At 39.0% G+C, this 134,583-nt stretch overlaps 9 protein-coding genes and 2 long non-coding RNA genes across 14 annotated transcripts; 9 read left to right on the forward strand and 2 right to left on the reverse strand.

Annotated features, from left to right (window-relative positions):
* Positions 1–876: 876 nt before the first annotated feature.
* Positions 877–7,249, forward strand: sowahab (sosondowah ankyrin repeat domain family member Ab). Its single transcript, XM_055016669.1, has one exon. The coding sequence runs from the start codon at positions 964–966 to the stop codon at positions 2,299–2,301; it is 1,338 nt and encodes a 445-aa protein (XP_054872644.1). The 5' UTR covers positions 877–963; the 3' UTR covers positions 2,302–7,249.
* Positions 7,250–9,207: 1,958 nt separating this feature from the next.
* gdf9 (growth differentiation factor 9) lies at positions 9,208–14,691 on the forward strand. The gene is made up of 2 exons (XM_023268739.3): positions 9,208–9,716; positions 12,967–14,691. Exons 1-2 carry the CDS (start codon positions 9,341–9,343, stop codon positions 13,899–13,901), a joined length of 1,311 nt encoding a protein of 436 aa, XP_023124507.1. The 5' UTR covers positions 9,208–9,340; the 3' UTR covers positions 13,902–14,691.
* Positions 14,692–17,200: 2,509 nt separating this feature from the next.
* On the forward strand, positions 17,201–19,332 carry LOC111567550 (cytochrome b-c1 complex subunit 8). 2 transcript variants are annotated; one of them, XM_023268741.2, is made up of 3 exons: positions 17,201–17,325; positions 18,266–18,437; positions 19,156–19,332. In XM_023268741.2, exons 2-3 carry the CDS (start codon positions 18,284–18,286, stop codon positions 19,248–19,250), a joined length of 249 nt encoding a protein of 82 aa, XP_023124509.1. In that variant the 5' UTR covers positions 17,201–17,325; positions 18,266–18,283; the 3' UTR covers positions 19,251–19,332. The 2 variants fall into 2 exon arrangements, with proteins under 2 accessions (XP_023124509.1, XP_023124508.1); XM_023268740.3 differs by lacking the exon at positions 17,201–17,325 and adding an exon at positions 17,354–17,492.
* A 1,664-nt stretch (positions 19,333–20,996) lies between these two features.
* Positions 20,997–29,798, forward strand: hspa4b (heat shock protein 4b). The gene is made up of 19 exons (XM_023268738.3): positions 20,997–21,299; positions 21,913–21,970; positions 22,370–22,510; positions 22,852–22,974; positions 24,017–24,116; positions 24,248–24,381; positions 24,481–24,725; positions 24,841–24,917; positions 25,041–25,192; positions 25,658–25,764; positions 25,859–25,992; positions 26,093–26,277; positions 26,373–26,468; positions 27,704–27,859; positions 27,945–28,070; positions 28,177–28,284; positions 28,372–28,491; positions 28,627–28,788; positions 29,248–29,798. Exons 1-19 carry the CDS (start codon positions 21,193–21,195, stop codon positions 29,452–29,454), a joined length of 2,538 nt encoding a protein of 845 aa, XP_023124506.1. The 5' UTR covers positions 20,997–21,192; the 3' UTR covers positions 29,455–29,798.
* A 7,480-nt stretch (positions 29,799–37,278) lies between these two features.
* Positions 37,279–41,156, forward strand: gnpda1 (glucosamine-6-phosphate deaminase 1). The gene is made up of 7 exons (XM_023268750.3): positions 37,279–37,420; positions 37,595–37,722; positions 39,341–39,442; positions 39,534–39,716; positions 39,887–40,071; positions 40,303–40,477; positions 40,864–41,156. The coding sequence occupies exons 1-7, from the start codon at positions 37,299–37,301 to the stop codon at positions 40,923–40,925; spliced, it is 957 nt and encodes a 318-aa protein (XP_023124518.1). The 5' UTR covers positions 37,279–37,298; the 3' UTR covers positions 40,926–41,156.
* Positions 41,157–41,797: 641 nt separating this feature from the next.
* On the forward strand, positions 41,798–49,430 carry LOC111565143 (NEDD4 family-interacting protein 1-like). The gene is made up of 8 exons (XM_023265152.3): positions 41,798–41,987; positions 43,455–43,548; positions 45,537–45,676; positions 45,786–45,873; positions 46,093–46,217; positions 46,373–46,439; positions 46,559–46,667; positions 47,335–49,430. The coding sequence occupies exons 1-7, from the start codon at positions 41,952–41,954 to the stop codon at positions 46,663–46,665; spliced, it is 657 nt and encodes a 218-aa protein (XP_023120920.1). The 5' UTR covers positions 41,798–41,951; the 3' UTR covers positions 46,666–46,667; positions 47,335–49,430.
* A 1,670-nt stretch (positions 49,431–51,100) lies between these two features.
* Positions 51,101–56,038, reverse strand: fgf1a (fibroblast growth factor 1a). The gene is made up of 3 exons (XM_023268752.3): positions 55,602–56,038; positions 53,789–53,892; positions 51,101–52,879 (listed from the first exon to the last, which is right to left on the reverse strand). The coding sequence occupies exons 1-3, from the start codon at positions 55,768–55,770 to the stop codon at positions 52,691–52,693; spliced, it is 462 nt and encodes a 153-aa protein (XP_023124520.2). The 5' UTR covers positions 55,771–56,038; the 3' UTR covers positions 51,101–52,690.
* Positions 56,039–60,959: 4,921 nt separating this feature from the next.
* On the reverse strand, positions 60,960–89,073 carry nr3c1 (nuclear receptor subfamily 3, group C, member 1 (glucocorticoid receptor)). 3 transcript variants are annotated; one of them, XM_035945905.2, is made up of 9 exons: positions 88,747–89,073; positions 84,941–85,996; positions 72,221–72,369; positions 71,923–72,039; positions 71,505–71,786; positions 70,062–70,206; positions 69,122–69,252; positions 68,461–68,618; positions 60,960–65,607 (listed from the first exon to the last, which is right to left on the reverse strand). In XM_035945905.2, exons 1-9 carry the CDS (start codon positions 88,794–88,796, stop codon positions 65,455–65,457), a joined length of 2,241 nt encoding a protein of 746 aa, XP_035801798.1. In that variant the 5' UTR covers positions 88,797–89,073; the 3' UTR covers positions 60,960–65,454. The 3 variants fall into 3 exon arrangements, with proteins under 3 accessions (XP_035801798.1, XP_023120919.1, XP_035801799.1); XM_023265151.3 differs by having other exon boundaries at positions 84,941–86,154; positions 88,747–89,071; XM_035945906.2 differs by lacking the exon at positions 84,941–85,996 and having other exon boundaries at positions 88,747–89,066.
* A 6,675-nt stretch (positions 89,074–95,748) lies between these two features.
* Positions 95,749–117,051, forward strand: LOC111565145 (BTB/POZ domain-containing protein KCTD16-like). The gene is made up of 2 exons (XM_023265153.3): positions 95,749–97,215; positions 115,798–117,051. Exons 1-2 carry the CDS (start codon positions 96,393–96,395, stop codon positions 116,247–116,249), a joined length of 1,275 nt encoding a protein of 424 aa, XP_023120921.1. The 5' UTR covers positions 95,749–96,392; the 3' UTR covers positions 116,250–117,051.
* LOC111578725 (uncharacterized) lies at positions 103,453–106,387 on the forward strand. Its single transcript, XR_002747012.3, has 5 exons — positions 103,453–103,746; positions 104,975–105,194; positions 105,365–105,466; positions 105,693–105,722; positions 106,307–106,387. It is a non-coding gene; the product is annotated as an uncharacterized LOC111578725 (long non-coding RNA).
* LOC129350364 (uncharacterized) lies at positions 106,389–107,706 on the forward strand. Its single transcript, XR_008603732.1, has 3 exons — positions 106,389–106,466; positions 106,724–106,816; positions 107,598–107,706. It is a non-coding gene; the product is annotated as an uncharacterized LOC129350364 (long non-coding RNA).
* Positions 117,052–134,583: the final 17,532 nt, after the last annotated feature.

Here is a 134,583-nt window from a genome sequence, read left to right on the forward strand (position 1 = left end):
AGTCGCCCGCGCCCCCCCTGACATGCCTCTGTGCCCCCCCAGGGGGGCGCGCCCGACTATTTGAGAAACACTGGTCTAGTGGTATGACTCTTACATAAATTGTGAGAGGCCCAGGTTGAAACCCTGGACGACTCATTTCAGTGTTTTGGGGGAAGTGGTGATTCTGCTGGCAAAGCTAATAATAATAATAATAATAATAATAATAATAATAATAATAATAATAATAATAATAATAATAATAATAATAATAATAATAATAATAATAATTATAATAATAATTATAATAATAATAATTATTATTATTATAATAATAATAATAATTATAATTATTATTATTATTATTATTATTATTATTATTATTATTATTATTATTATTATTACTTGCATTCCAAGAGGTTCCTTGCACCGTTGGTGCTCAGACCAATAATAATATAATATAGTAATAATAATATTAACAGTAATTATCTTTCTAAAACTGCTGTTAGGGTTTGTTTTTTTAAATTTCTCATCAACAGCATTAACAAAAATAATAATAATAATAATAATAAACCCATGGATTTTAAGAGGTTTCTTACACTGTTGGCATTTGGATCCAAATAAAAAGATAATAATACTATTAATGAACTTACAATAATTAAACTTCAACAGCAACAAAAATTGTGAGGTCCATGTTCAACTTTTGCGCTGAGATAGTAAACTATTCGGATAGTTGTTTTTTTTTTAAATAGACTCTTTAATCTCTAAATGCGAGTATAAAGAATGAGTTTTGTGGTAAATCGTGTCCTGGCTGCAGCCCGTTAACGGGGCTGAGCCAGATTAAAGCGGGTGGGTTTATTTGGAGAGGCTCTGGAACTGCAGGTTGGTGGAGGACAGCAGAGAGGGGAGCACAGACACATTATCCTCTCAGGCTTTACTTAAGCTATCTGCTGCATCTTTTCATATTTCTGATCCCGCAGCACTAAAATGGCCTTGACCCAGGAGTCTCTTCTGTCTTTTTTACTGGAACACGGAGGCAAAGTGAGGAACTCTGAGCTGCTGAACAACTTCAGGAGTCACATCAGCTGCAGCGATCCTGCGGAAAAGCAGCACAATAGGGACCTTTTTAAGAAGTTGGTGAACAGCGTCGCTGTGGTCAAACAGATAGACGAGGTGAAGTTCGTGGTTGTGAAGAGAAGGTACCAGGACTTCGTAAAAGATTTGACGCACGATGTTGCGCAGAAAACGCAGCTGGATTGTAGTTTCTCGAGCCAAAACACGAGCTTTTCGTCTCCTCGTGGAGCCGAGTCAGCCAGGGCGGTTTACGCAGACTTTGAAGACAATAATGTGCGCAATCCCTCCAGCCTAAATGGAAACTATTGCAGTGATGCTAAATGTGCGCCAGTGGAGAGCATGCGGAAAAAGAGGCAGCTATCAAGAAGTGTTAGCAGTGCGGATACGACTACTGTCAGAGTCCTGAATATCTCCAGAGATCAGGCGAGCCGATCTGAAGCTGTGTTCGCTGTCATAGCGGTGAAATCACCTCAGAGAGCCTCAGCAGCACAGGACGGATCACATTCCCAAGTGCATCGGCCAAAAACTATCAGCTTGGGAAGCAAAGTTTCTTCAAGATACGTACAGGCTCTGAATTTGGCAGCTTGCAAGAAGGATGCATTAAGAGAATCACAGCTTTGGAAAAACAGGCAGAAAGAGGACACAGGTTGTCCCCAGGTGAGGCCCCAAAGTAAGACCACAAAATCAGCAGATGATGCAAAGGACTGTGAGTCTGTGCCTCTGGAGCCACTAGCTCATGAGTGGTTGGTGAAATGTGCAGCTGGACTCTGGGGACAAGTATATGCCCTGCTGCTGAGGGACACAAGCTTGGCCCAGAAGAAAGACTTCATGTCAGGCTTCACTGCTCTGCACTGGGCTGCCAAGGACGGAAACAGCCAGATGATGCACGAGATCCTGGACTTCTGCAAGAAAAGAGGCACATGTGTGAACATCAACAGCAAAGCACACGGAGGATACACTCCATTGCATATCGCAGCCATACACGGCCAAACTGAGGTGATGCTTCTGCTGGTGCAAAGTTATGGAGCCAGTGTGAACAAGAGGGATAATGATGGCAAGAAGGCCTTCCACTACCTGGGCAAAGGAGCGTCAGCTGAGCTCAGAGCAATTGTGGGAGGCATGAAGCCGAGCAGGGAGAAGACAGAGGATGAGGAATACAAGGAGCAGACGAAAAGCTTCAACACCATCAGTAAACTGTTCCAGCCTCACATGGGGAAGAAACAAAAGACTAAGTTTGCCCATGACTGGTGAGATGTACAAGATTAAAATTTGTAGGAGTAAATGCTTTTTCCATGTTATATTACATTACTAATGCTACATCACTTAGAGTCTAAAAACTGGATTGCAAATATGCTCTTATTGCATAGCCTTGTACAGTGTATCACTGTTGGATGTACTATTTATGAATGATATTTATAATTTTCTTTATTCCCCTTTAGTTGGATTTCATGCATTAACAAATAACATGTTACTTTGCGGGGCTGCACAGTGGCGTAGTGGTTAGCACTTTCGCCTTGCAGCAAGAAGGTCCCTGGTTCACGTCCCGGCTTTCCCGGGATCTTTCTGCGTGGAGTTTGCATGTTCTCCCTGTGCACGCGTGGGTACTCCGGCTTCCTCCCACAGTCCAAAAATATGCTGAGGTTAATTGATTATTCTAAATTGCCCGTAGGTGTGAATGTGAGAGTGCTTGTTTGTCTTTGTATGTAGCCCTGCGACAGACTGGCGACCTGTCTAGGGTGTCCCCTGCCTTCGCCCGAGTCAGCTGGGATAGGCTCCAGCCCCCCCGCGACCCTAGTGAGGATTAAGCGGTGTATAGATAATGGATGGATGGATGGATGTTACTTTGCACTTATTTAACTTAATTTTCTTATTTTCTTACTAGTAACACCAACAATCTGTCATAGTCACATATTGTCATTATCCTAACGTGCAGTACATTTTTAGATGTCACTTTTTGATACCTGATTGTAAAGTATGAGGGAATATTGAAAATGGACCACACATGGTCACAGCAGGTCACATATTTACGATAATCTAACAAGGATTTTTCTGGCAGAGAATTCACCTTTGACAGTGAGCACAATCATTTCAGTAACAGTAGTGAGTTTGTGCTGCACATTTTGACAGAAATCTGTGCATTTTCTTGATATTTCTGACTATTTGATAAACAAAAATGTCTACTACACTTGATTAAATGAAATCCCAATTAACAAAACTGGTTAAAAAGTGTTATGTTCAATTCTTATCATTTTGGCAATGGTGATTTTAGATTGGAGCTGATGCCAAACTTTCCTCTATGCAGGATAACCCTGTCTGATCATCCAAATGTAATCATCCAATTAAATCATCATCATTTATAATAAATAAATAAATGAATGAGGGGGGCTGCACTGGGTCAAGAACAGTAACTTTGGTAGTTTAAAATGTGGCAAAAATATAAATTTGACGTGTTCTTTAAGGCTCCAGACAGTAGTCGGTAAAGATTAAAAAATACCAACCATCCCACTTCTGGGTTTACTCATGTTTTAATTTTTGAAAAATGTTACATTTAAAACTAGAGTGCCTCTGATACAAAGGACTCCCCTTAATATTAAGTAGGACAGTCACTATTTTTCAATCTTGAATCAGCTCATGTCTTCAAGGCAAATGTAGCAGAGCAAAAACATTCAGTAAATAATGATAGTTTTTATAAAATACTAAAAACTATCTCTCAACTACATTACATGTGAAGAGGGACCTACAAGGAGCCGTTTATGCAAAGCAGTCAGTGCTGAAATGTTTGCATTATCAATTTCTTTTGTAATCTTGAAGCTGCGATGGGTGAAGGTGGCCTCCTTTTGTGGCACAGCATGGGCCCCATTTCTGGATTATCAGTCACATTCTCAAAACCATACAGCAATCAATTATTTTAGCAAAAACATTCTGCAGAAGGCAAGCCTGACACACATTCCCTCATATGTAAAATATAAATAAAAGAGGAAATTGTAGGATATTTTAAAGTTAATAAGTGCAGAGCATTTTCTTTTGTTTAAATATGACTAAATGCCCAGAAGACCCCAACAATACCTTAGTAAAATGCATTTTTTTGTTCTATAAATGGCTGAGTAAACTCCTTTTCCCAGGACAGACATGCATGAAACCAGCAGTCTGCCTTTTATGTTTGGTACAAAAACAGAGCAATGTTCATCCTTAAATGACCCAGTGGAAAAAAAAAAAAACAATCCCTGATGACATGAAAAGAGTTGGAGCTCAGACAATGAAGCTATGAGCAAAACCGTGCCAGAACAATGTCCTTTGTCTTGTTTGGTGGAAAAGGAGCTGCTGCATAATGACAAAGGACAGCTGCACTCACAGGAACAGTTCAACGCATTAGGTTGCTTTGTGTGTACATGTGCACATTCTTTAACGCTGCAAGAGAACTAAATGATTAGAAAAAGAGAAAGACTTCTTATGTTCCATGATCAAGACAACATTTCCAAATATCAAAGCCTCTTCAGTGAAGAGAACTGTGTTGTGTCACTTTCTGTTTGTGAAAATGTTTCAATACATCAAGTTCTTGTATATTAATGATAGTATTTGCTGTAAAACTGAACAATGAACATATTATGCATTGCATTGTTGTATGGTGTGAAACTGGGACACGTACGGCCTTGAAAACATCACAATTTTAAAACAGGTTAATCTCCTAAAATCAATGTAATCAACATAAAGTCAGAGTGAATGTTGTCTCATTATCCTGACAGCTACTGCACTAAAAGGTGTTTGATAGTTCTATGATAGGGTAGATACTTTGGACTGTACTGTTGTGGTGTTTTAGAACAAAGTAAGTCTTTACAATAAATAAAAATTGCTCTCTTTCAAATATGCAGTAATAACATGTCAATCGACTATGTTTTTCTAAGGCATAGTGTAAGCCTCACTAAACACAAAAGGCTTCAGCCATCAAAATTAAAGTGTCCTAATGTTGGTAAATTTGGGTCATTTGTTTGCTGAAAGTTTGCTAATGTTGACCAGACTAACTCAGCATAGGCCTTGTGTTTATTTGAGACAGCACTAAATAAATCACACTGTAGTGAACTGATAAAAGACTGGAAATTTGCCTCATCTTCAGCTGTGGTTTCTATTTTAGCCCAGCAAAATTTAGGATACGGTCATATTTTCATTAGCAATTTTCAATAGTTTTGCTTTACCAGGTTTAATTTTACAGGTACTACTTTTTTTTTTTACAAATACACATTTGTTTAAACCATACATGCATTTAAAAATAAATACTTAAATAGATTTGCTACTAACTAAATAGTGTAAAGTGACTACCATTGGATTATCTGCTCTGGCAAACAACCAAATTGAACTCGGCAACAAGGTGTTCTGTCAAAACCTCAGAACATACTGTGCAGACTGTAAAAATAAGAGGAGCCTCCAGTAAAAATGTCAAGTCAACTTCAAGTATTTCTCATATTTAGTACATGCAACACACTCAGAATAAATTATTCTTAAAAAATGAATGTCTGGCAAAGCCCAGCTGTGCAAAACAGGAGTTACCTCAAAGTCAACATAAAACCACATGATTGTTTAAGTGATGATGTAATAAAACTTCTTGATCTCATTGTACTAATGAAAAGACCTCTCCAGCAGACAAGATGAATATAGGCCACATTTGACAAGCAGCCTTTTAGTCATTAGTAGAGATTACGCTATTTCTTTTACTATTAGAAATTTCATTATCTGTAAAAAAGTATTGTATTTTTTCTTTAAAAGGGGGCTCTTTGTCTCCCAAGTAAGATAACTAGACTCCCAAAGGAAACAAATGTTTGGTGAAACCCAAAAAGATCTGATATTTTTCCAAGCAATATGTGGAAAAAACAAGCAATAATCAAATATATGTGGACATTGATCTGTTTGTTTCTTTCTGCAGGATCTGTGACTAAGTTCAGCCAGTAAAATATAATGTAATAGTGTCCTGTGTATGCAGTTTGTTATGAAGTGTACTTTCTGCCCTCTAGTGGCCACCTACACTTTGTTTCGTAATGTCACCCAAAGTGAACCAGAATACTGTTGAACAGTCCTACTACACAGATATTTGTTACCTTATTTAAGTGAACCATTTGACAAGAAATTACCACTGACTAAACACTATTTTTTTTCCAATAGTGCAACTTAATCCTAAAATAAAAATGTTCTATTTGCAGATAGTAAGTCAACAATAACCTTAACTGTTTACATAGTTTTTACCCCCTGTGCCTTAAAGCAGCTGAACTAGTGCAATAAATCACAGTGCAATAACTCTTGAATCTGTACATTTAGCATGGACAGTGCAGTTTTGGGTGGATTTGTGCAATATTTATTTATCTATATGTTATTTGACTATTTATTTTCATACATATATAATATATATCTTGCATAGTATATTTTTGAGATATATTTTATCTTATCTGTTGTTATCATTTTATCCCACGAAGGAGATGCACTCAAATTTCATTGTACAATATGTCCAATGACAATAAAGACATTTTATTTATTTATTTATTTTTAGCTACAATTTTCGCAATTAGCTAGCCTAATTTAGTTGAAATTATCCAACTTTGAGCAGAATTGGTTGCTGTTCACCTGGTGACAAACTCTCAACCGCTGAAACATCCGCACCCTCGTCAAGTGTTGCCTTCAAGGACTGTGATCTGATGGGGTGGCCAGCACAGAGATGCTCCTTTGATCAGAGAATATAAGCAGGCACTTTAAAATGCAGATCTATTTAAATAACACAGTGCCACAGATGCCAAGACAAAGAAAAGAGAAGGCTTTTCGGCTGTCGAATGCTAGCGTGTCAGTAAGGGCTGTAGTCATTCACTCGTATGTCCACAAGTGCACCATTTGTCATCTAAAAAATAGTTTCAGACAACATGGTACGACAGACAATCTGGTACGTGATGCTCTGAAAGCACGTGTCCAAAATGTCAACTTCGCCGAGGCCTTTAGGAAAAGTGAGACAACATTATACAAACCAGCATCAACAACCCCATTAGCCCACTCTATTGCAGATGTAACTCATTACTTGGACACCACTCTCTATCTTCCCAGTATCATTTCCAATATAGTGTGTACTTGTTTGTCTTTATGATGTTCATTCTGTTGTGGAGATGCTGTGTGTTGGAACAAGACATTTATTCTCCTACATTAAAAATAATGAATGAATATAATACAATATTACATGTTCGGTTTCTATTTGTGTTCAGTATATATCAGTCATACCTCTTGCTGTAGTTACATAATGAGCTAGCAGCTGTTAACTAGCAAACTATTAAGCTAGCATACTTCCAGCAAATATTAACTCACTGATGCAGCTTTTCTTTTACTTTTGACTTGTAATTTATACTTCTGAACATGAACTTCTGCTCCTTTACAAAGTTTTGGATGTTTATATACTCTTCATGTCATGTCACCAGACAGGCCATTATGTTTAAAGTGTACCTAGTGCTGTGCATTTATACCATAATAAAGATTACTAGAGATTAAATTTATTTTAATTCATGTAATATTTGAATTTATGGAAACATATTTAAATATTCTGTGTTTACAAAAGTACACTAAAAAAATTAACAGTTTTCAACAGTTTAATTGTATCTTTTTAAACAAGACTCACTAGTTTTTGTAGATTTTGCATTTTATTAAATTAAATTTCATTAAAGACAGATACATTTTTTAAATCACATGTTAACTGTATTTTTAAAAAAGGACAAAAACAAATTACTATTTTCACAAATAGTAATTTGTTTTCTTTACAATACGTAAATGTAAAGCTACACTATTTGTACTGGATTTAAATCAGCAAAAAAAACATAATTGTTTTATATATATTTGCTGTTTTTTATATATAGTTTTAAATCCTAAAAGAACACCACAGTTTTTAATGGTATTTTAACACCATGTCTGCTGACAGATTGTCAGTTTTTGTTTTTTTTTTTTGGTTGTTTAGTTGTTTTTTGGTTTTAGATAAAAGTCTAGCTTATTTAGATAAACCTTTTAAGGGTTTACATTTTCAAGATTTAAACATTGCATGTTTTTAAAAAATCCAAAATACCTTTGAAGGTGGAGGAAAACTTAAGCTGCTTAACTGATAGTAGTTAGCTGCATGACACTGTGGGGTCTTTAAGCAGCTCCTTCAGCAGCAGACTGAGACATCCACCCTGCAAGAAAGAGCGCTATCGCAGGTCCTTCATCCCATCTGCTATAAGACTTTACAACATCAGCATCACTGGCTGATGTTAACATAAACTGGACTACATCATTACCACCCCAAACCATAAAATTTGCACTGACATTCTTGCACTGCACATCTCTGCACTTTTGGACTTTGTTTTTATTTTTGTTTTTTCTGTTAAAAAATTTTGCCACCCTTGTATATATTGTAAATAAAGCTGCTGTAACAATGTAAATTTCCCCTGGAGTGGGGAGAAATAAAGAACTTTATCTTATCTTTATCTTGGTTGAAGATAATTTCATTATAAGCAGTCATAATTACAAAACAATGAATTCTGCTAGATTTGAACTGTTTATTTTATAGAAAAAAAGTAATTCAGGGGATCTATTCCCACCATCTAATCAAATGCATAGTTGCAAGATAAAACTTCTAATGCATAGTTTTAGAGAAACCTAAGTTTCAAAAATTATTTTTGATATTATGGGTTGACCTAATATTGGTAATTGCATCAAACTAATATTTGTGAAATCTAAACTGAAATGATTTGATTTTGTCAGCAAAATTTCAAGCTGTTTCAACACACAGCTACAGTTTTAAAAAATCAAAAAATGTCCACTATTTTGTTGTTGAATGAATCAATCTCTTCAAAATCACTACATGAACAAAAATATGAAAAAGACAAGAAAAAGAAAGGTTAAGTGGAGCAAGTTAATAGTAAAAATGTTTGGAAATTCATAAAGTCTGTGTTCACGACACATAATAAATCCTTTTCAATAACGTGGAACTGCTAGTCTTTAGTTTTTTCAGTGCATGCTACCAAGTATTTGACAGTTTTATAATAAAGTGGGTGACTTACAGGGTCGTTCAGTTCAGTCACAGTGCTCCACATTGAGCAGCAGCCTGTAGATGCTTGTGCAGACGATGGGTAGCAGGTCTCCTCTCATATAAAGTCTCTTCTTCCAACAGGGAAATGACTGATGGGGCTGATTGCTAACACCTGCGCGTGCTGATCAGCGGCGGCACGTGCGTGGTGCCGTTGACCTCGAGCTCTCGGCAGAGAGTCTCTCTGAGTTCTGACCGGTTTCGTTGTTTACGATGGAAAAACAAATGCTCATGTCAGCCGCCCTTCGTTTCTTTCGCGCTGTGATGCTGCTGCTGCTGGTCGCCTGCAGCTGTCCGCTAGTTACTTCCTCTCCGGCCGCCACCAACGCGCTGCCCACCCTGGGGGACCTCACCTACCCGTACGGCAGCATCTTCTCCCCGCTGCTCAAAGCCCTGTCGGAGCACGGAGGCTCCAGGTGGAACCCGGGCCTCAAGAAGAAGATGAAGCCCGAGCACAGGTACATGGAATATCTGACCGAGGTGTACAAGAAGTCATCCCAGGTGCAGAGGAGCGTGGACGGGTATAAAATCTACAACACCGTCCGACTGATCAAGCCCCATGACGAGTGTCCTGCACAGAGTAATGACGGTGAGCAGAGCAGCTGACAGCCAGCTAGAACTACTATCTTCTGATAAAAGTTCTGCAAAGTTCTAGCAAAGTTTTCAGTAAGATAGTTCAGACCCTGCATCCACTGCAATGGACATGACATATTTAAGGGTCTAGATCACTAAGAATCTAAATTATTCTGAATATATTTCATAACCTTTATGTCCAGGATTTTTTTTAATGGATAATTTTGGTGATATTAGTCAACACTTCATTATTTAGAGTCACATGCAAAGTTATGGAATATCTGTGAGCTGCCATAGCTAAACGCTGACAATTTGTTTATATATATTTCTCATTTGAAGTGCAATTTGACATGGTTGACCATATGTGAAATTATGATGATAGAGAGAGGCCACCAGATGCAACCATCTACCAACATCTACCTGTACTTTGTACCGCACAAACACTGCTTCAAGGCCGCTCATCGAAAATGAATGAAATGATAAAAGTATCCACAAGCTCATATCTGTTCCACTTGTTTATGTGATCAGTTGGTAGCCTCCTATGTTAAAAAAGTATGGCAATGTGTTCATGATATTTTACTGATGAAGCCTTCAAAACTGATGTCTTGATTTTGTGTTACCCAAAATCATACACATGTAAAGGTGTTCAGACCTGCACCCAGACATGTACACACTTCCAAATGTTAAAAACGCATCCTATTTTTCTTAAGTTTTAATGACATTTCACACCCATTCAGTCGTGGTGTCCATTGTAATGGACATGTAAAAACGGTTTTGAAAAATTTACTTGGCAAAAATGTAGTTTTTCCTCTACATTTCTATATCGTAGAGGAGTTAAAACTGGATTAAAAAAATTTTTGCTCAGCAGAAAAAAAAATCAGGTCTGAAGGGGTTAAAGGCAGGATAAAGTTCTCCACAGTTCTGAAAACAGTTCCTGAGGGCTGCATAGAGAATGACCTTCCTTTGTCATCATGTAACATTGTGGGAACTGTTTATAAGAGAACGTTCTCAACAGCAACATTCCCAAAACATCCACAATATTGCAAGATGTTTAACCTTTGTTAATATCTTCAATTACAGAATCATCCTCAGTCCTCTGGAAACCTCCAAACATCTTAGATGTTTTTTTTTTAATGTTGGTTTGAGAAGTTTGCTCTATCTTAGTAAACTTTAAACCTCACATGGATCATTGTTTGAAATGATAAATATCCTTTAAACCGTCTTTACATTAGATTGTTAGAACTTGTAATGTTAACAAGTGTTGTGGGAACGTTCCCCGCTTGCTGAAGTGCACACGATGTAATATTCACATTACTGAGACTCCAGGGCCAATTAAATTATTAAAAATGGCACTGAAAATATAAAATGACACCCAAAAATACTTGCTTAGGGTCGCATGCTTGAGGTTACAGTCTAATGAAAAAGTAGATAAGACATTCGTTTTCCGAATAAAGGAGGTCAGTAGCGTCACCACCTCAGTATCTCTTAAAACTTTGTAGGAATGATCTTTGACTTCTGAAACTGATATTTGCCTTTTTTAAAAGCTGAAATACTAACATTTTCATAATATATCGCCCAATGGAAACTTTCAATAAATCATCTGAGTTGGAAATTAAATAAGATGCCACTTTCAGATGTCGATATCGCTTGAAGTATGTCCTAGAATCTTCATATTTTCAGGACATGTTCAGAAGTTTTTGGCGAATGGAGAGTAAAATCTACTTTCTTTGCAATTTATGAACAAATCCTGAATCGGACAGCTCTTAAGCAAAAAGATGAGTCTTGATTGCTAGTATTTGCTGGATTCTCTTCATTCATCTGAACAAGTCCTGAAAACGTGAGAGATTTATTGAAAATTTCTCTTGAGTAAAAAAGTATGGAAATGATGGAATTTCATTTTTTAAAAAAAGATAAAATAAAGGGCAGATGTAAGTTTTGGATGCCAAAGATCATTCCTACAAAGTTTCAACAGATTCTGAGATGGTCAAGTAACCTTCGCTGAACTGACAAGGAATGACCAGGATACAACTACAGTGACTAAATATTGTAATAAAGGTATTAAAAGTCACTTTTTCAAAATGAAGCAAGATTACAAACTGCTCTGGGATCCCAGGAAACTCAAGACCCTTATTTACTGTGTGGAGGGTTCTGGCAACTTGGCAATATTTGTTGATATTGTGCCATATAGTTTCTGTCTGAAAAGAATTCCACACAGAAAATCAGTGGAAAGTTCATATTATTGCACTTCCATTTTGTTTAAGACTATTTCTCTAAGACGCTTAACCCCACCACAACCACTAACCTCTGCTAACCATGACCTAACCTAAGCCTTAAATCCAACCACAAAGAGCGATGCTACAGGAAACGCAGGTAAAAGGCAGAGCAGCTTCTACACAGCAGCAGCATAGGAGTTACAGTGTGGCCTTGTGTGTATAGTGAAGTTGTAATGTGTAGTTTGTGGTTTGCAAAGTCATTACATAGAGAATTGGAAGCTTGAGAGTGCCCGTAAACTGCTCAAGAGGAGGAAGTGAGGGTATGTCAGAAGAGTCCAGTAGCAGCTTTAATCTTGGCTTTATTCTCATTATCTGCCCAGTCTGATTTTATTTAAATTTTTTTGTTCAGTACTTTGTAACATTGCTGAGAAAAGGGATTTCTAAATACAGCTTATTATACTCTGCAGCTCTCTGGTGTCAAAGGGTGAACTTCTTAGCAGTTAGGTTCTTGAATTATGACTTTTTAAAAAAATCTAATAGTTCATATTACTATATGGAAATAAAATGACGAAATGAACATGCTTGTTAAGTCAGTCATTTTATTTAAAAAAAACAAAACAAAAAAAAAAACCTATTGACTCTTATTGAGGAATTCTCTATACCATTTGTCATGGTAGCACCTTGTCTAAGTCATTTTGGGTCATTAGGTCATTTTAAAAAGATATGATTCAAGAAACACAAACAAGTGAGTACATCTCATATTAAATCATTTTTGTGCAGTTATATTTGTATTACTTTTTAAATGATAGTCTTTAAAGAAGGGAGCTGATTTGTTTAAATTCACTTAATCCATCAAAATGAGTGTTTATACATGTTGTCTCCCCTTAAAAGTCACATGAAGGCATCTGTGACATCATTTACTTAAATTAATATGTGCACAATGCTAATGTTTTTTCTGGCTCATTAAAATTTAGCATAACCATGAGTGCGTGGACATCTTCTTTTTGGAGACCAACATGTAATGGTGTCACTCTTGCTTATGTTTTCCCTCAGAAAGTTTTATGCAGGAATTGTCCTACAGCCTTGATCAAGTAAGAAGAAAAGAGCAGCTTCTGAAGTCGGCCTTGCTCTACAATTTCAACCACGACCACTCGGCGCCTGTTACCTCTGTGTGTTACCTGAGCATCAAGGAGCAGGAGCAGTGGAACCAGTGCCAGCTGTGTCCCGGCATCCACTGCGCAGTGAACTTCACGGCCAGTGCTGACGGGAGGAGTTGGAGAAACTGGGTGGAAATCGATGTCACTGCCTTCCTTCAGCCTCTGTTAAAGTTCCAGAAGAAGAATATCCACCTGCTCATCAACGTCACTTGCCCACACGAGCCAAGAGTTAGGGCTGATGGGCACAGAAGCCCACTGGAGTTCACCCTAAGGTCCCCTCCTCTGCTTCTTTACCTCAATGACACCAGCAAAATCGCCCACCAGAGGTTACTGGACAATGCCAAAGCAGGTCAAAGGCCACCCACTACATCGAATACATTTCAGAAGCAGATGATTTTTAAACCAGAACAGAGGCGCAAGAGGAGATGGAAGAGGGAAGCCCCAAAGAGCAAACGAGGTGATAAAAGCCTGGACATCCACCTGCCTGAGCTGCTTCCGAGCTCTGAATTCCCGACAGGCGACTGTGCCTTGTATGATTTCAGGGTACGATTCAGTCAGCTCAAACTGGATCACTGGATTGTTTTTCCACCAAAGTACAACCCCAGGTATTGCAGAGGCATCTGCCCGAGGACGATGGGCTTCATTTACGGGTCGCCTGTCCACACCATGGTGCAAAACATCATCTACGAGAAGCTTGACTCCTCTGTACCCCGGCCCTCGTGTGTTCCCTCCCACTACAGCCCCCTCAGTGTCATGATCTTCGAAGAGGACGGCTCCTATGTCTACAAGGAGTTTGAAGACATGGTTGCCACCAGGTGCACGTGTCGCTAAGCTGGCTACCAAAATAGGTCTTTTGTTTTTCTTTCTTGTCTACAGGCTGAATAGAGCATCACAGAGAACCTCCTCATCAGTCATTACAGTTGAACTATTTCCAAGAATCAAATATTCTGACCAGGCTCAGTGATTTCATGAATTTATAAAGTGCATGAAAGAAGTTTGATCTGGAGCAGGTGTGTTTACTTAAACAAAGTATTTTAACATGACATAGATGCGTGGCATTTATTTCCTTTTTGTTAAGGCATGACAAAAGGTGCAAATGTATCCTGTTCTGCAGCTTACTGTTTGCATATATGGTAGTGAATATAACACACTTGAAGAAAAAAATGTGTGATGTATTATTTATTTTAAGTTCATTTTTTGTTAACTTATTTTGCGTGGGCTGTCTGTCATTATTCTTTAACACAATTGCCAAATTTCACCCTGTTCTGGACAACAAAAAAATGGAAAAAACAGACACAAACTGGTATCAAACCTTTTACATATTGTTTTATTCCTGGGGATTACAGACGGCTGTCTGAATGGCAGCTGTCTTTATAATGCCCAGAATGAAAGTTGTCAAGGTTTCAGTGTGTATTTATTACCTCTGGTCACTGAGTGACTGCATACGTGTGAACCGACCGCATGCTTATGTATTTGTACTGGTTGAATGTGCAGGTCATGTCTATTTATGCAAATTGAATGAATTCACTGTGTATCTGTGCTCAGCTAATATTGAAAAGAATGAAATTACCTAGACATTCTGTGAAAAGTTGGAAAATTAAAAGTAGCATGCATAAATGTTGTCCTTGTCTGCATACAACTGTCTGAAATGGTGCACAAAAGGAGATTTTTATTGGTATAGCTTGTGTCCTGTCAAGAGTGTTGAGTCCACTTGGCACTCCTAAATACACTTTACAGTATGCCCTTACTGTACTTTAAGTAAGATTGTGTGAGGGAGACCACTAATGAGGAAATTAGTTATCTGATACAGTACTAGAAAATATGATTTTCATAACTCAAATTTCTTTTACATTTTTTCTGATATTGATCTTTGATTGTGTTTTGCTGAATACTGGACAGTCAGGGGCATGTTGAAACTAAATACCACCAATGGTAGAAGAAGTATTCAGATTCTCTATATATGTAAGTGTATAATGCCAGACTGGAAAAATACTCCACTACAAAGTCTTGCATTCAGTGGTGCCCTATTTAAAGAAATTTATGCAGGTATCATCAGCAAAATTTGCCCAAAGCATTAAAGGTAAGATTACTTATTCTGAAGAAAAATGCTCCCCTACAAGTATATTCAGAAATCTAGTTTAAAATGAGGAACAAAATGCTACAAAACTCTTTTAACAAATGAAGAAATGTGTCAAGTAGGATAACAAAAAAATCACATTCCTTGCAGTCCCACACTCAGTCCTTTTCTATATACAGTTATTAATAGTACAAACGCACATGCAGAAGAAACATACACAATCATTAAAACGTGCAAAATCAGCAGCTCAGTTTTGGTAAACGTATTTGGAAAAAGAACGGAGTGCTGTGAAGTTAAAAGATGCAAACAACCTGAACGTGGGACGGTGGTGGTGTGGTTTGATGAACTCTGAAGAGGGAAAAATGTATATGTACATGAAAATTACATGGGTAGGTAACCCTAATTTTAACTGTAAGGAACAAAAATATAAATGCAGGATAGTATTTACTAAATTCTATAAAATCTTTGTAACATGGGCGAAGAAGCATTTGTTGTTTCAATGCACAGCATCTCTACAGCAGAATTGACATCATGAAGCCACTGAGTACACACTATAACGGAAGTAACCGATTAAGAGTGGAATCGTGGAAAAGAAATCGGCAACACAATATCTGTGATGCACAGTTAATAAGGTTCCCGATGCTGGGTTTTGAATGTTGTCTCACTCTAGTTAAAGGGCTGGGTGAACTTGGTGGACATTATTGAGGACAAGATGAAATTATCAGACATGTAAATCCAAAAGCATTGTGGTAAAATTATTGTACTACGCTGTCGACTTCTTAGATGACAAATACGTTCCAGTGACCAGTTATGTGGAAATACCAGCATCCAGCTGCCCATTATAATGTTTCTCTTGTCATTTGAATAAAGCTACAGTTTAAGCTGGCCTTTTATAGTCACTGGTCAAAGAAGTGTTTCTGTAGTAGTGATGGTGATCACTATCTGATCATGTTCTTTAAGGTCACATCACAGGCTGTGGATTGGTAGAGAATTCATCAGTTGCTTTTAGTCCACCAGCTTTGTACCTACTTTGTCCTGTAGAGAGTCACAGGAGTGTTGGAGTCCTTCCAGGGGGACATCCGGTGAGAGGCATGGTACACCATGGACAGGTCACCATGCTATCGCAGGACTGAAATAGAAACACAACCATACATGCTCACACACCTGCAATCAATTTAGTCTTCAATTCACCTACCATGCATGTCTGTTCTTAACAGTGAATCCAAGAGTTTGTACATCATAAGAAGTAGATGAATGTTCTCAACCTGTAGAAAAACAATTAACCTTTACGTTTATCGGAAAAATTCTAAATTACCAAATTGGGAGAAACACGATTTTCACTGGATGAGAGTAGTATGAAAAATGTGAAAGGTGACCAGTAACTAAAGCTGCCAGACATGTTGTGAAGTGAAAACTACAATATTTGCTTCTGAGGTGTAGTGAGGTAGAAGTACAAGTAGCCAAGTAGAATTATCACCTTTATGGCAGCATAAACAATGTGAACATATAGAAGGTTCATAAAAGTAGAATTTATGACAGAGTTGTTGAACTAGTAGCATTAGGTGTCATCAGGCATGCCTAATAAAGCGGCAAGTGTGTATATATCACATGGTGTTCATACTGTTTATACTGTTCATACAGTCTGTGTTAACCATGTTATTTATACTGTTATTCATGCCACTATTAATCACTGCATGCACTTAGATTATTTAGTTTAAAGTGTATCTACAACTATAAATATTAATATTCTCAGTGTTTTCATCTCACTCTGTCTATACTGTTCATTCTGCTTATACTGTAACATACTGTATATACCTAAACTGTACATAATGCATTTTACTCCTGCTTTAGCACATCTAGTTAGATGCTAAACTGCGTATTCTTTAATTCTAACTTTTGTATTCTGTGCAATAAAGTTAAAGCAAACCTAATCTAAATATATACTCGGTTATAATACTGACCTCAAACAAGTTCCTGAAATGTCTCCAAGAATATCTGAGGACCTGAGGTTGAGTTCTTCACCCAGAAAAAGGGCTTTTCTTTCCTCAGTCTTCAATTTGGCCTTCCTCCAGTCCGTCAGATGGCGCTACCGTCCCCGGTGCAAACAGACAGCCGGCGCCCGAATAAAGAGGACGGACACAGGAACTCAGTGAGGAAACACTGTGGAGAAGTAGAACGGTGAGCCTCAATGTCACGAATTTAACGCTGTGTTTTTCGATTTTACTGGGTTTTTTATCATCGATATTTGTCAGCTCTTACTGTTTGTTCAGAGTAGACCTGAGCTACTTTGGGACTTTTTCGGTCAAATCTCCATGTTAATGTGTCAGTTAGGCGAACGTTTCAAGGTCTGTTTGTACTTTAGCACTTAGCCTCCTGGAGCTAGTGGATGCTAACATTTAGCACGGCTAACTAACCTGGCTTGTCTACTTTGACTTAACATTATTTCATTACTTGCATATAGATAGATAATTTGACACATTAGTATTTATTTATTGCCTTCCTGATTATCGGTGGAAAGTCTTTTTAACGTTATTACGTGTGTAATACCGTTGCACATGTTAATTTGCTAGCCGGGAAACTGCTGTAAAAAGCACGTTACTTTGGTTAGTTTATGTTGCCCTGCTGTATTTATTACACTAACTGCACAGATTTGGAACAAGACATGAAGTTATGTAGTTTAACGGTTAATACAACATATATGATGACATGATTGCGCAATATTTATCAAGTAACCCTAAAAATCATTGCTAAAATTGAATGTCACACTTGAGCCTTTTATTGTGTCTATGACTTTGTTTTTATGGCTATATTCCAGCTGCTGGTCAGTGTATGAAAACAGCCCGAGCAAATGGAAATTATTATTATTTTACCTCCTATTGATTAATAGTCCATACAGTTCACCAAGGAATTGAGTGGTATAATTTAAAATAAACACATGACAGTGTTTTTTTTTTAATATCTATTACTTACTGGAAACTAATTCAATGTGAAGATTTTTCATCTTTCTACAAAGATGTACAGAGATATGCATCATTGGATGCATTTTCATAGTATTTGATTTGGACTTTTTGCATTATTCCAAATCAAAACCGCCTGTCTTGTCTTCTTGTGTTTTCAGATCAGCTCTCTGGTGAATATGGGACGCCACTTTGGAAACTTGGCCAAGGTCAGGCATGTGATCACATACAGTCTGTCCCCCTTTGAACAGAGGGCTTTCCCCAACTATTTCTCCAAGGGAATCCCCAATGTGTGGAGAAGGTTCACAGCGTCTTTCTTCAAAGTTGCACCCCGTGAGTTTTTACACTTCCATACATTATGGTGCTGTTTTTACATTTAGAGCTGATAAAATAAAGTATTATATAGTTATAGAAGTCATTTACACTAAGTCATGATGCCAACTATAATCTATTATTATCATCGTAAAGTTGTCAGAGAACGTGATATGTGTGCATGGTTGAGTCTGCTGCCTTTAGATCTCAGGCTCTAATGCTTTCTGTAATTTGGCTTCACCTGCCATTTGGGTCAAGTTGGACTGGTTCCCAGTAACCTGCTAGGCCTGTTAACTGCTTTGACCCCAGCTTCTGTTGAGGTTTATAGAAGAAGTCACAGCAGGTGGCAGAAAGATGTGTCAAATGCCCAGTGCTGCTACCACCTTTTTATACTACACTTCAAAACACTGTTAATAAAACCCAACTTTATAAGTTTGCTGTAAGAAATGGGTTATTTTTTGGGCTTAATTTATGCTGTGTAAGTTACCATAACACATACAATATTTTATTGTTAACTTGAGTTTGGTATTCTTTGCTGTCTGTAGTTGAATGTAGTAGAAACGGTGTATTTTAAGTTAGAAAACTTGTTAGATTTTTTTTTCAGGATCTTTGCAAGTATGAATTGTGTCATATTTAACTATTTTAAATGTTTTACTCAATGCCTTTATTGGACAGCAGTGTGGAGCTACATTCATTTCAGAATGACGCTAATTTTGCTCCGTGATCTTTGTTTTTGCAGCAATGACCCTCATGTACTTGACCTACAGCTGGGGCAACAGCGTCCATCAGCAGAGTAAGAGGAAGAATGCTGCTGACTACGAGAACGAAGAATAAACTGCTGCCATCTTTCTAAAATTTGTCCTCTGTTCTTAATTCCAATGCTGTATGTTTAACCAATAAAGATGAAAAATATTTATGTGGCATTAGTCCTGCTTGATTTTATTGAGCCATGTCTTCTTGGTTGGGCCAGTGTTGATTGAATTTGGGTGTCAAATCATCCATTTTCTTCCGCCTATCAGGGATCAGGTTGTGGTGGCAGCAGGCTAAGCAGGTCATTCCAGATGTCCCTTGTCCCAGCAACATGACAGTCCTGTGCAACACCTACATGACTCCTGATGCTGCACCAATCTGCCCATCTCACGCTCTATTGTCCTATCACATCTACACTTGAGGCAGCAACTCACCTCCAACCAAAAGCGAACAATCTACCGGCTTTGGGTTGCAAACTGTAACTTGTAAAACTGCAGCACTGATTTGACACCCGAGAGTTTAGAATCCAAATTTACTGCTGGGGTTATTTGTTGAGCAACAAAAAATATTGAAAATTGCTTGAATCATTTATGATAAGAGAAAACTTTATAAATCCTGAAGCATTTTTTGCGCTAAATATTGCTCTAAAAACTGCAAAACAGCACGTGAGAATAACTAGTATTTAATAGAAAAGCAGTAACATACAGTCATGGACAAAATTAGATTGTTCAGCAAGGACAGTTGGAAACCAACTTCTTGAAGAACTCACACAGGGCAGGAAGAAGCCCTTCATCAATGAAAGGCTTGATAAGAAAGATAATGAAAAGATAAGATAAAGATAAAGTTCTTTATTTCTCCCCACTCCAGGGGAAATTTACATTGTTACAGCAGCTTATGTAACAGTGGACATAGTGATAAGAATAAAATAATAATAGAACAATAGTAATAATATTTACAGTATATACAAGGGTGAGAGATGAGGATAAAGTGGCTTAACAGAAAAAACAAAAATAAAAAATAAAAATAAAGTTTAAAAGTGCAAAGATGTGCAGAAAGTCTGGTTATTCTTTGCTGGGATCACAAGGATTGGACTGTTGATGATTGGGCTAAGGTTCTCTTCAGTGATGAATCCAATTTTCAATTGATGCCCACTCCAGCCAACTTACTGGTTAGGAGGAAGCCTGGAAAAGCCTACAATCCAGACTGTCTTGCCCCTACAGTAAAACATGGGGGTGGATCAGTGATAATCTGGGGTTGTTTCAGTATGGATGGAACAGGGCAAATGCAATTGTGTGAAGGGCGGATGAACCAGGTCATCTACAGGGCTACTCTTGAAAACAGTCTTCTTCCATCAGCTGGAAAACTCTTTCCTGCCTCCACTGACTGGATTTTCCAACAAGACGATGCATAAAAGCACTGTTTTTGGCAGTACAATGCCATAGCTATTGATGTAAGAACTAAAATGATTTTGGTTATTATCAAGAAAATCATGGAAAATGTCTCGATATCAGCTCTTAAATTAAACTCTTACGAGATATTTTTGTTATTATATTTGTCCAAACAAATGTACCTTTAGTTGTACCAGGCATTAAAATGAACACGAAATTGAAGAAAACAAGGGTGGTCTTGTATTTTTTTTTCTATGATTGTATATCCACATGTAAATTCATCCTGCCTTGTACATCACTGTCCTTACTATACCTTTATTATATCTATTTTTATCCTTTTAGACATTATATACGTGCCGGTGTGACGATGCCTCTGGCCGGTAGGTGGTGCAGGATAACCGGCTCTAGCGGCTCCGCAGTCGGATGCTATTGGTCGGCGGAAGGAGAGAAAATTCCTGAACGCTCTCACGCATCTGCCGGCGCACCGCATGCTGCTGCTCAGCTTCATGGAACAAGAACAAGGGTGGATCACCGTCCGCTGACTGGAATCCTCCGTAGCTGCTGCATTCAGTTTTTAGCACTGAACCGTATTTCTGTTCTTCCTTGTAACTCCACGCTGTTAAGTTTAGCCAGCGAGGATGTCAGTCGTAGGTTTCGACGTCGGCTTTATGAACTGCTATGTAGCGGTAGCCAGAGCCGGAGGGATCGAAACTGTCGCTAACGAATACAGCGATCGATGTACACCGTAAGTCCGATTGGTCGCTTTATAGAGTGTGATTTTCGCTGTTGTGTCTGCGCCGGTGGCGGACTCACAGCGGAAACGAATCCACCTTTGTTCATAATGATACACAGCGAAGCTAACGTTGCCAGCTCGCTAGTTAGCATGCTAGCAGATTTCACAACAGGAAACAGCATGTGAGTGCTAAAGCTAACGCTAGCTGCCGTGAAATTATTGGATATAAAGAAATACCCGTGCCTTTTCTCAACACGAGAGGCGTCTTATGGTGTCTTTTAGTAATGATAACGTCGAGATAGCCTAGAAACCGTTTACCGACCTGCCCGGTCAGGTGATGAATGTTTTACTGCGGGCATAAATGGGCGCATGATGGGAGGAGGCCGGATCGTGGCTGTCAAAACGGCTTCATCAGTCTATTGTGCTTAATTTTCAGACCCATAGTCACCAAAAAACACCAAAAAGGGAATATAGAAGATACATTTACACACATCAAAGTCACTAACATGTGAAATGGTCTTCGTCATGATAACAGGTTTTTTAGGTTTGATTAACCCATACAAAGCTACACAACAGTAGAAAACCAGCTGTGATGAGAGAACTGACCTGTGTTTTCTGTCTGTAGAGCATGTGTTTCTTTTGGACCCCGGAATCGGTCAATTGGTGCAGCTGCAAAAAGCCAGGTAGGTTTTCCTGAGGAGCTGATGATGATCACTAGTGAACCTAACTAAAGAGGGATCTGTGTTTCTTTAGTCTGTGTAGACTGTCAATCATTCAGAAAAAAAACAACTGGACTTTTCTTTGTTAGAACCAAAAATAAGTATAGTTGGATCAGTGTTTCCATAGTGCATAGTCTATAGAACAAGACGTAAATTCCCATTTTGCATGGGCGTGCATGCTTTTAATGGAGTATCTTTATTTTTCTCTGATAAATAGGTTGTAACAAACTGCAAGAACACAGTAAACACTTTTACACAAAACGTAAATTACAAATTACAAAAATTTACACAAGACGTAAATTCCCATTTTGCATGGGCGTGCATGCTTTTAATGGAGTATCTTTATTTTTCTCTGATAAATAGGTTGTAACAAACTGCAAGAACACAGTCCAAGGGTTCAAGAGGTTTCATGGCAGGGCATTTTCAGATCCCTATGTGCAGTGCCTCAAAAACAGCCTGGTCTATGATATTGCACAAATGCCTACTGGAACAACAGGCATCAAGGTAAGAGAAGAGCACTTACCGTTAAATTGAAATGTTATGTTTATTTGATAGGCAGACACACTGCAAGATTAATTAGAATTTCACTCTGCTTTCGCTCTGAGTGATCTGTAATACCAGGAGCGGACCGAATATTCGGATATTCGTCATTAATAGGGCCCGAATATATTCGGGCCAGCCCTAATATTTACATTTAGTCATTGCCAGAGTTAGACGTAGTTTAGATAAGTTATGTTTCATGAGCCTAGTATCATTCACTCATGCTAATTTTGAGCTGAAAGTCTACACGCCATCTCGAACAACGTAATAACCTTTCTTTTCTGACAATGTGACTGTGGCTAAAGGTGATGTACATGGAGGAGGAGAAGGTGTTCAGCATTGAACAGGTGACTGCCATGCTGCTGACCAAGCTGAAAGAGACGGCAGAGAATGCACTGAAGAAGCCAGTGGCCGACTGTGTGGTGTCTGTAAGTATGACATCCTTAAGCTCCTACACTCCCCTGCTCCACCCAGACTGGTGTTTGCATTTATGCTGCCTCATTAAACCTGTCCTAAATCCACAGCTCATGCAGCAAGTTAAGAAAGTAAGGTGGAAAGTCTGAGAGAAACGGCAGAGAATCACTGAATCTAAACATAAACTGTATTGAATTCATTTTGTCCTTGCAGGAACCCACGACTTTCAATTGTGAGTCGGAAATTGCAGATAGGTTATTTATATAATTTGACAAACTATGTTGAGCTGGACAGTTCAGTCCTTGACTTTGATTTTTGTAAAGTCATGATTGAATGAAATTAACATAATATTACATTTGACTTTATAATATGTGGTGGAAAAGTCTGTGTGATTCTTACAGTCTTAAAAACACAAGAAGGAATTTTAACATTTTGCAACAGGGAGAAAGGCATAATTTGTCCAACACCTCTCTCAAAGAAGTAAAAAGGCATACTTATAGTATGACAGTGAACACAAAACTCATTTTTCCGTTCGTTTTGTTTTGAATGGTTCAACAAGTTTAACCAATGGAATTCTTTTGACCATATCAGAAATTCTAAATCTACATTCTTTATGTTGACAAAGGAGCTTCTTCAGATTGGAACCACATTCCTCATCATGGCCTGAGTCCTACTTATGAAACACCTGCACATATCACCACACTGTGAGCAGTGGTCAGATTAAACCTGAAAATAAGCAAAAACATATAATTGATTACGAAGAGATGATTGGCATGAATAAATGTTAAGTTTGAGTCCAACCTTTAGAGTTTCTAGACTATGGCACTTATCATATTGATATCTAGTTCACCGTGTGATATCTCCTTTTTAACAAGGACCGCTGCTTTCTTCCAATTATCATCCAATGCTTTTCCACTAATGAAGATCAGCAGATAAACATCAGTGCAGCTGTAATCGGCAGTGTGGTTCCACCTACCTTTGAGCTGACTAGAGTTCTAATCAGTCAGATAATTGTCCCTAAAAAATCCATTTCAAATGCTGTCTTGTTGTATCCAGGTTCCCTGCTACTACACTGATGCTGAGAGGAGATCTGTAGTAGATGCTGCTCAGATTGCTGGACTCAACTGCCTGAGGCTTATGAATGAGACAACTGCAGGTCCGTACAAGGAAGCACATCTTACTGATTATTATAATGACTCTGCTCAGTCTAACATTAGTCATAAAACGCATGTTTAAAATTGATTTCCTCCTGTACTTGATTAATAATTTATCTTTTTTTTTCTCCAGTTGCGTTGGCGTATGGAATCTACAAACAGGATCTCCCTGCTCTTGAGGAGAAGGCCAGGAATGTGGTGTTTGTGGACCTGGGTCATTCCGGATACCAGACGTCAGTGTGTGCCTTTAATAAAGGCAAACTCAAGGTGAGTGGTCAGATCTTCACACTACACATGCTTTAACAAGATCAGTGGCTTAGTTCCGTTCCCACAACTATCTGTTGACCTCTTCTTGCTGCTGCTCAGGTCCTTGCTACAGCCTGTGACCCAGAGTTGGGCGGAAAGGATTTTGATGAGGTACTGGTCAAGTATTTCTGTGAGGAATTTGGCAAGAAGTACAAGCTGGATGTCAAGTCAAAGCCCAGGGCTCTGGTCAGGCTCTACCAGGAGTGTGAAAAACTGAAAAAGCTGATGAGTGCCAACTCGTCTGACCTGCCGCTTAACATCGAGTGCTTCATGAATGACGTCGATGTCTCTGGAAAACTGAACAGGTTGATCAACAAGAAATAAGTTCCTGCATTTTGTGCTCATCTTTCATATCTGCTGCATGTTATTTTACATTCCTCTTTAAAGCTGAACTCATATTTGATTATTGTCTTGCACAAGGGGCCATTTTGAGGAGATGTGTGTGGATATTTTGGCCCGAGTAGAGCCCCCTCTGCAGAGTCTATTGGAACATGCCAGTGAGTTTATTTTTTCTAATTTCTATTCCTTTCTTTCTATTTACTGCTATTGATGTAATTCAGGAGCATAATGGGCTTACACTGTGTGCTGTAGTGACAGTGTGCTTTTTTTTTTCCAATAAGAACTGAAAAAGGAAGACATCTATGCAGTCGAGATAGTTGGTGGCGCTTCCAGGATTCCAGCTGTCAAAGAGAGAATCAGCAAATTCTTCGGGAAGGAACTGAGCACTACACTGAATGCTGATGAAGCTGTGGCAAGAGGATGTGCTCTGCAGGTATATCACAGCTTGGCTTTAAAGCTGGTTTCCACCCCTCTCATAGTTTAACAGGAAATTAGCACTTGTTAACCTCTGACAAACTCTAACTTATTAAAAAAACTAATGTGCTTTCTAATATAAAGATCTAAAGATATAAATCTCTATAGATGTAGATCTAAATGTTGCTTAGGGAAGTCATTGTGGAGAAAAAAAAGAGAAAAAAATCTCTCCAAACCAGGGCACTCCTTAGATTAAAATGCCTTTATTATATTGACATGTCGTAGCTGGATTATTAAAAGAGGAAGCCCACATGTAGCAGCTTGTCCCTTCTTTGGTGTATCCTACCTTTTTTGAAAATTTTCTCCCTCAATCTTTCGCTATGATTTTTAGTAGCTGTTTATACCTGGAAATAGATTTTAGATTTTTTTTTTTTTTTAAACTGTAACTGCAGTTTTTATTAAAACAATGTTTATTTCTTCACAGTGTGCTATACTGTCTCCTGCCTTCAAAGTCCGTGAATTCTCCATCACAGATATCGTTCCATATCCCATCTCTCTGAAGTGGCACTCTGCTGCAGACGAAGGTCTGAGGTAAAAAAGAGAAGCCTTTTTGTTTGCTTTCTTTTCCACCGTCTTAGATCTTTATTATTTAACGGAATTCAAATTTTATGTTGCTCTATTGTAGTGATTGTGAGGTATTCCCAAAGAACCACGCAGCACCTTTCTCCAAAGTGCTGACCTTCTACCGGAAAGAACCTTTCTCTTTGGAGGCCTACTACAATTGCCCTAATGAGCTGCTTTATCCTGATCCCACTATTGGTAAGAAACCAACCACCAGCAGGTGGAAACGTGTTACCTACATGTCCAAAAAACAGCGAGCTGTTTTTCCTTCTTGATGTTTATTACTGTTTTCTTTCAGGTCAGTTTCTGATCCAGAAGGTCGTCCCACAGGCATCTGGAGAGAGCTCCAAGGTGAAAGTCAAGGTGCGGGTGAACATTCATGGTATCTTCAGCGTGTCCAGCGCCTCCCTGGTTGAAGTGCAGAAATCTGATGAGACAGAGGAACCCATGGAAACAGAACAGGCCACTGACAAAGACGGAGAGGTACTTTAGCCATGATACAAACATTTTTATGTGTTCCTGTTTGTGCTTCTCTTTTAAGACTTAAAACATGTCTGATTTTGTTTGGACCTCTACAGAGCAAGATGCAGACTGATCAGGATGAGCAGCAGGCTCAGGGAGATGCTCAGAAAGAGACGGAGGAGAAGACACCACGTGAGAATGAAGAGATGGAGGTACGATGCTCATTTTATTGTCAATTACTGCTGCTACCTTTTATGTTTATAACTGTTTTCTGCAGTGCAATATGCTCTCTGTAGCCACCTTATCACTTCCATAATCACCAAGGTTTACAATAATGCACAGTGCACTGCAGCTGTTGCTTTAGGTATGCTTATTTATTGAGAATTATTATAGTTTTCTTAGATTGTGTCTCTTTGGTTAAGAAGTATCAGCAAAGTAGGAATTTCATTGTACAGTGTAACTATCTGGTTTCTGCACATATGACTAAAAACCTCTTGAATCTTTTTGTATAAAACATACAGTTAATAGTTCCCTAGGATGTACAATTCAAGAAAATACTCCACAATAACATCTATATTCGCAAAACTTGTAATGTGTGTCTTTTTCTTTATGTATGTGGTTAAGAGACAATGGAAACAACACCATGATGTAGTGAAAACAATGCCACCAATTACAGCCTCACGAACAAAGAAGTGACCTAATTGCATCTGAAAGGGAAATTTTGTATTTCATCAAAATGTGTTTGATGCAGACAAAACACATTAGATTAAGTAAATCAGAGGTTCTCAAACTTATCTTTATCTGAGGTCAGATATCAGCTCTTGCTTATCACTTAAAATCAACTTATATTCAAGTTCAAGACAGTCAAAGTATATTCGAAATATAAAGTTAATATAAGTTAAAATATATTAGAAAATATATTCAGAGAAAGAGGACTGTTGGTTTGTAATCAGTTGCATCAGTGTGGCCCCCGATTACACCATAAGCTTCGTATCTCTTGTAACTGAACTGCTGCAAAACTGACACCAGTGCAGCCGACTCTGACAAATTTTTCCATTTACACTAGTTGTAGAAATTACATACTGGACAAAAGAACACATTCTGTATCTGCAACTTAGGAGCTAATAGCAAATTCTCTGGCGTAACTTTATTGCATGAACCCAGCAGCAACACACTCTGAAGCTGTTAATGTTGCCATGACAACAATGTCAATAATGGAGAAATAAGCCATAATAAAACCACCCTCATCTACAGCTCCACTGCGTATTCAACATCAATAGAAATTGTGTCTCAAAATGCAAAACATTACCCTTCATAACATATTCATAAAGCTAGATACAGCTGGGTCTAGATTGACTTGCAAACTGATGTGTATGTGGACTTTCAGAAGCCTTGAAGTAGATATTTATGTATCTGTGATATTTTGAATCTTCTCTGACCTTTTCAGACTAACACAGAAGAGAGCAAAAGCGAGAAGAAGTCCGACCAGCCCCCACAAGCCAAAAAGCCCAAAGTCAAAACAAAAGTGCTGGAGCTTCCGATTGAGAACAGTCCACAGTGGCAGCTAGCGGACGACATGCTCAATCTTTTTGTAGAAAATGAGGTGAATATATTTTGACATGACTAAATCCTGCCATCAGATTGCCATCTTATTAGGCACTGACAGCTGCTGTTTGGACTCTCCTCAGGGTAAGATGATCATGCAGGACAAGCTGGAGAAAGAGAGGAATGACGCCAAGAACAATGTAGAGGAGTATGTGTACGACATGAGGGACAAACTACACGGGATGCTGGAGAAGTTTGTCAGTGAATCTGTGAGTAAACAATCACTTTGGACTCATCTTAAAAAGAAAACGTACAATCACTGCACAACAAATTCAACGTTAATTCACATGTTGTTAAATTATTCTTTACTTGTAGGACCGAGATGCTTTGTCATTAAAGCTGGAGGACACTGAAAACTGGCTGTATGAAGATGGAGAGGACCAACCCAAACAGGTGTACATTGACAAACTGGCAGAGTTAAAGGTAAATAGCGCTGTGAAACTTTATCTCCTCGTTTTGATTTGTTGCTCATTTGATCCGTTTCGCTGACGTGTACTTAATGCTCTACAGAAACTTGGCCAGCCCATCCAGGAGAGGTATACAGAGGCTGAGGAGAGACCTAAAGTGTTTGAGGAGCTGGGAAAGCAAATCCAGCAGTACATGAAATTTGTTGAAGCCTATAAAATGAAGGTAAAAGATTTTCTCATTTCCCTCCCTGTGACCTCATGTTCACTAAGCTTTGCATCAGAATAGTACTGATCTACATGATTCCTGTTGTTGCAGTAAATGGTAACACTACATCTGCTGATGTATTTTCATTTGCAGGAGGAGCAATATGACCATCTAGATGAGGCAGACGTCACAAAAGTGGACAAACTTGCCAGCGATGCAATGATGTGGATGAACAGCAACATGAACCAGCAGAGCAAGCAGAGCCTAACTGTGGATCCCTCCGTCAAAGTCAAAGACATTCAAGCAAAAACAAGGGTAAGAATGTATGGATGAACTAGAATGCAGGAAGTTTAAAATGAAGGTTATAGGAAGTCCACTGCAGGTGGCTGGTGAGTACATTTTGTTGCCACTGTTAAAATGGCATGTAATAGGACAGCTGCTGTGAAATCAGCTGTAAATATCACATTTTATCAGATAATAAAGGTAAACTAGCTTCATGTGCGCATGCAGTATACAGGGTTTATGCAATGTCAAGGCAGATCTGTTTGCAGGTATTGAAATAGTCAAATAAGTCCCTCAGAGGTTGCTCTACATTAAGTAATGAGTTAATATGAATGTGATGGCTATCATTCTTCACATTCTATAATGTTCTATGTATCAGTACTGATGCATGAATATCTTTGGTGCCTGTACTATAATTATTTAATGGGCAAGGTCAGTATTTCTTAGAAACAAGCCATTATTTCATTCTTTATTCTTTTTATAAACTTCCAGGAGCTGTTCTCTGCTTGCAACCCCATCGTGACCAAGCCCAAGCCCAAGGTGGAGCTTCCCAAAGAGGACACGCCTGCAGAGCAGAACGGGCCTGTCAACGAACAGGACAAACCCCAGGAAGAAACCGCAGACAAGGGCACTATCGAGAACACAGGCAATCCCACCTCAGAAACCACAGAAAGCAAGCCTGAAATGGACCTTGATTAAAGCAGCCTCACGCCCCCTGAAGCAAAGCTGAATGGGAGCTGATTGTTTCAGACTGAGATGCAGCCTGGCTGTATAACGGAGCCGGTGAAGTGTTTCAGGAACTGCACTACACAGTCTAAAAGTAGGCAGGGTGTTTAGCACCCTGAGCCCAGCTCCTGGTGGTATCTCTGTCTGATGACATAGCATGCCCTCTCTCTTTCTGGATGACATAAATCAAAAGCCAGCTGCAATAATTCTGTTTGACAATGAGCGCTGTACACATGATGGTATTTATTTCTGTTGTGTGCTCTGTAAGTGTTCTGGTCTGTGTCACAATATGGTTTTAATAAAGTTATTGAAAATCACTTGGGCCACCTTTATTACTTTGGTCTGGCAGTGCAGCAGCTACCAATAATAGGGGTTTATTTTTGCCTCACAGAGAACCGGTTCAGTTCTTGTTTGCCCACCAGTTCCATTTGTGACCCACAGAACCAAATACTCAAGTCTGGGAGGTCCCAGTTTTGGGTAACTCTTTTGCAAATTCTGCAAGTAATTCTGCAAATACAAAGCGATTTATCGCAACCCGGACCAGTAGGGTACATGACTGCAACCTGTATCTAGCTCCATATCTTGTTATGCTTAATCAACCTACCTTGTTTCAAAGCTTGTCTGCTGAAGATAAAGTGACTTTTGAGGAATATTTTACTGTTGTATTTATATACAATTTGCTTTTCTGAGTAGTTGCTTTGAGTTTCTGCCAAAATTCAGCTGATGTCCACATTGACTACAGTTTTTATCAACATTTTACCTGTTTTATAGACACTCCCTTATGACAAAGATGTCATCATGAATCTGGAGCCAATATCTTAGGCTCTGGGCATAGATGTTATAAGGCCGAGACTCTCCGCTCAAAGAATGCTGAATAGAAGTTCATAGGAGAGTTGCATAACGCAATAGATAGCGGTTGTATGACATGTTTCTCCCCTTCCCCCAAGTAAGCCAACTGTCTAGTGCTACAGAACGGGCTGGCTAAGCAAGAATAATAAGGAAACATCCAGCCAATCATGTTCTTACACTGACACAAGGATGGCGTCCTGAAACTCAGCATACAAAGCAAACCTTTTAAGTGTTTTCACATCATATTTGACTGAAAATTCTATACATGCAGTTTTTCTGTCTCAGTGACCATAGAAATTGCAGTTTTGGCTCTCAACATTTTTTAATAGGTACCTGATTTTGTTTGCCTGAAAAAACTGCCTGGGATGTTATCACAGTGGCTGTTGAGTGATGTTTTGTTTTGATCCCAAATCAACTAAAATGCCCAAACTTCATCTGCAAACTCTATTGGTGGTCAAAGGCCTCATTAGACATCCATTTCATCTGTCAAATTTATGGGAATTTTGGGGGTTTGATAGAATGAGAAATTAACCAATACTTATTAATACTTTATTTTTGGACAGCAAGTTTAAGGACATGGGTAAATAATTATGTGTCAAGTGAAATTGAGACTTGCGATCCTAGGAACAGCCACAAAGAGGACCCTGTCATTCATTTAGCAGAATAAAATGCTGTAGAATACAAAATATTACACGTAATTGGTGTAATAAACATCTGACTTTGGTTCTGGTTCAGATTATTTGTACTTAATTCCCCCCATGTTTGTAAAATCTTGACTATAGGCCTTGTGTCTAGTAAGTTGTTTTAAAGACTCGTATTAAGTCTTTGATAAATGACTTAAGTTACGTGCAATTAAATAATTTCCTCTGGGATGAATAAAGCTGATCTTATCACTGAATATACGGGTAAGTAAAATTATGGATGAGCTTGTAAAAGATGAGTTACAGTCCTGGTCTGTCTACAGAGCTGGACATCCAAGGCTACATCCCTGAAGGTTTTATGAATAGCGCTGAATCTATTCATCTGTCATTCCTACTCATACTTGCATATAAAAGATATTGTACTGTTTATCTGATATGTTTATGTATGTAAAAAATAAAAATTCTGTAAGGTCAAGTGTTTTATTACTGGGATTTTTTTCCTCCCATTTCAGTCTCACAGCATCGAGGCCTATAAGAAGAACACAACCCCTCTAATCATTATCAAAATATAGCAAAACGTTACACACCTTTTGTTGCTTTACTGTAAGTTGCTGTAGTTACGTTAAGCTATCATTAAGCTTTGGAGAGATTTTTTGTAAGGCATAGAGACAGCAGATTTGGTGTAATTATTACTTATTTAATTTGGGTGTTATGCAGGGTTCCCACCTTTCAGAAATGAAAAGAAAGGACGCCCACCACGGCTCCTTGGGGCCACAGTTCAGTAAAGTTGGAAAGATATTCACAGATTTGGACTTCCAGCATCAATAACTCATTAGATATATGTTGTGAAAACATAATGCCTCTTTTCCATCATTTTGAGGTACACAATGTGCTACTTGATAAAACTGGGCTTGTAGCATATTGTGTACCTACAGAGAACAAGATTGAAGTTATTGAATATTTGTGTCTCTCTTCGCTGTTGCAGCGGTTTTGCAGACAGTGCCTGTGCATTCGTCACACAGCCGGCTGCACATAGACATCAATGTTATTTGTGCAGCTTGAAAGACAGCTACTGTTGATAAAACTGGGCTTGTAGCACATTGTCTACTTTACAATGATGGGAAAGAGGCATCGTTTATGTTTTGACAACCTATATCTAATGAGTTATTGATGTCAGAAATCTGAATCTGTGAATATCTTTCCAACTTTACTGAACTCGGGGCCACTACCACCCAAGGAGTGGTATGTTTCATTCTGAAAAAAGCACTGAGCCATACTTAATGCTTCAAGTGCTTTATTAACATGAAACTAAGAATTTTGTATTGTTTTATGATCACAGGTTCTGCCTGAACAGAAGTGGCATCATTTTAAACAGTGAAACCATACTAATGAAATAAAATGTAATGACCAACCAGTGTGCAATACTGGATTCTGCAAAAACATAAACAACTGAATGCAGAATACTGGACAAAGAAATTCTCTACAGACATTTTTTCCCATCTAAATCTTATCTTAACACAGTTAATGTATTAGCTTATTTATGTGTGTATACATGTATTTATTGTTTTATTTAGTGCTGTTAGCATATCAGAGTTCTGAGTGAGTTTTTCTTTAGATAGGCAAAGGCCATTTATTGATTACATATTGGCTATGATATAAATGTTTATTAAAACTAAAAGGCATGAAAAAAAAATACTAAACAACAAGCATTTACTGAGTCACTAAAATACTGTAGACCACATCAGCATGATCATAAGCATCCTCTGGTAAATTCACAACCAGATACTGATGTCCCTTACCATAAGGACTTCAGGAGATGGTTGGGGTGATAAACTGTGACCTGCTGGTTGGGTTCTCTCTGTTCTCATGTTTCTTACATGTTGGTCTTCTGATGCTGCTGTACTTCAGCCAGTCCATTGAGCAATACAGAACACAGTTTGCCTTTTACCCACAGCCAGGGGTTCCACTCTTCCCACTCATGTCGGTACATTTGCAAACGTTTTTGCTCCTGTGGACGTGGTGGAGTTTCGGGTGTAGACATTTTTAAACACGTTGGGTGCAGCATGATCTGCTGCACCTGGCATCGTGTCCTCGCTACGTGGGTCCCACGAAGTTTAAATTGGCTGCCCTTTGTATTTCCTGTGTTTTATTTTGTTCCTTATGCAGTTTTGATGAGTGTGTGACAGACGTGTATGGTGCATTTATGAAAATACGGAACAATTTGCGTCCCGTATTGATTCAATACGGGACGCAACAATTAATTGTCAAATAAAGGACGATTCCGTATTTTAAGGGACGGGTGGCAACCCTGGTGTTATGTGACTTCATAGGTGAACCTTTTTCCTTAACCAGCACCTGCATCTCTTTACTATTTATACAGAAGGGTACCAACATTACAGTTAAATAAAATAGATGGATACTAGTATTTGCAACGCACACCTTTACATGATTATTGCTCTATAAATCATTATAAATTAGACTAATTCCACAGTTATTTTTACTATTCCCGTGGGCTAAGCACATGAAGAAGGTGGGATGACATTAACTTGCCAGTGTCTCACACTTATATATTTTACTACAGTGTACTCTGAAATAACTTGAAAATGCTGCAATGATCAGGTTAATATCGAAAGGCTGAACTAGGTTAAGTCCCCATATCCAAACCACATCTCTGGTTACCATCTAGGACTGTTTACTGAAAATGTACTCCTTTACTGCCGCCTAGCAGCCAGAGGCTGACTTTCGGCTAAAAGCGCGGAGTTTATGGTAAAGAAGCCTCCAAAAAAACGCTCAAACTTGCTCTCTGGGCTCATGTTTGTACCAAGACATACGGCTGAAAGCTGTAAGTCATCCAACAAAGCGTTCTTCATTATTTAAATACGCCTTAAGGGCGCAGCGGCGTTTCGTGCTTTAATTCCTCCAGTCAAAGAACCACTTAGCATCAGAGCTAATGCAAGTTAGCTTTAGAGCTAACACTTGTTAGCTTCAGAGCTAATGCTAATTAGCTTCACGAGTGAACGTCACCTCCGCGGTAGCACGACGCTGAAGTTAGCTTCTGATTCACACAGTTAAGACCAAAAGTTAAGGGAAACTTAACTTACAGTGAAGAGCAAACAGTCTCATTTCCCCCCACAGTGAAATGCTGCCTTTGATATCTTAGGTAAATCCACAATGTTATTTGAAACCCATCCTCAAATTGTGAAACCTTGATTCTATTTTTTAACATGTGGGAAAGAACATCATTTTCCTCCACATCTGGACCACACACGACCAGGACTAGACCTCTATAGCCAAAATAGACTGGTTAAATCTGGATTAGGTTGTACCTGAAAGACTAAAGATTATTTAAAACACAAAATCAGATTGTTAAAACATTTGTTATGGTTGTGGAAATACAAAAAGGGAGACTTTACTGCAAATTTTTTTTTCCTATATAGACAGTAGACCAGACCCAGAGCTAAAAAACGTATTTATACTGCTTGAGTTTGAACTTTATTGTCCTACAGAGGATAAAGACTTATAGCTGTGAAAATGCAAAATATAAAGATATCACTGTTTTTTTTTTCCTTTCTTTTTCCCATGTGGGGGGGGTTTGGTGGGGGCTGGGGTGGGCGGGTTTGGGTGGCAGGTGGGTCCTCGTGCCCCGGGCCGCCTGGGTCTGTCTTGGCGCGCTGGGGGTGTCGGTAGCTGCTCCCTTTTGTTCTCGGGGTTGAGTGGTTCACAGTGGCCCCAGTGGCTCTCTGGGTGTGCCGCCCTGTGGCTCCTACGGCCCGGGGGGAGGGGTGCCCTGTTGGCTTGGCCCTGCCTTGCTGTGATTGCTGTTCTGGGCTTCGGGGTCCTTCACACTTGCATGTTCGATCAGGTTTCGCCAGCTCCTGCCGAGTCCCATTGTCAGCGAATGATCGGACCCACCAGAATGTGCTGAGAATCTCTCCAGAGTCTCTACCCTAAACTCATTCGCTCTTTCACTAGTATCCTCTTCCGGCATATTCTGTCTGTCAAGACATCCACAATTATGGTGCTCAGTACCGTTTGTTTAATTATTTATTTATTGAATCTCTTTTTTTTTGTGTTGTTTTTTTTTTGTTGTTGTCTTTTTGTTTTTTGTTTTTTTTTCTATTTTATTGATGGGCAGTTAGTAGTTGGGAATAACACACCACCTCACACTCTTTAATTGCAATAGCACTGCCTGTTAGTTCCTATCCCTGTTCATCCTGTTTCGTCCTGTCCAGTCTTTGTTTCCCCTGCACATCACTGAGGTGTAGCACTGCCCTCCCTGGCTCATAATAGGGAATTCTAATAAAGAATATCTGCTTAGCTTTCAGGGAGGGCTGGTGATGGTCACACACATGCACTAAATATTAAAATATTTGGCTGCAAGACTAAAATATGCATCAATCTCATATAATGTTGACACCTCTTTTGTGGGGTTAAACAATGAGAATAAATGCAAACAAAAAAATAAAATAAAATAAAAAACAAAAAATAAAATCACTTCCACCCACTGGACAAATCTGGACTAGACTGCTCTACAAAAGCAGTCTATAAAGAGTCTCTAAAACGCAGTCTGCTGATTTGTTGGACATTTTTCCTGTTTGTGAAAATGCAAAAAAAAAAAGTTTACATTTGGACCTCATTAGACCAGGCACTGTTTTAAAACCACTATATCTAGACTGATCAAATCTTAAGTAAACAGAGTCTCTGATTTGTAAAACCTTTATTACATTTGTGAAAATACAAAAACACGGAGATTGCACTAGCTTTTATTCACATGTAGAACATTTAGATCTGGTCCAGATCTAAAACTACTACATAGAGACAGATCAAATCCTGACTATAGATTCTTTAAAACACAGTCCCAGATCTTTATCACTGCTGATGAAACCACTTTACATACTGAACACTTTACATTCTAAACACCATTCATTATTTGTGCAATTTGCGCATTTAAGCACATTCTCATTTGCACATTTGTGTATCACTCTTGTATATTCTGTTGATTTTTTCTATATTCTATTTAGTATATATAGTTTTTTAAATTAAATTTAATTTTACCTTCACTTTATACCCTACCCTAATATAGAATAGAATAGAATAGAATAGAATAGAATAGAATAGAATAGAATAGAATAGAATAGAATAGAATAGAATAGAATAGAATAGTTTTTTATTGTCACCATTACAACAAAAAAAACAACAACAATGAAAATCAGTTTGGCACTCTCTGTATTAGCAGCAATAAAAGATAAATTACATAAAGCAATATTAAACAAAGATTAAAATATATACAACCAAAATATATACAAAAGAGCAAATATGGACCACAGATATGAACAATATACAACCATAAATATTGTAATTAAACATAAATATTGCACTTGTAGGCATGTGATATGATCATTCAGGGGGGAGGGAGAAGACATTTGATAGCTTGAGGATGAAAGCTGTTTTTGAGTCTGTTGGTTTTGACTCTAAGTGTCCTGTAACGTCTTCCTGAGGGGAGGGGGGAGAAAAGAGAGTGTCCTGGATGTGAGGGGTCTCTGGTGATTCCCCTGGCTTTCCTCTGAAGTCTGCCACTGTAAACGTCTCTGAGGAGGGGTAGTGTGGTCCCAATCACCCGCTCTGCTGCTCTCACTACCCGTTGCAGGTCTTTCCTGTACTCTGCGGTGCAGCAGCTAAACCACACTGTACAGCAGTACGTCAGGAGGCTCTTAGTGGTGGAGCGGGAGAAGTTTGTGAACAGCTTTTGGGGGAGATGAGACTGACAGCTTCCTGAGGAAGTACAGTCTCTGTTGGCCCCTCCCTACCTGGTGTGAGATATGAGTGGACCATGTGAAGTCTGCAGAGATGTGGACCCAGAGGAGCCTGAAGCTCTCTACCCTCTCCATTCGCTTTGACCTCCTGCAAATGCAAAAGAATTACATTCCAATGCTTTTTCGCATCTACATTGAAACAGATTCTCTTTGTGCACACTATGTTTGAAAGACTATTTAGCCTCTCTGGCATAATCTAGACCAGCTTTGGCTAGTTTACATGAAGTAACTTTAGATCTAGACTTGGTTTAATGTGCTCCAGATGTATAAGAAAACAGCTGTGAAATCTCCATTTTTGCATCTTCACAAATTGGAAGAAAGGTTTTAAAATGAAAGTGAGTTTAGACAGCACTAATGGTTTACTCTTAAGGTTTGAAACGGTTTCAGACCATAAAAATTTTATAAAACACAGAGAATCAGTCACTTAGTGCTGCAACTTGTGCTTCCCTCAACTTAATTGTGAATCTGAGTCTAACTTCAGCCTCGTTCGCTGTTTGGATCCAACAGAAGTCACATGATCCGTCCAGATCCTGTCTGTTCCGACAAAAAGCTACCTGCATTAAGTACTTTTTGTGTGTTTTCTTTTCAGGAAAGCAACACAAGTAGTGTTCAAGCTGTGCGGTGTGTGTTAAAACTGTGAGTTTTTTTCTTCAGCTTGTGTTCTGACAGCGCTTCTGTTTTACTGTTTCTGGATGAATCTAGTTATCTTGATGAGTCTAAAGTCTGATTTAGGTGTGTTTATATGCCGAAGTACCTGCAGGCTGAACTCACTGAGACGAGCAAACCTCGTCTTTTTCTCTCTTCCTGCAGCACCATGAAGCTGATCATTCTCAACGACTACGACCAGGCGAGCGAGTGGGCTGCAAAGTACATCAGAAACAAGATTTTACTGTTCAGACCTGGACCCAGCAGGTATTTCACCCTGGGACTCCCCACAGGTAAGAGGAAGCAGCCAGGATCCATCTTTATTAACATTTCAGTGAATTCGCCCTAGTCACATGTTTCCTCCCACATCTGCTGATTCAGTGTCAGGAAAAGTGTTGAGTAATCCCTTAATGGAAAACTTTTTAATCCTTTAATAGACAAATGTGAATTTGTGTATAAATATTACTAAGAAGATTATTGCGATTTCACCAAAAGCACAAAAATAAGCTTGTGTCACACTTTTCTTCATGTGCTAACATAATTGCACAAGGGTTTTCTAATCATCAATCAGCCTTCCAACACCACTAGCAACACAATGTAGCATCAGAACACAGGAGTGGTGGTTGCTGGAAATGTTCCTCTGTACCCCTATATTCCATTAAAAATCAGCCGTTTCCAGCTAGAATAGTCATTTACCACATTAATAATGTCTAGACTGGATTTCTGATTATTTAATGTTATCTTCATTGAAAAAAACTGCTTTTCTTTCAAAAATAAGGACATTTCTAAGTGATCCAAAACTTTTGAACGGTAGTGTATGTACCGGACATTAAGATTTTTTTGACATTATGTGTTTGTCACATTTTTTTTTAATGAAAAAATAAAGGACTCTGCAATCTCTTTTTTTTTTTTTCAAATCTTGACCACATTAGACCAGGTCCAAATTTGAAACCACTGCATGTAGACCAGTCAGTCCTACAGAGCCCTAAGAAACAAAAGTACAGAACAATTTATTATACATGTTTATTTTTTTTCTAATCTGGACCACATTACACCAGATTTAGATCTAAAATTACTGCATATAAACTGGTCAAACCTGGACTACATTGTCCTACAAGGGCTTTATAGTCTTAAAAAGATAGTCTCCAATTTGTGTAACTTTCATTACATTAGTGAACAAGCAAATTTAAAAAAAAAAAAAAAAAACTGATGATTTTGGTGCTTTTTTTGTGCATGTACACCAAATTAGAGCAGGTGCAAATCTAAAACCACTGTACTTTGATGGGTCAAAGCTGCACTAGATTCTCCCCAAGAGGACTCTTTAAACACTGGCTCTGGGAATGAAGGTTTCCCAAAATTCTATTTGCAAAAAAAAGGAAAATTGCACTTTTTTTTTTTTTTGGACCACATTAACGCAGGTCTTGATCTAAAATCACAATATACGGACTGGTCAGATCTGGACTACAGAGGCTAAAGATTGTTTAAAACACAATTTCTGATTTGTGAAACCTTTATCATATTTGCAAACATGCGAAAGAAAGGAGATTTCACTGCTTTTTTCACATTTGGACCACTTTGGAGCTAAAACCATGATATACAGATGGGATAGGTCTGGACTAGACTGTTGAAGCAAAACATAAAAAAACAAGTTCATATCTGTAAAACCTATTTACTGTAAAACGTATTTGTCTCGTGTCTCCCTTGCAGGTTGGGGTTGTAAAGTACACACCAGAGTTTTCGTTTTTATGACATTATGTGTTCTGCATTTAAACTTTATGTTGCAAAGAGTCCTGAGTTTAACAGATTGTAGTATAAAAGTAGAATAATGTCTCAAAACAGAGCAGAAGTACTGTTCCTGAATAAATTTGCTATTAGTTTTCACTGTGTTGATTAGATTTTTTTTGTCTTCAGGAAGCACTCCTTTAGGTTGTTACAAGAAACTGATTGAATACTACAAGAATGGAGAAATCTCATTCCAGTATGTGAAGACTTTCAACATGGATGAATATGTTGGTAAGTCTTAATCGGTTTTTATCTCAACACATTGAAGGACTTTTTAAAAATTGTGATCTTGCATAAGAAACTGCGATCATCTCCTTGACAGGCCTTCCCAGAGATCACCCTGAGAGCTACCACTCCTTCATGTGGAATAACTTCTTCAAGCACATAGACATAAAAGCAGAAAACGCCCACATCCTCGATGGCAACGTAGCCGACCTGCAAGCAGAGTGTGAAGCCTTTGAGGAAAAGATAACAGCTGCCGGGGGGATTGAGCTGTTTGTTGGAGGTCAGGAGGCTTTGAGTGAAAATACTGTACCAGTATAATACAGTGTGTAGTAACTGTACCAGTTACTACACATTTCATATCTGTGCTCTGTCTTGCTCTGGTGTTTATTGATTATGTAATCCTGATTGAATCAATAATGTCACTAAACCGCTCCTCCTGCCCTGTTTCAGGTATTGGACCTGATGGCCACATTGCCTTTAATGAGCCTGGTTCCAGCCTGGTTTCCAGGACGAGGGTTAAGACCCTGGCAAAGGACACGATCATGGCTAACGCCCGATTCTTTGATGGAGATCTCTCCAAGGTTCCCACCATGGCGCTGACTGTGGGAGTGGGCACTGTCATGGATGCAAAAGAGGTGTGGAGTCTGGTATATTGTTGCTTGTGTTTTGCTTCTGTTACTTTGTGTTTCTGCAAAATCACAAATGTACCACATGTAAGGAACAGTTACTTTCTGACCAGACTGTGCTGAAATGCAGAACAGCGCATTGCTCAGTGATCTTTTCATCTTCCTGATGCAGCAAATAAACACTAACGGCAAGTTGCTCAGTCACACAGGCAACATGTCACATTTTCAATTTCTTCTCAGGTCATGATTCTCATCACTGGTGCGCATAAGGCCTTTGCTTTGTACAAAGCTATAGAGGAAGGTGTGAATCACATGTGGACAGTGTCTGCGTTCCAGCAGCACCGGCAGACTGTTTTTGTTTGCGATGAAGACGCCACCCTGGAGTTGCGGGTCAAAACTGTGAAGTACTTCAAAGGTGAGAAAAAATAAATCACAAAGCAGCATACATAGTTACTGTGCTTACAAAGCATGAACTTGATATATTTCTGTCATAAATTGCAGACCAGCTTGCATTAGGAAAAAATCCTTCAGTAGAATGCAGCTGGACTTCTCTTTTTGGTTCCTGAAGACATTTCACCTTTTTATTGAAGAGATTTCTTCAGTTCTCAGCTTGAACTGAACTGAAGAAGCCTCTTGGATGTGAAATCTTTTCAAGAACCAAACAAAGAAAAGTCCAGCAGCATTCTGCTGAAACTCTTAGGATTTTCATGACCTGAATGACTGAGAATCTATGCAGACATTAAGGAAAAACATTTACAAAATGAATCACTGAAAACATGCTGAGTCTTGTTCTTTCCACAGGGATGATGCATGTGCACAACAAGCTGGTAGAGTCCCTTCCACAGGAGCCTAAGAAAAACTGAGGGGATCTTTTGCAAGATATATGGATTCTCAAGGCATTTTGTAAAAAGAGTTCACACTCCAATGATTGTCTTTTTCCTCTGGTGGCGATCAAGCAGTGCTTGGAGTTACCACAACTCATATTCATAGACATAATTAGTGCGGGTCTAGAGCAGACTGTCAGGTTTTCACGTGATTGTTCACACAGCTGTCATTCTCATTTGTTCTTTGTAATAAAGTGAGCTTGATTTGTACATATTGTCTGTGTGTTTTGTGTCAGTGCTGTGGTTTTCAGCCTGTGCTTTTAATCACATGACAACACGGAGCAAGTCATGTTGCCTTTAGGTGCTCCTCGGAAGCTTTCCGAGTTGTGCAAGGAAGTACATTTGCTTAGGTACTGTGCACAAGCCATTGGCTGTATATAAATAAGAATCGCACAGATTTTGAGGTACTTCGCAGAGTATTATAAGTGTACTGGTTCTTATATTTTTGCTGCAGGCTATTTTAAATGTACTCTTGTAGATACTACTTTAAAATGTCTGATGAACTTGGTCAACCAATCAAAATCAATACACTATTTGCACATTAATAATTATGTAATATAATATATTAATATAATAATAATTTGGAAGAGGCATTCTTTAAAATGTTTACTATTGATACATAATTTGGATTTTGCCAGTATATTTCTATTTTTTTTAATGTCTAAATCTTGTTTTTATTGCGGGGTTTTCGCTTGCAACGAGTCTATTTAACAAAGTGGCATTTTTACTTTTGCTGTATTTACTCGGATAGCTTAGATGCGAAACTGTGTTCGCTTTTCCCAGTTCGAACAAGTTGAGTTTTCTAGTTTCTCACGGCACCTGAAGGCAGCAGCAGAGACGCCGTGTGTTCCGGACCAGGAGGGGGAGAAGGAAAGAGATGGCCGACTAGGAGACTAGGAGGCAACGATACATTTGTTACTTCGTCGGCGAGATACCTTTAATATTTGACATTTACACAGCTGAAGTAGGAAGAGCACGTTTCGAACACTTCGCTCCTCTTCCACAATGGCGGAACAAAACAGCAGCGTCAGATATCAGGAGGTTGGTAACAGGTTGCTGGCACGCTAAAAATGTAGCTAACGGCTAGCTGTCGGCTAACAGTCAACATCAGCTGCCACCGGGAGCATACCAACGAGCTCAACCGACATTTGTTTTACGGGCGAGACCGACGTGGCAATAGATATTTAAAGCGCGAATCAAAGCGAATTCTTCAAACTTTTACACATACAACCACATATTTGTTTCAGTTCATCTGAAGCCTGTGTTAGCCGTTGTCGTTTAGCTGGTCTTAACTGGCCAGAGTGTAGAGTCGCTGTCATGCTACCTGACCGTCCGGAATCAATGACCAGTCCTTCGTTAATAACTTAAACTCCAGAGACCACAGAGGAGCAAAATGTACAAGTGCAGCCTGCTTAGCTCCTGACATAAATTGACATGCAGATCATGTATGAAATCATAAGTGCACAGTTTAGGCCTTGTTGGTGAGTTCAGTGATGATCAGAGGTTATTATGATGCACACAGGAGGACGTTTTTCCATAGTTCATAACTGGTTTTCATGTCTGTGTTGTGCCTGAGAAGAAGATTGTTCTCATATTTATAAATGTGGATCCAGTGTTAGTCCTTTTAAACGATTTACGTAACTGTTTGTAATGGCCCTATGCTAGCAAGCACACAGAGGTTATTAAAAGTGATTTAGGGGCAAAGGTAAAACCAATGCAAAATATAACAGTATATAATAATTAAGTTAATAATAGCAAAAAGACAGTACACACAAGTTCAATAAAATGGACACAAATTTTACAGAATACTAAAAACTGCATGACAATAGATAAGTAAATAAAGTTATGTATAAGATGACATTTACAATGAAATAGAAAAAAAATATGTAAAATAAAATGCAGACTAGTTTATTAAAAATGTAGGCAGTTTAGACCAGACTTTATAAAACAAAACTGAATAATTATAAGCAATGAAAGAAAACAACTGTGTTTAGGTTATGTTTAAAATGGCTACAGTTGGGGTAAATCTAAGTTACTCTGGGTATCACTAAATGAACAGTCTCTGCAGGTCTTACAGGCTTACCAGCAGACATATCTCTAATGTATTTTGTAACAGGCTATTTAGAGACTTATAAACAGTAATTAGAGGTTAAAACTGAATTCTATATTTAACTAAAAGCTAGTTCAGTGGCCTGAGGATTGGAGTAATGTGCTCTCTCTTCTTGTCAGTATCTTTGCAGCAGCATGTTTATTAAGGTGCAAATGTCTAATAATGCAAGGCCATACTACCAGAAATCTCCCCTGGCTACCATGATAAATATCTGCTATCTCAAAGTATAGGTAATATAATTTTGTAGATTAACTGTAAATGATGGCAGTATTATTCTTATTCCCAAATTCTACACCATTAATTTTTCAGTCTTCTATGCGTCATATCCAGCACGTTGTCCGAAATGATGCAATCTATGTGTGACCATGTTGTTTTGTATTTTCTTTACATTTCTGAAGCTGGTGAATGAAGAGGAGCCAGCTCAGTCTTGCCAGGAGGGCCCTGCCCAGGAAGCACCACCTCCCTACAGCAGCATTGCTGCAGCAAATTCAGGTTAGGAAGCTTAAAAGCTTTGTCACACGCTGTCAGTTGACTCAGTTTTTAGTCATTTAAATTCAAGTGTTAGTGCCAGTACATATTAATTGTTAATTCAGAGTGAAAGTCTTGCATCTAGAAGCATTAAGAGTGTATAATTAAACATGAAGTAACCACTGAGAACAATATTTCCTTTCACAATGTCTTATTATTTTTGCAAAGTATGAACTGTATCTGACAGCCCTGCCTTGCATTTGAGAATAAATCACCTCCTTCATTATCCCTACCCGGACCTGTACAGAGTATTTTAATGTTAAAGCCGTTCTGACAGCGTTATATATTGTCATTCAATTTAGACTTTAAACAGTACCTCAGATTTTTTAAGCGCATCTTGAGTTTTTACTCTGAAAAGTAAAAAGCAAAAGAAAATACAGTATTTCCCACTGAAATCTAAAACAAAAATGAAGTGAAGCACAGATCCCATAATTCAAGTGTCCTTTACATGAGTAATTATCTGTAGTTTGGCAATCGTCTCCTTTAATTCATCCCAAACTGTTAGAATGGATGTTGTAGAGCAGAACAGCTTGAGTGTGTAAGAAAGGTCTCATGTTTCTAATCTCACTTCTTAAAGAGGGCATAGGTCAATGTGTTGCATAAGCGGGTGCAGCCTTTAGCTCTTGCTGGATGAGTCCATTGATCTGTTTCAGTGCTGTTAGTGTTTGAACAACTCAAAGGAGGGTTCCTGGATCCCGGCCAAACGACCTACATGAAGTTCTGTGCTTGTATAGGGAGAAGAACATAAACAGTAATGGACGCATATACCTCTAATGGCTTTCTTCCTGTTGTAACTCACCCTGGCCCTGCTGTGGGTTTTCTAATTCTCAGCTGCTGCTTTTCTTTTTTGAAGAAGTGAAAGAATATTTTTGGTCTGTCAGCAATCTGCTGGTAAATCATTCAAAAGTGGCTGACTTTCTGTTTTGCTGTTAATGTTCTTTGGCTAAAATTTGTTTTCGTACTTGAATCTTAAATGTTTACTTGTCTTTTTTTTATAGATAGGCTTTACGCCATCAATGACCCTGTCTGCTTGTTAGTGTAAGTTTAGTTCCAGTTTACAGTGGCCCCAGAAGTATTTGGATAGTTAATCTTGTGGAAGTTTGCTTTATTTAGATAAAATGGTATTGAGTCATACTAAATTAAATTTAGCACAACTCCAAGCAAAATATTTCTGGAAAACTCACTAGAAAGCATGAGCATCTAATTGTCACACAGTTGAGCTTATAACTCATACACTTACTCTTTAAGAGAGTACCAGACTTATTTCAAATCAACTACAAAAATCACAACGACCATTGAATTGAGCTCAGAAAAAAGGCGAGGATAGCTTGTTTGCTCTCTATTCGTCATTGTGACACTTATGACTCCTCAGGTAGACTTGCATAACTGAGAATAAAATCAAGAAAAACTAGTCAGAAACAGCAGCAATGCTCACTTTAGAAACAAATGAGAATTACCAGAAACAATTCGGTTCACAGACAGTTTGAATTGTGGCTACAGAGGGATCATGTTATGGAGTAAAACACTCTTGTGTCAGAAACTTGCAAAAGAAATTCCACAGAAAGACAGAAGCTTTTGGGAATGGGTTTTATTTTCAGATGATTGACCCTACATCAGGGTGATGATAGCTGGTGATGTTTGAGCAGAAAGCAGGACCACGCTGCACTGAGAGTACAGTAAAGCATAAAGGTGGGAACATCTAAGTCTGGGGCAGATTTTAATTTAAATATTATTGGGTTTTTTATGTTTGGACATTTACAATTTAAAATTGATTTGCTATAGTTTACAACAATAAATAGTAGGTCTTTTTTTTAGCTTTAACGTGCATTAAATCAATCATGCGTTTGCAGAATGTCACCTATGCTGGGAAATGCATTTATTACAGTTAGAGGAGTTGATTTTAGTAGACCTCTGTTCAAAGATGCATCATCATTTTTTTGTTACATCCTCAGCTTTCTTTGAGTATAAAGAAGATGGAGGAAGATTCCCCAACCCTCCATCCTACAATGTTGCCACCACTTTGCCCTCCTATGATGAAGCTGAGAGAAGCAAGGCAGAAGCTGCCATCCCCCTGGTCACAGGAAGAGTCACGGTACTCTGCTTCTACTGAAATCATTTCTGATGGCTTAGACTCTTGTCTTACACCAAACATTGAAATAAACCTGAAGAAAACAAGTTATTGATGTGCATATTTCTTACAGGAGGAAGACTTTGTGGCCAGAGATGACTTTGAAGATGTTGATCAGCTGCGAATAGGAAATGACGGCATCTTCATGCTCACTTTCTTCAGTAAGAAACTTTTAGCAACCTAACAGTTGGCTTGTGCCCTAAGAGTAAAACTTATATTAATGAGTCCTGTCACGAAAATGAACAAGTTGCACTCGTTTTTTTTTTTTTTTTTATCAAGAGATCAAAGAGGAGGAGAATGTGTGCCAGTCAGTTTGGTAACTCTAAAAGAACCAGTGTTTGTTTACTTTGCTTTATTAATGACTGTCTCTCTGTCACCAGTGGCATTCCTCTTCAACTGGATTGGCTTCTTCTTGTCGTTCTGTTTGACCACATCAGCCGCCGGGCGATACGGCGCCATCTCTGGCTTCGGCCTGTCTCTCATCAAATGGGTTCTCATCGTCAGGGTGAGAGCTGCTTACCGAATATGTGAAACAACCATTTCAGCCACTGAGTTACTGTGGTTTTGTTCCACAGGAGGAATTTCAGTAACTTTGTAGGATCATGTCTTATGCTTTCATTGAGCAGCTCCTTACAGCCGTTACTTCTTGTGTTTCTGCAGTTTTCTACCTACTTCCCTGGTTACTTTGACGGGCAGTACTGGTTGTGGTGGGTCTTCCTGGCTCTGGGTGAGTGAGACATATGTTAGAGATAAAGTAGCATTTCCTATCATTTCCCACAGTTGCATTCTACTAATTGTTTTTTTTATATAATGTGAATTTCTTTGTGTTATTTCTTTGAACTCCAGGCTTCATGCTGTTCATCAGAGGATTTGTTAACTACTCCAGAGTGCGTAAATTGGCTGATCCCACTTATGCCACTCTTCCACGAACGAGGGTACTCTTCATTTATTAGAGGTACGTTATATATGCCACACTGCATACACACTGTACTCCAGTTACAATTAGATTCAGGCAACAGTGAAACTGAACTGTTAAAACTGCGTCGCTTAGGGCGTATTCTGTTCTAAATAAAACAGTCCAGGTCATCATAACTGGTCGCTCACTCTTTGGAGTCTGTATTAGACTGATTACTGATTGGTTGAATGTTTGCTGTAGCATCTGAATATTTAGCTCAGAAATCAGCCACTTATGCTGACCTAAATCTACAGTCATGAAACCTGCTGCTTCATGTGGCACCTGCACACCGCTACATACCATGGAGCAGCCTCTGTCAGCTGTTGCCTGGGTGGTTAAACAGCATCATATTAAAATGATGTCACAAGGCACTGATAAGAAACTTGAGCTTTTGTGAAACTGAACGAGCAAACTGATTGATTTGTTAATGTTTTCGTGCATTTATACCTACAGACAGTACTGATAAAAAATAGTTCAGGAAAAATATTTCAGCCAGTATCAGTAATACTGTGAGCGACTCCAGTGGAATCCACTGTAATCATCTAGTAAACGTCCATGTTAACTGAGTCTACACACAGTAGTCTAAGAACTGAAGTAGGTAAATAAGTGGCACTGCCGAGTTACACCTGAAGACATTTCTAAATGTGATCTGTACATCTAAACTCAGGATGTGGACGAAAAGGACATGAAGAAGATGAAGAGTTTAAAATTGAAGTGAAGACACTTGACCAGACAAGTTCTAGATGATGACGACGACTCAAGACAATAAAATATTCAGGAACTATATCACTTGTTTTTTTTTTTCGTTTTGAAAATTTATTAATGAAATTAAAGGTTAACAGTAAAAGTCCCTCAGTGTACTCATTAGTGGCTAATGTTAAGTGCTATTTACATTTGTTTGTATGGATTAGTAATGCCTTATATCATTTGATGGTAGCATATGAGCATGCATCTGCCCTTAAAGTCAAAAAATAGGGAGAGTTTGATGTTGGTGACACTCGAAGCCAACTTTAGTACAACACTCTGTAGACTTGCCATAGCATGCAGCACACTTTGTAATCTGCACTAGTGTCACTTCATGGTTCTATTGGGCTGTTTTTAGATACTGCTTACTTAAAAAGTAGCAAGCTTTCATCAGCAAAATGCTAATATCTGCATTACCACATACTGTGTTTCACTCACCTGTTGGCTTTAAGAGGTGTTGCCAGTTTTTTCTTTAGCCAGGAGGGGGCAGTATAGTCTGCAGCTTCTCAGTTATTATTCATTAAGGATAAGGATAAACTTTATTGATCCCACAGTGGGGAAAGTTCACCGTTACAGCAGCTCCAAAGAAAAAGTATAAAGGCAGTGCAGGAATAGATAAGAAAAAGAAACACAGTGCAAAAATTGCAGAAAAAAAACATTATATACAGATGATTTTTTTTTCTTATAAATATCATGTAGAAGATTATATACAAGAGGATGAGGTATCAGTTATTGCACTGATGAGGTATCAGTTATTGCACATAAGTAGGAGGATGCATGTCTAAAATGGGGTCAGAAAAAAAGTGCAGCAGTAAACGGTACACGGTGGAGTTTATAGTGCGGCATTGTACAATCTAACAGATGCTGGAATAAACGACCTGTGGAAGCGTTCCTTCTTACACCTAGAGAAGCGCCTTCAGTCTGTTGCCGAAGGCGCTTCTTAAGGAGTTCACAGTCTGATGCAGAGGGTGGGAGGAGTTTCTGATGATAGAAGACAGTTTGGCCAGAGCCCTCCTCTCTCCCACCACCTCCATGGAGTCCAGGGGCATTTTCATAGTAAAACATGCTTGTGATTCAAACACAGTGTTGGTGGAACACATCTAAATTACATCCATGTGTCAGAGGTAACAATTTTGCCTGTCAGACGTTTTGTTGTACATTAAATCAGGTGAAACTATCCAGCGTGGAAGCAGAATTCAAGTTAAAGATATGGTCTTAGAAGCATTTTTAAACAAGCCACAGCAAGAAATCGGATGACCACAAATGTCAAGTGACAAACCCCAGAGCTGCTCTGTTGACAGCAAGAGGATGCAGAATTTTTGGACAGTGACAGCAGAGGACTCTGATAATAAGTCAAATCAGATCAAATCAATGTTTGGGTGTATGAGCATCTTCTGTTCCACGTCATTAATTTAAGACTTTCATTCATATAGACGTAACAGTGTGACCTCCTTGCGACTCCTCAGGGAGTCACTCGACATCCCATTCAATGTCACTGGAGAAGCTCTGTGAATATAGAAGAGTGTTAGCTGTCTGCACTGCAGCTGTTCATGAGCTCAGTCTGACATTTGGATCACATTATCTAAAAGCATAAAAAATAACTTAAATTCCACTTCCAGGTGAGTTTTTGCCTTAAGATTTAATTGATCTGGAAAGTGTTTTTTTTCTTCTAAGGATTCTTCATCCTGTGTAAGACGTTAGCTATCTTGTGGGTGTCAGTTATATCAAAGAATGTTGTATGCAGGTGCACTTTTAGAAACATAACCAGTAAAACCCAGAGGATGTTCCCATCATTATATTCAGTCAGACATGTAAAACAAGGTGGAGCAGGATGTTGTTTTTTGTTTTATATTAAGAGCAAATTGAATCAGTGGTTAACTTCATATTTCCGCCATGGCTTTGATTACAGACCAATTATGCTTATTTCTAGGTGATGTAGAGCTGCAGCCTTTGGGGTTTTGTTGTTCTGAAATTGTACAGAAAATGTTTAGTGTTCAATAAATGTCACTTTCAATGCGTCTTTTGGGTCTGGATTGTTGACTAGTGCCACTGATATTTACATTATGCTGTTATGGTAGGCAGCATCACAAGTACTACATTCATCTGCTGACAATCAATAATGGTTATAAAGAGTACAGTTTACAGATTAGGAAGGGGTTGGAGACATTAAAATGCGTTGCATGAGACTGCAACAGAAAAATGCTTTTGTAACTTCATTTTGCACAAAGGCGGGCCCTTGTGGCAAAAAGATGTAACTGTTGGAAACGATCGGATTTGTTAAAACTTTGTGACAGCCTTTTCAAGAGGTCAGTGTATACATTTCTAATCTGCTGGGGAATTATGTTGTAAGAAGAAAACATAGATTACAAAAAGTTTTGATTAAAGGAGACTCGCAGCACATGACCTTCATCAAGCCAGCAAGATATTCAGGGAGTTAAATGTGTTATTTTTCATTCTAATGACTTCATAAGTAACTGTTTCTAAGTAACCACACCTGCATCCATAACCACATAAGCAACAAATTACTTCTTCATGCCTCTAACTTGCCTTCAATTTGCAGTTTTTAAAGGAATGTACTATTTGGATAACTTAAAAAACAATTCACAGTGGCATTTAAAGAAAAAATATTGTTTTGAATTCTCAGTTACACTGAGAAGGAAAAATGATAGGGGCTTTCTTTATTAACTTTCCAGCAGCATATTTGATGAACTTTTTAATAACTCACCATGAAGACACAGCTTGACTCCACACCACTGTCTGCTAAGCTCTGCTACATGTGCTTCAGACAGCGCTGGGAGTAATAAATACAATAAGAGCAGAGGAGTGCAATACAAAGCACGATTAATAGGTTCTCGCATGGTTTGTTGGTATAACCAGGGTTTTTAGAGTCACAAAGTTGGCTCTTTTGTGACCTGCTAGAACACCTGCACAGTTCAAACTTAAATCGGCTGTAAGAAGCACTGACCTCTCACCAATTCGTTTCCTCACAATTCTCCACAAGAGATGGACTCTCAGCTAAGCGAATGTTGTATCTGTAAGCCTGCTGCGCTGTACGTTAGCAGTCCCACTGAAGGAAGCTGTGCAGGTACATCAGACAAACTGTGTTGCCATGGGAATCTACATGTATTCAGCTGGTCATGAAGAAAATGGATAAACATGTTATATTTGGTGCTGATTTCCTTTCCAGTTCATTTTACACTGCTTGTACTGCAGCTAATCGAAGAAGGCAGAAAACTGACTATTCTATATTCTATTATCACAAAGAACATTCAACCCGTAACATTAATTGGACTTTGATTTGGCTAAAAACTAAAGTGATATCCGTCTTGACTATCGTGTTTAAATGTATGAAGTTTAACAGCTTGAATGTGCAACTGTTACTTCACAAACAAGCAGCAGGCATTGAGAGCAAACTGAGTGGTAAAATAAATATATTATCTTGCATGATTAACAGTTTTCTACCAGCATTCCTCTCATTTGCAGTCATTTTTATTTTCATTTCTTTGTTGCTTTCTATTGTAACAACCTTTTCCTCTTGACTGAAGTGTGCAGCGTGCCATTGGTCTACTTTGTGCACAAGAAGAGTCAAACTGTCAGGAAATTATTTCTGTAAGACAAAGACTATTTTTGCTGTTAGTTCATACCACAAAATTTCCCAACACAAAATCAAAACTCAGTGAGGCTTTAAAGTCTTTCTAATGATTTACTTGCAGCAAGGAGTACAGGCAATGGGTTACACCTGCACTGAGGCAGTCTCAGCCCTTGTCCACACGTAGCCGAGTATCTCACAAAACGAAGATATTTTTCTACGATTCGGCCTATCATCCACACGAAAACGCAAATTTAACGTCATCAAAAACGATTCTTTTTAAAAACTCCAACCAAAGTGAAGATTTGCGAATTCTCCGTTTTATGCGTCTGCATGTGGACATCAGTAACCGGGGTTTTGCGTTTCGAAACGTCACCGCCTGCGACAAAATATGTTCTTACGTCACATATGCGACCTGTGTTTACATTCGGTAACAGTATGGATGCTCTCACAAGGTTTTGGGCGCTGTTTCTTGTACAGGCGCTTTTAACTTGCTTGTTTTTACAAGCCCAGATACTGCTCCACATTAGGACGACGTTAAGGACGGTTATTCTTACTCTGATTGGATAGGATTTGGGGAACTACTGCCACCTAAAGGTCCGGTATGCTTATGAATGTGCTGAAAAACGCACTTATGCGGTTAGGTGTGGATGACGTTTTTTTCTAAAAACGAGGTGGTGTGTACATAAGTTTTTTTCTAGATGGAGGGGGCAGGATATTCGGTTTTACAAAAACCCGGCTACGTGTGGACAAGGCCTCAGTGTCTTCACGAATACATATACAAGAAATCTCCTTCCCCAGCAGCTCCCCCCGTTACACTCCTCATTTCTCTCCTTTTGATTGCCGGGGAAGCGCGGTCTCGGCCATCTCCACTTTCACTCCAAGGTCCTCTTTATCTCTGGAATGCTAGCTCAGCCGGATACATCTCAAACACTTCACTCTTTAGTCAGTATAAAGGTCACAACAACAATTATCACACAGTTCGACAGATTTAGACATTCAATAAAATTTCATGCTAATAAAGCATAAATGTATTAATATATATATAAACATGTCTGCATATTTCCTAACACAAACGATGTGTTTTTTATAGACTGGTGAAGAAAACCCAGGTAACAAAGACAGTTTATAACCACCATTGTGATATCAACTACGTCTGATGAATTTAAGGTTTTGTAAAGCCAGCTAAGCAAAGAAAGAAAGCCTGGTTGTGTCATATTTGCATCACAGCACTCTGCTGGACAAACGATGTGACGACAGTTTCTGAATTACCCAATGCAGCTTGCTCTGTAGCACTGTACACTGGACAATGTTTACACCGATTTATCTGTGACTAAAAGGAACAGCCAGTTGCTCTGTTGCTGTCTGTTGATTCTGTGCAATCTGAAGACCTGCTGCAAAATAAAATGGGATGTTGCATCAGTGGAAGATGAAGGCCGCTGTGTTTGAGCTCTGATGTGTTTTAATCAAGATAAAGGTCAGGGCGGGAGCTAAACAGCATCCGGTCATGTATCAGAACTAAACAGGCTGCAGCTTCACCTCCTTTTGTTGTCATGACTGATTTTCAAGCCGTCACCTCATATTCATACTACTTCAGGTTTCGTTCATTATTTTTAACTGATGTATGTTCACAAAGTCATCCATGAGCAGCATCAAGTCACTTTCGGTGGAGGTATAACTTTGTTGGTCTTCATTCCAGCTGTCTGGGTATAAAGAAGATGGCCTTCTGTCCAATGTGGGTCCTTGGACCCAATTTAGGTTTTCCATTCTTTTTCAGACCTACGTACCAGTTCTGGTCCTGATATTTCTGTGGCTGATATGTGTTGTAGTGATTCTCCTCCAGTTTCTCCAGGAAGTAGCATTCATCCGTTACTGTGGGCTGTGAGGCGAATACAAAACAGGCACCAAAAGGGAGATTAAAGGTTTAAGGATGCATTCACAGCAGTTTAAGTATTTATAACGGACATCATCAACGGTATAATTGGATCAATATATAGTTGACAGGTATCATAGTTGACATTTTTGGTGTTTTCAGGCCTAAAATCAACATATAATAACTATAACCAAACACCATATGGCATTTTTAGAGAAAGATTCTTCTAAATATTATATATACAATTGAGTAAAATTGAAAAGTTATTAAAGTTATTTTAAAAGATATTCTAGTAAATCTGTTGACGTGATAAACCCACACTTGACTCTCACACTACTTTATATTAAATAACTCAGAAAGCCTCGGAGTCTTGTCAGTCTTTTCTTCAGGAGGAAATGACATCATGTGGAGCAGGTCATGTGATCTGAAATTAACACACTTCCTTGAGAGGTGTTTTTGTAATGACTAACTTAGTTGAAAGTGATTTCTCGGACACAAATACAATTTGTTATTTTCCATATAAAATTTGATACATTGCTAAAAAAAGAAATATCTGTCATGATTATCTCAACTTAATAAAAAGAACACAATCAAAACAATTTTTGAATAAGCTGATTTTATTATTGTTTCGCTAATTAGAAGGTGGTTGTTATTAAATTCGGACGGTTATTTAGTTGACATTTTAGTGATATACAGTCATTTTTTAATAATAAGTGAGTATTTCCATAATAATTATGGAATTTGTAAAAAATATGATCATAATGAACATAAAAAAACTATTTTTTTCTACTTTTAATAAAATGTATTTAAGATATATCCCATGGACTTCAAAAGTCCCTCGATTATATATTGACCCATTTACATATAGCTGTATCATTAAGGCTAATCTAGAATCCATCAGCTGTGGATACTCACTGAGCTGTACAAACGCCCTTCATCATTCATGGCCAGATATCGTCCTGCTTCTGTTCCCTGGATGACCACGACGCCGATGTTCACAGCTTTGAGCTTCAAAACAACTGGAAGGAAAAAAACATCAAGTTAAACCTGAAAACACAAATGTGAGATTACTGTCAGCTGTTTGATTTTAGATACAGCTAGCTGAGGTGAAAGACTGTAGAAACTAATGAAAACGTCTTTTGATAAGACACATTAATTTGTTGTCTTTTATTCTATCCAGATGCACGAAACATTTTATTTTTAAGAAATAAAAGGGACAGATGTATTGGCAGAAAAACTCCTTGTTTACTGGAAACTAAAGACTCCTGCAGTGAAAATCAAGTTTTTCATTAGCATATCCATATGGTGTTTTTTTATATTGAATGATGTGACATTTCCACCTTTAAAATGCAGTTTATCAGTGAGTCTCAAAACCACAGATTCAGACTTCCAGGGTTTCACGTGTAACAAACCAACAAAACCAATCCTGTCAACTTGCAGCATAGTACTTCCTGTTTCATTCTTCAGGATCTGTTTCCATGTATGGCAGATTTACTTCAATATTTCAACTTGCCTTTGTGTATTTTAGAACAGTTTCATGGTGTTTGAATGCAACAGTGGGTGAGCTGGTGTGCTTGAGCTGCAGTGAACGGTGGAGAAACAGGTTTATAGATCTGCACGTGTTGAGGGGGCAATGCAGTTGGATCTCAGTTATTTTAAGGCACCGAGTGATTATTTTAAAAGAAAAAAACTCAAATATTAGTTTTTTTTTTCACATGAGAAGGACTTTAAGTAAAAGTACCAATACTCGATTACAAGTAGAAATCTTACATGAAAGACTGTGAAAGTAAACTAGCAGCAAAATATAATCAAAAGAAACGTTCTGGCTTGGTCCCTCTGGCTGATATATTATTATAAACAACATCATTAGATTATTGTAGATCATAGAATAGTGAAGCATCAGTTTGTCAGCAGCGTGTTACTGTTGGAGCCAGTTTAAACTGTTTTATAACAAATATTTGAGCAGCCTGTTTTGAGTTTGTGGGCTTTTTCTTTAATCCTTGATTTCTGGTGAGATACTGAACTATTAAAATATTTATTCATATAAAAACAATGTGAGAGGCTTAGAGTTAAAAATCAGTGTTTGGTGAAGCTGTTAGCAACTCAGACATCTGAAATATGAGCCACATTACATACTGACATATGTAGGACATCAGAAACAAGAAAAGTTGTAAACCATTTGTTGTTTGTTGTGTAATCTTCATCTTAAAAGTTGTCACATAAATCTAGTGGAAGACAAGGTACAGTATTTGTGGCTGTATTTAGTGGCATAAAACAATAAATACGAGTGCATTAAACTGGACATAAGTAAATAGATTTGTTACGTTTTCTTTGTTGTTGGATAAAATAAAAATCCTCCTCCTGCAGTGGAACATAAGTTAAGTGATAAAGAGAAACCGAGCTGCAGGAGGCAGAGGACAGATCATCCTTGGTTGACATAGCAGGACCTTCAATTATATGGCCCATATTTTTATGATGTCTACCAGTTTTAAAGGGCAGAAAGGCCTCAACATAAACCAAACCTCTGCACCACAGACTGAAAACTGTTCAATATAAGGTGTCCTGCTGATGAACTTCTTTTTTTAAACTAATTTAAACAAGACTCTGCATGCTTTCCTCACGCAGACATGTTCAGTAAACACGGTTAATCTGATGGATTTGTTCCAGACAGAAGTTGTCTGCTAGCTGCCCACACAGGAAGGCCTGACCTGCGGCTAGCATGTCTTACTGTGAGCGTCCCCGTCGTCCCTCTGGCCCTGCACCGTCCCATCGGGGAGGATCTGGAGGTGGTGTCCGCCATTCATGCAGTAGAGCCGCGTCAGCCGGCGGTAGTCCGGCAGCAGCAGGCCGCAGCCCGCAGTCTGCTCCTGCAGTGCGCATATCTCTCCATCCGCCATCCTGCTCCCAGGAAACTGCTCAGTGACCAGCAGGTGGATTTTTTTTTCTTTTTTTTTTTTTTTTGCAGATGGGGGTTATTTCCCAGTGGAGCTCGTGCGTGTCCCCTGCAGCAATCGGGGGTGGCCGTGAACGCGCGCAGCGACCGCACAGGCAGCTGGATGCGCGTCCCCGTGTCCTGGCCTTCACCTCCAGCAGTGGTGGTGATGTAGAGCAGCTCATTTTACTTCAGGGGCCACATACAGCCCAATCTGATCTCAAGTGGGCCGGACCAGTTAAATCACAGCATAGTAACCGATAAATGACCAAATTTGTCCTTTGTTTTAGTGCAAAAAAGTACGTTCTGAAAATGTTCACGTTTAAGGAATTGTTTGTTGTTGTTTTTTTTTTTGTTTTTTTTTTACAAAACATTATGAACACCCTGAAATTTCTGAAGAAAATTAAGTTCAATTCCAACAATATTATGTCTCAGTTTATCATTTACACATTACAACTTACAGATCACAGAGTGTCTAAAAAGGCACAAATTATTTAGTCATCTGGAACTGAACAATGTAGTATTTTACTTTATGATTAAAACAACAAAAGTCAGACAAAAATTTAAACAACAAAACAAGACAAAATATTACAAAAAAGGAGACACAAAATGACAAAAGCGAGAAACAAAGCGACAAAAACATGAGACAAGCAACAAATGTCAGACCAAAAAGGCAATAAACAACAAAAACAAGACAAAATATTTTATAAAAGAGACACAAAATGACAAAAGAACAATGAGCAGTATGGTATTTTACTTTATGATCAAAACAATTTGTCATGATCTAGAAATTATTTTAAATTTATAGTTTTACAAATTTACAATTTGCAGTTAATGTCTTCTCTGTAATTTTTACACTTTATAAAGTCGTCCCAAGGGCCGGATTGGACCCTCTGGATCACTGGTTTTGGCCCACGGGCTGCAGCTTGACAAATTAACTTTTTAAATACATGTAGTCAGTTAGTTTCTGTTTTATTTGCTCATTTTTAAAAAAATATTCAGCTCATTGGTGAGGAGGAAAACGACAGCAGGTGCAACTAGGACACAACTAGGCCTGTTGGTTAAGAGTTTACAGATATACATTTAGAATTTTTTAGGTGAGGTTACTGTTAAATCATTTTTAAATGCACGTGTTTACATGTGCAGCAACAACAGTGTTGATTATGAACTAAATGGCCAAAAGACTTGACACAAGAAACTACTCAACTTAATTCCATCCACCTTCAGCTCACTATAATGAGTAAAAGCTTCAGTAGCTGATTAGATTAGATTTCAGGAAGGATGTACAGTCAAAAGTCTAGACACACCTTCTCATTCAGTGAAGCTGATTGACAGAATGCTAAGAGTCTGTAAAGCTGTCATCAAAGCAAAAATAAGGGAGCTACTTTAAAGAATCTAAAATATAAAACACATTCTGATTTGTGTTACACTTTTTTGTTTACAACACATTTCCATATGTGTTCTTTCATAGTTTTGATGTCTTCAGTATTAATCTACAAATAACTGAAATAAATAAAAACCACTGAATGAAAAGGTGTGTCCAAACTTTGGACTGGTACTGTATCTCTTAAAAACATGAGGCAGAAGATCTGAGTATCGTGTGTTGACTCGGCAGGGATAACAGTAAATAACACAACCTGATGCACAGCAGAATAAATATTTAAAGGTGATACAGAATGCCTGAGAGCCTTACTGCATTATATTTCATTCTATTTTTAAGAAGTAGAGTGAAATGTTCTGTCACCTGGCAGCAGAGTTTAGTTTTAGTTTCATTTTACATAACTGAAGACATTTACACCATAAATTGATGCAGAAAAGGAACAATTTGGTGCAAAAAAATTTTACCAGAATGCAGGAAATAAGTATGTGACAGCTCTTCCTAATTTCTAAATGATATTTACTTTATCAATCAAAAGTTTGCAGACACCTTCTCATTTCATGTTTTTTCTTGATTTTCATGACTCTTGACATTGTGTATTCTCACTGAAGGCATCAAACCTATGAATGAACACATGGAATTATGTAGTAAACAAAAGGCAGCAGCAGAGATGACTCTTGGTCTTCCTTTCCTGGTGTGGTCCTCATGTGAGCCAGTTTCGTCGTAGTGCTTGAATGGTTTTTGCGACTGCACTTGGGGATACTGTGAAAGTTTTTACAATTTTCTGGACTGACTGACCTTCAGTTCTTAAAGTAATAATGGACTGTCGTTTCTCTTTACTTAGCTGATTGGTTTGTTCCATAATATGGATTCTAACAGTTGTCAAGATAAGATAAGATAAGATAAGATAAGATAAGATAAGATAAGATAAGATAAGATAAGATAAGATAAGATAAGATAAGATAAGATAAGATAAGATAAGATAAGATAAGATAAGATAAGATAAGATAAGATAAGATAAGATAGTCCTTTATTTCTCCCCACACCAGGGGAAATTCACATTGTTACAGCAGCTTATGTAGTAATAAACATAATAATAGTAATAAAATAATAATAAAATAGTAATAATTTTTACAATATGTACAGGGATGAGAAATGATAATTAAATAGTACAGTATTGACACACTGTAAACAACACAATATAAAGTAGCTTGAAAAAATAAGTTTAAAAAGTGCAAAGATATAGCAGTGCAAGAATTGCTGTGCAAATTTTTATGGTTTGGGGTGAGTCCAGTTTATGTTAACATCAGTCACTGATGCTCATGTCTGATAGCAGATGGAATGAAGGACATGCGATAGCGCTCCTTCTTGCAGGGTGGGTGTCTCAGTCTGCTGCCGAAGGAGCTGCTTAAAGACCCCACAGTGTCATGCAGTGGGTGAGAGGGATTGTCCATGATGGATGCGAGCTTTGCCAACATCCTCCTCTCACCCACCTCCTCTATGGAGTCCAGGGAGCAGTCCAGAACAGAAACGGCCCTCCTGACCAGTCTGTTTAGTCTCTTTCTGTCCCTTTCAGTGCTCCCTGCTCCCCAGCAGACCACTGCATAGAAAATACCAGACGCTACCACAGAGTCATAACATGTCCGGAGCAGAGTCCTGCACACTCCAAAGGATCTCAGTCTCCTCAGCAGGTGGAGACGACTTTGGCCCTTCTTGTACAGGATCTCTGTATTGTGTGTCCAGTCCAGTTTATTGTTGAGGTGACCACCCAGGTATTTGTATGAGTCCACCATCTCATTGAAAAACTTCACTTATTGTGTCAAATATTGCTATCTGACAAAACTGAAATTAATTGTGATTAATTCATTACAAAGCCTGTAATTAATTAGATTTTTAAAAATTGCGTCCCACCATTAATATAGATATATATAAAATATATGTGTATGTGTGTGTGTGTGTGTGTATTTAGCGCATTTCACTGCCCACTGTAATGCCCTGAAGAGTTAATAAATCTTCCATAGTGTGTTCACCACCTGACCGTTCAGAGTTGGAAGCTAACAAGGTACTTATACAACATTAGACTGCTTCTTGTCATTTGTAGTGTTAGCTTATAATATTTATTTACTTATTAGTGGTGGGACGCGATTAAAAAAAATCTAATTACAGGCTTTGTAATGAATTAATCACAATTAATTGCAGTTTTGTCAATAGCAATATTTGACACAATAAGTGAAGTTTTTCAATGCAAATAAAATTGTGGTTGACAGTTCAATCAATGAATAGACATATATGTGTTTATAATTTAAAATTTATTTAAAAAAAGGAAAATGGGACATATAGAGAAAAGTGATTTTGATGACTTAAAGCCTGAATTTAGTTGTTTTTTGCACTGTATGGCACATAAAATCAGCATAAGTAGTTCAAGGAGCTTCAGAAAGTTGAAAATCCAGAGATTCATTCTGTTTTCATCTTTTCTGGGTCTGATAAATGATGTCATTTTGATGGCTCTTTTTATAGGAATATCAATTTTTATTTATGTAATTTTGTTATAAACAAAAATGTTATAATTAAGTTATTAAAAAAGATATTTTTGTTGTTTAGGTTATTCCTCCTCGAAGGAGGCAGAGCCTCCACAAAAATGTTTCATTTCTATTTATCTGCATTTTTCATCTGTCTGCTACATTCACAGATTATTGCAAATCTAAGTGCAATTATAGCGATTTTATTCAACAGTTTAAAACTTTCTGTAAACTCAAGCACTGTCTAGAAAAGTGGTCTATTATGGGATGGCTACACCGTTAGCCGTTAGCATGACTCGTAGCTAACGTTAGCTCTGGTGCTAATAGCAACATGTTTTACATTGAGGTGATACCGTCGGATTAAAGTGCTGCAGTGATCAGAAAACTCTTTGTTATACAATTTGCACACAACCAGGCTGCCATCGGGAAGATTTTTAAAAGAAAACTTTCTGCCCAAAAAGCTCAATCTCATCTTCCTTCACTGTTCACCAGTGCCTGACTTCACTGCTTCACTGCTGCTTCCTGTGCTTCTTCTTCATGGCTACAAACAGACTTTAGGTTCATTACCGCCACCTACTGGGCTCTAGTGTTCATCAGAGTTACCGGTGTGCCAGAAATGAGGGACCTGAGGAGGGTGCAAGTAATTGCGTTATTATGTAACGCGTTATTCTCGGTACATTCAAGTAATCGAAATTAACGCGTTAAAGTCCCTGCCCTACTTATTGTATTACAAAACACTCATTTAACTTGCCAAAAAAACCTGCAAAGATCTTTCTGATCTGTGAGGTCAATTCATGCATTCCCATATGATGAAAATCAAGTTGTTGTTTTACTTTAACATGTCCATATAGTGTTTTGTTTTGTTTTGAGGTTTTTTGATGTTGAAAAAGAATGTTTGAAAATATTTTTTACTCTGGAGTTCCCCCTTTTTCTCTTCTCCCACCCCCAATGACCAAATTGAATCTCAAATAAAACAGTTAAAATGAAATTTAAATCTCCCTGTTTTTTCCTCATATTTCTAAAGTTTGTTGTTTTTGAATGAGAGGAGCTGCTGCATTCAGCCAGTATTAAGCCAATATTCAACATGAACACAAGTCACGAAAATTGGTTGGATTTGAACAGTTAATAAACCAGGTGTCAGAATAGAAACGTGTATTTATTTAATGCACATGCTTGCTATCCATTGTTCAGACTCACAGAGCTAAAATCAAATCAAACACCAGCGTTTGCTGTCCGGAGAAGCACCACACAAAGACATACAGTTCGACCTTTAATCAATGCAGAAAAAGATCAACAGGAGTCACACTACAGAGGAGAAATAATACAGAGGGTAGGTACTGAAAAACTATTATTTGGAGACAAATACACCACATTTTCTTTACAATGGATTATATGTACATATTAAACTTGTTTTTAAGCGAAACAAAAGCTTTTTAGAGAAAGCATATACCAGTGAAACATGATCTGCCCTTGATAATTCTCAAAAGTTAATGTCTGCATATGTTTTATACAAAATAGATTTTCAAACAATATTTGGGTAGTGCAAATATTTTTAGATTCAAGCTGGTTGATTACTTTCACAAACAGTTTTTGTGTGTGAAAAAGACCGACTCCTATCCTATTCACAGTATTACACAATTTGACCAAAGCCGTCACGTTAGAGTAAAAAATGTGTCGGAAAGAAGTAAGAAAAAAAAACAAAATCCACACAAAAAATGTGTTTAAAAAATGAACTGTACATTTTTCACATAGGAGCTCCTTAGCTCACACTGACATAATGCTGAATCTGTGTGTATTTGCTTTGGTCACCTTGTCAAACATCAAATAGGTTTTTTGTGCAGTCTGGCTGGACCGATTACTGTTTCCTGAATATCCTGAAAAGTCTGGCCTGCAGAGATAAAGTTATACGTGAATCTCCTGTATGCAAATAGCTTATATCAGAAAAAAAAACTGAAATACGTAAGAGAAGTAAGCACATAAATGTTATGTGATGGTGATAGTTTATGTGTTTCTATTGCATATTCATTTGTCCTCCTCAAAAATGTACAAGAAGGTAAAAAGGATACATTTTTGAGCAAGATGAGGCAAGTGTGCGATTTCATGTATATAGTTATATATATATAGATACCTTTCTAAATGAACAGCAGCAGCAGAGATTTGGATACACTGAATGTGAAAGTAACCCACGAGTAACCCCTCTGCAGTTAATGAGGATGGTTTTCCACTATTTTGAATAAGCTTCAAAGAAAAATAACAAGCATGTTGTATGAGACTCAAGTATGAAAGACATCGGTGGCAGCAGATGCTTCAAACTTTGCTGATGTATCAACTTAGCTTTTTTTTTTCTCTTTTTTTATCCCGCACAAATAAACAGCATAAAACACAGAAGCAGACACATGAGGAAATCCAAACAGTTTTTGGTTCTTTTTGTCAGAACTAAACGTGGACAGCTACATACTGTGTGAATCAAAAACAACCTGAGCATGGGAGCGGTTTAAAATTCATGAGTGCTTTTGTTCTTGTTGTTGGGACAGAATTGCACTATTTTTCATATTAACTTTATCACTGAGCACTTTGCGGATGCTCACTTCACATAAATATCCAATTATTTATAAGTGACAGTTAGCTAACCCTTTATCTGTCAACAACTTTTGTTTGAAGTTAAATGAAATCCGTTTCACATTCATACAAAAACCTGGATTAGTTGATGCTTTAAACATAAACAAACACGCTGGGCGACAATCTCAACTGATGAAAATGTTGCAATGCATTTCAAATTCCTGTTTACTCCACACAGACAGAGACAGACCTGCATTAATGTGTGATTACACAAGACCTTTGTGTTATGAATAAAGCTCGGTTATCACTCAATAACGACATCAATCCGGTGGGCTCAAACTCAACATGATTCAGGACGTTTCCCTCTAATCAACAGACTAATTCATAAGCTTCACTGCGTGGATTTGTTTCCTACTGACCAACTTTCGGCATCACTGAAAACAGACAAAACAGGAGTTTGGCACTGAAATAGTTCCCAGAGATTAAAGGATCCATTTTGCTTGCCTCCCCCAGGCAGCAATGCTTCACTTCCACTGTGACAGGACTCTAGAAGGTGAACGATGAGAAGTGCTGTCAAACGCTGGGGCTCAACTACAAACAGACAATCAAACAGATGTGCAAATGTACTAAAGACACATAGACATCAGGGCAAATTGAAGGAGCTCAGCAGGAGGGGGTCAGAGGGTATCAGCAGGTGTGGGAGGTTTACAGGGTAATTAATCTGCCAACGCATGGTACCAAAGTGCCGTATACACAAGCTGTCTATCATACAAACTGTTGACTTTAAGAGGAATGCGTTAACATTTTGGCAAATACTCTTTTTCGCTTTCTTGCTGAGAGCAAGGTGTAGAAATCGATACCACTCGGGTCTGTACAACGAACGTTAAGCTGCAGCTGGTTAGCTTAGCTTTAGCATAAAGACTGGACAGCTGAGCTCGCCTTTTGAAGATAAAAACTGTTTACTGGCACCTCCACAGCTCAGCAATACACATGCTACTGTACAAAAAAATCTTTTACGACATTCAGCTTTTCTGGTGGGTTTTGTGGCAGACTATTTTTTGGCCGGGATAAATTACATCCTTGAAGCCTCCACTGGTTGCCTGGCAACTAGTGCTGGTCATACAATAGTCCGTTATATTAAAAGAGGCTGAACTGTTGTTTTTACAGGTTAATGAGCTGGTAGATGGATTTCGCTCCCTTTCAACAGAACCGAGCTAGCTCCTTCCAGTCTTCAAGTTGAGGTAAGTTAACCTACTGCTGCCCAACATTAACGGTACAGATCCGACAGTGGCATCAATCAGGGGTCAACCGATTATTGGTACGGCTGATTGTCGCATCTGATATTTAGTATTTTTCAAATTATTGGTATCATTTTATGTATTTTTTAAAGGATTTTTAAAAAACTGATTCCCTCTCTGCACTGCCAAAAAAAGTTATCTTTAGGTTAAACATGTAAAACATAAATGCAGGCATTTCAACTAAATTTTTATTTGAAGCTTCTGCTATTCTAATTTTTGACTCCCAGATTTTCATTCTAATTACAAATGTAAATTGATTGCAAGCATCTAATAATCGGTGTTGATATCAGCACTGCGATTGGCAGTGCCTCAATTTTTTTTGAAAATGATGATACTAGGGGTCGCCCTAGTATCATCATTTTCAAAAAAAATTGAGGCACTGTATTTCCCAAAATGTTCAACTTTAACAAAAATAGCAATATAACACTTCAATTTAAAAAAAAGTTATCTGAAGCATATGCTTTTTAAGAGCAGAGACATATTGTCGAAGAAGGATCATGAGTAGCAGAATCATGGCTGCATTTTTACCAAAGACTGTAAAAGAATTTCAAATGTGAAGGACGGTTATTTTCCAACCAGTTTGAGCCATATTAAAAACACAGAAATTAGTTTTCCTGATTAATTAAAAATGACAATCTTGCAAACACAACAAAATACGCCCTCTCACTTGTGATTGGTAGACGCAGGTATCTATCACATTCCACTACTGGACTACTGGGGCAGGAGTGGGGTGCTAAAAATGAAAGCAAAAAATGGGCTATTTCCTAATAGAAAAAGTTCTAACTTCCATCTAAGGTCATACAGTAAAGACTGGTACAATATAACAGCCTTTCTTCACAGTCTTTTAAAGCCTTTAGCAGAGTACAAAGTGCTCAAATCGCACTTAAGGACTTGTGTGCGGGAGATCGCATGAAAGGAAGTAGTCCTTGAATATTGTTTCGTAACAATAAGAATCGTTTCTACACATGAAGGATGGACTGAGCCACTGCTTCTGAAGATAAACACAGCCATTTAAAAAGGAAAACTTGCAACTGCATGTAATATAAAAAGTACAATCAACATATGATGAAGGTAGACCGTGGCAGGTTAAAGAGAAGTCCGGAAGGAAGAAAATGGCTAAGATGATATTTGAAGCAAAAAAGGCACGTTTTTTTCCCTTTTATAATAGAGGCGTGTAAACCTGGAAGAGGTGGCTTGTGGGAGAAACTGTCCTTTGAATGGTGGATGTCGGTTAATAGTTCCCCAGAATTGTTTATGTCAAAAGTTACTCGATCAAAGCAATGAAATATGCTTTTCAAATGACTAGAAAACAGAGTTTCCGCCCGGTGTGACTGAAACATTTTGTTATAACCTCCTATAAAAACTAAAAGTGGAACATACAGTCTAGAAGCCTACTTAAGAGCATGGTATTAAGCTTTGTTACCTCCCCAGGCAACAACGACCTGGAAAATTGTATAAACTGTTATAATTTGAAAATGTAGAAAATACTATCAGAACTTGTAAATAGATATTTGTTCTATCTATTTTAGATATCGTTCTGAATTCGAAGGTAAGAAACCTGAGACAACATTGATGTTAGCCTATTTCTCTTTCTGATTATCTCTTATCTTCCAAACGTTTCCTACTCTTTGTTATTCACTACATCTTAGACTGTTTAACAAAACAAAATGTCTTGTGCTCGCTGTCTGGGATCTACACAAACATCTCTGGTCTCTTCCTCCAGATCAGCGAGCCAAGTTGCATACTCGCTCCCAAAAACATCATTCACTCCTCGCCTTGGATCCTCAGTCCTTTTATCGTCGCTCTTCTAAGGGGGTGGTTGGGTGAGTTGGGCTGGGAAGGTGAGGTGATGTGGTGGGATTTTTAAGGCATTGTGTCTACTACGGGGGGATCAGTCATCTCTGGTGGAAGAGGAGGGGTTTCACGCTCCCGGCCTTGAATTTTGGTAACTGGTTGCTGATGATCTCCGCCAGCATCTCCGGGAACTCCACGCTCAGCGATTTATTCACAAAGGTGTAGAAGCAGAAGCTGAGCAATCCTCCGACCATCTGCAAACAGACAAGAGGGAGAGTGCCTTAGCAGATAATTAACATAAAACATCTCCCAAGAAATCACACAGAGCTTTCAACCAGAACCACTCTGAACCCGTAAACCCACCGGCAGATTTGAGCAGCATCTTATTAGAGAGAATGATGGGATTTTGAGCTTTCCGACAATCACAAACTAATCATGTGTGACATTCAGTGTCATTGGGAAAAACGACCAGATCCAATATGAGGATACTGCATTGAAAAATGAGTCCACAGTGCGAGAAAATGTGACAGGAGCAAAGAACAGCTACAAGCAGTATAGGGTCCAGAGAGTAATTCAAGTCCATTAGACATACAATTGCCAACACTGAGCACTTTGCAATGTTGATGATAAATTTTTGTCATGATTTTTAAGTGATTAGGGCTGCTCGATTATTTTAGTAATTGAGTATTATTAATTATTATTCTGGTGATTAATCAAGTAATCAGATTCCACGCTTGGCATGCGCGTTGCAGCATAAAAAACAGAAGTAAGTGCACTGTGCAACAGAAATAACTGTCCTGGCAGAACATCGGCGGACATAATAATAATAATAAATTTGATTTATAAAGCGCTTTTCCAAAAACTCAAAGACGCTGTACATAAAATACAATAAGATAAAACAAAACTGTTAATTAAAATCAATAGATAGTAAAACAAGTTCAAGATAAAATACAGAATCACTTAAGGAAAGCAGATCTAAAAAGGTGAGTCTTTAAAAGGGATTTAAATGTGGTGAGGTTGGTGCAGTCACGGAGGGCATGGGGGAGTGAGTTCCAGAGTGTGGCGGCGGCAATGGCGAAGGCTCTGTCCCCCCAATGTCGCCGGCTGGTCCTGTGCGGGATGGAAAGGAGGTTTGTGTGGGAGGAGCGGAGATTCCTGGGGGGGGTGTAGGGGAGGAGCAAATCGGTAAGGTAAGAGGGGGCAAGATTATGGATGGACTTGAAGGTGAGGAGAAGCAGTTTGTACTGGATGCGGTGTGAAATGGGGAGCCAATGGAGGTTCTGCAGGACGGGGGTGATATGGTCGTGAGAACAGGTTCGGGTGAGGAGTCGGGCAGCAGAGTTTTGAATGAGTTGAAGTTTATTGAGAACTTTGGAGGTGGAGCCGAAGAGAATGCTATTGCAGTAGTCAAGGCGGGAAGTGACGAAGGCATGAATGAGGGTTTCAGCGGCTGAGAAGGAGAGGAAGGGGCGGAGACGGGCGATGTTGCGGAGATGGAAATAGGCAGTTTTGGTGATTTGGACATCTGAGTGTATTGTACATATATAGTATAGTACAGGGGTATTCAACTAAAACTGAAAGCCATGGGAACCCCACATGTATTTAGTTGGTGATGCATAAATCACATAAATCTGTTTTTGTTTGGTCCGTTTAACTGCTGCTACTGCAGCTAATAAAACACAAATAAGAAAACTGATTAGTTTATTAGTATTTATTACAGAGAATATTCAATCAGTAACATTAGTTTCACTTTGATTTGGCCACACATTAAAGTGATTTCCTTCATTATGGGACAGTGTCAGACCTATATGCACTTTAAAACAATATCATGTTTGAAAATATGAATTGTGCAGCTGTCTGTTAGCAATAATCAGCTGAACTGATCGGCAAAATAAATACATTAACACATGTTCAACAGTTGTCTGCCAGCATTTCTGTCTTACAAAAGTTCCTGTTGCAGCTTTTTACAGTCATAAATTTTTCTATTCCTCATTGTGTTCTATTAAAACAACCTGTTCACGCTCGGTTGATTTTGTAAACTAGTTAAATGATGCATTAAATTCTCCTTGTGTGATGAGTTTGAAGCAGAAAGTCTGAGTTAACAAAGAAAGTTGAAAACCACCTTCCTACCTGTTAATTCTGACTGAAGTTTTAGTTTTTGTCGAGTCGACTCACACACAGAAAGCCTGACTATGTCAAACTGTCATCGTAGTTCAGCCTCTGATCTGTTAAATGCCGTAAACACTAGAAAAGCTGCACTGGTTAAAATAAAAGCACATTTAAAATCCCCTCATAATTTATTGATCATAGGTCCAGGTCCGTATAAGATGAAGTCTGGGTTCAGAATTGGGCCGCGGTCCGCGGTGACCTGGGGTCTAGTATGTAGTGGATTAAACGAAGCCTCACTCAATTCAGAGAATTTTGCCTCGAGGAATTTTAGTAATCGAATTACTCAAATAACTCGAAGAATCGTTTTAGCCCTGTAAATGACAACTAAATTAATAAGGTTTCTGAGTTGCACTGGGAGCACAAAATGTTTTACAGAATCTGTTTGGTGCAAACAGTTTTTTAAACCCCCGAGGACATCCTGAGGGTGGCTTTAGTTTTCTGTTGGTTTTGTGAACATAAATCACACAAACACCATAGCCTCTACTCATTCTCACAATCCCATACTGTTTTGGCTTTAATTTAATTTGATTTAAGTTGATAAAAACAATCTTTAATTGTTATACTTGGTGTGTCTCTCCTTTTGTTGTGACCCTCATGAGCCAGATCATAACATGGGAAATGTAGAATAAAGTATTTTGATGGAATGGAATGATTTTGAGCTAAATTTTGTTAAATTGACCACAAATGAGTAGTTCAAGGACCACCAGAGAGCTCAAAATCCATCAAGTGTATCTGTTGTTACAGATTCTAGCTCTAATAAATGGTGTAATTTTTTCCTATTTTATAAAAGATTACTGCCTGTCAAACAGCAGCGGTTTAGAGGGTTAAACTAACAAACTAATCAGATTAATCAGACAGCAGGTCACTGTTTAAGGATTGACGGAGAAAGCTACCAGCTACAACCTGTACTGCTGATGATACAGAAAGGGTCCCTGTACCTCATGCATGGAGTCCAGTAGCTTTGTGAGCTGGTAAAAACGCTGCCAGTTCTGGCTGGAGTTCTCCTCGCGCTTCACGATGGCTTTGCCCAGCTCCTTGATGTACGACATCCGAATCTCATCGAACACCGTCTGGCTCTTCAGGCCGTCCTTTGGCACTGCAGGAGAGGAGAAAGTCAACATTAACATCTGAGACAGACACAAGGAGGATGTACTCGACTATTCAGTGCCAATACTTTACACTTTACACATAACACTACCAGCTTTAGGATAGCAACCAATAAACACAGCAAAAACCAAAACCAGCACACTGAATGCAGCGATGTAGTCTGTAAGCTGTTTGACTGAATCTAACTTTTAAATTCCAGTTGGCACTTTTAATTCTTGTGTAATAGATAACAGTTATGAGAAAACACGATTCAGTATCGTCCACTTCTGTACTCAATAGGTAATCCACTTCATATTTATGATAACTGCATGTCAGTGAATCAGTTGGCAAAGTGCTGCAATGTGATGCATCGTCCTGTACATCCATTAACATCAACATTCTAGCAACTGTAGACAGTATAGCATTGGAATAATGGCATTTGCAATAATCCCATTAACACAGCCCTGCCTTCAGCATGTGATAGAGGAAGAAGGAGTCTGTAAAGCGTCTGACCTGTGCTGAGCAGAAGCAGGACCTTCATGCACAGGTACTCGTCGTGGGAAACCTGCAGCCGGACAAACTCGCTAGAAATCTTCAGCATCTGCTCGCACTGGTCGGCCATGTAGGGCAGCTTCATCCGCTCCCTATACGTTCAGACAGAAACAGCTCAAAAAGCATGTACGTATTTCTCCTTAGATCATAGCTGATTTGCTAGCTTGTGTAGTCTCAGCTTTGGCAATGAAGCAGCTCCCTGTCATATATCTGTGGATTTAAAGTTGTGGATTCTACTTAAAATCATTCCTTCAGAATTCAGTGTCACTTCAAGGAATAGATTCTTGACCAATATTCAAGGATTCTGGGTGCCTCAATTTACTTCGGGATTAATAAAGTATATTTTGATTTTGATTGATTTTGATTAAACCACCAAAGATGGCTTGGCAAACTGTCTGCTGTGATTAAACGCCAAAAAACAATCTGACAAAATATAGGCTTTAGCTGCATTTTGTTTGGAGGCTGATTGACAAATACAGAACATAAACTCATCAGGCATTAATTATGATCATGTTAGCTTTCAGCTTCTGATTATAAACAAAAAATGAAAAAACAACAACAAAAGGCCTATTACAGCCCTGAGCGTGGTAGCTGTGCTGACGGCTCACTGCACTCAGAGCGGAGTCATCAAGTCTATAAGATGGATGAACAGCTGACAGACACGGTTTGATTCTTGGGAGATACGGGCATGGCAGAGAGCAGAAAGCTGCACTTATGGACTGCAAACAGGTGTATATGGTGGGAAAAAATATCAAAGACTGGGAAAGATCACATCACTTGGATCTTTCACTTCACTTGGAGAAAGTGGAGTCGACTTAATTCGGAAATGTTAATCTAGTCCTGCTTTTGATATCAAGTCAAACGAAGAGGATCAGACTTACAGACTTAATACAATACATACTCATTGATGACAAGGTCTGGCGCAAAGCACAGCATGTTGCCGTTGCACTGTTGGTAAGACCTCCATCCCAGACCAAAAGACATGAGGAAGAGCCAGGAGCACTGCAGTAGAGTCATCTGGTCATCAAGGTGCAGGTTCCTGAATCCTAAAAGGAGGGACGTGGAAACACTTCAACCAGCTGCTAATACAGTCGCACTGTGTGTAGTGGCAATTTAAAATGTAGTTTTAAAAAAAATGTATTTGGTAAAATCAGAATCTGATTGATACAACTGCATTTGACCTCATTTGAAACAATTTTTTTGTCCAACTGAGCTCTTATCTGCTGAATGTGCCCACGTGTCAGCTTAGTGCCAGGTGGAGCAGATCCAGATGCAGTGTCAGTTTACACAAATCAAAGCAGACGAGACACCTGTTTTTCACTGCACCAACACAGTACTAGAGCTTCTGTCAAAATAAAATGTAACCGCACATGACAGCTGCATTTAGGGTTGTAGGTGGCATCACACAACACGTGAAATGCAAAACAATGAAAACGGCACACATACTAAACTCAGCTTCAAGTATCTTTGTTCAGTGGATATCGAATAGTGATGTACCTGAACGACAATGTCGTCAGTCGGATTGTATTAGGAATTTTACTACGATGATTTCATTTTTTTATGTTTTTGTTATGCAGAAACAAAATGTAGGGCTACCATATGGATTTGCCAGAATAATGAGCCACGCATGTATTTCTGTTTAAATGAAGCTCTTTTAGCCTAATTCTTTATTTCATTTTAAATCAGCTGTATATTAATAAACATAAATAACTGGATCTGGGCCTGCTCTCCAGTGATGAGGGGTAGACACCAGAAACACACTAAAGAACATTTAGAAAGCTGAAAACTTCAGCATGTATCAACACTTAATGGCTGATTATATTAACCTAATCACCCCGGTTGCTTTGTACTTAACCGTGGCTGAAGCCATGTGGTGGCAACATTACTTCCTTACAAACAAGAGTCACTTATTTCCTATCACACTGGACCTACACGACACACAGATTACCCACAAGGTCCATTGTAGGTAAAGGTTCAGCCGACAACAAAGAGCATTCACTCCATCTCAGGTTTCAACTTATCTCTCACAATGAGCGCACAACATGCTGTCAAGTGGATAAATAAACACTCAACTCGGACAATCTGAGTGGAATGGAGTGGATGTTAGACTGATGCTTCGAAGCACATACTTTTAGGGGGCAACCTTTATATCAAGTTCTACATTTACATCTTGGAGTTCACATGCAGAGAGGTAATGAATACAAAAAAAGAACACCCCATTTGTCGACAAAAAATGTCTTGGAAAATTGTTGCCACTGCAGATTCGCCTCGATACATCACGTTTTCTGTTAAAATATTCACTAGTATCAATTTAATCTTACCATTTACACTTCCTACCACTAACCTGGTAGAGCCTTGGCCCACTTGACAGCAGAGATGACCTGCCGGCCACCCAGCCTGTTGAGGGTGGTCATGAGGCGGGTGGAGGTATCGGGCAGGGTGCTGTCGTAGCCGGCGTAGATGGTGTCCGGCTCGATGGCCTTCAGCAGGGACAGCATTGTGGGGACAAGTTGAGGCATACACTTGGGCACAAGGGAACGAGCCTCAATTGGCAGAGAAGGTGTCACCTCGGGCGGGTTGCTCATGTTGGCACCCTTTAAGCGATTCAACTTCTTGGTTTTGCGAGCTTCAAAAGAGAAAACGGGGATGAACATGAGGGGAAGAGTTTAGTCACACAGGGAGAAAAGGCAAACAGGAGGAAGGAGCAATTAACACAACTCAAGTCTTCCCCGTTTGGCATAATCACAGCGGTTAATATGTACCTTCCAGGTTCATGCCTGCCATCAGACACTTGCGGAAGCGGCACGCAGGGCAGTTCTTCCTCCTGATCTTGTCTATTATGCAGTCATTCCTCCCGGCACACAGGTAATTATGCTGCCCTGAGGCACACAGATGTGAAAGATTTGTCTGTTATTCACCATCATTGCTAGGCCAAACACTGCAGAGGGAAAACCTAATGAGATACACGGTCAGATATTTTGATCATGGGTTAAAAATAAAATCATAATGACTCCAGTGTTTTAATGGAAATTGATTTAATGGTTTCATATGGTTTTGCACCTTCCACTGCTCTCTTGAAGAAGACCTTGCAGCTGCCACAGGTGAGAACGCCATAGTGGCAGCCTGAAGCCTCGTCCGAGCAAACCAGACAGATTTTATGACCTCCGCTCTTTCCCTGTGCCGAGGATGCAGCGGTGCCCCCTTCTTGTCTAGAGGCAGAATTGGAGGGAGAAGGTGGAAAAAGAGCATAAAACGCAACACTTTATGAAATATGTTTTACAAAATATGATGCACTGACATAACCAGTGAATGGCAAAAGTGTCACTTCATATTATCACTTAGGTGTGCAGGCATTTTAGTCAAATTCATATCAATGTTAATAGTGTATTTCTACAGGATTCTTTTTTGATAGCTTAACCATGTTCCTAAAAGCAGCCTCTGAGTTTTTAAGGGTTCAGCTGTAGTTCATATTTACAGTTCGGCACTCAACCTTTAAATAAATTAACTGCACAAGTACACTTCACATACATACATACAGACACTGCAGTCAGATTGAATGTGTTCCTTGTGTGCATTTTTCCTCAATTTAGGTTTCAGTTTCAACATCATGGGCGAAGAATAGTGAGTCCCATTGTGCTCATTTGGGCCTTGAAAGCCTAAATTATCTCAAGATCTGTGGTCACTTCCTAAACCCAGTGGTTGTCATGAAACAGCCCCTCTTCCTTTGATTGAACCACAACCGTTTCCAGACCCCGTCAACACTGGACAGAAATGCAATTTTTCACAACTGCCACTAGAGGACGTCAGGCTTTGCTGCATCCATGCGTCAAAGGTCTACACCCCCTTTGTAACCTAGTGGCCACAGCAACAAAACAACAACAGCGCCCACCCTGAGTGGATACTGAGCCCGAGACATGCGATAACTGTCAGTCTGTCCACGTCTGGACACATCTGCCACCGCAAGGAAAACAAACAGTTCTATTTGATAGGAACCACTGTGAACTGTCAATACACACTAACGCCCTTATACTCCTACAACAAGAGGGCATTAGCATGAAGGCAGGCCAGGCCCCAGCAGTCAATGGGTGTCACATGATGGGGAAAACCTGACTTAAACATCAAAGCAACAAGTCCTGACGCATTCAGCAGCTGGTCAAAAAAACCCCAAAAAACATCAGCGTGCTGTCTATCTGTGACGGGGCTGAGAGCTTTCTGCACTCCACTGCAAACACGCTGTGGTCGATAAGTCTGTCCATTACGGATATTCAGTAGGAATGGGTGGTAGTTTGTGAGCATTCATTTCCTGAGTGTGTTTCACCGCATTGTTTCCTATAGCTTAAAGAGTCTTTACCCCCCAGTCTTGTTTTGGTTGGGAAATGTGGATGCCGCAACCTGGGGTGCTCACAAAACACCATCTTCCTGGTCCACTGTAAAAGGTGAAAACTGGGGCAGACTTACTTGAGAACACACAGCAACTATTCTAACTGTTTCTAATAAATCTGACTGATATCTTTAAAAAAAAAAAAACAGAACACTGCTGAGACATTAGTTTTTAAAAACAATTGTATTCAGTCACAGTCCAGATGTATCTAAAACAGTCATTTATGATTGTTTGAGGAGGGCAATCTGAGCAGAAGGAATAATTTTATAACTAGTTATAGCTGCAGTGAAAATCAAAGACTTTCTTTTAGACTTGAAAATTTAATTCATCATTCTTACTAAAAAAAAAAAACAAACAAACAAAAAAAACCTACACAAGTACATTACTTGCACAGACAGAAATGGCATCTTTCAGTCATTTATATAAGTAGAATTAGCAAATACAAGATTAATATCAAAATCCAACAAATCCAACAGCATCATCTTTGGTACTTTATCTGAATCATTAATTATGAAACCGTTAACCAAGCTTCACAAAGGAAACGATCAAAAAAAAGTGTTTTTTAAATGTGATTGTATGTAGGGTGTTAGGTAATACAACATGTCTGTATTTTGATTCTGTATACGTGAAGACAGACAACAGGTGGTCTCTTATTTCTTCTCTTGGCAATTACAGACATCAAAAACATGCTTTGCTATACACGTGTTAAGACAAATTAATCAATATTTTTACATTTTACATTAACAATGAATCAAATCCTTATATGCAACATGAAAGAAATGTCTAACATGGATAGTCTTACTAAAAACCTATACTTAAGTCTGCCGTTCATCTACAAAGTGTTTTAGAATTTTTCTGTACATTTTTTGGCACTTTATAATTTGCTTCATTCTCTCCACACTCATCGCACTCATCTGTAGCTGGTAGTGGTTCTCAGCAAAACAGCTCTAAAAACCCACTGTGTTCCATGCCCTCGACCAACACAGTGGAGCTAAAGATATATTTATTTCCCTCACCAAGCAAAGATGACCAAAAAATATCAAGAGGGTCAAGATTTAGAAAAATGCCTCCAAATAAATATTAATGTTGTTCCTCGTGTCTACTGGATGTGTAAAGAAGCCACTGTTTTCCAACACACCTCCTGTTCGAACTTCACAACTGTTTACAACTTTTTATGCTGATAAGTCAATATTGTATTTAAAACTCGTTCCATGGTTTACAGTTTCACTGGTGCATTTAAAAGAAAAGCCACTGGCAGGGTGTCAGAAGTAGTACAGAAAGCTTCAGGATGGATGTGGATCAGAGGGGACAAGACTGGGAAATGATCAGGTTGCCTGAATGAAGGTGTCTGAAATACCTCATCAGCTACTATCATTGATGGTCTGCTCAAATGCATCATTAGGAATATGTATAGAGACATGTACATATATGATACAACTATAGCAATATGTGCTTCATTAAGTAGCACATATTGCTGTGTATGAAAATTACAATGTATCAAATGTAAACGGCCATGGAAGGACATCATGAAAACGTAAAGGACCATTGCATGAACAAACCCAAACCATGCTCCATCTTTCGCTCATATACAACCTATCATATCCCTTGATAATGGAGTGTACTTCTCCCTGTTGCTCTCCCCGTTGGATGCTGTGCAGGTATCCCGAGGTGCGCTACTCCAGGTTGCCTGAGAGCCTCATCACAACTATCTGTGCCCTCTGACCTCCCCTGACTGACCGCCTTTATTGCTACCACTAAGAGACTTTATTTTGGGGTATGCACGAAGGCCGGTGTGGGGTTCTGGTGACACCTCGTCTTGGCCAGCCACTTGAAATTTTAACCTCAGTGCACTGTGACAGGCTTGCTTTGGCCACCGTCCACACGGCTGTAGATTTTACTTCTCTTTCTTGTAACATGGCTCATTCCTTCATACTTATTAATTTTACTTATGTACGAGTGTGGGGTTTTTTTGTTTGTTTTTTTTTGTATGTGTGTGTTTTTCATTGTTGAGTTAACATTCAAATTGTTACCCATACCATCTGTGGGCGGCTGTGGCTCAGGTGGTAGAGCGGGTCGTCCAATGATCGAAGAGTCGCCGGTTCGGTTCCCGTTCTGTCCTAGTCATTGTGCTGTTGTGTCCTTGGGCAAGACACTTTACCCACCTTGCCTCCAGTGCGGCTACTCACACTGGTGTATGAATGCGTGTGAATGTTGGTGGTGGTTGGAGGGGCTGTAGGCGCAGATTGGCAGCCACACTTCCGTCAGTCTGCCCCAGGGCAGCTGTGGCTACAAATGTAGTTTACCACCACCAGAGTGAGAATGTGTGAGTGAATGAATAATGGATCCATTGCACGTTGCTCTTCTACACTCTGAAGATAGTTTGCAATGACTAAGATTGCATGTTTAGGATTTGGGTCACAGAATGAATTTGGGACCAATCGAATGTGCTCCTGATTGTACTTGATTATGGATTATGGATAAGAATCAAAAGAACCTAAGTGACTAAAGCTTTTGCACATTACTGCATGCATGCACACACCCATTCAAAAGCCCATCAAGCCCCAAAGGGAGGGTGTGGTGACCAAAGGGTGGGTGGAGAAGGATAATTAGTTCCAAGTGATGATGTAAGAGGGTGCGGAGGGGTAACCAGTTTGTCCTTCACTAGCCCACTGGAAAGGTGTCAGCAGGACAACTTTACTAGAAGGCTTTAGACTACTGGTTTAAATCCAATTACTGCAGCTACTATATGCTTCCAACAAAAACAACAACAACAAGCCTGAAATGAAGTCACCGCTGTCCAGTGCTAAGAAATTCAATCAGGGACCAGCTGATGATATTCGACTACGCCATAAGACAAGCTACAAATCTGTTTTTGTGGATTGTCAGACACAAACCATTCAGAACTGCACAGCAGTGTGGTTTCCTCTTTCTGAAACCATCTGTTGAAGTGAGTGTTCGCTATCAACAGGAAGTTCTCGCATTCCCTCCGAGTTTACTATCGGTCAGAGCTCCACCGCAGCACAAAGGCACAGACACTTCAAGATGGGCCTTGACTTTTAACAAGAGCATCGCAGAGAAAGTTAACAACTTAAGTCTCTGGGTGTGTGATCAATCAGCCCGGGTTTTAATGACGCAGGCCATGTCACTCACTTACGATAATGTCGGTGTCCCAGTGCCCTGCTTAACAATTCATAATCCCTTTTCATCCATGAGCGTTGAGTGGCTTGGCAGGCCCCTACTCCACGTAACCCACCGTCTTTCTCAGTTCAGATGAGCAGCCGTTTTTTGTACAATGCCCAGCTATTGTTCTTGTAAGGTGACAGATGGTTTTGTGCTTGTGCCCTTATTCCACATATTAGCCTGAATGACGTACTTGACCTACATTAGAGCCAACCATTGCAAATGAGACATCCGACGGAAATTTCTTTTATTCCTTGATGGTAATCACAAATACTGACACAGTTTATCTGCAAACATCTGGTGATCTTAATCAAAAATTTGTGAGCGTGAGGAGAAGAGCAGGGAAAGAGCATAAGGAAGTGCTCCTTCCCCGAGGTAAGAGCCACCAAAATAGAAAGGAGAACTGGTCTGCACGCTCTGAATCATTCTCACATGCAGAACAACAAGACACGCTCTATGAGGGAGTGGAGAGAGTAGGTTTCACTGGGCAGGCCTTCTCTAAAAATATCTGCCTTGTGTGCTCTCCAATTATACCAGTATGCTTTTATAGATATATTACATTTGTGCAACATCTTTACTCATGAGCCACACTGTCACAGCAAACTAACACAATGGAGACAGACCACCCTTTGGTGCAGTCTTACGTCAACATCAAGTGTTTTTATGGCCACTGCATTGGTTCATTATACGGGCCATTAGAGAGAAACATGCGATACTTTGGATGGTTTCTCAACAGTGCCATTGTCTGTAAAGAGCCATTGTCCCTCCTTCACGCTGTACTGACAAACCTTTTTCAATTAAAGTGATATTTTGTAGCCCAAAGCAGTAACTACTACTTGGCTTCAAACACCAGAAGAGGAAACTAAGCCTAAGTCATGACTGAGCGAAAGAAAAACAGCCCCAAAGGACTTGAGTTTCCATATTAGTTTCCATAATAGGAGCCGTTAGCAACTGTGTGTAGGTGGGAGGTGGCTTCCTGGCCTGTAAAATGAATTGGAGGCTGGCTCCTGCTACTGTGTGCATAACCGTAATACCTTTAGCTGGATACTGCTGGATGTGGGAAGAACCCACTCTGCTGACTCAACAACTGTGCAGAAAAGTAACAAGAGCACAAACAACACACAAACTTAGCTATATCCTCTTAGCCTCAATATGGGGAATTCCTATAAGCCTACTCAGTGTGAAAACAACAAGAAGCAAATATAGAAAAAGCAAAACTGCGGTTATAGGGGAATGCAGTAATAACATTAATGCGACTGGAATGGCAGGCATTTGATCTGGTGTATTCACTCGGCGCCAGATGTGGGAAGGCGGGAGGGAAAGTAGGTCAGAAGAGTGAGAGCTTCACGGCATTGCTCTGTGGTCCGCCTTCCTGCCTGCCACAGCGCTCATGACACACCCACATGCACACACATGCGCACACCTCCACACTCATGCATAATACACAAAGCTAACAGACACACACGTCACGTACACACACACACACACACACACACACACACACACACACACACACACACACACACACACACACACACACACACACACACACACACAAGTGGAGTCATAAAAGGTGATTTACAGCAGCTGAAAACTTCTGCTGACAGTCAAGGTCTCTGCCCTTGGTTGCAGGAAGCAAAAATAAGGGATGGACAGACAGAGAGAGACAGACAGACAGCGAGTGAGCCAGAGAAAGGACAAGCGAGCGAGGTGAGGGGTGTGTCAAAGCAAGACTGAGCACTGAGCAAAGACTACTGTCTAAATACAGAGCATAGAGAGAGCTCAGAATATTCAATATATATATCCAATATGCTGAATATAAGCTGTGTATAAATACATATAGCTATATATAAATGTACTACAGACCATAAACTACTCATGTATCAAACCAGGCACCAAACCACAGCTCTGATCTGACAGCTGTGATACACCATTTTTGCCATTTTTGCTTTACCAGCACCACTTGAATCTACAGTCTGGCTTTAGTTAAAGCCCTACAATGAGGGCCTATCACTTGCTGCAAGGGTTAGTCAGTTTTTATACTTGAAGCTGAGACAGAATTATTACCTGGTAAACGCCCAGCTCCACTATTAAGTTCAGTTAGTCATCAGGACACTCACATGTTCAACAGATTTCTACAATGTGCTGCAAGCATGTGCAGTTGCCAAACACCGCCGCAGGGGCGCAAATCATACCAACAAGGTGTTACAGAGAACTGCCTGAGATGTTAGCAAAGACAGTTGTGTAAGTTTGCCTGTAAAATATGCCTTTTGTTTATCTTACATATGATTTGAGGAAACTGAATGAGCAGATAATGAAAGCTATGACAGAGAAGTAAGAAAGCTGCTTTAACATGTTACTGGGTTGGATGAGAGTCTGTTTTGAAACTGTTTCCTCTCTGAGATTTGTTCAGCACTGAGTGATAGACAGTTTCCAAAGTAGACTCAGTATTGCCACATGAAATTCTCTGGAGTTTTACCACCTTGGTGAGATCACTGTCGGATGTGCTCTTGCCCAGGCACATTCATTCAGTGCAATCCTGGCTGCACAGCAGGCTTTGACTCAGGTCAGCGTTAACTGCTCAACTGTGCTTAGGCATTATCAATCTTCACTGACATGAAGATTTGAGAACTGCCCCATCTCAATCCATTCTAAAGGCCATGGTGGCACACTTGAATTGCTAGTTCTGTCTGAGCAACAATAAAAAAGCTTCAAAATATTCAGTTTGCTATCATGCAAGAAAGGAATGAAGCTAAACCTCACATCAGAGAAGGCTAAACTGAGCAAAGCTTGGTATTATTGCCTGAAAAGTGACTTTAACAAAATATTAAGTATGAAAATAGTTGACTTTGTAAAGAAGGGAGTTATTTCTGCTACATGAACTGAAAATCTGAGCTAAAGTTATGAATCCATCTCCACTGACATTACTTGCGGGAAAGGCTGAAAAAATGCTCCTTTATGCGTGCGAAAATCCTGAATCATACATTACTCAAATATGCACATAAAGGAAAAACTAGAGGCTGAAACTGCACAACACTGCTTTGTCTGCATGTGAGAACAGCTCTGTTCAGTGAGCCAGTTTTACTACTCCTGCAAATAGCATTCCTCCAGTAAACACACAATTGATTCAAAAGCCGTCAAGAAACTTGCTGTGTGCATTGTAAAAAGCAAAATTAAAGTTCATGTGATCCACAACATTTAGGATTCTAAGAGCCACAAGTCAAAACCCACTAAAAACTAATGATGTTCCGACTGACAAATTATCCTGTCGATGAAACCGAGATTTAGGTTTCGACTAGTCGACTAGTCTGAGAAAACACTGGCTGTGACGATTTTGGGCACCAGAACCTTGTATTTGGCTTGTGTAAGTCTTTTCGTTAACCCAAGTTGAGTAGAAGCTTAACTTGAACAGTCTTTTCGGTGATGAGCTGCGTCACCGTTAAACCCTGGAAACGGTAGGCACTTTCTACGCATTTTTGGCTGGTTTCACATTTTTACTTCCCCCAGGGTCATTTTTAACTGCAATAAAGTTCTGCACCTCTATGTAAACAGCACAACCATAGATACAAGTAGAGGGAATTCAAAACTGTCTTCTTCTGCGGCCTGGCGTCCTACTCATTAAATCTCATCACACTGAAATGAATTACAGCACAGCTTTTTTTATTTTTCAGTTGGCTGTTTTCTATTTGAATTGCCTATATAATATAGATTCTTTACCTGTGCTGTTTTAAATGCTTTGTTTGTAAATGTAATTTTTATGAAAGAAACTGATTTGATTTTTGCTTCCTGTGAAAACTCCTGACTTGTCTTTGATAACAAGTGGAAAGATGCAGTGCTTGGATAATCACAGCATGACTGTCTGAATGATGGAAATATTCTGATTTGTGTTGTTCACATTGCAGGGTTGTCATATTTTTACAATATACATACAATAAATCATGCAACAAAAAAAAATGTTGTATTCCTTGGATTATTTACTGTCACAGAAATTGCAACTGTTGTATATTTGGATATTTTTTAAATGAGAGATGTAGCACAAAGTAACTTTGATTAAACATTGTAATTTTATGCTTAGAATTGAGATGGCACGGCACAGACAGGCACTTTAAGGATTGTCAGGTAGTAAAAAATTTTTCACTTTTTGGCTCTGGAGTTCTGTGGTTAATTTGTTAAAGATTACATTTGTTTCACGTCTGCTAGTAGGTTTTGAGTGTCATAGGTTTAAGATTGAGCAGAATCATCCTCAATCTAATGCAGGCATTTCTTTTCAGAGCAACTCAGTAATAATCAGTTCATTTCACACGGTCAGACCAGTTGTCACACAATGAGGGTGAAGTGTTTCCCAAATAGAAACAAAGCTGGGGATTTCTCAAGGTGACGCATTCTTCATTAGGTGTGAGGCTGTTTATGAGGCAGAACAAAAAATCAAGTCTGATTGTGAGACAGCGATGCCTAAAATTAATAGAAAGGGTATGAAAGGTACTCGTACATTGGACTAATGCTAGAAGTCGCGCATGGAGCAGAGCAAAAGCAGCAACTTTTGTGGCTATTGCAGGGTTAGCTCCTTAGAGCCAATGCGAGGTCCTCTGAGCCACATATTTAGCAAGAAGCAGCAGCAGCATTGCGTGAGAAGATCTCGACCTGATGCAAGCTGCCTGACAGCACTGAACCACTGGAGTCCAGCGCTAAGCTAATTTCAAGCCACTAAATGTCACACAGTTTGAGGTGAACAAGCACCAGACAAAAACAAACACCCACTCGTTAGGTAGACATGCACAGTGAAACACTCAGCTTACACACCGTTAAGCCAGCGACCAAACACCCACACAAAATAATTTGACCTCACACCACATGGACAGACATAATCCTATGTTTAAACACACACACCTCTACAGAACACAAAGGCCGGGGGATTAGAGCCTCATGTGAAATGAAGATGAGGTGGATCTCATGTTTCTACCCATCTGTTCCTTGCTTCCCAAGCAATGGGACAACTGTTAGACAGTTGTGAAGATGGTACCAAACATTATTTGCACCAGCAATACAAGCACGACAACATCGGTGCTGTGGCTAACATGACGCACTTGTGCATGCCAATCTCTGAGCCGATCACTCCCTGTCAGATACAGAATCAGACAGACATGAATGTAAATGAGATACAAACAAGAAAGCCTCTAAGACGGTTGATTCCATCACACCACTATTCATGACTGGGCCCCAAAGCCACATTCACAGCTGAACCCATAAAATCCTAAAGGGCAGAAAGTAATAACTGTACAAAAGACACATTGTGGAGCCATGTGCAATGCAAACACTGTAGCTCAATACTCTCCTTCCCTGGAATGGGAGATTACCGGTAGCAAATGACAGCAGAAGTTAAAACTCAGAACGCACGGAACGAGACTGACCAATAGAACAACAGCCTTTCCAATTTTTCCCTTAAGATATTTAACTTTTGACTACAGGCCTGTCCAACCCGTTTCATTCATCCCTATTGTTGAATGGATGGTCTCCGCTGCTTCCTGGGGACGCATCTGCTTCAAGTGCAGACAGCTCCGACCTCAGGTTTATTTATGGTATAGCGCAGCTGAAAGACATGCCCAAAAAAAACATCATGAACCCCCACTGAGAGGCCCAGCAGAGACAACACCCTGGTAAACTGGAAAGTAAAATAAACTAGGATAAAAAAATCTGAGAACGGAAAACTGTTGTTCATGCAGTGGAACTGCAACATGCCATAAACACACTTATTAATGCATAGGCTTGTGCAGTCGGGGAGAAAAAGATCAACTGTCTGACTTGGATAAAAGTGGAATTCCCCAGGCTTTTAAACAGCACACCCTTTCTCCAGATCTCAGCGCTTATTGCTTGTGCTGCAGCCATGTCCTGTGGAGTCCATGAGACCATCTCACAAAGCAGGATTAGAGGGTTAACTGTGCAAGGGGTTAACCCAGGAATTTTTGCCAGGAAGATGGCTTTATTTTAAATCAGGCTCCATTGCTATGGCAACCACCACCGCAAACCAAACCTGCAAGGAGTAGTTTTTGTTCAGGCTTATCAAAACATATAAAACGTCCACCTCGTCATACATTAACCGTGAGAGTTACCATTCCTACAGATTCACACAAGCAGGCCAAAATACTGCACCTCATAGGCTAACATCTCACAAAATGTTCTTTCGATTATATAAGAATGTTTTTTCTTTTTATAGAACCTATGTTCTGTGCTCCAACAGTGTGAACTGACCAGCTTTTTAAACCAAAACAGAAGTGAAGAGAAATGGAAGGAAAAATCTTTTCGTTGATAAGAAGCTAATTAATTCTTCTACCGTCATATCTCAACCCTTTTTATTTACACATTTCTGCCTTTTCATGCACTTTTAGCCATACTCAATCCAGCCTACTTAGCATTAAGTAAATGCAGTCATAAAAACAATTCAATGAAAATGTTTAGATATTTGGATATCGCTTTTCAAAATACTCAGACACTTTACATAGCTACATTATAAAATCAGCAAACAATAAAACAGAGGAACATCGTAAAATAAGTCACAAAACACATCATAAAAATAAATTAGTATTATATACTAAAAGCATTTCTGAACAGGTGGGATTTGATGTGTTGCGGTACGGGCAGATATGGAGAAGGCTCTGTCACCCCAGGTTGGGTGTTTATAAACATCTTCCTCTGTTCTAGACATGGTAAAGTCTATCTATCTTTTACTTTGTTGAGTCTTTCCATCCTGACTTTCCCATTACATGTGCAAAGTTTCGTGCCTGCATTTTATCTGATGATACTAGATGTGAGTAGCTGTTTGTCGGTAAATCATAAAATGGAAAATCTTGGACCAAAACCAACAATTGATAACCACCTTTGTCAGACCGGTTATCCCAAATTGCCACAGTGAAACCAGATAACAGTCTGCCTAAGCTGTGCAACAACAACAAGAGTAGAGTGTAAGTTGTTAATTATTTTCAGTGGCGATTAATAATTCTGTCAAATGACAGTCATGCGTTCAAAGCAGAAGGTGACGATATTTGAAATAGACTGACCCCATTTCTTTTTCTGGTCCTTTGTTTACTGCACTCAGATTGTAGATATCAAAGTGACCTCAGTTACAACACTGAAATCATTTCCTAACACACAAGGTTAGAAGTAGGTGTACAAAAAAGCGGCGTAAACAAACACTCAGCAGCCAGCAGCTTTAATTTATAACTACCCCTTAACCGAGGATCCGTAAGCCAGACCTCTTGGGGTTGATATTTCTCAGGTGAACTACTTCTCTGAATGCAGGTGAATTAAAAAATGAATTCAAGTCAGTATTGTGTATGCTAGAATCAACAGAAGCTGTCGAAGTAGTGCATAAACATTGCTGCCACAACAGTATACCTCTATTTGTTGATTTCATGCAAGACAAGAAAGACATTTAGCCACTAAAATGACAAAAATGCGTAAGAACTTATTCAGACGAAGAAACTGCTATGCTCAGAAATGACTTTTGCAATGTTTATCATAGGAAATTGAGATTAAAATTAGCAAAATATGCAAATTACCCAAAAATGTTTTGTATTTGACTACTGCAGCTTTTGTTTTACAAGTGGTCCTGAGTCACGTTCATTTCAGGATTGTAAAGGATCACATTCATGTTGCTTGCACAGTTTTGCTTGCACAGAGTAAGTTGTGCAACTTGTCAGGTATTAATTATGTAACTGCTGCTGATTGCTAGAAGTTCCACACAAATTTCATTGGATTTACACAATGACAAATAATAGCCTCCCCTTCTATCTCTATTATCCATTACTTAAAGGGGACGATTAGGACAAAAACACTGCATCTAACTTGACTGACAGAACTCTTAAACACTTCTTCATCTTACTGACAGTTACAAAGTATCTAGTTTGTAATGGCTGATTAATAATCAGGTATTCAAAGTGAAATTAATAAACATTGGGCTTGTGATCTAATTGATAAATTATTAAAAATTAAATAACTGAAATTAAGTATATGTTGGCAAGAAGCTCATGACCAGGCTTGTGACAAGTATTCTGGAGGCCACAGATCTGCTGTACTAACAGTAACACATCTAGACTGTGACCTAAGAATATTGGACATTTCGTGAGGATAAAATAAGATGAGATGAACAAGTTAAAATGTAAGTTTAAGTTAGTGAGACTAATGGAGAGTCAGATCAAACAGTTGCCCAGTGTTGCATGTCTTACCTGGCAAAGGTGGAGGGGAAGGATGGAGAACTTGAGAAAGCCTCACTGGCCCTGTGCATTGCCAGGTTGTCCCCAACACCCTGGCCTCTGTTCCAGGCCCCACCGATGGTCGTTACTGGGAGATACAGGCTGGTCACTGACTTTTGATCCTTTTGCTGCTGAGCTTCGTTGTTTCTGGCACTGACTCCAAAGTGGTAACTCTGTCCTCCTGAAGTACTGACCCCACAGATGGAGATGGAGTTAGTGCCAGGCATGTCTGCAGAGGACGAGTCGCTCATTTGGCAATAACTGTGGCCTGCAGATGTCTTCTCCCGTTTAATCACACCTGGGGTACAGAGCTGAATGAAGCTGGCATCTTTTTCTTTTTTCACCAAAGCAGACAAAGTGGTTGTGGAGGTTAAGGAAGCAGTTGTGGATATGCAGGAGCTGGACTGATCTGGATTTGTCATGTTGCTGCCATTAAGGGCAACAGTGACTGCCAGAGTGGTGTTACTGCTCTCAACCACTGCAGGCTTCATGTCCTTCTCTGAGCTAACATCCCCAAGCAAAGAATCATCTGTCAGAGTGGACAGAAAGGCATCATCCCCTACATAAAAATCTGAGGGGGACCCAGTGAGGTCAAAGTCTTGAAGCAGGTCCAGAGCATTGTCACTGAACAACTTCTGGTTCACGTCCACATCCTTCCCAATCCCGAATGGATGATCAAGGTCAATGGGGTCCTGGTCTCCTTTATCCATGGAGAAATCCTCTGTTTTCATATGGAAGAAATTGGGATCTGATCCTCCAATAAGTGAATCCATGGAGGACTGGGTAATGTTCGCTACACTGGCTTCCACGTGGGGCAAATTGTCTGCCAAGTTTTGACGCCCAAAAGTAGTGGAAGTCTGTGTCTGAAGTAACTGCTGCTGCTGCAACCTCTGATCTTTGGTCAGGCCCCTGGTCTCTGGGCCGTCTAACAGGGAGCCTACAGTGGCAGTGACAGAGGTGGAGGTGAGCTCCTCTGGAAGGGGGCTGTTGCTGAGGCCGTTGGGCACCTGTCCTGGCTGCATCAATGAGCTGGATGGAAGGATGACAGAGGTGGCAGAGGTGATGGATATGGCACTGCGAGGAGCCACTTTCAACAGACCTCCCTCCTCTGGGCTTTCAGTGTAGACCAGTTTGCTTAAATGTTCATCTTTTCTGTATGCTATCTTCTTCACTCCACCTTTGTCCATCTTGTTTTTGTTTTTTGTTTTTTTTTGGGGGGGGGGCGTTAACACAGTGCAGAGAAAACCCGTTAAAAACACATTGAAAGGGGATCATAAAATGTGCAGAAAAGCTAGTACTGCTATAGTGAGATAAGCTTTACAGTGGTTTCGGGTTGCGTTCATGCAAAGAGCAGGTAAGTGTAGTTTAGTCAACATAAGACTGGGAAAAGTTGCCTAGCATGCCCCTGTTCCAGTTCAACTGGTGATCAGGTTAACTGGCAATAGTTTCCATCTTCAGATGTTTCGTCCGCAGATTCGTCACGATCAGACCTGGATTTACGTGAAATAAAGATACCAGATAAAGAAGACCTCACCGAAAAACGTCGGCATCACTACTTAAAGTCTATATCCATGTAAATATCATCTACAGACAGTAAAAAGAAATGTGCGGGCCGAAATAAAAAACACGTATTTTTCAAGTACGGTGAGAGGATTCGAAACCACGTAATCCAGCCATAAAATTACGAGATCACCGTTTTACTCATTGTGCTACCGATCAGCTCGACAAGCATTCTGCTTCATCTACATAGATCTTTGTCATCCTGTCAGGTGTTTAACACCTGGTGATTGTTCAGGAAACACGTCCATGTCAACTGGGGATAATCACAACTTAACACAGGCTGCCTGGTTAAGAACGAGTCAGACAACTATTTATTGTCTCACCAATAAAACCCACAACATAGAAGCACGTCCACTGCTGTGTTGTGTGTTAGTTTGTGTGTTCAGTGGAACAGATCCAGAGCAGAACTTCGAGCTTAACTCGGGTATGTTCTCAGAAACACTCCGACCCTCAGCAGCATTAGCTTGATTTGCTAAAATGCATCGGAACAAACTGAGACCACGTTGTTTAAACTACTCACTCAGAAAACAATAAAAACTCGTTCAGTCATCCACGTCCTAACCGTCATTTCAGAGCACTTTAACCACTGACAATACTTTTTTTAAAAAAAGGAAGTAAATGGATCCGACCTGGTCAAAACAAACAAACATATTTGTGTGATTTGTGTCTTCCCAAACACCCTGGCTGGTTTAGAAATGGCAGAAAAAACTTTTAAAGATGTCGCAGAGGAAAACTAGAGTGAATTGTGGTGTTTGACGGGATTTGATTTAATGACATGTTCCTAATCCACCTTAGAGTACATGTAGGCTAAATATACAAATATGGCAGCACAATATCTTCAGTGTCCAACAGGAATATTTGTAGCTGTAACGTTCAAATGTGACTGTAGTCTACTTCAATACCTCCAATAGGTGCTCATGGCTCACTGTGCAGAGCGAATAAACCTTTGTTTGTTTTGACCAGATCGAATCCCTTCACTTCGTTTTTTATATATTTTTTATATATATATACATATATATACATATATTGTCAGCGGTAAAAGTGCTCTGAATGACGGTTAGGACGTGCATGACTGAAGGTGTTTTGTTTTCTGAGTGACTAGTTTAAACAACGTGGTCTCAGTTTGTTCCGATGTATTTTAGCAAATAAAGCTGATGTTCTGCTGCGTGTTGTTCTGATGGGAGGCTGCTGAGGGTCTGAGTGTTTCTGAGAACAAACCCGAGTTAAACCTGAAGTTCTGCTCTGGATCTGTTCCACTGAACTCACATAACACACAACACAGCAGTGGACGTGCTTCTATGTTGTGGGTTTTATTGGTGAGACAATAAATAGTTTTCCGTATCGTTCTTAACCAGGCAGCCTGTGTTAAGTTGTGATTATCCCCAGTTGACATGGACGTGATTCCTGAACGATCACCAGGTGTTAAACACCTGACAGAATGACAGTGATCCATAGGGATGAAGCAGAATGCTTGTAGAACTGATCGGTAGCACAATGAGTAAAACGGTGGTCTCGTAATTTTATGGCTAGATTACGTGGTTTCGAATCCTCTCACCCTACTTGAAAAATACGTGTTTTTTATTTCGGCCCGCACATTTCTTTTTACTGTTTGTAGATGATATTTACATGGATATAGACTTTGTTAAGTAGTGATGCCGACGTTTTTCGGTGAGGTCTTCTTTATCTGGTATCTTTATTTCACGTAAATCCAGGTCTGATCGTGACGAATCTGCGGACGAAACATCTGGAGACGGAAACTATCGCCAGTTAACCTGATCACCAGTTAAACTGGAACACCCCCCTGAGCGCGCTTCATAGTTAGCAAAGCTTAAGGTAGCATGCTAACTACGGTAGCTCCTCCTATTACCAAACTGTCCACATGAATGCATGAACAGCCCTATCCAGATTTTACAAACTGTAATTTAATCAAACAAATAACACAAATTCGACCACATATTACATACAGAGTCCAACAAAGTTGCATAAGTCTGAAATATGCTAACGTTAGCTTGGTGCCAACTGTTATCATGCTAGGTAGCAATGTGGCTAACGGTTAAAGTGGCTACGTCCCTACATTTCACTCGAATGTCGTTGACACTAACGTTAGCCAGTTTGCTAACGTAGCCCTTATAACTGCACACTTAGCATTAAATGTGCAAGGTTACCGTCCACAAGTAAAAGATGCATCGACTCGAATGCCAATAAAGTGTCATATTTACCCTTGAAATGACTGGTTGCTGATATGTGTCCACAGGTCGTCTGTCAACATTGTTTTGGTTGAAAGTGGCAGTTCACAACACGCTGACTGACTCGGTTACTCCTCAGACGTCGGATCGAGGCTACATGACAAATAAAAACGACAAAACACGGCGAACCGAGCGCGTCTGATCCGTTTTCAGTGTCCCAGTTCGGTCAAGCTGTTAAAATGTCAAGCGAAATGTTAACGTGGCTAAGCTATGTGGATTTGTGGCTAGCCATTAGGAAAGTAGGCGCTAACCTCGAGGAAAAACATACAAAATGGAGAACCGAGCACGGCAGCCCCATGGCTGACCTGTTTACAACATGCAGCCCTGCCTGCTGGCCGCGCCGGGGAACTGCAGCTGTCTGAGGCGGTCAACACAAACCTCCATCAGTCTGAGGATTTACAGTGAAATATTGAGGACTGTTAACCCTTTGGCGTTAATTTGCAAAAGTTACACAGACGAGAAAAAAATGCAACGTCCATATATACTATATATTAATATAATTTGCCACATTCACTGAGATTTCTACCCCAACATCAGCCCTGATCAGTACTAAATATGCACTCCTTTAAGGATTTTAACCTTTTGAATGGCAGTGTTTACTTTATGTCAGTGTTGTTTTTATGAAGAAAAATAATATTTAAAAAATGACTTTTTACACAGAATAAGTGGTAAGTGTTTATTATTATTCTTATTATTATTTTTATTAATAATAATAATAATAATAATAATAATAATAATAATAATAATAATAATAATAATAATAATAATAATAATAATAATTAAAAATAAATAAATAAATAGGGCTGGGACCGTAACGCGTTAATTTCGATTGATTAATTACAGCGGGGAAATAACGCGTTACCAATAATAACGCAATTAATTGCACCCTCCTCAGGTCCCTCATTTCTGGCACACCGGTAATGCTGATGAACCTTCCAGCCCAGTAGGTGGCGGTAATGAACCTAAAGTCTGTTTGCAGCTGTGAAGAAGAAGCACAGGAAGCACTGAGTGAAGTCAGGCACTGGTGAACAGTGAAGGAAGAGGAGATTGAGCTTTTTGGGCAGAAAGTTTCCTTTTGAAAATCTTCCCGATGGCATCTTGGATATAAACCTGGTTGTGTGCAAATTGTACAACAAAGAGTTTTCTGATCACTGCAGCACTTCAAGCCGACGGTATCACCTCAATGTAAAACATGTTGCTGTTAGCACCAGAGCTAACGTTAGCTACGAGTCATGCTAACGGTGTAGCCATCTCATAATAGACCACTTTTCTAGACAGTGCTTGAGTTTACAGAAAGTCTTAAAATGTTGAATAAAATCGCTATAATTGCACTTAGATTTGCAATAATCTGTGAATGTAGCAGACAGATGAAAAATGCAGATAAATAGAAATGAAACATTTTTGTGCTTTAAGTTTTTACTCCATCGAGGCTCTGCCTCCTTGGAGGAGGAATAACCTAAACAACAAAAATATCTCTTTTAATAACTTAATTATAACATTTTTGTTTATAACAAAATTACATAAATAAAAATTGATATTCCTATAAAAAGAACCATCAAAATTACACCATTTATCAGAACCAGAAAAGATGAAAACAGAATGAATCTCTGGATTTTCAACTTTCTGAAGCTCCTTGAACTACTTATGCTGATTTTATGTGCCATACAGTGGAAAAAACAAGTAAATACAGGCATTAAGTCATCAAAATCACTTTTCTTTACATGTCCCATTTTCCTTTTTTTAAAAATAAATTTAAAATTATAAAAATTCATTGATTGAACTGTCAACCACAATTTTGTTTGAATTGAAAAACTTCACTTATTGTGTCAAATATTGCTATTTGACGAAACTGCAATTAATTGTGATTAATTAATTACAAAGCCTGTAATTAATTAGATCATTTTTAAAATCACATCTCACCACTAATAATAATACAATTAGGAATAATGCATTTTAATCAATGTTTGTGATTTGCAACTGGATTGATTAAGATACATTATTATTATTAATAAATATAAATATTATCATTTGACACAGAATAAATGGTAAATGTTTTATTATTATTATTCATGAAATAATGAGCAATGCATCTTAATCAATGTCAGTTATTAACAACGACATTGATTAAGATACATTACTATTTTTTGTGTCATGTCAGATTTTTTTTAAAACAACAACAACACACACACATTTGGGATCTTAAGGACAGAAATGTTCGTGATAAAAATAACTCCAAGATAATATTGCATTCTATTATTATTTTCACTTTCACTGAGGTACATCATTGACCCAACATCAGTCCTGATCGTAGCTAGCAAAAATAAATCATTTTGAGGATTTTACCCCTTTAAATGTTTTATTACACGATGTCACTGTTGTTTTTTGAAATAAAAGAATAGTTAAAAAATTAACCATTTTCCATCTTAAATGTGGATTTTTAAAATATTACAATCTAGGGTGATTAGCAACAACATACACAAAAAACTAAAAAAATAGTTATTTACATCGAATAAGTGGTGCGTTTTTTTTTTTGATGATCTTCAACAGCTATGGTTCTGATTAGCAACCACGTTGATTGTGATGCATTATTATTTTTTGTGCAACATTAAAATAAATAAGTAAAAATAAACAAAACTCACATTTATGATCTTAAGGAAAAACATGTCCTTGTTCAGAAAACTTCCATAAAAATGTTATGTATTACTATCATTTTTCACTTTCATTGAAATATTTTCTTCCATACATCAGTCATGATCATAACTACTAAATATTAATTCCTTATCAGGACTTCATCCCTTTAAATACCAGTTTCCTTACATGATGTCATTGTTTTTTTCTTACGTAAATTTTTTTTTTTTAATAAGTGGTAAGTGGAGTGACACAGTGACTGTTGTCTTTGATGCATTATTTTTTTGTGCAGTGTCAAATTTAAAAAAAAAAACAAAAACAACCCTCATTTTAAACCTTAAGGTGAAAATAAACTACATAGTAATGATGGCAACAAAATAACTTACATGTTTACTTTTTGTTAGTAATCTTTAATGTGCTATCTAACTATGGCAGAAGTGTAGCAATCCAGGGAACAGGTTCTTTATAGCAATAGACAAATGTGGTGTCAGCTCTGTCTCCTCTTACAATATTGTTCATGCAGTGTTGTTCCGCTGTCTTGCAGCTGTTAAAGGACATTAGACAAACTGACACCAGCGGCAGAGGACGGGGGTAGAAATCATGAATAGACAGTGCTCTCTAAAACATAATATATTGGCAAAAAAAAAAAAAACGAACAAAAAGAGTCTTAAGTAATGATGGCATCTAATGAAATTGTGTCAACCAAAAAATAGTGAAATTAGCTTTTCCTTTACAATCAAAGGCTACATTTATTATCAGTGTTAAGTGTTTGAGATTATCCAGGTATGTAAAGATACAATTTTAGAGGGAACTTGAAATCCTGAAGTAAATGGGAAAAAACAAGCTGTCAAGTGAAATGATTTAAGCTAACTTGAATTTGTTTTAAATCAACTAACACAGAAATGTCGGTTTAAATTATATATAAAATTAATTTGATGTGATTACTAACATCACTGTCAAGTCAACTCATCAAAACAATGTTTGCAATTTGAATGTTTTTTCATGTTAAATAATTTTTTTTTGTATCTTGCAACCATGCATTTCATTGAGTGGTGGGAATAGTTCTCTAGAATTACCTTTAAGAGTGTGTAGTCACAATATTATTATAATCTGCAGGCTGGACAGTGGAAACTAATCTGGCTTTTAGCTTCTATTAGAATATAGATCAGCAAATAAAGATCACTTGACATAAAAAGATGAGCTCTGAAGCATTCCCAGAGCCAAAACATCATTATTGTGATGTCCCAGTAAAGAAAGGGATAATGGGGCTAGCATCCAGATATTCTATTATACATATTATTCTGTTTCTGGTCACTTTTAGAAGTAAACTGGCTGCAAGAACATTTGAAGTCACAGTCCTTATTCATATGCAGACTCAGGTATGATGCAACACAGACTTGATTGGTGTGTTGGTGTAAACAGCATGCAATAACATGCATTGCAACTCACTGCAATATCAGTTTACAGTGAATGGTCTTGTAGAACAAGAAGTTTCCACCTGGTGTTTAATGTAAATCATTCTAAGCTTGTGTAAACTAATAATCCATGACCTGAAATAAGTTACATTTGACATTAGATTGTGTAAAATGTTCGAGATTTCAATGCTTATCAGTCACACTTAAAGAGATTCTGTAAGTCGGTTAATGACAGTACCAGGTAGAGACACAGTGAGCACTGATAACATTTATTGCTGCATATGACAATAAAAATCTTTCAATCCTATGAATCAATAACCAATATTTTGAGATACAGCCATGTGCTTGGTGTACTCAAGATTATGTTCAATATCAATGTCACAAAAAGACCTCCATCAGTAAACAATGAATTAATATTGGACAATTATTAACAGAAAGGCTGTAATTAATGGATGACTTTCACCTTAATAACAGGAAGAGAAGTAGCCTAAAAGCTTATTTTTAAAATCAGTTTAAAGTGGAGGAAAAAATGTTTTTATTCAAGGTCAACAATGCAGAAGCTACTTAATTTACATGAAAAACTACAGCAGTCTCACTCTTTCAGCAAACCACTGCAAAATACACTTTGTTTCACAAAACGTGGCAGTTCACACTTGTGCCTCTTTCATCTGGAAACATGAGTGGATGAAAAGTGAGTGGGAGAAGAGGAAATAGGGGAAGGCAGGCTGTATGTGCATAGGGAAAATAACTGCAGGGAGGTTTGGACCGGTACTATTTTTCACTTTCAAGGCTGCACAATGGTATATTACATTCAGTTACTTTCTGCAGACTTCCACACCACAAGAGCAGTGTTTGGAGGCCAGAATTTCTTGTCAGTTTGTTGAGATTTAGAAATTCCTTTAAAGCCATTTCCTGTTGAAAAGATTTATAGTTTGTTCATGTAGTGTAAGTTGACCTGCCTCAGAATATTTTAATATCTTTACCAAAGTCACACTGTGGCTTATAATGCAAGAGGCAGCAAAAGCCACAGTTGACAATTTAATGTTACACATACATTTCTGACTTTACGCTCAGCTGGGAGCTATATTGTCTTACATTATGCATGCAGAAGTTGCATGAAATTCAACCCCTTCCAAATGATACAATCTAACCTGGGAGTTGTGCATGAACAGGAAATAAAGTGAAGACAGGACGCAGGGAAATTGACTCTAATGGAAGGATGAGTGAGATGAATAAAAAATAAGCTTACAGCACATGTGGGAAGAGAGTCAATACAAAACAAACAACTTCCAGAGAATAAGCTCCAAGTCTTACTGCTGTTCAACTCCAAAACTAGATATTCATCTGTGTGGTAAAAACAAACAGCCATGCAAACTACGTGTCACACAGTGTTACACCTTATCCACGATGGTGTCAATGTTAAGGTCACACAATGCACAAAACATTATAATATTATTTATAATGTAAGCAGCAAAAACCTCACATCACAGAAAAAGAGATCAGTATGTTCACTGTAGCTCTAAATCCCCACTGTTTGAATCCCACTCAGTCCCCTGCGGCTGCTTAGCAACCCCTCTCCAGCACAATACACTCTGAATTAACAGGGTAAAGCGTGACCGCTGCCTCTTCAAAACCACGAGTCAAGGGTGCTCTCCCATCATCAACGCCTTCTCTCAGCACTGCAGCAATAAAAGCTTCTGATTTATTACAGCACGGCTTCAAAAAACACACACAAACAAGCTGAAAAGCAAACAAAACAGTCTGAAACACGGACAGGTGTTGGTGCCCGTGCAGACTGAGGGGACCTGATACTTCTTCATATGTCAAACAAACACGGCCTATAAATATAAAAGTAGCCTCCCAGATTCAATAGACCATGAACATTTAAAGGCTTGATTTGATTTAGAGCCCACAGTCATCCCCTGTTGGTTACCTATAGCTTGTGACCTACACAAAACTGCACATACAGATGATGACATGCACTGTCAGTCCTTAAATTTCAGCCATCTCACTTCATCCAAACTGGATTTTCCGCCCTACACTACTTTGCTGTAGTCTATACTGATGACTTTGTGACAATTTCACTGTGCAGCCCTGAGCAATAATATACAAGTCCCAAAGCCCTGCCCCCCTCTGCTACTATAATCCAGAACAAAATGACTCAGTGATGACGATCCGTGAGTTCTTCCACCATAAAACTGCATTCATATTGCTGCATTATATTCAATTAGCACAAAACAAATAGGAGTTATTAACCACTGCATTGTTTTATTTATATGGATCTACATCAGAGTGGATGGAGCACTGCAGTGATTTGAGCTGAGATCTGTCCGCGGTGCTGAAACAAGAATCCAGTCTGTCAAATCGATGATGAAGAGATCAGTTTTCAGATCCAGTCATGTTGTTCTGGATGAAAGAAGTGACACTGGTGCCAGAAGGCTCAGTCACATGGAAAAGAGTGCCATTTTTTAATGTTTGTTTAGTTTATTGATTTCTTTTTCAGTGTCATATTGGATAGAAATAAAGGAGTTAAGAGTGGGATTGCAGACCACCAGCTCTAGTTGTCACAGTCGATGAGTTTTTCCAGCAAGACACTGGCACCTAACCCATCACCAGTCTCTCGGGTAAGGGCGTCAGCTAAAGCGTTAAATGTAAATGCGAAAGCCTCAGTGAAGACTCAGAAGAAGGGATTAAAATCCGCCACGCTGGGATGTTAAAACTGCATTAGACTTGAATCCTCATCGCCAGCTGCACATCGCCCGTGGCCAGATGAGAATTTCATGAAAAAATGCACAGATGCACCCTCCTCCTCCCCAACCCCATCAGTCCTCTTTATGTCGATCGGCTGAAATTGTCATTTTCCTTTAAGATGATGTAAGACATTAGCCTACTTCACGGGACGACCCCCCCCCCCCCCGCCCCCCCTTGCACAGCTTGGAGCAACATTATCTCAAACCTTCTGCCGATCCAGCCGTTTCTGCACTCAGCAGTTTGGAGAGATGGGTGCGCACAGGAGGACCGCTTCCATCCTCCTCTCTGAGAGCCACCTCGGAGCATGTTTCACCATCCCAGCAGTCAGGAGCGACGCTCAGTAGCGGGATGATGAGACGCTGGCACATTTTTTAGTTTATCTTGGAGTTCTGTGGCTGAACTAGGAGCCGGGCGCAACGGGGTGAATCTTCCCACAGAAAACTTGCGCAGAAATGCTTTTACTTTGTTTAATGGTGGAGGGGATTTCAAAGTGAAGTGAGGATTATATTTCTTTGAAGTCCCACTGACCACCCATCGCAGTGGATGTGTGTAACATAATGCTGGTTATGATAATCGATTCCGTGCAAAAAAGGATGCACCGTGGCCAGGCACATTTACGCATGAGGTTAAAAGATATACTGTAGACGCACCTTGGGATTTGTTTTGTCATGAGACACTGGATGGGAGGACTGCAGCTTGAATCAAGCCTGTGCTTTGGGTCTGAGTGGATCAGCACCATGCAGCTACACCCCACAACCTGAACTTCTTTGCGCTCCGTGATCGAGACTCGGATTTCATTCAAAATCTGAAGAATACATAAAAACGATGGCACTGAGCGAAAACTGCAAAACGCAACCTGCAAAAGAACAAGGCTCAGTACAAAACCCTCCATCGGATGTTCTTGAGCTAAACGTGGGTGGGCAGGTGTATTACACTCGCCTTGCCACCTTGACAAGCTTCCCAAATTCTTTACTCGGGAAGCTGTTCTCGAACAAGAAGGGGTCTTCGAATGACTTGTCCCGGGACTTCAGAGGACGCTATTTTATTGACAGAGATGGCTTTCTGTTTCGGTATGTATTGGATTACCTTAGAGACAAGCAAGTTGTCCTTCCTGATCACTTTCCCGAGAGGGGAAGGTTGAAAAGAGAGGCGGAATACTTCCAGCTGCCAGATTTGGCTAAGCTTTTGTCATCGGAGGAGTCAAAACTCTTCCCAGACGACTTGTACTACAGTGATTACGACGACGTGTCTCAAGGCAGCGACCAGAGGTTTTATCCCTCTCACTCCTTTGACAGGGGCTACGGCTACATCACGGTCGCTTTCAAAGGCGTTTGCGCCGCTAGAGGCAGAGAAAGTGAAACTGATTCCAAGGCCAAAAAGTTACCTAGAATCTTCATCAGCAGCAGAATTAGCTTGGCGAAGGAGGTTTTTGGAGACGCCCTGAATGAGAACAGGGACATTGACAGCCCATTGGACCGGTACACTTGCAGGTTTTACCTCAAGTTCAGGCACCTGGAGAGAGCTTTTGACATGCTGTCAGAGAGTGGCTTTCATATTGTAGCCTGCAACTCGTCCCTGACTGCGTCCTCCATCGGTCATTACGCGGATGACAGGATCTGGTCCAATAACGCACAGTACATCTTCTACCGTGAGTGAAGATTTATTCCTACTCTGCTTTCTTAGAAGTGATGTGAGATGAACTGGAAGCTTCTTGAGCTCCAGGAGTAATCATAATGCAAACAATAGCTAAATAAAACACAAAAAACAATAAATGTAAACTAAAAAACTAACGAAATAGAGAAAAAGAACCAAGTGCTCCTCCCTTTTACCTTACGGGCTCATCAAGGCAGTGATACCAAACAGTACAATGTCCATCACAACTACTTTTTTAAATAAACGACAAAAGTTTATACTTTCCCCAAACAAAAAACCTCTAATTTGCTGCCAGAAAATAGAAAAATGACACGTAGAAAACAGTGTATGTTTGCTGAAACCAGGAGGCATGGTCGGGTTGCAGCATTATCCTTCCTAAATCTTTGCATCCCTTCCAGTGGCTGACTCCAAACTTGTGCTTTGGGTCCCAGATAAGAGGCAAACTTGCCTACGGGCGTCAGGGGAGTTGAGTCACAATGCTGCTCCGCTTCAAGTACACATGCGTCATGCGTAAACACGGCTTAGTGCTCAGATTCTGTCAGCCGCTGGGTTATGAATAATATAGCACCAGTGGGCAGCAAAAAGAAGAAGAAAAACACACATGAATGCTGCTGCTGTGTTCTCTTTAATCAGCTTTGCTTCTTACTCGGAGACAAAGTTGGTTCGTCAGAAAATGACTTAATTAGCTGCAAATATGTCTCATTCCTTTACAGAGGGAGGAGTTGGGCCATATGGCCAACTAAAAAGCACTTTGTTCATTATTCTGAAGAAAACGCAGGTGGTGGGTCAAGGTTGGGAGGTGCAAGAGGCTGGACTGAGGAGGACTTGACATATGGTTGCTAATGATTCACCAATAGTGCTAATGCAGGCCAATTATTACAGAGGGGTCTGCCTTGACCTGAAATAACATCCAGCTACAATTTCCAGTGTCACTCAAGGTTCTGGAGCAGAGCATATGGTGTAGGTGTTCACCCCCTTCCCCATTAACAGACACTGCCCCGGGACTAAGTCATGGGACAGCATGAGGATGGGAAGGTGGGAAGAGACCCGAGGAGGAAACTGGAGCAAGTGCAGCATGAAAGGGAAGAGGCTGCAGAGTGACTAAGAAGAGCACAGAGAGGAGAGGAAAAGAGGTCGAGAAGGGCGAGTTTAAGGAAGCAAGCTGAAGGGAAGAGAAGAAAAAGGGGAGGCAAGCAGATGGAGGAGAGAGCGGCTGAGCAGGAGGGATGAGGGAGTAAAAGTTGCATGAGACCAGGCTATGGGGAAAAAGAACTGAGGCAGAAAGAAGTGAGAGGGACCCGGCGCAAAAACAGATTAAAGTGAGGATCAGACAGGAAAGTTCATTGAGTCCGAGGCAGCGGACAGGAGAGAGAGAGTGAGAGAAAAAAATTTGGGGTGGAAAGACATGGAAGCAGAGGGAGAGACTGGGTTTTCATTAGAAAGAGAGCAGACAAGGTGAGGATGAAAGGAAACACACATATATCGCAAGTATAAGCAGACAGGGGCCTAATCAGGATGATGGATAGACACATCAAAGGTAGACAGGCTTGAGGGGCCTTTGCTTCACAGCAGCACAGTGGCCCACATCCACTTTCAAAACTAATACTGTAACCTGACTCTGAATGTGGGACAATGGCTGGCCTTGGGCAGGTAGTCCTGAACTAAGGATGCATGTAGACAAATGCACCTTTGGGGGTGGGGGGGGCATGAAACAGATGTGCTTTACAGTTGTTTGTTGCTTTCAGGAAAACATTGCACTGTGTTTTTTTTTTTCCAATCCCCATCCAACCACAGGCTCATATACGGAAAATGGTAGGAGGGAGGCTGCATTTGTTGAGAGTGCAAAAAGAGCAATCCACTGCAGTAAATAAACTCGGAGACTTCCTTCCAGTCTGTCAGTTCCTTAAGCATCATCCGTAATAATGGATGCATTTACCAAGAAGAGTAACGGCTCTTCTTGGTAAACGCATCCATTATTTTCTACACCTCCCTTGACTGTCAGCATCTTCTGTTTCCAAAATGCCCACAGCAGAGATTGATGATGTTTCCTTCATGGTATAATCTGCATTAACATCATGTTAACACACTGTACTCTCAGCAGGAGATTTGCTGTTTGTTCCTCTGCAGACAAAAAGAAATGATAGTTCCAGCAAAAGGTCACTCTCCTCAGAAGGCCACATTCATCATGAACAAGAGCTTTAAAAACTGATGGCCATGATGAATTATTCACATTTAATCAAGTGTGACTTGTTCACCTCTTGAGTAAACAACTGAATAAGAGAGAAATACATCAGTACCGATAACAAGCGCATATTAGAGGAAACAGGACTGAGATTAGTTCAGTCAATTCAGCTTAGGGTCTGTAGCTTGCTGCTGTATGAAACATGGGGAAGGTTTGATGTGGACTGATGGGCAGCCCTCAGAAATGTTCAGATATGGCAGCCATCTCTGGATCACCTTGTTCAATGCTGATCCCAGCCTATTTAGATTTTCGTTTCTGTAAAATACATGCTTCTGCTTTTTGTCTTGCATTATATAAAATATTGATAAATAATTTAAAAAAAAAAAAAAAATGAAATCCAGAACATCAGTAGACAGTGCTGGAATTTGAACAACCAACCTTCTAGACAGTAGCCCTAACTGTTGAGCCAGCACTGCTAAAATTATAAAATGCAAAATATTTGAAATAGGAAGCCCAATTGTTAGTGTGAGATTCTAAAGTCCAACGTATTAGATAAAATGTCAAAAATATCAAATGGTTCCTGAAAATTATGTGATGAAATAGTCAAAAAATAGAACTTACTAAGTCAAAATTAAAGGAAAAATATCAAAATGATGACTTACTATGCAAAAAATGTAAGCAATAGGGCCAGAATATGTCCTACTATGTTGAGATTAGAACAAAAAAGTCATAAATTATGATTTACTAAGTCAAAATTATTAGAATAATACACACTTATGATTTTATGTCAAAATCGGAAGAAAAAAGATTGCATTATTGTAATGTAGTATGTCAAAAAATGTTGAAAAAAATACAACTTTCTTTGTAAAAAACAAATGACACTTGGCAACTTTAATCATTCTCCATCTTTACTGTACACATCTCCCATTTTGACTTGACACTGGCTCATTCAGAGTGGGGAAAAGGTGAAAGTGTTTCTGATGTCGGCAGCTCCAGCGTTTGATGATAATTTGCTCTGCCGCTGTGATGTGGAAGCAGGAAAGTGGAAGCGGGTTATGATTTTGTCATAGCAAATGATAATTTGCTATGACAAAATTCTAAGAATAATGTAAAAATGGTTGAATAGTGAGTAGAAATGATTAGATAACAGAGTTTAGAATTATGACTTCCTGTGTCAAAATTATTCATTAAGATATGAATCTAAAATGGGTGATGCTAGTTAAATTATACACTGTACAGATGGAAAATGTTGACTTGGTGTATGAAATTTTTACTCTACTGAGCCCATTTTTTTTGTAATATCACAAAGTTTTCTTTTTTTTTCTTCTAACAAGCACAGAAAGCATTTTTTAAGTGAATGATTTGACCTGCAGAAATGCAGGTTGTTTGGTTCTCCGATGGGCAGTGACAACATTATTGCTGTAGTGATTAAGGACTGTAACCTCCCAGCCGGTGTTTGGTACCCGGCTCCTTATTACCAATTATCTCTGGGGAAAGAGGAGAGTGTTGGCTAATTAAAAAGCAATCTGTGATCCCAAAATATTTGCTTGTCTCCAGCCATCCGCTGTGAGATAATTTGCAAACTATTTTAAAGACAGCTTGAAACTATGAATCATATGGTACAATTGGGGAACTTTAACTCAATTCATAGATGAAAAGTAGCTGTCATCTTGGAACAAAATCATAACCCGCTTCCACTTTCCTGCTTCCACATCACAGCGGCAGAGCAAATTATCATCAAACGCTGGAGCTGCCGACATCAGAAACACTTTCACCTTTTCCCCACTCTGAATGAGCCAGTGTCAAGTCAAAATGGGAGATGTGTACAGTAAAGATGGAGAATGATTAAAGTTGCCAAGTGTGCTCTCTTAATATAACTGTGCAGTCTTCATTTGGGCTGGAAATGAGACGATGTGTGGCCATAATGGCTCCTGAACAATGGCCCCAAAGCAGCAGGGAGAGACGGGGGAATGTAATCAATTGCTTGGGTGTAATGGAGGCAGTGATTGGGCCTTCCCTGAGCTCCCACAGAGCCTGGTTGGAGTCTGGATGGATTGGCAATGCCTACAAGAGATGGATGGTGTTCCCATGAATAGCTCATACAGGCCTTAAAGATCACCTGGGCAGAAAAATGGTCAGAAGTAAGGCGAAGTGTATGTGCTTGTGCCATTTTTTTCCCCCTCGTTCCAATGGTCGCAGAAGCTTGTGCACTAAGTCAGTTCAAGTAGACAATCTGTTCCAGCGTGGGAGTGAATCTGAGTTTACTGAAAAGCTGCTGAAAAAAAGGAAAAATCTAGTTTTTGAAAGCAATCATATATTTTTTTGAAAGCAGCATGACCCGGTCACTGCTACATGTTCTCAAAATGTTACTACTACAAGCTTTTGTATTGATTTCCAGGCAGCCATTGGTTTCATTTCATTTCACGAAAGAAAAAAGATAAATATTTTAGAGTGCTTCTTAAAATAGGTGTCATGATGAACATTTGTCATCTCTTTTTGTTGTCAGAGTTGGCTACAAGTTTAGTTAATGGTTAAGACTAATAATTACTATCTCTGTGCATGCTTTTTAAATTTTTGGGTTTAATTTTCCAACAATATCAATCAATCTTTATTGGTCATTGCACACTTTCATCTACAATGAAATTTCATTTGAGCTGCCCTGCGAATGACAGCTCCGGCTGCTGCGCAGTGCTGCGCGCACCTTTCTTGAGGAAAACAGAAAAAGGACATGTTGGGATCTGGGTAGGGATAGCAGAGGGTAAATGAAAAAAAAGGCTCATTGTACGAAATGAAACCTCCAATGTTGGGAAATTCAATTTGAGAAGGAACCTAAAAAACAAACAAACCCGCAACAGGCAAAGCATGACATAAGACAAGGATAGTTGGGATAAGGATATGGGGTGGTGGAGGGGGGAGCACAGTTAGTCAGCTGCTGTGCAGCAATTTCTGCGCACGGATTCCTGACCCCTGTGCATAGTGAGGGAAGCTTGTGGAGGCGGGGGGGGAGGGGGGTATGGGCATGTCTGTGCAGTTCAGTGAGTCCAATGTGTGTGTATGCGTGTAGCCCGTCTTCTTCTGTCTCAGACCTCCGGTGTCTCAGTTCACGAGGGTGGGAGTGCGATAACACAGCAGGTTGCTATGGAGACGTCCTCGGTTGGCCCGGTCCAAAAGTCAACAGGTGTCCTTGGGAAAGTGGAGGGGGTTAGGAGAGCTATCTCTTGGCCATGAAACTTCTTGTTATTGTTCCAGGGGTGTCAGAATGTAATCAGTTTCCTTCATGTTTAGGCGGGAGAGGAGCAATTTCACCTTTCCCCTACTGCTCTCAACAATTTTAGACCCCAACTGTAGCGATTCTCACCCTGATGGCTTCCAATCTGCGACTCACATCAACAGTGACACCAAGCAAATTGTTCATCTTATGATTGAGTTCATCATACCGAGCATCGGCAGCCGCGATCCGATCGTTTGCATAGACCAGCAGTGTTTGGACGTCATTTCTATCTGCGGTCTTCCTGATTTTCCAGAAGCTCAGGCCAGTGAACAAGCCAATTATCAGCAGGCCTGTCATCATAAATCCGAATATATAAACATCTTCCACATCCTCCACGGATAGAGGTGCCAGGTACATGATCCCCTTCCATTTCCCCCAGGCGCTGATCCGTAACCAGAGGCGAAACTCCCATCCGGGCAGGTAGGCTCCCCTAGGCCTGTGCTCTTTGTGGCGACAATCTTGTCAATTGCGTTGAGAGACCAGTTAATCAATTCCATGATCGGTGTTTTGAAGGTCCAGTGCCAAGCGATCACTCCAAGTCAGACAGACGAGACGAGACGAAAATGCAGCAAGCAGAAGACATGAGGGTGTGGGGAGCAACAGAGATAGTTACGGAGCGAGGAAAAATGCGACCGCCTCCTACGAGAGCTGAGAGCAGAAAATATGCAGGACTTACAAATTATGATGCATTTTTTACAAAAACATAAAATTAAATATGGAATTTGATCAATTATCCATCTGAAGCACCTATATTTAAACAGACCCTACACTGTAAATGTAAACTTTGGCCTGACTAAAGATGGACAAGTGCATTTAACCTAATTTATCCTATTTTTCAAAGTTTACTTTCTTACACCGAGTTTTCTCCACTTTTTACCCACATACTTGTTTCATTTAATTATATGTACTTGGTTTTTCTGAGTGCACAGCATGGTTTGTGGTATGAGACTTAAGTTTCAGAGCTGTGCGCATGTCCATTTCCGGTTAGCGCGCATTTACCGGAAGCAAGCAGTTCAAATCCGATCACGCAGACCCTGGGCTCTCACGGAAGGTTGGCTCTAACGTTGATTTCGGTAAGTGTACATCTTCTGTTTATCAATGTAAAGTTATTTTTGGAATGAGAATTGTTCAAAGAAGCCAGCCAACAACTCCGACTCTCCGAGACCGTTGGCATGTTAGTCTGTGTTTCTGTGCCGGCGCGCGCGTGTTGAAAGAGCAGACGTTAAAAAGTTAGCGGCAACTCAACATGAGCGAATCCGAATAAAAGTGCTTTGACTCGGTCTAAACAGCCTGAAGCGAACACTAGTGTAGTGCTAATCTGTAACATGTCTTCCCCTGTTCCTGCACCAGCCCCGCCATCTGTTAGCTGCTCGAACAGCGCGCGCTGCTAATTTCGCAGTTTTTAAGCTAACCGTTTATTTTAACGGGCTGTGCAGGAGGGCGGCTGCTAACGTTCGGCTACCTGCCTGCAAGTGAAGCACGGCACTTGCAGGCAGGTAGCCAAACGTTAGCATACCTACCGACCTGCATGCATTTTGCGTAGCCTGTACTCATTTCTAAATCTAAGTATGCTGGTAAAAATTGATGCTCTGAAAGTACACATGACTGTCGTTAATGTCTCGGGATTTCCAACGGGCTCGAGTTTCTGTCTGTGCATGCTGAGTCGCCAAGGACTAGAGAAGCAGAAGAGTTTGATCTATCCCGTCGCTGAAAAAAAGAGTTCAACTGCAGTCAGTCACACAGTAGAAAAACTATCTGCTCCCGTGCTGGTGCAGCTCTTTGCCTCACTAAACTGCACACTGTACATGATGTGACTCACCAAATTAAAGCTGTTATATGCAAGCTTTGTAGGAAGGAGCATATGTAATCGATGTCCAACATGAATTTGTTTTTAGCTTTTTAACATTTTTTATGTCTTAAACAATGAAATGATATGTAATTGTGAATTATGAATTTTGCATCATATTTAAACCAACCTAAATTCTCACATTGCGAGTCTTGCTATCATGATAATAAAGTATTAATACTGTCAGTATTAGTGTAACGGATAACTAAACACTAGTAAACCTCCCACCTGATACCATAAGAGTGGTGCTGTAAAGAATAAAATTATTATTATTATTACCATTATTATTAATAGTAAAGAGGTGGTACTCGAAACACTGTCAAAGGTTGTCAGGTCTGCAATATTAATCAGTTCATCATATCATGTTTAGATATGAAAGATATGAGAATCAGGTAACACATGACTGTTAAAATAACATTTAATCATTTTTTGTGTTTATTCTTTTCTCAATATAGACTATCTTAGGTGGTGTCTGGCAGTGAAGTTGGTGGCAGTTTGAAAAGAGTTACCCTCGGTCACCAAGACTTTGTTGGCCACCAGGGTACCAGATAATCATCTTACTCAGTCAGACCAGCTCAGCAACCGCAGTTTTCGTGTCTGTACACCTCCTCCTCACTGCTGCGTCATTGATAAGAAGCTCTCTCAGTAGACTTGACCAAAAATCTTTTAGAGATGGTATTGTCTTTCTTAAAAAGTTTTATTTCATGTTTATTTTTGTGTCTTAATTTGATCCACCATTGCGAAATTATTGTATTAAAAAGTTTTGTTAAAAAAAATAAGATAAATGTGATTAAAAAGTTTTTTGGAATTGTTTTATAGACAACTGTTTGCTGTTTCCACAACAGATCCAGACTGTACAAGCTCAAGTTTACAAGTAAAGAAAGGACAATCCTCAAAAAGAAAGTCTTGGATTGTGGCCAACTGTCCTCCACTGAGAATCAAATCAGGTTTGTTGTTCTTTATTCAAGAATTCTGTTCATGTCTTCTCTGTAAAATTATTCAAAATGTTATTGTGCTATATTTCAAATTTGATCATTCAAAATATAACGATGAATAATTAGTAGCATCTCAAAAGACAGGTTGCTAATCTCAAATATTTCAACATTAGTCATTCATAGGTGGGCAATGTCTCTTTTAGTCTAATTTTTTGTTCTCCTGTGTTTTTTTTTCAAGTGTCTACTGGAGGAGGCATGCATTGGACATGTAGGTTTTGCGCTTTTGTCTCTTTAAAACGTGGCCAGCTATTAAAGCATTACAGATTGAAGCATGGTGGCTTCACAAGAACCTCCCCAATACCATGTCTTCATCAGCAGTGTATTTGCACATTCAAATCGTTTAATGCCTTGAAGGTTCATTTATCCAGATTTCACTCACAGATGACCAGTGAAAAAGATGATGTGCAAACATTTAGTTGTCAAGTGTGTGAGTTTAACGAGCCCTGCAGTGAAAATGATTTTTTTTTACACATTTGCGCAAGCATCTGAAATTGATGCAAAAAGTGCAGTGCCCCTATCTGGATTGTGACTTTGAGACAAATGTATACTCTACTTTTAACACACACAAAAGTAGGAATCATGACCAGAAATATTCTACATCTAGTCTGCAGTTCAAACCTGTTGTTTCATTAGATTAATTGATTAATCATTTAGTAGGCCCTAACACGTCAATTTCTGCAATTTGGTCATTACTTTTTGAGAAGTGTATTGTATACAACAGTCAAATAGTCTCTTGGCATTGAAATGACTACTGTAGTGTAGTAAACAATCCTTTGTTTTTTGTTTTTTAAGGTCTTTGCTGAGTTCTACAGAGTTACCAGTAAGAACCTTAAGAAAGACTTCTACGAAGCTCTTGAGCACCACGCCACTCGTCCTCATTGACCTCTTCAAATCCAGAAAAGGAGTTGTCGGCCAATCACTTGGTCACCTCTTCCAGCCAATCAATTCACAAGTAAGTGTTTCAGATTCTTCTTTATTACCACCTTATGGTAGTGTGCTTGCTTGCTTTTACTAGGCCTACAGCTGCTGCTACTACTACTTCGTAAAACAACTTCTACCCACAATACAAGTAATTCTTTGACTACCTCAAGCACTTAGAATTCATAGTTGTAACTTGAGCACATGCATATATGCATTTTTTTTTTTAATGAATAATTTTGCCTTTCCTATAGTCTTCTGCTTATTGTTTTTTGTAATCTTTTCCATGAGACAAATGGCATCACCACAACACGCACTGTTGTCCTGCAATGTCTGCCCCTGTATCTTGGAGATAATTCCAGTGAATTCTTCCTCAGCTGCTCAGTAAGTACATTTATAATGATGATCCTATGACCATTGTACAGTGCACATTTTAGGACATCGTCAGACATCAGGTTCCGTTCTCAGATTTCAGAAAATACCACATTGTTCATGTCTTGTATAAATAAACCCCACTGATTTCATACCCTTTGCAGGAAAATCATTTTGCAGAACACCCATTTTTTAAAAATAAAAAAACAGTAATAAAATAATGGCTTTGTTTTGTTAAAATTTGGGTTGAAATATCTAAGAAAAAAAATTAAGATATTTTTTGAGAATGTGCTGCTACACTGGCATGATCCTGTTTGGTCTGTTGGCTTGAGGCTGCTTGGTCTGGAGCTGTTTTGTTTGAGGCCTATTTGTAGTCCATTGATCTGACAAAGTTTTCCCAGTGACCTGAAGCTTTTTAGTCTGAACACCGGTATTATTTTGTCTGATGCCAGAGAACTGAGACTGAGGTCTGATGTCGTAAATGTACATCGCACCATTGAGTAGTACGCTAGTAAAATTAGCTTAAAAAAATTCCACACACAAACAGCCTTTATGGATTTTTTAAAAAAATGCATTTTGTTAAGGGCTTGGTGCTGAAATGCGTCCAGTTCCACCTGCTCATGTCTTTACACATGAGCTCTGTAAGACACTATTCCTGAGTGCAGTTTTTTTTTTCTATGCAATTTTAAATTATGAACCCTGCAGAGCCTTTGGTTACAGGAGTATACAAACTATTACCGTGGGTCATAAAATTCTACCTAAACTTATTTGTGTTCTTTTACTTTGAATACAGGATTCAGACACTGCAGATGACTTCACTCAGGTGCCTGTTGGGGTTCTTAACGTCATGACCAGCGACATGCCACCATTGATTAACAGCGTTGCAATCATCCTTGAAGGAAAACCTCGTCATGGATGACATTCCTACAACCTCTCAAGCACTTTGTCTTCTCTTTGGCTTAATATATGCACTTCATCTGGATTACCCCAAAGTTATGAAGAACACATTCGAATTCATCCAGAAGATATTGTTGAACATCGGACAACAAAAGCTCAGCCCAAAACTGCAAACATTAAAAAAATGCTCTTTTGGGCTAGATGTTGTGGCTAGGGAGAGCTATGCTTGGTGTGTCCACAAGTGTGGGTTTGTGAATGAGTACAATTGGGCTGAACATTTATTTTTACCTAATTGAATATTGTATTTTACTTTCATCTTTTTTTATGTTTTAATGTTTTGATAATGAAACTGTGACAGAATACTTGTTTTGTGGAGCTGCTGGAGGTCTCCATACGTTTTCTCCAGAAATAAGAAAAACATGTTTGATACACAATGCAATGAGATCCCTCTCTCAAAAATAATCGTCAGAGTAACTGTTAAAAGAGTAGCAGTATGTTTTGTTTTTTCTTGATTTTTGGTTCAGCCTTTTTCATTTCATTATCTGGCTCAGTATTATGAGTGCTCAGTTACTCGAGCACTCATTAAAAACTGTTGAAAATGAGCATACTGTATTTGATGTTTAGTATTTGTGCTTCTGCAACACAGGTTCAATAGTTGTTAAATTGTTAAGAGCTGACTTGTAGGCTGCTTTGAAAGCGTATGTCCAAGTACAGTTCTATGTAATAATCCAGTTTTTAATTATCAGGTTTTATTAAGGTTTTAAACTTTTACAGACTTAATGTTGACTGTTCTGTTTGTTGCTGTGAGACATAATGGAAAGTGACCATTGTGAATCAAAAAGCCTTCTGTTAGTTTATACCAGACCAATCGGCCCCACCTCACTCACACTCATTCTCACTTTTAAGTCTCATTTTGGTCATACATCACGTACTGATTTTCACTCATACTCACTGACATCCACTTTCTGTCTCACACGCACTCACAATCGCATGCACACACACACACACACACTTCACATCACTCTCGCACACATTAATGCTCATACAGTCAATCTCTCTTACAAACACATAATATTGAGGAAATAACTTGGAGAAATGCAGAACATAGAATCTGAACCAATCAGCAAACAAGGATGGATTTGCCTCTAATTGCGTAGCATCATTTATCGCACCCTGTTTTCTCTCTCCTCTACTCACTGACTTGGCCTGGTTTGCCACTAACAGAAGGGTTTCAGCCAGTGCTGAAACAAATTAATTGCAGGTATTAATAAAAATAACCATATAGCCAAGGACTATTATTCAAATTACAGTATATGTAATTTTTGAATAAATGTCAAATTTGGTTTAACTTGGTTAATTTGGTTTAAAATCAAAGTACTGTGGTGCTACAGAGATGGTCTGACCTAAAAACTGTATAGAAAATTGCATTGTCAGTGTAGTAGTGATTAACACTATTTTATTTGTTTTCATTTATCTATCAGCCCCCCAATTGTTCAGCCAAACTTGATCTTTGATTGGTCTCTTGTCTAGACAATTTTCAGTATTAACAGCATTTTGATTGTTGTTGTTGTTTCTAAATACAGAAATAGGAAAAATAAGATTATGGTTTTCATAATACCATTTTGTGAGGTTCTTATTTTTAAGTTGGCTGAAGTGGATTACACTAAGATACTTTAAGTGTAATGTATTACAAATTTCAAGTAATGCCCACTTGTTTTGGCAGAATATAGTAAGTTAATGTGACTCAAAATATTCAAGTTGTAACAGCTTGATTTGAATTTTACTATACTGAGATACATTAAGTGCTCACAACTTCAAAAAAAGTATAGCTTACTTGAATATAATAATTTCAAGGTACTTCTCACAAATAAGTTCGTTTACTTAGTTTTCCCAAGGTAATCGGTTTCCTAAATTTCATTAAGTAAACTCAACTTGTCAGAATTTACAGTGCTTTCATCTACAATGAAATTTCATTTGAGCTGCCCTGCGAATGACAGCTCCGGCTGCTGCGCAGTGCTGCGCGCACCTTTCTTGAGGAAAACAGAAAAAGGACATGTTGGGATCTGGGTAGGGATAGCAGAGGGTAAATGAAAAAAAAGGCTCATTGTACGAAATGAAACCTCCAATGTTGGGAAATTCAATTTGAGAAGGAACCTAAAAAACAAACAAACCCGCAACAGGCAAAGCATGACATAAGACAAGGATAGTTGGGATAAGGATATGGGGTGGTGGAGGGGGGAGCACAGTTAGTCAGCTGCTGTGCAGCAATTTCTGCGCACGGATTCCTGACCCCTGTGCATAGTGAGGGAAGCTTGTGGAGGCGGGGGGGGAGGGGGGTATGGGCATGTCTGTGCAGTTCAGTGAGTCCAATGTGTGTGTATGCGTGTAGCCCGTCTTCTTCTGTCTCAGACCTCCGGTGTCTCAGTTCACGAGGGTGGGAGTGCGATAACACAGCAGGTTGCTATGGAGACGTCCTCGGTTGGCCCGGTCCAAAAGTCAACAGGTGTCCTTGGGAAAGTGGAGGGGGTTAGGAGAGCTATCTCTTGGCCATGAAACTTCTTGTTATTGTTCCAGGGGTGTCAGAATGTAATCAGTTTCCTTCATGTTTAGGCGGGAGAGGAGCAATTTCACCTTTCCCCTACTGCTCTCAACAATTTTAGACCCCAACTGTAGCGATTCTCACCCTGATGGCTTCCAATCTGCGACTCACATCAACAGTGACACCAAGCAAATTGTTCATCTTATGATTGAGTTCATCATACCGAGCATCGGCAGCCGCGATCCGATCGTTTGCATAGACCAGCAGTGTTTGGACGTCATTTCTATCTGCGGTCTTCCTGATTTTCCAGAAGCTCAGGCCAGTGAACAAGCCAATTATCAGCAGGCCTGTCATCATAAATCCGAATATATAAACATCTTCCACATCCTCCACGGATAGAGGTGCCAGGTACATGATCCCCTTCCATTTCCCCCAGGCGCTGATCCGTAACCAGAGGCGAAACTCCCATCCGGGCAGGTAGGCTCCCCTAGGCCTGTGCTCTTTGTGGCGACAATCTTGTCAATTGCGTTGAGAGACCAGTTAATCAATTCCATGATCGGTGTTTTGAAGGTCCAGTGCCAAGCGATCACTCCAAGTCAGACAGACGAGACGAGACGAAAATGCAGCAAGCAGAAGACATGAGGGTGTGGGGAGCAACAGAGATAGTTACGGAGCGAGGAAAAATGCGACCGCCTCCTACGAGAGCTGAGAGCAGAAAATATGCAGGACTTACAAATTATGATGCATTTTTTACAAAAACATAAAATTAAATATGGAATTTGATCAATTATCCATCTGAAGCACCTATATTTAAACAGACCCTACAGGTAAGAAAAAGTTTTTAAAAGTCTATCAAAACATAATACAGTTAAATCTCCTATATGTTCCTTTTAAAAGTGTGAGTGAAAGATTCAAAAGTCAGAGATTTTTAGACAAAAAGTCAAAGTCATCAAACATTACCTTAAATGGAATGGTCAAAATTATGACTTAGTCAGACTTTAAAGAAAAATGTCAAAACATGACTTATTATGTACAAATTCTAGAAAATAAGGTCAAGATATGACCTACTTTGTTCAGATTAGAACAAAAAGTCAAAATTATGAAAAAAATCACACAATTATGACTTACAACCTAAAAATTATAGATATAAAATCAAAATTCATGACTGAGAATGTCAAAAATTTAAGAAAAAAAAGAAAAATTCTGACTATGTCTATGTCTATCATGTCAAAAAGAACATACATAGAACAATATAGATTTTTAAAAATGATTTACTCTGTCAAAAATCCTGGGAAAATGTCCAAATTATGACAAATTATATATATAAAAAAAATTCCAGGCCATTTGCTTCACTTAAATTCACTACAGAAAAAAAAATTAACTTTCAGGGACTTACTTAAAATGCTACAATTAACAATATAGCCTCTTTGTTTTGTCAGAGTTGACGACAAGCTTAGTTATTAGCCAAATTTATCATTCTCTTGGGGTTTCATTTTCCAACAATCTGCTGGCTGCAGCTCACAAATGATAATGCATTTTTTAACAAAAACAACTTTATTGAAAAAATAGAGTCTGCAGGTTTAAAAAAAATCCCTATAAGCCTAAAACAATTAAATCCTTGTATGTTCCTTAAAAAAAAAAAAAAACAAAACAAAAAACGATAAACATAGGTCCCAGTTGATGAAATTGTTCAGCCGTCTTTTAAACTCCGCCAATTATTTCTGGCTCTGATTCTACACAGTGAAGCTGCTGGAAAACAGGTAGAACGGCTCTCCTTCCATCTGACATCTAACACCTTAATGATCCCTCCAGAGACATTTAATACCTACTTGGATGTGAAACTCTTCACATTATGGGCAGGGCTGAGTGTTTTCTGAGGGGGGATCCCCTGTGTTGGCATGCAGGATGAGACCTTTGTAAATTACTGTTCTGTAGGTGAATTGATGAAGTTTGTCTCTGAGAATTTAAAGAGGATCTGATGCTCTGAATTACATGCACTTTCCTAGTCGTCACTCTTTGAGCAAAACCAACCAAGGGACCAGAGTTGCCGCTCTTCTTTCCTCAGGTCTCTCGAGGCATCATTTAGGCGATGACAAGATCTCTGCAGTACTTGGGACATCCTCACAGTGCCTCATCAGACGAAGGGTGTGGCTCTGGGTCAGGGGATGGGCCCACAGGGAGAGGCTGATATAGACATTTCAATCAGCCTGCGTTGCTTGTTCATCTCCCTGTCAGGGAGACACTCAGCGGACAGCCACCCTCTGACTCTGGAGGACGCGACACCCGCTTGTCATTAACAATCAGCCAGTGGAGCTGTCACTCTCCTTGTGGAGAGCAGATAATATGGGCCAGTGCAGTCCATAAGACATGCTGAATTACGTCATGTCCCAACAAGCGTGTTGGGAGTCCATGAGTTGCCCTGACTTATTTGTCACCAGCTCCTTCTAATCACTGCTGCTGATGAGGGTTGTTTCAGGAGAGGAGGCTGGCCGACTGGAGGTAATTAATATTGACAAATTCAAATGTATGCAGATATTAGAGACATTATTATACCTGGTGGAGCTTGGCTGTGGCCGGACACAAACTGCTGAAGTGATACTTCTGCAGCAAATAAGACTAGACTGGTGAAATGGATTTCCCTTGCTCTGTAAGGATGGTCACTGCCTTTGCAAGACATGTCTTCTTTTTTTGCTACTGCAAGGACACACTGGCCTAATTTGGGAGCTAACATGCATGTAAACTACACCCTTCCTGAGGCAGTGAGAGAATAAAAAAATATTAGTGTAACCGGATATGGGAGCTGGAGAATGTAAGAGTGTGTCTGCATGCATATGAGCTTCACTCGCTGACTTGGTGCATATTTAACCTGCTAAACCAAATTACTCTCCATACATAAAGCTCTTTTCCACCAAACCATGTTCTTGCCCGGAAAATGTTGTTGTAGCAGAGCTATGCAGCAACCGAAGCACTTCAACATAATTCATACAGCTCGGTCTTGCAGGGTTTTGCCATGTTTGGGCAAACAGCAGACAGTAATGAAAGTGAATAGAGCAGACATGTTTGTTTTCAGGAATTCACAAGTTAAGTGTTATCGCTCTGAGTCAGACTGCGTGAATGTAAAAATGCTGCTTTTGTGTTCAAAACTTATTTTTATTCATTCAGACTGCGAGCACAGTTCACATCCCCGCTGAGATTCAAATTTGAGAAGGAGACAGCTTTGGGTCACTCAAGTCTGACTATGAAATAAATTGTGTTATGGCCTCTTGTTACGTGCAGCAATAACGCAAAATTGCTGAGTGATGAGCTTTCTTGTTGCTCTTTATTTCTTTGCTTCTCAATTTTTTGGCACGATTGTGCAGAGCCTCTCTCAGATTACAGGACTGAAGCTCCGTTAAAGCATCAGACACCTTTGATGAGTCAGTTTTGGGAGCACAGATATAAAAAAATAAATCAATTTTAAAAACAGCCACTAATGTCTGGCAAAAAACCCAATGACATTTTGAATCTGAGTCTGTCAGAGAACTCTGCCTTCGATCCAGATCATATCCTACTTTCCTGCCATTTACAACCTTCAAAACTTGTTATTTTAATCTAATATGCAGGCAGCTGGATCTCCATAAAGCCGGCTTCTCCCAGACATGAGGACAAACACCCCAGCTTTCATTAGAGGAGGAGGATGCCCTGTGTGGCATGCTAGCATGCCTCTGTGCAGAACTCGACTCCCTCTCTTTGTGTTATTTATGAGAAGTGCAGACACAGCCCGAGTCTAGTCTGAGGACCGGCTCTAGTCTTTTAATGTGGTTGGAATATGATCTCTTAGACAGGCTGTATAGATCTGAGAAAAACACATTGCAATCAATGGCTTCCCTGAAAAGATACCAAAGTGTATCATATCCACTCACGAAATGTGCCTGAGAATGACTGTGTTTCCTGACAAGGCTATTAGTTGTTTCCTGTCTTGGTCCTGAAGGCGATAGCGAGCCTTGACACTTTTATACCATTTATATCCTATATGGCAACTTCCGTGCTCCGTTAAGATGGACTGCTGGAGCAAACAGAATGAAAGCCCAGGTGTTTTTCAGCCTGTCAATGGCTTTAATGCAGTTCATTCTCCTGCATGGCCTGAAATTTTTATGTTGCTATTATTGGGCGTTGGCCGGTTTCCTAAACGGGTTGCCTGTCTGGACTACAGCATCCATCCATTTAGAAACAATGCTCAACCTCCTCCTCTTGGTCCTCCTCGCTAAAGCGCCTGCATCCATTTCGCTGGTACTGCTCGTCTGCTGGATTCAGCGAGATTCATTTTCTGCTGGGGGAAATTGGTGTGCTGATTGGCCTCTTTACTCATGGATTAGCCATTAAAAAGCTGTTAGCGACTCTCTCACTATCAGCTCAATGCAATCATCGCACCAGAGATAAGGTCATTATTACAGTCTGCACAGAGAGGTTAAAATCCCCCTTGAACTCTGCTCAGTTTAAATTGGTGCATGCACTGGAAGGAGGCAATGGACAAATTATTGCTCCCTCTGAGATATCACTGCTATTGAGTTAAATCATCATAGTGGAGAAAAGCCATTAAGAGGTTTATAGAGCCTGTGACCATGAGTTTATTTCTCATGTACTGTTGTTTACACACAGTGAGCACAGTGACTCTCAATGCTGCACATTTCTACCTATTAGTAGATCTAAATGAGACCGCGGTTCAGTTATTTTTGGAAATGAAAGACAGCATTTAGTGTCTTTACTCAATCACTTCACAAGCCAGTGGGCAGCACTGTACAGTATCTCCAGTCCATAATTAGCTGTGTAGGAGGAAGTGAGATGAGACAAGGAGACGGTACAAGAGGAAAGACAAAGACTACTAAAACCTGCTCGTCTCAACTTCATGACAGGAGATTGGGAAAGGTTCTGGAGGAATTCACTCCACTATCCACTACCCCAACTCCCTCACCAAACCAGGATTTTCCATCTTTATCTGCCTTTTATATACCCAAAGGTATAAGTCATATTCTCCGACTTATTTGACTGAGTGATCTGAAAACACAAAAATGATACACCACCTTCTTGGCAGCCAGATTACGGTTCTAATAAGAAACTGCAACGGCAAACCAGATTGCTTTGGCGCCGATACAAGCTTTGCCTTGGGAAATGGGAAAGGTCTTTCAGGGAGCTGTACTGAGCTGCACTGAGCTCTGGGGTTCTCCTTATCAGAGGAAGCAATATGCACAGCCCACCAGCTCTTTGAAATTCAGCAATTAAATGTCAGACCCAATAACTCGCATGTTCTTACAGCTTTACCCCACTAAATACCCGCACACACCCATGTGATATTCATTTGACGATATCTGCATGACATTGGAACTGCTGTGTAGGCATTTGTCAGCATTTGCTTCATCACTACTACTGCTTCTTTTGATTAGCGCTGGAATCTGTCTCTATAAAACTAGCTGGGACATTAGAGGTTTTCCGCATAGAGGCGGGCCTTGCTGTGGCGGAGAATTTACTTCATGTGGTCAAAACAATTGACGGATACATTTGTGGGTTGTTTTTCTTGTAGGTGGGCCTTCTCGGTGGTCGTCCTCTCACTGTGACTGCTGCTGCAAGAGCCACAAAAGTGAGCGCGAGGGAGAGAGCGGCACTTCCTTAAACGACCTTTCCACTTCCTGCTCTGAGACCCAATCGGAGGCCAGTTCCCCTCAAGGAACGGTGATCTGCGGCCCCGTGAGCCGACAGTCCAAGATCCAGACGCTGGACCGGCCCATGCCGAAAGGACCGGTTCACATGCTGCAGCAGGCAGAGATGCGCCGCAAGACTGACATGCTCCGTGTGAGAACCTTCGGCGTCCGGGAACGAGAGGCCGCAAAGAGGAAAGGGAACAAGGAAAAGATGACTCCAGAGCAGGAGCTGGAGAAATGTATCCAGGACTTCCGGCGCATTAGGATTCCGGATCATTTTCCAGAGAGGAAGTACATGTGGCAATCAGAGCTTCTGAGAAAGTACCGTCTCTAAATACGAAGAAGAAGAAGAGACACAAAAGAATGAGAGACAGATGGTACTGCAGTATCAAGCCACCACCAAGGAAGAGTATTAAACTGCATAGGCAATACACTGCACCCTAAGACACATACTGTACTAGAATAAAGAAAATAAGTATGGCCACTTTTCTGCCAGGATGACTAGTGAAGCACACACAGTAAAAGGCAGTGTGAGTCATTGACTTGTAAAGTGTATGCACAGTGTTGTGTGTCATATGCACATGTGTAAATCAGGTTACTCCTGTCGGGGCTTCCGTCGCACTCCCCCGTTCTCACCTCAGAGAGTTCGAGACACAGGAAAAGGCCACAACATCAGTAACAACATAGCAACCTCAGGGTCAACACCATTTCAGTTCATCGACCAATCACATACTGTACGTGCAATTGCCCACAATAGCTGTTTTTTAAATGGATGCACCCAGAAGGTGCTGTGAGATAGCAAAGAATTATCACTATACTTCACTGATAACACGTATACTTATAGTAAGCTTCGATAACGGCACTGCATGTCATTTCACTCTTAGCATACTTATGCAATATCAAACAAAGTTTCAACTCAAGGTTTTGTGTGATGGGTAAAAATGATGCGTCATGACTGAGACCGATGAGGAAAGCACTGCCTAGATCTGTTTGCCATTGTGAAACTTTTTGTCTAAGTTGCCATTATGTGTTGGATAGATGATGTTGTGTAGGTAGAGTATATAATGACAATGGATATTGATCTAATCCTTGATTGTAAGTGTGCAAAAACAGTCAATAAATGGTTTAGAATTGTATGTAATTACAGTGGACCTTTTTGTGACGTTTAGAATTAATCTTTTTCAACTGTTTAGCAACCATAATTAGGTACGATAGAGTTTTTAAGCTTCGTTCCAAGCTAGGTAGCTGATAATTTCAAACTCCAACTAATAGCTTACTTTGACTTCCTTTTATGCTAAAATTGGCAGGTGAGATGACAAGATCTCACCCAGTTTCCAGTTTCTTGCAGCATCTGTGGCTTCAGATGGAGTCTTCAGAAGCTGATTTCACAAATGTAGGTTATGACTGTAGCTTAGATATTAGTCTTTTCTAAAAAAAAAAAAAATAATAATTTTTTTTTAGACTTTTTTGTCTAAATTGAAGGAAGACATGACGAGAGGCGAGAAGACATGACGAGAGACGAGAAGAACCAGGATGACATGCACCAGTGGACCTGGACTGGAATCAGAAACCAGCCTGCTGAAGTGAGGGTTCAGCCTGGCCTTGGTGATCGACCAGCTGAGCTACTGTGGCACCCAATAACCTGACTTCTGTTGGATATCTAAGTTTTTCTGTTGCACAGATCTGTTTAGATGTTGACTATCTTTAGTAGGAATCACTTTCTATTGGTTCTGGGTAAAATAAGACTTTTTTCAAACAAAAGTAATTCGTCATTCAGGTTTTAATTTCACAGTCTCTTTAGGAGGACAGTTTTCTTGTTGGTAAAGAATCTTTACAGCTGTGTAAAGGGGTGTTACCATGGAAACATGATCTAGTTAACCTGAGAGTACGGTGCTTAATTTATTAGGCTTAAAAAAAAATGTCAATATGTCTTTTAAACTCACATCAGAGACCATTTAAGAACTGCTTAACAATGTCGATCAGCCTAAAATGTCTTTGTTAAACTACGAACACCAAATGTAAACAAACAACATGGCTGACAGCAAAGAAAGTCTTCTTATGGCAGATAGAATATTTGCAACAGCACTGAGTAATAGTAGTCCATAATACCTCTCCATTGCAATAGGCTTCCAACGTTTAGAAAAGATTCTGACACCATTCTACTTATGAAATTAGTCAGTTATACTGACTATGTGTGATGGACTGAGCTGCAAAGCATGAGGTCTCAAAGAGGTTTTAATTTCACCCAAAAAAATTCAAAATGAAGCTGCAACAACCAAAAATATTACATTTAGACCAATAAAAGAAATTAAAAGGACAGCGCAAACCATTTGCATCAAACAAACTCTTAACAGACCTGAAAACCACTGAACTAAAAGAGGATATATATACTGGCTAATCACACCAGTTACAAACAATAGGGGAAACTTGCAACACCTAAACCTGAAGTAACAACAAAAAACACAAAATAGTGCAACTTGTCTACTTTATCAAAAGAATAGTAATAGATAAACACAAAATATACTTAACTGTGCAACACAAATCAAATTAATAAAGCAATATTTAAATCAAATAAACCTGGTCCCCTCTTTGAAGTGGCAGCAGTTGGTGTGGTCTGTATAAAAGCCTGCTGCTCCCCTTCAGGTCTTTTGCCAAAAGCCATCCAGATGACCACAGCTGCAGAAGACTAGATACCCCAGAACAGGTAGAACAAAGATTAGTACAACTTAAAACAACACTGAACATACAAAAATTAATACGTTCACTTCAAATAGAACGTAAGTACTTCTAAAAGGCTAAATTGTGAGTGTGTTGTTGTTTATGTGTTTTTGCATGTACAATATGAGTGTTTCAGCCTAAAATTGTTACTGGGGTTATGGATATTCATGGTTGGGATGACTGCAGGTGTGGCCATCACTCTGCGTGTTTATACAGTGTGAGTGATTATATCACCTTAAATTTGTAATTCATGGACCATGTTCATCCATGTTCAGTTACTTTGGGCTCTCAGTGAAGTAGCTGTGTAAAACAACAGCCTGAATTCCACATTTTGAGCTCCGGCTATGATTGTTTAGGTCAGAAGGTTGGAAATTTTTGGGTTTCATGTCTGGAATAAAAGTGGCATTCGATTTTATGGTGATGTGTACATGGAGCTATAGTAACAGGAAAACTCTCAAGGTTGGGGTCTTCTTTAGGCATAAATATGTGCAACTAGAAGCTGAATCTGAATCATTTGTACTTGATTTGGAATTGGTCAACCTTAATACTTGTAATAAAAATCTGAGTTTGAATCTCATATTTTAAATTTAAGTTTCTCAACTTGAATTACTCGATTTTCAAGGTGATAAATTCCCATTCAAATTATGAGATAAAAATTTAAATTTTTACTACAATTATTTAAGTTAGGCAACTCAAACTGAAATATAAAAGAATCCAATTCATTTTCTAGTTATGCATATTTCTGCCTGTATGCACATACATTAGCATGGCCAGCTATAACCAAGTACTGCTTCCAAAGCAAAGTAGTATGTTGTTAGCTGGACAGCATAATTTGTGGTGTTATGTTTAAAAACCATAGTTAGTTGGTCTTCTGCAATATTTGATTGTCAGTTAAGTTGTTTCAAGCATCTTGGACAATTGTTTCAGTGTTTCATGTGTATTTATGTAATCACAGACCGACTCTATGATGTTGACATCAGGACTCAGTGGAGGCCTCACTGTCTGTTTCATAACTCCTTATACTTTTTGTCATTGAGGTTGGTTGTTTATGATTCTGACTGTATGTTTGTCTGCTGCAGAATAAGTCAGATGATTCCCTTAGGGTATGATATGATGGATCAGAGTGTACATGTGCTCTTCTGCTGTGATAAAACCACCAATTCTGACCAAATCCCCAACCTTGTTCGCAGAAATGCAGCTTCAAAACTTTTGTAAAACTTTTCAGCTCAGATCCAAATATTATTAAGTTCGGCCATATGTCCGGGGTGCCTACTTCCTTTTTTCAGAAAACGAGCTGTTTGTGCTGCTGGACATTTTCAGATTGTGAGGGAAAGTCAGTCTTGAGGTGTCTCTTTTTCTGCTGCTTGTCGCTATGCTTAGTTTTGCCAGTGTATGATTTTTTTAAAAACTATAACAGCAAAACCGTGTCTTCTTCAGCAACTTCATCTTTTTAGTATGGCAGCTCTGCACTCAGGCTTATTCCCACAGCTGTTTCTAGTTCACTTAATGATTTAGGTACAACCCAAATATTGTTGTTAATTCATTTTTTTCATTTTTTTATCATGCACTCAGCTATATGTCTTTAGATTCCTTATTTTTAACTGCAAACTGGTGTAAAAGTAGAAAGAACGCAGACATCTATAACCTCTGTCTTGCCTATCCAAGGGTTGTTATATTTGCATGTCTCTTATACTCACAGGACAACAAGCTCTTTACTTGTGAAGGTAACATATTCCCATCCTTCTCCAGTCACAGATATTCATTTTCCACAGAAGCTTGATCAAGATGGAAACAAAACCACATTGCCTTCACTGGCCCACTCTTCACAAAACTGGCTTCATTTAGGAAGTGAAATAGATCCATTCTTGTTGACATTTTAATGTGTGCATCATCCTCTTGAGAGGATTTCAAGGAAAGGGGAAGAGAACCATATAGTATAGAGAAGCACTATTTTTAGCGACGAGCTTTCTGCAGTGTTCCCACATCGCATTCGCGTGGAGCGAAGCTTGGAGACTGTATCACTGCAACCCCAAAAAACAGTGCATGTGATGATAGATGAAGACCTGCTTCTCTCTTGGGGCACTGAGTGTCCTCTAGCACAGGCTCCAAGGAAAAAGCTTTGTTAGGACTTGGTGATTTTGCACTACACACAAAAATGCATGCGGCAATAGATTAAAAGGCCTCCAGCTCTTCTACTGCTGCCAGCTAAGGAATAAATGCAACCTAAAAAAGATTGTCAGCCTACAACCATATGTCAGTAAAATTCTCAGTGCTCTTTGTAACTCCATTTAGCTGCTATTTAGCTAAAAAGAGATATGGGTTTGGATGTGAATAGGCTTTTGGAAACTCATAAAAAAGATCACATTAGATTCTTAATACCCAGCAAAGAGTGAAATAGCTTAAAATGGAAGGAGACTGTAACATAATGAGTTTGTTCGGGATATGGTAGCTGTTCTTCCTCTCCTCCACTCTACACCTGCACACATTTCTGTACCTCTCAGCCACCATTCAGCAGCAGCACAGCATGAAATGTCTCAGTTCGAAATCCAATGCTCCTTACCCCCATCTTTGAAAACCAGATTCGCTGTGGATGACATTTCACCTCGCACAATCTGAATCCTAATACCTTGATGGAAAATCGATTCATCTTTTTTTGCATATCAAACGTACACAACATCGCGGTGCAGCCTGGCCTGGCCTGGCCCGGTCCAGATGACCTTGCTGGCCTCTCCCACAGAACCACCTGAACGCAACTGTTACGGCTTCACTTCCCTTACAGATCAATAGCCTCAGATCCTGGCCAAGGCCTTCTCGTCTTTATGGACGGTCGATAACCAACATCCTCCTCAAGGATACACAGTAACATTAAATCTTCAATCAAAAAGCATCTCTGCCATTGCTAACTGCCCTCACTTATCTGAGAGGTTTGTCTGCAGTCTTTGCATCATGAACAGCGGCTTTCTTTTAGCAGGTCCAGACAGGTCTGACAGCGTGATTACAGCCCTTGTGTTCGAAAATTACTGCAAATCCTGTGTGGATTCAGGAGTGGGAGAATTACCCAGATTATCAGATATTAGGGGACCAGAAAAGACTGTTATTCACACATGAAATAATAGAAGCACGATGTAAAAACCAGGCAAACAGGATTTCATTTTTCATACAGTGACTGTAAGGATTAGACACAGCATTAGACAAGGTTTGGAAGAGACTGTAATTCACTTTTCCTTTATGTTCCAAATCTGAGGTGATAACTGATGTTATTGTTGCAGCATTGAAGATGTCTGGATCTGTGCAACAAAGCAGGTGAAAGGTCATTCGTGACAAGCCTGACATCTGGAATAGAAAGATGACTTATGCCACATATCTCTTTCCTCTGAAAAAAATACCCAAACGCTTACTGGAGGACGTCTTGCTGCGTGCAACACGATTCCAAAAATACCCAAGAAAAACATGTTATTCTGCTCACTCATCTAATTTTAGATGACTGACATCTCAGAGTTTGATGAACGCTGAGGAAGTGAATGGAAATGACTGGGATATACTTAAGATCTTCCTCCTGAGGTTCACGTCTTTGTTATTTGCATATTTCTTCATCGCCATGGCAGAGGAAGGTATTCCCAGGATTATGCCACAGTGCACTTTGAATTTTCATAAGAAAAAAACAGATAATGATAATATGCAAATGCTTCTGGCTCGCTGGAAATCTTGCAGCTGCTCAAAAGTAGTTTGCCCAGGAGATACATTTGTGATTTTTCTTTTTATTTTTAAAGCGGGAGGACAACTTAATCACAGAAAAACATTTACATTCTGGCGTCACCACTCTGGGCCCCGTTTTTTCCAGCAGTGTCATGCGCTTAATTATTTGGTAAGAAATCTATATTTCATAGTTTTTTTTTAACGTCTGTTCACAGGGTCAGTTTTTCCTTTCAAACTGTGATTATACTAAACCTACATACTGTGTGCACATTCATGGGGAGCCTGCAGGGACGTAGTTAGAGAAATGGGAGCCAATTTACAGCTTTGGAGTACATTTGGGGTCTTACTCTGGCCTGATTCTGCCAAGTCCAAATGCGTTGAAATACCAATGGAACAAATTACAAATGAATCCAGAGGAAAAGTGACAAAATGATGGTGAATGTCACCACCGTAACCCCGGCAGAAAATTGGGAGCAAAAACCCTGAATGGTGGGACTTCCCCTTGAAATGAAAACACAGATAGAGGAAGACCCAAACACACATGCTGACAAAAGAGGCTTACAAGGAGGGACAAACATTGAGATTAGATCTGTATTCCTCCCCATGGCCTTGTGAGCGAGTGTGACTCATGTGCATGTTGTCTGTTAGAAGATTGCCGGTTCAATCCCTAAATCCTCCTGTCCACATCCCAAAATGCCCTTGGGCAAGACACCGAGCCCCGAGTGAATCCAAATGGAGATGAGCAGCTTGCACGGCAGCTCTATTGCCACTAGTGTGTATATGTGTGTGTTACAGGAGGAAAAAACTGTAAAGCCTTTCACTGTTCCTTCTGCTTTCACCTCACTACCATCTCTTCTTTATCAACACATAAAATATTACTCCACACATTCATTTTCTGCTAATTTCCTTGCATAACTTTGACTTTTAAACACTTAATTTGATAGTATCTTGTAAGATCACAGAAATTGGTTGATTCATTTACATGTTGACAAACTATAGATAATATGAACATTGAATACTGTACAAGTAAAAATTTATACAAATACAGTAAAAAGAAAGAGCAATTCTTTATTTTTCAATGTGTGACTGCAAAATTATGCAGTTTTACTGTATTCAAGCCAGCTAAAAGTATCATTATTTGCTGTTATTTTCACAATTTTTACAGTTTCTGAATATTACGTTTTTAATGTTTTTTTCTCTGACACCTTTGCTGCCAGATTTTCCCTTTCTTTATAGGTTTTTCATCTTTACAGTGCACGTAAGTGTGAAAATGTTGGATAGTCAGACACAACTGAAACTTTCTCCAACACATCTCAACACATGCAATTTCATTTTGACAATAAAAAAAGAGAGTTTTGAAAGCCTCAAGGTCAAGCACTGCTGTCAGTTATTAGCCACACCTATTCTTAGTCTTTATGAAGGTTATATTTTTAGTTTATTTTCAGTTAATTTATTGAAAGTAAAAGATATTAATTCAAATTTAGGGACATTTTGGAGGCTTGTTTTTTTTTTTTTTTTTTAAAAGCTATCTCCACTATTCTGTCTACCACCTATATGACAGAGGGCAAGTATTAGAAATGGAAAATTTATGAAAATAAAATCAACATGGCTGGATTTATTGCATTTGTGAAACTTTAAATGTCTTCTGTCAGGTCACACACACATTCACAAATTCTCACACACACGCACGCACGCACGCATGCACGCACGCACGCACACACACACACACACACACAAACACAGTGACAGGTGTCAGTCAATAGTGCTAACCTCAGCAGGCTTGAGTCCACTGTGAGTCTACTTTTGCACTTCTTTGGCGCCCGATCTCCTCCTTTAGCTCTCTGCTCTGGCGCCAGCATTGAGGCACAGCAGCAAACACACAATCATTCACCTCCTCAGACTCCCACTGTCAGCATTACAGCTGCTACCTGTACTTTCTGTACAGCTCCACACATACTCTTCAATATTCCCCCAGCTCCCTGTGGGATCCATTCATCCTCATGCACTGCGCAAAACAAGGTTCTGAATCCAGGTGCCAAGCTCCTAATGAGACAGAATATCGAAGGGTCCTGAGTGAAGAGTAGAGGAGGAAAGATCCAGGCAGCTACCTGCATACTCAGGCTCACCTGGGCTCCCTCCTGGGACAAAGAGTCCACCAGTGGGTGACGAGAGGGAAGAAAAATGAAGGTGCAATAAAAAAGCCACTCCATTGACTTGTCAGGATGTCATTCAAGTGAACTTGAAGCTTCACAGCGTTGGTGCAGGTGTACTTAGTGTTTTTTTTTTTTTTAAAACGTTTCTTCTTGGCAGATGTAAGGAGGCTGATTTACAGCCAAAGTGTCTTCCACTCATTTTCCCCCTCATTACCTTATCCCTTTCTCAAGGATTGCTCTGCAGAATATACAGGCGCAATTAAGCTGTTCTGACCGGAAATCCCATTGCTCATAAATCACCTCCAAGGGCTACTGACCAGCGCTGCTATACCACAGCGTAAAGCAGCATACTGTACCATGGTGCAGGGCAGAGGCTATTATAAATCAAAGAAAGAGTGCAGAGTCTATTGCAGGGGATAAAATACTGTGGGACACCGTATCATAAATCCAGAAAATAATCACTGATCGTCTGCGAGGTGTGATATCAGACAATGAATACAGCAGGACAGGTAAACAGTTATGATGTTAAGGGAGAATGGACAAGGAATTACTCACTTTATATACAGCCAGTCTGTTCGGGATTATTAAATTATGTCAAGAAGTTTTTGTACTTTGACTTTAACAGCAGTAAAGATTTCACAAATTTCGTACAGTGAAAATATGCTGTGCTCAGCTAATGTGTTGGTCTATTAAATAATCAGTAGGAGAACATTGTCTTCATTCCTCCAACATCTTCCCACTGCTGTGCAATTAGAATTGCATGCCCAAACCATACCTTGAGGTATCGTTGCTTTATAAAACATCCTCAAATAGCTGCAGAGCACTTTTCCTTATGGGTAACCCGTTTTAGCGTATGAGCGAGATAAAGACTCTGTTGGCTGTTAATTTCTTTCATGCCTTTTAACGAGTGCCTTAGGAGAAGCCCTTCGCTGAATACATTACAAAGCTATTACTGTATAAGGAAAATAATCTTGGTATTAAATTTGAGCATTCAATTTGACTCAGAGGCAATGGAGCGGGAGCAGGTTTAATTAAAACAAATCCTTCACATGACTTGTGGGAGTGTTTAACTGACAGACCAAAAGGAAAAATATGGTTGGAAGGATTTTTAGTTTTAGTTTTTTTTTTTTTTAACAGAATTCCCTGAAATTGAAATGTAGAGATTCATACTGGAGCAAATCATTCATCATTGCTGGTAGGCGACTATCATGTAGAAGATTCTTTGAGTGTAATCCAGCCTGTTTTCAGCGGTAATCTGTTGCCTTTAAAGGACACAAAAGTAGCAATGTATTAAAGCTGAATACACTCATTTCCCTGTTACACTTTTTAAATCACATGCTTTTCTCTGGAGGAATAATTATCTCATTGTCGCCTTCAAATGCAGGACTGGAGTGTTTTTTATTTTTATAAAGGCTATTATTATACACTATTTTGGCAAAATTGAGTGCATTATGCATGTAGGAAAACGTGCAGATTAATCCTTCCAGAGATTAAATGTTGCACACAGATGGTGGGCATGTTGCATCCACATCAGTTGACCTGCTACCATTGCTCTGTGATTATCAACAGTGTACTAAACATATCCAAACAGATTACTTAAAAGCATTTGAAATCTGAAAATATGAAATTCAGGGAATACATCCTGCTCCAGAATAGTAATGATGCGGTGCAGAGCTCAACAACAGTGGGATAAAAAGGAAGATTTCTGAAATTATATTGCGAACAGACGACTTTTAGCCAAGCTTGTTGCATGTGGGTTCAGAACGAATGACATCCAACTAAACAGATGTCACATTTTACAGAGAATGTACTTTCTAACAAGATTTGCCATCTGGTTAATGGTTTTTTGTAGATTAATTAAATAACAGGTAAATTTCATTAACTAACATCATCAGGTAAGAATTTCTTGGTTTATGACAAAATACCTACAAAAATAATGACATTATATATAATAATGACATAGCCGGAGTTTTTAGGTACTGATGAATCTTCACCCGTTTTGCGTTTTTCAGACACCGGAAACGGTGTCTGAAAATTACTGACGGAAACGTCAGTAATTTTCTAACTGCACACAAACTAATGAATCGGGATGAACTTGTGAGCCAACCTGAAGAAAGACCAAATAAATGTGTTTTTAAAATGTTTTATAAGTAGACTTGTGATGACACAGTGAGTCTGTTACTCTGATTTTATCCAGAATGTAAAAATCTATTTTTTATAACATCACAGCCTCAGAGCAGACAAAGCTTCGTGACCTCCCTCAGATCTCTGGCGCCCCCCCTAGGGGGGGCGCGGACCCCAGGTTGGGAACCACTGCTCCAGAGCAAATGACTCCAAAAAGACCAGGGAGAAAAACGAAGGAGAAAATGATGTGTGTATTTGGCTTCTGAAATAGATAAACATTAACCACTACTGTCATTGTGATACCCTGTTATGGGTATGATATTTAAATTGATTTGGTTTGAATTAATAGCGGGGATACAACATATTTGACGAAAGCGTGCATTTCAGCTCAGAAACAGCATTTGAAGCATCTAAAAATCATGAAGGCTGCAGTAACGTGAACTTCATCTTTCAAACAAACTTCTTCAGAATGACTTGAAATGTGATAAATATGAAGGCAAATGATGTTTAAATTGATTTGGGTTGAATTGATTGCGGGGACAACATATTGTACCAAAGTATGCATTTCAGCTCAGGAACAGCATTTGAAGTGTCTAAAAATCATGAAGGCTGCAGTAAAGTGATCTTAATGTTGACACACAAATTACTTCTTCAGAATGACTTGAAATGTGATAAAGAGGCAAATGATGTTTAAGTTGATTTTGGCTGAAGAAATTGCGGGAACTACATATTTTACCAAAGTGTGCATTTCGGGTAAAGAGCAGCATTTTAAGCGTCTAAAAATCATGAAGGCTGCAGGAAAGTGAACTTTACGTTTTCAAACAAATTTCTTCTTGAGAATGACTTCAAATGTGATAAATAAGGAGGCAAATGATGTTTAAATTGATTTGGATTGAAGGAATTGCGGGAACAATATATTTTACCAAAGTGTTCATTTAAAACTCAGGAACAGCATTTGAAGTATCGAAAAATCATGAAGACTGCGGTAAAGTGATCTTCATGTTGACACACAAATGTCTTCTTCAGAATGACTTGAAATGTGATAAATAAGAAGACAAATGATGTTTAAGTTGATTTGGGTTGAAGGAATTGCAGGGACAACATATTTTACCAAAGTGTGCATTTCAGCTCAGGAACAGCATTTGAAGCATCGAAAAATCATGAAGACTGCAGTAATGTGAACTACATGTTTTCAAACAAATTTCTTCTTCAGAATGACTTGAAATGTGATAAATAAGGAGGCAAATGATGTTTAAATTGATTTGGATTGAAGGAATTGCGGGGACAACATATTTTACCAAAGTGTGCATTTCAGCTCAGGAGCAGCATTTTCAGCGCCTAAAAATCATGAAGGCTGCAGTAACGTGGACTTCTTGTTTTCAAACAAATTTCTTCTTCAGAATGACTTGAAATGTGATAATTAAAGAGGCAAATGATGTTTAAATTGATTTGGGTTGAATTGATTGCGGGGACAACATAATGTACCAAAGTGTGCATTTCAGCTCAGGAACAGCATTTGAAGTGCCTAAAAATCATGAAGGCTGCAGTAAAGTGATCTTAATGTTGACACACAAATTACTTCTTCAGAATGACTTGAAATGTGATAAAGAGGCAAATGATGTTTAAGTTGATTTTGGCTGAAGAAATTGCGGGAACTACATATTTTACCAAAGTGTTGCATGTCAGCTCAGGAGCAGCATTTTAAGCGTCTAAAAATCATGAAAGCTGCAGTAACGTGAACCTCATGTTTTCAAACAAACAAGTCAGAATGACTTCAAATGTGATAAATATGAAAGCAAATGGTGTTTAAATTGATTTGGATTGAAGGAATTGCGGGGACAACATATTTTACCAAAGTGTGCATTTCAGCTCAGGATCAGCATTTTAAGCGTCTAAAACTCATGAAGGCTGCAGTAACCTGAACTACATGTTTTGAAACAAATTTCTTCTTCAGAATGACTTGAAATGTGATAAATAAGAAGGCAAATGATGTTTAAGTTGATTTGGATTGAAAGCATTGCGGGGACAACATATTTGACCAAAGTGTGCATTTAAAGCTCAGGAGCAGCATTTGCAGCGTCTAAAAATCATGAAAGCTGCAGTAACGTGAACCTCATGTTTTCAAACAAATTTCTCCTTCAGAATGACTTGAACTGTGGTAAATATGAAGGCAAATGATTTTTAAATTGGTTTGGATTGCAGGAATTGCGGGGACAACATATTGTACCAAAGTGTGCATTTCAGCTCAGGAACAGCATTTGAAGTGTCTAAAAAATCATGAAGGCTGCAGTAACGTGGACTACATGTTTTCAAACAAATTTCTTCCTCAGAATGACTTGAAATGTGAGAAACAAGGAGGCAAATGATGTTTAAGTTGATTTGGGTTCACGGAATTGCAGGGACAACATATTTTACCAAAATGTGCATTTCACCTCAGGAGCAGCATTTTACGTGAATAAAAATCACGAAAGCTGCAGTTAAAGTTATCTTAATTTTGACAAACACATTTCTTCTTCACAATGACTTGAAATGTGATAAATAAGGAGGCAAATGATGTTTAAGTTGATTTGGGTTCACGGAATTGCAGGGACAACATATTTTACCAAAATGTGCATTTCACATCAGGAGCAGCATTTTACGTGAATAAAAATCATGAAAGCTGCAGTTAAAGTTATCTTAATTTTGACAAACAAATTTCTTCTTCAGAATGACTTGAAATGTGATAAATAAGGAGACAAATGATGTTTAAATTGATTTGGATTGAAGGAATTGCGGGGACAGCATATTTTACCAAAGTGTGCATTTCAACTCAGGAGCAGCATTTTACGTGAATAAAAATCACGAAAGCTGCAGTTAAAGTGATCTTAATTTTGACAAACAGATTTCTTCTTCAGAATGACTTGAAATGTGATAAATAAGAAAGCAAATGATATTTAAATTCATTTGGGTTCAAGGAATTGTGGGGACAACATATTTTACCAAAGTGTGCATTCCAGCTCAGGAACAGGATTTTATAGGAACAAAAATCATCAAGGCTGCAGTAATTTGAACTTTATGTTTTCAGACAAATTTCTTCTTCAGAATGACTTGAAATTTGATAAATCAAGAGGCAAATGATGTTTAAATTCATTTTGTATGAAGCAATTGTCAGGACAACATATTTTACCAAAGTGTGCATTTAAAGCTCAGGAACAGCATGTGAAGCGTGTAAAACTCATGAAGGCTGCAGTAATTTGAACTTTAAGTTTTCAGACAAATTTCTTCTTCAGAATGACTTAAAATTTGATAAATAAAGAGGTAAATGATGTTTAAATTGATTTGGATTGAAGGAATTGCGGGGACAACATATTTTACCAAAGTGTGCATTTCAACTCAGGAGCAGCATTTTATGTGAATAAAAATCACGAAAGCTGAAGTTTAAAGTGATCTTAATTTTGACAAACAAATTTCTTCTTCAGAATGACTTGAAATGTTATAAATAAAGAGGCAAATGATGTTTAAATTGATTTAGATTGAAGGAATTGCGGGAATGACATTTTTACCAAAGTGTACATTTCAGGTCAGGAGCAGCATTTTAAGCGTCTAAGAATCATGAAGGCTGATTTAACGTGAACTACATGTTTTCAAAAAAAAATTTCGTCTTCAGAATGACTTGAAATGTGATAAATATGAAGGCAAATGATGGTTAAATTCATTTTGTATGAAGCAATTGTCAGGACAACATATTTTACCAAAGTGTGCATTTAAAGCTCAGGAACAGCATGTGAAGCGTGTAAAACTCATGAAGGCTGCAGTAATTTGAACTTTAAGTTTTCAGACAAATTTCTTCTTCAGAATGACTTGAAATGTGATAAATAAGGAGGCAAATGATTTTTAAGTTGATTTGGGTTGAAGGAATTGTGGGGACAACATATTTTACCAAAGCGTGCATTCCAGCTCAGGAACAGGATTTTACAGGAACAAAAATCATCAAGGCTGCAGTAATTTGAACTTTATGTTTTCAGACAAATTTCTTCTTCAGAATGACTTGAAATGTGATAAATAAAGAAGCAAATGATGTTTAAATTGATTTGGATTGAAGGAATTGCGGGGACAACATATTTTACCAAAGTGTGAATTTCAACTCAGGAGCAGCATTTTACGTGAATAAAAATCACGAAAGCTGCAGTTAAAGTGATCTTAATTTTGACAAACAAATTTCTTCTTCAGAATGACTTGAAATGTGATAAATAAGGAGGCAAATGATTTTTAAGTTGATTTTGGCTGAAGGAATTGCGGGAATGACATATTTTACCAAAGTGTACATTTCAGCTCAGGAGAAGCATTTGAGAATGACTTGAAATGTCATAAATATGAAAACAAATGAAGTTTAAATTGATTTGGGTAGAAGGAATTGCGGGGACAACATATTGTACCAAAGTGTGCATTTAAAGCTCAGGAACAGCATTTGAAGCGTCTAAAACTCATGAAGGCTGCAGTAATTTGAACATTATGTTTTCAGACAAATTTCTCTTCAGAATGACTGGAAATGTGATAATTAAAGAGGCAAATGACGTTTAAGTTGATTTTGGCTGAAGAAATTGCGGGAACTACATATTTTACCAAAGTGTACATTTCAGCTAAGGAGCAGCATTTCATGTGAAACAAATCATGAAAGCTGCAGTTAAAGGGATCTTAATTTTGACAAACAAATTTCTTCTTCAGAATGACTTGAAATGTCATAAATATGAAGGCAAATGATGTTTAAATTCATTTGGTATGAAGCAATTGTCAGGACAACATATTTTACCAAAGTGTGCATTTAAGCTCTGGAGCAGCATTTGAAGTGTCTAAAAAAATCATGAAGGCTGCCGTAACGTGGACTACATGTTTTCAAACAAATTTCTTCCTCAGAATGACTTGAAATGTGATAAATAAGGAGGCAAATGATGTTTAAGTTGATTTGGGTTCACGGAATTGCGGGGACAACATATTGTACCAAAGTGTGCATTTCAGCTCAGGAACAGCATTTTAAGCGTCGAAAAATCATGAAGGCTGCAGTAACGTGAACGACATGTTTTCAGACAAATTTCTTCTTCAGAATGACTTGAAATGTGATAAATAAGAAGGCAAATGATGTTTAAGTTGATTTGGATTGAAAGCATTGCGGGGACAACATATTTGACCAAAGTGTGCATTTAAAGCTCAGGAGCAGCATTTGCAGCGTCTAAAAATCATGAAAGCTGCAGTAACGTGAACCTCATGTTTTCAAACAAATTTCTCCTTCAGAATGACTTGAACTGTGGTAAATATGAAGGCAAATGATTTTTAAATTGGTTTGGATTGCAGGAATTGCGGGGACAACATATTGTACCAAAGTGTGCATTTCAGCTCAGGAACAGCATTTGAAGTGTCTAAAAAATCATGAAGGCTGCAGTAACGTGGACTACATGTTTTCAAACAAATTTCTTCCTCAGAATGACTTGAAATGTGAGAAACAAGGAGGCAAATGATGTTTAAGTTGATTTGGGTTCACGGAATTGCAGGGACAACATATTTTACCAAAATGTGCATTTCACCTCAGGAGCAGCATTTTACGTGAATAAAAATCACGAAAGCTGCAGTTAAAGTTATCTTAATTTTGACAAACACATTTCTTCTTCACAATGACTTGAAATGTGATAAATAAGGAGGCAAATGATGTTTAAATTGATTTGGGTTCACGGAATTGCAGGGACAACATATTTTACCAAAATGTGCATTTCACATCAGGAGCAGCATTTTACGTGAATAAAAATCATGAAAGCTGCAGTTAAAGTTATCTTAATTTTGACAAACAAATTTCTTCTTCAGAATGACTTGAAATGTGATAAATAAGGAGACAAATGATGTTTAAATTGATTTGGATTGAAGGAATTGCGGGGACAGCATATTTTACCAAAGTGTGCATTTCAACTCAGGAGCGGCATTTTACGTGAATAAAAATCACGAAAGCTGCAGTTAAAGTTATCTTAATTTTGACAAACACATTTCTTCTTCACAATGACTTGAAATGTGATAAATAAGGAGGCAAATGATGTTTAAGTTGATTTGGGTTCACGGAATTGCAGGGACAACATATTTTACCAAAATGTGCATTTCACATCAGGAGCAGCATTTTACGTGAATAAAAATCATGAAAGCTGCAGTTAAAGTTATCTTAATTTTGACAAACAAATTTCTTCTTCAGAATGACTTGAAATGTGATAAATAAGGAGACAAATGATGTTTAAATTGATTTGGATTGAAGGAATTGCGGGGACAGCATATTTTACCAAAGTGTGCCTTTCAACTCAGGAGCGGCATTTTACGTGAATAAAAATCACGAAAGCTGCAGTTAAAGTGATCTTAATTTTGACAAACAGATTTCTTCTTCAGAATGACTTGAAATGTGATAAATAAGAAAGCAAATGATATTTAAATTCATTTGGGTTCAAGGAATTGTGGGGACAACATATTTTACCAAAGTGTGCATTCCAGCTCAGGAACAGGATTTTATAGGAACAAAAATCATCAAGGCTGCAGTAATTTGAACTTTATGTTTTCAGACAAATTTCTTCTTCAGAATGACTTGAAATTTGATAAATCAAGAGGCAAATGATGTTTAAATTCATTTTGTATGAAGCAATTGTCAGGACAACATATTTTACCAAAGTGTGCATTTAAAGCTCAGGAACAGCATGTGAAGCGTGTAAAACTCATGAAGGCTGCAGTAATTTGAACTTTAAGTTTTCAGACAAATTTCTTCTTCAGAATGACTTAAAATTTGATAAATAAAGAGGTAAATGATGTTTAAATTGATTTGGATTGAAGGAATTGCGGGGACAACATATTTTACCAAAGTGTGCATTTCAACTCAGGAGCAGCATTTTATGTGAATAAAAATCACGAAAGCTGCAGTTAAAGTGATCTTAATTTTGACAAACAAATTTCTTCTTCAGAATGACTTGAAATGTTATAAATAAAGAGGCAAATGATGTTTAAATTGATTTAGATTGAAGGAATTGCGGGAATGACATATTTTACCAAAGTGTACATTTCAGGTCAGGAGCAGCATTTTAAGCGTCTAAGAATCATGAAGGCTGATTTAACGTGAACTACATGTTTTCAAAAAAAAATTTCGTCTTCAGAATGACTTGAAATGTGATAAATATGAAGGCAAATGATGGTTAAATTCATTTTGTATGAAGCAATTGTCAGGACAACATATTTTACCAAAGTGTGCATTTAAAGCTCAGGAACAGCATGTGAAGCGTGTAAAACTCATGAAGGCTGCAGTAATTTGAACTTTAAGTTTTCAGACAAATTTCTTCTTCAGAATGACTTGAAATGTGATAAATAAGGAGGCAAATGATTTTTAAATTGATTTGGGTTGAAGGAATTGTGGGGACAACATATTTTACCAAAGCGTGCATTCCAGCTCAGGAACAGGATTTTACAGGAACAAAAATCATCAAGGCTGCAGTAATTTGAACTTTATGTTTTCAGACAAATTTCTTCTTCAGAATGACTTGAAATGTGATAAATAAAGAAGCAAATGATGTTTAAATTGATTTGGATTGAAGGAATTGCGGGGACAACATATTTTACCAAAGTGTGAATTTCAACTCAGGAGCAGCATTTTACGTGAATAAAAATCACGAAAGCTGCAGTTAAAGTGATCTTAATTTTGACAAACAAATTTCTTCTTCAGAATGACTTGAAATGTGATAAATAAGGAGGCAAATGATTTTTAAGTTGATTTTGGCTGAAGGAATTGCGGGAATGACATATTTTACCAAAGTGTACATTTCAGCTCAGGAGAAGCATTTGAGAATGACTTGAAATGTCATAAATATGAAAACAAATGAAGTTTAAATTGATTTGGGTAGAAGGAATTGCGGGGACAACATATTGTACCAAAGTGTGCATTTAAAGCTCAGGAACAGCATGTGAAGCGTGTAAAACTCATGAAGGCTG

This window comes from Amphiprion ocellaris, chromosome 13 (assembly GCF_022539595.1).
Source record: "Amphiprion ocellaris isolate individual 3 ecotype Okinawa chromosome 13, ASM2253959v1, whole genome shotgun sequence".
In the NCBI taxonomy this organism is placed as follows: Eukaryota; Metazoa; Chordata; class Actinopteri; family Pomacentridae; genus Amphiprion; species Amphiprion ocellaris.

Coding starts and splice junctions, on each gene's coding strand:
- gnpda1 (XM_023268750.3), top strand. CDS start 37,299: ATGATCCGTCCAGATCCTGTCTGTTCCGACAAAAAGCTACCTGCATTA. Junction 39,443..39,533: donor CAACATGGATGAATATGTTG/GTAAGTCTTAAT, acceptor TCTCCTTGACAG/GCCTTCCCAGAGATCACCCT. Junction 40,478..40,863: donor AACTGTGAAGTACTTCAAAG/GTGAGAAAAAAT, acceptor TTCTTTCCACAG/GGATGATGCATGTGCACAAC.
- LOC111565145 (XM_023265153.3), top strand. CDS start 96,393: ATGGCACTGAGCGAAAACTGCAAAACGCAACCTGCAAAAGAACAAGGC. Junction 97,216..115,797: donor CGCACAGTACATCTTCTACC/GTGAGTGAAGAT, acceptor TTTTTCTTGTAG/GTGGGCCTTCTCGGTGGTCG.
- nr3c1 (XM_023265151.3), bottom strand. CDS start 86,154: ATGGACAAAGGTGGAGTGAAGAAGATAGCATACAGAAAAGATGAACAT. Junction 71,787..71,922: donor GGCAGGCATGAACCTGGAAG/GTACATATTAAC, acceptor TCTCTTTTGAAG/CTCGCAAAACCAAGAAGTTG. Junction 65,608..68,460: donor TACTGGACTCCATGCATGAG/GTACAGGGACCC, acceptor GTCTGTTTGCAG/ATGGTCGGAGGATTGCTCAG.
- fgf1a (XM_023268752.3), bottom strand. CDS start 55,770: ATGGCGGATGGAGAGATATGCGCACTGCAGGAGCAGACTGCGGGCTGC. Junction 53,893..55,601: donor GGACGACGGGGACGCTCACA/GTAAGACATGCT, acceptor TTTTCCTTCCAG/TTGTTTTGAAGCTCAAAGCT. Junction 52,880..53,788: donor AAGGGCGTTTGTACAGCTCA/GTGAGTATCCAC, acceptor TTCGCCTCACAG/CCCACAGTAACGGATGAATG.
- LOC111567550 (XM_023268740.3), top strand. CDS start 17,460: ATGTTAATGTGTCAGTTAGGCGAACGTTTCAAG. Junction 17,493..18,265: donor AGTTAGGCGAACGTTTCAAG/GTCTGTTTGTAC, acceptor TTGTGTTTTCAG/ATCAGCTCTCTGGTGAATAT. Junction 18,438..19,155: donor TTTCTTCAAAGTTGCACCCC/GTGAGTTTTTAC, acceptor TTGTTTTTGCAG/CAATGACCCTCATGTACTTG.
- hspa4b (XM_023268738.3), top strand. CDS start 21,193: ATGTCAGTCGTAGGTTTCGACGTCGGCTTTATGAACTGCTATGTAGCG. Junction 21,971..22,369: donor GTGCAGCTGCAAAAAGCCAG/GTAGGTTTTCCT, acceptor TCTGATAAATAG/GTTGTAACAAACTGCAAGAA. Junction 22,511..22,851: donor CTGGAACAACAGGCATCAAG/GTAAGAGAAGAG, acceptor CTGTGGCTAAAG/GTGATGTACATGGAGGAGGA.
- sowahab (XM_055016669.1), top strand. CDS start 964: ATGGCCTTGACCCAGGAGTCTCTTCTGTCTTTTTTACTGGAACACGGA.
- LOC111565143 (XM_023265152.3), top strand. CDS start 41,952: ATGGCGGAACAAAACAGCAGCGTCAGATATCAGGAG. Junction 45,874..46,092: donor CTTCATGCTCACTTTCTTCA/GTAAGAAACTTT, acceptor CTCTGTCACCAG/TGGCATTCCTCTTCAACTGG. Junction 46,218..46,372: donor AATGGGTTCTCATCGTCAGG/GTGAGAGCTGCT, acceptor GTGTTTCTGCAG/TTTTCTACCTACTTCCCTGG.
- gdf9 (XM_023268739.3), top strand. CDS start 9,341: ATGGAAAAACAAATGCTCATGTCAGCCGCCCTTCGTTTCTTTCGCGCT. Junction 9,717..12,966: donor TCCTGCACAGAGTAATGACG/GTGAGCAGAGCA, acceptor GTTTTCCCTCAG/AAAGTTTTATGCAGGAATTG.